Source organism: Pollicipes pollicipes, unplaced genomic scaffold, assembly GCF_011947565.3.
Source record: "Pollicipes pollicipes isolate AB1234 unplaced genomic scaffold, Ppol_2.1 Scaffold_2555;HRSCAF=2994_pilon_pilon_pilon, whole genome shotgun sequence".
NCBI classification, from domain to species: Eukaryota; Metazoa; Arthropoda; class Thecostraca; order Pollicipedomorpha; family Pollicipedidae; genus Pollicipes; species Pollicipes pollicipes.
The window spans coordinates 38,545,056-38,667,044 of record NW_023596136.1 but is presented as its reverse complement, the minus strand read 5'-3'; the positions used below and the strand labels follow the sequence as shown (position 1 = coordinate 38,667,044).

Sequence of the window (121,989 nt, the reverse complement as noted above, 5' to 3'; positions counted from 1 at the left end):
TGATATCATAATCTAAGCGAAGCAAAACAAGTGCTTTTTTGTTACTTCTTTCCAATTACTTCAACCACATACTAAGCCCTAAACTTCTTTCCAGCTATTGACGCGCGTGGTGAAATCATACTACATTTATACTCAAACAATTTTTCAAGAATCTGGTTAATGAAATTTCCAGCCCGCGGCCGCAGGTCCAAAGAGGAAATAACAAAACCGATTTCGATCCTAGGAGATAATCTACTGACCAATGGTGGTATTATAAGATACGACGTGCACTAGCAAATGCACTATTGAAAGGGATAACATTTGGCAAACTGTTAAACCTGATTTGTTTCTCCTATTTCGCTTGGTTCCGTTAATAACATTACATGACCTCTGTTTGTGGTCTGGTATGATCTCGTTTGGTATAACTGATCCGGACTGAGACTCAGGCCATCCTGTAAAACAATTTCCAACAGCAAATTGAACTACAGGTATTGTATGCATCCATCAAATTTCGGTGGAAACCTTCACTGACAGTTTGAAACTTTGCAACATCTCCTGACGTTGATAGCAGCATTTTGGAAGGCTTAGAATCACCTCTTAGGCCCAGAATGTTGGGTGGACCAAACTGGAGCGAGCGAACACCACCCTTATTATGCCCCATATATGCGATGAGAGCATGCAGCGCACCTTACGGTCTTACGCACCGCACACTTTTACAAAAATGCTAACGGTACTTCCACATCAAATCTTGCAAAGGGCCCAATGCTTTGGTGACGGCTTGGGAGTGGTGATGGCTGGACTAGGTTTGTGAAGAAATCTGGGATGTGTGGTTTTTTGGTGAAAGCTTCTAACTCCCAAACTTAATAAGATTACAGAACAGAGGATATATAGGCAGAGGAATGGGAACCTTGGTCATTATCCCAACAAGCCAGATTTTCATCCGACTACGATACGGCTTTGGCTCGGGATTGTGATGTAGCAGCTGATAAGAAATGAGTCTGAACCTTTAGAACAACTCATTGCTCAAGAGGGCACGCAATATTGCAGAGACTACTACCATTAGCAGCGCTGTGAGTATCGACAATGTCTTTAGCTATGGCTGCGTCATCACGCTATAGCTTCACAATAGCTTATTACATTTGACAGGCCACCTAACCAGATTTTCGGAAAAATCAGCAATCGATTTGAAGGTTTTGACCTGAAATAATTTTTCGCAAACAGGTTGCAAGAGGCATGAACTCATACCTACTGCATCCATTTTTCACTTGCTTTGTTTTCAAATCCACGTATAATTTGTGAATAAGCTACGCACCTGCGGCAAATAGTTTGCAGATGGGCTAAAATTATGGTAACAGTGGTGGACGTAACTACGCCGAAAGTCTACCACGTCCAGCCGATTTCGACTCAAACAATCGATTTTTTTGTGTCGACCTTTATAGTGCCATCGATGTGTAATGATAATTTCATCCACGTATTTGAGACAGAAGAAGAAGACCATAGCTTATGAGTGCTCGCCAATGTCTCAGTCGTTTAAGTAACAAGTCAAATGAAAAATTCAGCTACGACTGCTGCATGTTTTGGTTTCCGCCCCCCCCCCCCCCGTCCGCACACACACACATGTGTGGTAATGGGAAGGAATTAGTAGATCGTATGAATGCAACCGCACATGTCAATAACGAGTGTGTTCGCCAGATTGACGTTCTGATATGATAACTCAGATGTTTTACGGTTTGTCTAGTGTCACAACTTTAAAGTTGTTATGCGGGAAGACCTAATCAAGGCAGGAAGAGGAGGCATGCCAAAACTCTCTCCGTGGTTTCTCGAACTTGTTAGCTGTTGCCAGCTGCTTAAGATTGATTGCTCAGCGGTCAGCCGGTTCGGGTCAACCGCTCAGGTCGCTCTCCGAGATAGCGTATGGCGTCATCGTTGCCGTGGCGACCGTCCGCCAAAGGGGCTATGCAGCCAACAGCGGAGCAGTAATCATTCTTACTGTATGTGTCATGTTAAGTTATACGCTCATCGTGGATTTATCTGGCCACGATCAAAGCACTTAACACGAGCTTTGTGTGATACATACAAATTGGCGTTTGCTTAAAGCGTGTCCTCGTAAACGCGTTTTAAGCTTATCCGGCAGCTCACGGCACCACCCGACCTAGCGTTCGCTTCACGCTCCTTATCTTCACGAGTCTTAACTATATTTAAACACGCCGATCGCCACGGGCTGCACTTCCCGTCCCTGAAACGTTGGCAAATTCCGCGTAGGGCTTAATGCATTCGGTGCGTCTTTGCAAAAAAGGTTTTTGGCCACTCAGGCCCCAAATAGCAAACAGCGCGATGACGTCTGACCTCCTCCGACGGATGGCAGTGATGCAATATGCGCGATTCTTAGCATGCACACCATGCACGGGACTAATCAAGACAGTTTAAAGCTGGTGCTTTTGCAATTTCATTTCATTTAACGGCGTTGTATATATCATCTCTGTGAGTTCGTGTCCCTTATTGCGGATATTTTTGAAACACAGTATGAAATGGGCCTACACTGTAGTGGTATTTCAGCTGTGCCACTGAACGTAACATGCACCCCTGGCCGGACAGAGTCCTCGCGCGCAAGGCAGTGTTAATGCGCTCGAGCCTTATAATGTGTACCCGTACCGGAAACTTCAGGCTTGGGGAACTTGTCGCATTGCATTGTGCGTGCATGCGTATCAGGAATGCGTTTAGCGCTTTTATAAAGAGAAGGAAATTTCAGTCTTCTTTGATCGTGGCCAGGGCCGGACACTTCGCAGGTGCGCAGGCTGATGCTTCCGGCACAGACATAGCCAAGGTCTTGCGGGCTCTTGCGAGCGTTACTCGAGAGAGCACATCCCGCTACGGGTGGGACCAATCCTTCAGGCACGGTTTGGATGGGAGTTTAACAGGTACATTTGACGTGTCGAAAGGATTTAGCCTGTATCGTCGTCGTCATGTTCGTAGTAAAACAAGAAAAATCATGTACAGGTCTGTTTTATCAAAACTTTTACCATCATGTAGCTCGTCATTGCCACTGTCAGCCCGCGTTGGAGTCCAGTACATGGACGATCTGGTGAAGTACATCCATAACTTATTTGCCCTAAAATACATGAACGTGCAGGTGCGGTATAATTTTTTCTCAACACATGCGGAAAAATGCCACATGCCACCAGTTGTGTTAGCCTCGTTTCCCCACCATTCCCGCCATCCCCCAAAGCGCGGCGGTTCGAAACGCTCGGACGGCTCCAGCTGCAAGGGCCTGCACGCTCTGGATATGATGCCAGTCCGGCCGAGCAGAAAATCCCGATTCCTTAATTGGAGGAATTCGAAGCGGCAGCGTCGCTGGAGCGGCGCGAGACACAGCCGGATCGATGCCAGAGGGGTAAGGGCTACGGCAGCGAGCCGACTGTTGTCCACGCGCCACGTTTGGGGCCTTAGTAACGAGACAGAGCACAGTTTATTGGCAAGATGGAGCGCAGGCCATAGTTACTGATGTTTCTGGATTTTTGTAGCAGCCTGTGTGTTGGCAACGTGCTTGTTGTGTGAACAATTATCCAAGCGGCGATTAGACTCCCTGGATTCCTAAGGACCAGTGAGAGCTGGAATTTTCCATATCGCAGTCATTTTAGAAGCCAGCATGATGACCAGTAATGTATCCCGAGGGGATAACTGGAAGATCACATCAATGGCAAATACTTCACTAATTTCGAGTTGCACTTGTTGCTTCCGTTATATATGTTCTGTCTGCCCAAAACCTTGGTCATCAACATAACCAAAAAATGTTGTCCCCTTGTTTCCGTTTTTGGCTTTTTGGCTGTAACGATGTGTAATAAGACGCTGTTAAAATGAAGCAGCTCTTTTGTGCCTTTGCCTCACACAGGGACCATGCTATGACAAAAAAATACGGTGTGAACATGTGTTGACAAAAGGAAGGCTACCGAATAAATGAGAAGCAAATACGCATATATGATATGCGTTTTATTTAAAACGACTTTTAGTCAGGTTTGATTTCGTTAGGTTTAAAGTTACGTCCCTTCCAGCTCACCCGGACATGGCGACAAACAAAATGCAGGACAGGGAGGGCTCCATTCCTGTAAATCCCTGGGACTCGGATTGGTGTATCGGGATCTCAACTCAGAATCTTGAATATGTCATTTCAAAATGTCATCAACGTGGGCCGAAAAGGAGCACTTGGGATTACATGGTCGTCGAAAATAAGTGAACAGCCCACCAAACTCCTGAAAAGAAACATGTAGCAGACCGCAGTTTAACTTTTGTGACCACACTTCTTAACCCTGATCGTTATATGTGGATGCTCCCCTTGGTTTTTTGAGAATAGCTTCGACATCTGGTGTAACCATGCCCGAATTTTGTTGGTCTCTGCACAGTCACGGTCTGTCTGCCATAGTCTCTGCATTGCAGGCAGGCAAATAGAAAGTCGGGTGTTGTAAAACCTGCGGACATGCCTTACGGAGGAGAGTAAAAGTTGGCAATGGCTCTGAAATACCAATTTATGGCACTTTTGCGCTTGTCCTGATTGAGAATGATTACCAGTCACATACATCTTTAAATCAGAGGCGTTCCTTTTTCTTTTTCAGCTCCGGGCCTCACCTCCCCCTAAGTTTGTGAAGATGTGTGTTAATCTGGGAGGTATCCACATTTTGGGGGTACATTGCATAATGTATTTACTGATCTCAAAGCTATCTTTAAAAACTATGCCCCTGATTGAAATGCATTCACATCATCAATGCTTTGATGGCTTTTAAGCAATTATTAGCAGTTCAACCTTTTGCTAACATGAGTCTTGGTTCCTGAAAATAGATGTGATACCCAATGCTGTAGGCCATGGGAAATCAATGAAAGAGAAGTGGAGTGGTGTAGGAAATGTAGGCAAAGGGAGGGGGAGGGGGTGCAGGTTTCATTGCCATCTCCCCTTTACCAAGTGTTACTTCAAATAGCAGGTGGTTTTATGGTATTGTAGTCTAACTGTCCTATGAGGTCAGTGAAAGGTTAGCATTTGGTTGTCTCTGAAGACAATGTTGGCTATTTCCTGACGATAGCACCCCTATTGCCACATGAAAGCTCTAGAAGCAATTCATTCTGCAATGCTCCTTCAAGTGCGTATTTTCTTTGCACTTGTGAGCATTGCATGGATGCAAATATGGTATGTTTCATTACTGTTTTCGCTAACATTTATTTCTAAAATTGCCCTGATGTAACCATTAGCATAATAACAGCGTGCATTTATGAACAGGCTGTGAAGGCAGACAGACTTCCTTACATGCAGCCTACACTGATACTAAGAATCAATGTAGTTTGTGTGGTGGTGGCATAATGACAGGAGTGCTAATTTTTATACATAATTAGAGGGAAACGGCAACCGACGGACCATGGTCAATAAATTAAGTCCAGAGAAGGCTTTGTGTTATAACAAACTTTTATTTCACATATTGTTTAATGTTCCAGTCAGAAATTGTGAATGGGGGAGGAAGCAATCAGCGCTGACGGGGCGCGATCCCGACATAAATAATGAGTAGCGCCCCAGAAATGGCATGGCAATGGCAAATGGCATGCAGTTGTACCTGTATTTGGGGCCAATCTTTATAATGTAGGGCTTCGTTCATGTAACAGTGCTAACCCTCCGCGAGCGGTCCGCAAAATCGTCGCTTGACCCCCGCCTCATCCACTGGCCTTGAATCGTGTCGCAGTAGTCTTAAAAAACATCACGTCTTTGAAAGTAGAATTGCTAGTGGCACTTTTCTGGTGTCAACATGCGCACAATGGATGCCCCAGAGGCTACCAGACTTGAGCAAGACTGCACAATATACCGCATTGGTATCCTCTGAAAACTGTAATGGGGAGGGGGTGTCGCACCGCCCACCGTCCCCCTCCTGCCTGTCATGGCGAGTAACTTGTTCAAAAAGAGCTATCTGCCTGATGTGAAGTCAGTGAAAAAATTCGATGCAACTTAGTTGGGGCACGGCGAAAGGCGCCCACCAGACAAACCATGCCGCGCCAGGCTTGGAGCACGCCTAGGGTATGGTGGATAGGTTGATGACGGTTGAGATGGGGTTCGAAGCGCACGCGTGATTTTCATAAGGGGCATGACCTCATAGAAGCCCCCGTATCCGACGTCATCTCCAGTGCCGCCAGCTACTGGTTCGGAATCTGCCATACATTCTGCTGCCATGGCTGTCGAGGTCTTCAATTGTTTTTTTTTGCGGTCGAAGAAAGCAAATCCAGCCGTAGATCGAGTTTAAACGTGAGGCCCCGGTAAGTCTCGAGGTTGGATAAAATTCCTGCTATTATTGGACTACCTCATGAGTTTAGAGCAGGTGCGTCTGGTTTTCTAGCGGCGGCAATTATTCTGACATTTGTTCAAGGGCAGTGTATGACTGAACGTTTTGGTGATGTGCATGATATTGAAAATTGCAGTGATGAAAGAGACTTTCGATGATAGGCCGATTACTGATGACGCTACTGGGCATGAGCCGAATGACCATCTTGTCATATGGTACTGCTTTACGCTACTGGCGACAATTTTTCCCCCCAAAATGTGGTCGGCGACAAAAAGTACACTTTTACCACCCCTGTGCAAGGTGTCCAGTTAGTTTCTAACCCTCCTGCCGTGGTAGACAGAACTGTAGGTCAGCATGCGTGGACGTAGACAGCAGTGTACGTCAGAGTGCGGCCAAACTATATTTCGTGGAAGTTTTGCTGTGTCTGGCGTAAAACATGATTTCCTTACCGTCGTCAGTGCGACAGCATTACGGGCGGAGGGAAGGTAGGGGCTAGATTCTTTACGGGTGGGATTTCCACCTCCGTTTCCTCACCGCCCGAATGGCCACAACTGTGCCCACCCGCTACCCGTTACCTCTAAGCAGATTTCCAACTGCTTGGCGTGATACCTACCGGCAACGACCTCGCTCGGGCGAGTCCTTCTCGTGAGTCAATTTTAAAGATGGTTCTCGCAAGTCTAAAGCTTCTATTTACGAGTATCACACGCTCACCAAAAACCAGCCCACGCTACAGGGCACACATGTGCAGCCAGCACCGACAGAAATCTTGCGCTTCTTCGGAGTCATCCGAGTCCCACGAGTTTATTCGATAACAGACGGCTCACTTTGTACATACCTTCACACGAAAGTGATCGCGACCACGTGGTACGGAAATTATGCAAGTTCACGTGACGATGAAGCAATGAGAAACGCATACGACGCCATGCGATGGGCGGGACTAGAAGTCCAATCCAATCACAGAGTGCTGGATCGCTTTGCATTTTCTGGAACTGGTCCATATCACTGCTGCGCAGATAGGCACTGATAATTAATTTCTAAAGGAAATATTGAATCGCATTACTGAGCGCTGTCTGCTTCAGGAAGTATTCTAGCTCTTCGCACTTTTCACTCATAGGTGGATCAGACGAGGGTCGGTAAAAGTAGTTTTCTCGAAGTCCATCTGAATAATCTAGAATATCCATTTAAGACAGCCGCTCCGATGGGAGAAGCCTCATTCGACCCACTGCTCACCATTACGAAACTAATACTTTCCATCTGCTTGACTGTTCCGACATGTGCGTTTTTGTAGTGTCCTCAATGCATTATATGGCTAAAATGTTTGCGTCATAAATGGCGTGAAAACCTAAAACCCTATATTTTGCAAAAAGGATATGCATATATGCGGCTATGCCACGCGCACTGCACGGCACACCGCACTATGGCTATGATTTCTCCCCTACGGCGTTTGGCACAGTGGCTCATTTCGAAGGGTACTTTGGCTTTGGGAAACACTGTATACTTGGATGCTCATTTCGTTGGAAACTTGCGCTAAGAAAGCAGGGCATATGTCAGCGGAATGTCACCCGGGTTATTGACGCACATGTTCGAACTTCTACCATTGCATGTCACGCTAAATGCTCACGCTGCCGGCTGTGCCAATCACAAGCGTACAATTATAATGTCATCATTAACATCCAACTCATTCACAAATACAAAATATGGCTGCATCCACAATCATCGTTGTTGGAGGTACCACACAATGTTGTTGAAAACATTTGACACCACCTTACGAAAAAAAAATATTCCAATCCTGAACAGACCAGCTTTTCTCGACATTAAATAACACCAATAATCTTGAGCTACGCCTGAGATGAGAGGGACAGGGCAGAATTCGGCAAGGATAGGAAAGCCATGCGTCCTACAGGAAATATGAGGGACAGGAGGGTGAATGTCCACCAGCTAAATAGTTTTTTAACTGGGCTATGCTATTTTTTAATGGCTTTGAATCCTGTTTTCCCTGTCTTCCTTTCCCACCAGTGGCTACCGGCATGACAACCATGGAAAAGTGGAATGCGAGGAAATAAAATGCAGTATGAGGACACGCCTTGGATCTACGGAGCAAAATGCTTATCCGTGAAAAGTTATAGAGAATCATTCCGGAAGTAAAACCAAGATTCCGCAACAATTTGAATGCGTGCAGAAGATTAAACAACGGAAAACCCAGCAAAACAAGAAAAATGAATGTTACGCTTTGAATAACCAAAAATTGTAATTCGCAGCTCAAAAACAGATTGGCTTCTTGATTTAAAGGGGCATAATTATTTACTGTTCAGGATGCAGTACCCACATGTGTTGTGCAGGAATACAACATTTGCGTGCTTCTAAAAAGCCTTTCCATTTCAGCGGAATTCAATGAGGTCTCAGCCTCTCAGTTCCTAGTCCCGTGGGGACTAGTTTTCAGGGACACGTCCCTGAATCAAGTACACCGATAATCATCCAACACAACTTGTGGCCCAATAAACTGTGCTGGCCTACTGTAATGGTAAGGCGAAATGAACATATCATTACCGGCACACTTAATCCAGCAAGTCAGTCTTAAGCTTGCCATTATGGCAACAACACATTATGATGCTTTAATGGGGCCTCTGAGACAATGAATGGCCCCCTGTGTCAGCCAGCCGATCCACACTGCTGGACGGGGGATCATAGGTCGGAAAGAGACCCCGCTTCGGCCAGGGACGGGAGTCATTCGCTGAACAGGGACAGGGACGGGACTCGGAATGTGAGAGGGTCCGTAAGAGATCTCTTTGCGCCACTGAGGACCGCTGCGTCGATCCGGGGACATTTGCTCCGGTGAAAGGACCCCCAGCGGCAGGAAGTGGACCGATTTAGTGCGCATCTCTCTGCGAAGGCCACGGGATCGGTCAGGGGCTCCGGCTCCCGTGTCAGCAGAATGGTAGCCGGTAAATACCCCGCGGTAGGACGGAACTATTGGCCTGCAATGAGTGCGTCGAAGGCTGGTGCGACAGGCGGTCCCAGGCGGACCTTGCCGATTTAATAGCGGCACTTGGGGCATCTGTGCTGACATCATTGGTAGAATTGAAAAGAAAAATGTTGCTTCTCTGATACGTGCGCGTGTCGCTCTTCCCCACGAATCGCTTGCTTGTTTCCGTTTTCCTGATCAAAGCCTGGCAACACAATCGGTAACAACGTCAAACGATTGGCAACGTTATTTGCTTCTTTTAGATGGCCTTTAACCTCGGACTGAAGCATCAGCACAAAATGGGCCTGTGACAATCGGCAGCTCTGACCTCTTGCTGCCACGAGTCGACGGCGGAAATGAGTAGCTTGCATATTCATAACGGCGCTGCACGTAACCGGGGGGGGGGGGGGGGGGGGACGGATAAGGGCTCATAAATAGGGCAGATCAATTATCCTGCCGGGCGCCAGTCCCCTTCCTTCCCATCACCGAGCGGGTCTGCTATGCCCGGCGCTACACCTCCCCCTGCGAGATATCGGCCGTCAACAGACGCACCGCCCGCTCGCTGCTGTGCGTCGCCCCCCCCCCCTCGCTTCTCCGCTCGCTCGCACGCCAATGGCGGCGGTCTCGGCCTGGGGCGACCGAGGTGGCCGACCCGGCCGACTGCGCGGGCCGGCTGCGGACATTGTTCGAAGCCCGAGCCCGAGCGGCTGTGGCTTTGGTAGCGCCATGACAGCCGATGTGATGGAACGGGCCGCGCGCTGGTGAAGCCGATGCATCTACGGTGCTGTTTAATTAGCAAGAAACTCTGATCTACTTTCGTTGGAAAGATTGACGAGATAATTGGATAATTCGTCGGCCACTGGCGGACATTTATCAAGCGGTGGTCAGCCCCGGCCCCAGCTATGACCGCTTTTTAGAGTTCGGATCCGCGTCCTGAAAGACGGCGGATGTGGTGGAAGAATGGGCCTTCCCAGAGCTGGCGAGAGCCCCCCCCCCCCCCCCCCGTCTACCGAGAGCCGCCGGCTTTCCCCTCCCCCGCTGCGGAGAGCCGGCGATTCTCCCTCCAAAAAGACATTGTCCGTCATCTGGTGTGTGTATCAAGGGACGGATCCAGCTTCGGTGCGGAGAGCTGGCGCCCCCGTCAAGAAGACAAAGTCCGTCTCTTGATGTGTGTATCAAGGGACGGAGCCAGCTTCGGCGTGGCCATTCACCTAACTGATGTTCGGCTGAATGGGATGGGAACGGACAAAGCCCAATCAGAAAAGAAGCCTTCACAGGTAGCTGAAATCGAAGTGTGGTCAGATTGAGAGTATTTTGAGGAAGAATATCGGAAGCAATGTTGTTGAAACTTTTGATTAGGGGAAAGCAACTACACAGGCACGTTATTTAAACCATTAATCGGGGCAAGTGCTAGTATGCTGGTAACTGGTTGGTAACAGCAATACATTGTGAATGATCCGCTCCACAGATGGACATCAAATTAGACGGGACAAAAAGTGGTGGCCATCAAGAAAAACCCTCCAAAGTTTTCAAATTACCGCCACTACTATTAAGTGAAGCATCAGGGATGTGCATCAGGGAAGACATCATTGCCGGGGTGATGATTGCGCCCTGGCAAACTAACTTCCAAAATGAAATCAACCTGAGGCATCAGCGACGTTGCCAGTGTGTGTATAGTGCGGGGGAGGGGGGCAGCAGAACATCTCAAATTCCAACTTCCGAATTAGAACATCCCACAGTCGAGACATGTTCATGGATATTTTGCTCAGGATGGGGGGCGGGGCATGGTATCAATATGAAGTCATGGTGGACTGTGCAGCATTTTGCGGGTTACCACGCGCCAGGGTGGCCAGTTGAATACCCTCTGCTCGGTTGGGGAGGGGGAAATTTGAACCCCGGAGGTCTAAAAAAAGAAGAATAAGAAAGATAAGAAAAATAGAAAATATGAAAATAATAAGAAATACACGAAATTCATCGGGTGTGTTGGCCTGTACGTGAAATCACTTGTATCTAAAATTGAATTTCCTATGTCTTGACCTTTTAGGCCAGATAAGGTTCAACAAGGTCAAACTCCAGATTGGGGTCCAAAGTGCTCCCAGACCTCCTCATGCAAACGTGATGAAGCCGGATATTTGCTCTAAGGAAAAGTTCACTGGTGTTTATTTAAGGCCATTGTACCTTGTTCGACCTCAAGAAGGTCATGGTGACCAAAATCCTTCGGCATTTCTTTCGATTTTTGCACTCGAATAAGCGTCACGCTGGGCAGTATGTTCCCAAAAAATGTTGACCTGGGCCATTTTAGATCATGGACTTACTCTGACCCCTGAGAAGTTCGTGGAGGATGTATGTTGCGGTCCCTTTTTTGGATAAGTTCGAGACAAACACCAAAAAATTATTTCATACATCAAACTCCCGAGTAAAAAGCAGATTATTTTTTGACGGGGTCTGACCTATATACCTGACCCTAGGTTCATTTAATTTGTTGGAATCCTGAATTAACTTGTTGTATTGCATAAAAACCATCCCAGAGATGTGTGGCTTCTTCTAGAAATCCGTTGTCGCATCAGATTGAACGATTCCCAGATACAGCTTTCGTCGACAGCCACGGCCCGCCCGTGAATTGCCATGTCAGCGACCGTACAATGCAGATACATGTATTTTTCTTTAAAAATCGTTTTTCCATTGCCTATAGCAGGGTTTGCACGGCTGCGCTCCCCCCCCTCCCCTCCCCCGATCGAAAACAAGTCTGTAAAAACTGTGGAAGAGGGGGCAGGGGTCAAATCGTCTTCTTTCACGCAAGCGCGTGCTAAAACCCGAGATTTACTACCAATGAGAAGAGCATGTACTCTAGCCTTGGAATCACGGCGGACATGGCTTGGGAATGAGACCACTGCGCCGGCATGGGAAGCGTGGAAGTCGGGACATCCAAGGCTATTGTCGGGTTCTCCCGCGTAAGGCTACGTAGTCGTCGGAGCGAGTTGAGCCCTTGCGCGTGCTTTGTTGAAAGTGTTCTGGATCTTTATATAGCACTACGTTGACGAAACGCGATATGCCTGCTCTTCGTCCTGCAATAGCTTCGGGCACTTGAAAATGAAAAAGATAGATACATGCGGCAATAGGCTGAAAAGCATGATTAGTGTTGTTCTTCACATGATATATCGCATTTATGGTTGGTGAGTTATTTGTGTAATTCTGGTCTTGCCAAATGTGGTCAACGTTCCATACTCACGCCCTGGAAGTGGGAACAATGCAGAAAAGCACGCCGCAGCGATAAGTACGTGGGCCATGGCTTGAACCCTTGCACTTTGGATCGGGTAAAAATCAAAGGGTGTGAACTCTTGGGTTATTGGTGACGGCTCAGCTCACCTTTTGTCTCCTCTCCAACTTCCCTACTTTGTTGCTCCGTTATCAGGCATTCATGTCTAACATAATGCGTGTGTTAAAAAATGACGTAATATTGAAGCTCTCTGTGCAAGATCCCGGCACACATTAAGAGGGGTAGTGATAAAGCAAAAGTGCAGGTTTTGTATAACCATGTTCAGGGATCCACTGATTCAACAATCAACATTCTCGGTGCCGGACGATTGCGTAGTGTTTTATCAAGAAACGCTATATGTTGGTACAATTGGTGCAGCACAGCAATGAACGGTATTAGTTGCAGGCATCACATTCATCACTTACTTCGCCGGAACAACCGATGCACGTAAGACAAAACACACCCCGGTAAGCGGGCTAGTACGTACCGAGCGTACCGAAAACACCACCAGACACGGTCACATTGAACTTGCACCGTCTTGTGCAAGGTGCATGTCCGCTGGCGACCAATTCGTGCAGATGCAAGCTTGTCTTATGGCGGTGACTGCCGTCGTGAAGAGGATCCACGGTGGTCGAACCAATTTCCACATGCAAGTGTAGGCGACACTTGTATTGTCCACAACCTGGATGACACAATGCACAGAAGACACATCTAATATGCTAAAATCGTTTCAAAATGGAGTTGAAGACCATCGATTTGACCAGTCCACTTTTCAGTCGCTGATATTCCGTAAATCTGGGATTTTTAGGCGTATTCCAACTTCATGCACAATTTTCGGCATTACTGGCACGCGAAATATTGGGCACAACATAACTTGTTGAATCGCACAACTTAGGAAGGCTCGTAACTTGGCGATGTTTGATTTTTCGACAAACGATACCGTGATATACAACGTACACTGAATGAGAACTCGCATTTCGCGTCGACACAATATCACACTGCGTGCCATTAGGCTATCCAACCCATATTTTAAGCGATTATCGTCTGTTCCGTTCGCTATTCTCCGTTTAAAAGATGCTATTGAAAGCACAGCCAGCGACTCAGTGAGGTGATTTGCGGACTTGCAGGATTTTGCTGTAAGGCCATGGAGTTAGTTCCAGAAGCAGGTAGATCAAGGGAAGGTCAATTGATACAGCCTCTTTATGGAAATACCTTCACCCGCAAGGCATTAAGTTCCAAGATGTGCTGTGGAGTTATCTCATCACTTCTGGAAAATCTGCTGACGCATCACTGTCGTTCTCTAAGGTGCAAACAGAAATTAGTGATAGTATTTAGCATGAAATGTAAGTGTTTAACCATCAACGAAGCTCATAAAAAATGAAGCCAAGTGTTTGACACTGTTGTTCTGAGAAATAGCATCGACTCAACAGGCATTCTCTGCTACAATTGAAAATTACCTGGGTTGCAGAAGTAATCATTACTGAGGTGGCGAATTTCACGAGCAGTGGCATAGCTCTAATACTGCACTGCACTACCTGCAGCTGGAACATATGCATAGGACTGCATTTCATTCTAGCAGGGAAGCACGTACAATACCTTTAAAATAATTTAACCAAGCGGCGCCACTCTTATCAAAGCGAACCCGTATTGTGCGACAGCAAACACCATCCCCGCCTATCCCACTGCTTTGGTAAACCACAGCGGTGTTCCGCATACCACAACGTCGAGATGCCACGTAGCCACACGTTCACGAGGTCGCGAGGTCATGGCGCTTCAGGTGACTGCAAGCAGGACTTCGAACAGCCACAGCCGTGGCTGCCACTGGCTTGGCATAGACCACATATCGTTCGCGTGCACACGCCAAAATAAGTGAACTCACACTGATTTTTCGCGCAGTCTTCAATCGAATCGAGGGCCCCGCTCCAGCGCTCTTGGAAGCCAAGCGCCATCGTCCTTGATCAGACGTCATACTCCTTCAGTTCGAACGAGAAAAGCGCTCACCGGGCGCGCGCCCTAACCGTGTGACGTCACTAGCTCCGCTCCTGTCCATGCGTCGGCTCAGCTGAGCCGCGCTGCCGCGTCGGCGTGACGTCACTGCGGAGGCTCCTAGCTGCTGGCCCAGGGGCTGTGACGTCACATGTGCTGTGGTCTAGCCCCCGGGAAGACGAAGAATGCAGAGCAGTGCATTGACAGTTGTCAGCAGCAACGGCGCGCGGACGACGGAACCTGAAATCGGCATAGAGTACTGTGACAATACAGCATTGCGCTCTCTCTCTCTCTCTCTCTCTCTCTCTCTCTCTCTCTCTCTCTCTCTCTCTCTCTCTCTCTCTCTCTCTCCTCTCTCTCTCTCTCTCTCTCTCTCTCTCTCTCTCTCTCTTCTCTCTTTCTCTCTCTCTCTCTCTCTCTCTCTCTCTCTCTCTCTCTCTCTCTCTCTCTCTCTCTCTCTCTCTCTCTCTCCTCTCTCTCTCTCTCTCTCTCTCTCTCTCTCTCTCTCTCTCTCTCTCTCTCTCTCTCTCTCTCTCTCTCTCTCTCTCTCTCTCTCTCTCTCTCTCTCTCAAAACATTGCATGAGGAATGAATGTCGCACCGATGATGTTTAGCCCAAGGTGTCACATAAAAGTCACATTTTCCGGGCGGTGAATCTGTAATAGATATCGCAATTACGTGCGGCGCTGATGGCCCTTTCAGGGACGAATGACTTGATATGCATGCTGATAACCACATGCTTGAGTTGAAGCATCTTCAAAAATAAGCTGACGGAAAACTAAACGCATAAATTCTGAAACAATATGAAAGGAATCCACCAAATCTTCACCGCATCTGCAGGTGCGGGTTGACTGAGCCACACTATCTCTGTTCCCTACCCTATCACCAACCTTTTCCAACTGCAGCCCTGAATTTTGGTGAACTCTGCTGATTGCCGATCTCACGTTGATCTGGAAAAAATGAGTCACCCTGCATTGCCGGCGACTTCGGGCCGGGGGTCGCCTCCCAAACTAGCTCGCAAGTTGGACGTTGAGCTTGTGGTAATCGTGATATCGAAACAACAGAAAACAGGATATTTGTAGCTTTTGCTAAGATGAAATAAAAAATTCACATTTCCCAGACGATATGTGGTTTTGAAAGCGACAGTGCCTTTTTACGTGGTTTTGTCCAAATAAAGGTGCCATCTCTCACCAAAAGCCTTTTTAAGACCCAGGCTCTCGAAAGCGGCACTGTCGCTCAGAGATCTCAGTGGGTGGGTTTAGCCCGTATGGATTTCAGACAAAATTCATCGCTAGCAAAATGCCTAATATTGCTAAACGTATCAACATTCCGCTTAAAAACTGTTTTGAAGTTCTGCACAAAGATGGCACTAAGTTGGATACATCTGAAACCAATGGTTAATTTTGAAGGTGCTGAGATGAAAAAACGGTACTTTAGGGAATGCAGAGCAGCTCCGTGGCCAATCGCCGCAAACAAAAAGTTACGCAAGATCTGGATGAGTGGTTAGAATGCACCAGAAACAAAGCTAGAAAAAACACCGCAGTGCCCACATCCCAGCCGAATGGAAGACGCAGCGCCTTAAGGTGCTGTAGCTCGCGGTCTCAGTGTGCACGCCACCCTCTCGCGCTCACCGCCACCTGCGCCAGGAGACATCCTCTGGGGCAGCGTCAGGCTGGAGATGTGGACGTCTTCGCTCTGGTAGGAGACAGACTCGATCTCGGCCGTGCACTTGAGGACGACCTGGCCGGAGAGGCTGAAGTGGGCCTGCCGCAGCCGGAAGTCGAGACCGAGCGTGGCCGTGCGCAGGCCCGAGGGCTCGGAGGTCTCCCGGTAGCGGGTCAGCGAGCTGTTGTCCGACTGCCGGCCAGGTACAGCTCAAGTTAGCGTCGTTGATGGTGCACGCAAAAGCGCATTTGCTTTGACGCCTTGGCCTTTACGATGCACCCGATTCCAGCAACCGGGGGGAGGCACGGACTAAAACAGGACTGCGCTGCGCAACTATTCCTCCTTATATGCCAAAGGGCTGGGTTGTGGGTCCTAGAGATAACCTGATTCGATAACTAAGGACACACTCGTTTGGTACGCGTAATTCTCAGAGCATTAAATACATTACTGCGGTTCGCCACAATGCAGACATGCATAGACAGAGTACAAGTGAATTCCTATTCTTTGATCCCACCACTCTTGCTTCTCGTCCCTTGACAGCCATGTTGACCTTGCTTAGATGCAATCATCGCTGGCAAACAGTCGTAAAACGTGAAAGCAAAGTTACGCAGCAGAAAGACCAAGACCAATCTTCGAGCAAGGCACTTCATGAGATGATGGACGCCAGTGAGCTATTCCGCGGGCCATTGGAGGCGTGACGTCACCTCGGGACAGCCTGCTCCGGCCTGCTCGGCGGGGGTCGGTTCGGTGAGCTGTGGCGGTTGGACCCGAGCGCATTGGCCGCCGTTTGTAGCTCCGTCACGATCGCGAGATCCTGCCAGGAACGTTACTTTATAGCTACAGGCTCAATTTTCCCCTCGATTCGTTCCGACTATTCGATATTCTGGAATAACGAGCAGACGACGGCGAATTTCAGCAGCCGCTAGCAAAAAAAAAGACGGCAGCCGTGAGCGGCCTTTTCAGCGGACGCGGCGACGACCTGCGTAATAACCGGCCCTAATGGAGAGCACGCGCAGTATCTGCACTGCACTGAATGCAGCGCTGTAATGACCCAAGAAGTGGCCCGTCAGCGAAAGCCCAGGCCCAATGGGTTCGAACCGCAGGGACTCCCTGAACGCTAGGATCCCCTGGGTCTGCTGGTGACGCCGCTGTACAGGTTGGGTGCGCGCGGGGCAGGTCAAGGAATCACATGCCAGAAGCAGCACTTATACCCCAATGGTCGCATTCGTTTAGCAATCACTGAGGATTCCTTTCAGGATCACCTAGTCCTTTCTGGAACTAAAAATGCGTCGTTTGGTATTCATTTCAGTCCGTGTTATGGAAAACGGCGATTCTGGGAGAACATCAACCCTATTTTCGGGCGGGGTCCAATTCTACCTTAATGTGGTGTCTCACATTTCAGGGCAAAACTGCTTCACTTTCCGGCAATCAAGCCTTGTAACTTGCCTGGACCATGCATTCAGCATTCTGAAACAATTTTGTCATTCTACATTGTCCAGAACTGGGGCTGGGCTTGGTTTGAATGTCAAGAAAGTTCACGAACTTTTCAGAGATGTGCGCTGCCAGATCAATTTCTCACGCAAGCTGGTGTTTAAATCTACTGAGTCTCACAGCATCGGATTTCATGGCGGAACAATTTCAGTACTTGTGCAGGCTCATACGCGGATACAAAAGATATGCTAGGAGTGCATCGCCATGATGCGCCAGTGACGCAGCCAAGATTCCGCCCACGACGCGGCCAAATCGGGATCTGGGGTGGGCCCTTAGAACCAAGGAAGCCATCTTTCTTCGTAGCGGCTATAACGGCCTTGTTTTTGGATTTTCTGGAGTTTTTAAAGCCTGGAACACTATATTGATGCATCAGCGTTATATTTTCGATATTTTGAAAGCCCCGTAAGGAGTTTAAAGCGGCCTGCCAACGCCAATAAACAAGTCCTTGGTACCTCTGAAGTGTAGTGGTCTGAAAGCGTTCCGCCATTGGTGGGCATGAATGACTTCTGTAGAAATGGTCGTTTGTGATTGGCGCAGTGAGTGGCGAAGGCCATTCAGCAAGAAATGCATTGATAGAAGTTTGGAAGTCCACCCAGCACGGGGCCAGATCGGGACTTAGCAGGAGGACCTTTCGGTCTGAACATGTATGTCCCATGATATGCCAGTCATGCACACCTGCTTCATGAACACAGCCTTGTAATGAACTGGGTGTCCATCTACCCATTGTTTCCCAAAGTCAAAGTGCCCTCGTAAAAGACCGGCTATGCTAAATGCCATAGCTCAGAACTTAAGATTATGGCATGGCGTGTTGTTGAATTCGCGTGATGCTGATTTCAATACGTGAAAAGCAAGATGTAGACGAAAACGCCTTACGTAGCTGCACATGATGCTCACGAACTTCAATTCCTATGGTCAAAAGGCTATCTAAAATGACCGACGACCGCCTCGTCGTCTGTTTTTGTCGGGTTGTACGGCATTCACACGTTGTCCTGCAACAGCGTTACATAATATTTAATTTCGGTACGTACGTAAATTCAAATTTGCATTCCAAAGCGTCACATAAACAATGGCCTTTCAGGACGGATTTCCTGCTTAACCAGCATTATCACTGGTCTGAAGTTCAACGCTGATAGCAATGAGTGAACTTAGTCGCAAATCATCAAAATCGGACAACAAGCATAGCTTTTTTGCCATTGCACTCAGTGAAGTCGACACTGAGTGAACCGAGGCGTAATGCGAAACTATTGAAACTCAAACTGGACCAGGCTAAGCGTTCCGCTTCCGCCAAGGTGCGGGTCGCGCGGCTGAACCGAGCTCAGGCTGAGACAGGGGCAGGGGTACTGGAAACTTTACACAGGGCTGGGCGAAATGCAACTGAGCACTGGTTGGTTGAATAAGAAACTGAGGCTACTAGTTGCGTGCTGTCATTGTCGTGCCCGTGTTCTCTCGCTGCGGCTTGCCCACAAACACGCAAACACCACTGCGTGCTCACCACAAAGAATAACCCAACGCGTTAAGAAACCGGGCAACTCACAAAACCTAGCCATCTGAACTCAAATCAGACAGGCCAGAAACCGATGTTCATCATGGCAACATTTGCACAAGTCAATATCAAATTCCCCGGGAGGAAAGGAATCAGACACCTTGCCTCCTAAGCGATGGTCCCTTTCGTTCATCTCTGCCGCGCATCGAACTGTCAAAGTTCGTTTGGTCGGCGGTGAAATGGTCGTACGGGATCGCGCTGCTTAAAGGGAGTTTAGGCAGCGCGACCGGCAGATTTGTAAGTGAAACAGCCCGTTCTTAACCACCAAAGCTGTGCACTTAGTAGCCTCCTCAGTACGTCCTTATTGCGTTATGGAGCTTTTGCATGACGTTAAGGCGCTGCTAATGTGGTCGTGTGAAATTGCCACTCTGGCACGCACTTGCGAACTTAGCTTCTTACTGAAAGCATGCAATTAAAACTCGCCAAAAATGGTAGTGGCTGTGCTGGATGTGTTCGCTGGGCCAAATATCATCATGTGCTCGTGTTTTAGATTTATCTCGTGGTGTTCTTACATATGTATCCATGAGTTTAATAGATAAGCTGGTATGCACATGCCCAGCTAAGGCGCTTTCTTAAGTTCTTGGATTACAAGTCTTTTTTTCGTAATGGCTGGTCAAAATGTCCAACGTCTTTTATTATGCAGCACAAAACATGATTTGTGACCGAAACTTGCACAACCTGTTCAGCATTGGTTGAGAGCCAATTCACGTTTATTTTATTTGGAAATCGTGTTTATGGACGCTAGATCTGAACGACTCGACGATAATATTATTTCTATCCTTGAATGCCGCAAAGCAAGGGGATGGCAGGATTTGAATGACGTCGCTACGGTGTCATGCATGCCTGAATGACCTTGAAATAGTCTGCACGAAATAGCCTGCACACCCTCGCAGTCGTGTAATTCAGAAACTAGAGGATTTCAGGTCTTGAGAATGGCTGGGCTTTGAACGGCATCGTATGATCGTCAGAATGGCTAATTCAGTTCGAAGCCCCGTTTAAAAGTAAAACACTTCCTTTAAGCGCCTGTTCGTGACACTCCTGAGCTGACTGACGCAGAATGCATTTGCAGAAAAGTTTGGGTGATTGTGTCGGTAATGCTGCCAGCGACCTTCTGCGCAGTGGAGATCTGCACCCGGTCGCTTCTAAAAAGTTGAACGAGCGGTGTAGAAATTCTAGCGTCGTCGCAAAAGCAAACATAGACATGCTTATAAGGACCCCAGAACCCGAAGGCCACCCGGAGCTGCTGTCTCTCCCGTCGACCAATCACACGCCGTTGCAAAACGCGGGCGGGGATTCGCATTCCGACTTGGCTGCATCAACAGATGTGTCGTCAGTCACTGCTGAACCGTCGCCGCCCCTTCCATGGCACTGCGGACAGCGGGTAGTCGCCCTGGAGCCACATCAGCCTGCGCTGGCTGATCTCGACAACTCGCTGCACGCGCTGGTGGCTGCTGGGCGTGGAGCTGGAGATGTCGCAGAGCCAAGCCGTGATGGTGAGCAGTCATCAGGGGGCGGCGGAGGGCAGCGTGCAGTGCATTCCAACGGCAGTGTCACGCTGCCGCCGTGAGCCGACGCTGAGAGGAAACGGTGGCTCCGACTTACTACCTTCGTGGGAAATTGCACCGCACTTAAAGTTGAAAAAACTTTTCTTAAACACCGATAAACGTGCGGCTAGCGGCGGTGCAGCAGGCAGGGTGGGCGAGCAGAAAGGGGCGGTTGCCATCTCTGCTGACGGGCAGGGGAAGGGAAGGTTGTTTTTGCCCCCTCACATTTTTGGGAGACCCTTTTTGTCTCAAACTTAAGACATTGTAACCACTCGAATCTCACCAAACTCAGATCAAGGAGGTCCCATAACTGAGCTAGATAGTAATAAAACCCTTTTAGACTTGAAGACATTAGAAGACCCTTTTCTGCACCTTGCATCAAGGTGCAAAGTAACGCCATTTTCTGGATCATGAGACCACCTTGATGGATAAAGTAAACCCAGGTCTAGATGAGTAATGCTATTAAAGATGCCCCTTTAGTGGTTCGGGAATGTTACAAACGTCTCCCGTTACGAACTAGCAGGCCCTGTTCTGAATTACGTGGTGCATTCCGTATTCAAGATGCACCATTCTTGGACCAGGAGGTACTTTTCATACACCAGATGGCCACAGCTCCGAAACAATACACCATACTTTGTGAAAACGAGGTCCCTTGGCTAGGTACCGAGGCCTCCTTCTTGAATAGGAAGCGTCATGTTCTGGATAAGGAGGCATCTCCCTGCATCAGGAGGCCTTTTCTGGAACAATTGGCACTGTTTAAGATAAGTATGACCTTACGCTGGATAGTCAGAAGGTCCTCATTCTCTTTTTTACTGTCGATATTTATCTACTTGGATATGTCTAACAGTGTCTAACACTGTCTAACATGTCTAACTTTGATAAGAGAGCACATGCCCTCGGTGCCCCCCCCCCCTCGAATACGACACTGCCGAGAAGCCCCCTGCGAAGAGTTCCCATGTTGTCGAAGAGCTCCCTCCCCCACCCTGAAAAGTGTTGTCGTCCAACTGAAAATCCTTTGGGTCACCGTGGCGTGCGTCAGTCATTTTCTGCCTTCGCATGATTTCTCTGTCTAAAACGCGAACATCAATGCATACACTACGCGTTATCACAATAAAGTACAGCTGAGCTCAGCTGAAAACTGGGTGGGTTCCTTCCTGAAGGCATCATCACTATCTCCGCCGAGCACGTCCAGCGGTGCCTCAACAGAACCAACGGTCGACCACGCAGTAAGTCACCCGCCCGCACGTGGTCGCAGAGATAGCAACAACTGCGCTGCGGCAAGAGCAGGTCCTGTTTCAGACGCCGGCGGTAACTGTTGGGGTCCGCCTGGGATCCGCATGTTCACGGCCATGCTGGACATGGGAGGTCAAATCTCACTAATGACAGGGTTGGCAGCCGCGGAGTTGGCACTGGACGTGCCTCTTGCAAGCTGCCGTCGATGGGCTAGACTGTTCTCCAGATAAGTTTTAGTGTCGTTGGCTCGTCTGGCGAGGAGAGTGATCTGCACGACGCCTCCACAACGTAGTGGCTGTGCATCATCGGTAGTGCAGTCCACTGCCCAGTTGGAAATAAAAAATCACTGCGCCTATCAAATCCAAGCCTGGTCAAAGTTTCGACTGGACAAGCGGACGTGCTGCTAAGGGTGGATGCTTTCAAGCTGATTGTGCCGCGGAGGTACGTGAAGCACCGCAGGGTGGCCAGGTGGGGTGTAACGCTGCTCGGCTGGGTTACGGCGGACAGAATGTCACGCGTGCTGGGAGCAGGCGGCGTTCACGTCAGCCACATCGGCGAGCGCACCGACGCTCTCCTTCATGAACAGCTCAAATGAACGTAGTGGACCAAATTGGTGGAACGAGTCTTTCGAGACCAAGTATGACGTCGAGGAAAAATCATCAAAAGAAGACCGGGGAGTGCTAGAAGCTTCAGAAGCTAACTCATGAAGGTTGTGTATGGAAGATAGCAAGCGGATCTGTCAAGAAAAAGGCCCGAAACCGAACTGTCTAACAACATGCCCGCTGCCGAGAAACACCTTCAACATATCGGGTGTAAACTGGAGAGAACTCTCGAGTTAGCTGCCCGATTCACAGATACCACCAAAGGCTATCTCAAGGATGGACTGGCGCAAGAGGTAATTAAGGAAGAGACCGGCAAGCGAAAGTGGTTCTCGCCACACCACGGTGTGGTAAAATCCTAGCGAGCTCGGTGAAGCACGTTTTTGCGCGATATTTGTCCCTACCCACACCATCACTTCTTTGCTGGCCCTGCACTGTCAAATAGGGAAGTGCGTTTGGCTACGCCCCAGAAGTGCCAGGTCCCGCTCTCTGTCGGCGTACACGCCATGGAGGTCCCACAGCATCGGCATGGTACCAGCATGGCAGCCCGTCCGGTGTTTCCGCTGACGAGGCGCTGGCAGAGCTGCGAAACCCAACGCGTCTCAAATGCAGGTGCAGGTTTCGGCGCCGCATCGTTCTCCCATTCTGCTAATTTTGCATTCATGCTGGTGCGAAGCACAATTAAAAATGAGCTCCCGTCGGCTGCAAGGGCCGTTCGGAGTCGCCGATTACTACTTGGATTAGGTTAGCAGAGCCAACATTTCTGCCAGCTGCCTTTTCGCATTGCTCAAACGGGACGACCTCGTTGTCGCGAGTTGGGTACCGGACAGGCACCGGACGCTCGGAGCTCGGCATCCGTAGAGCTCGGACGCCACCTACGTATTGTCTGGATCTTGATGTTACGCCTGCTGAAAGAACATTGGGGATACTTTGAGACACAACACGCTATTCATGAACACTGAAGTTCCAAGCAAGCCAGCCACTGAACACGGCATATCGAGACAACCGCCGTCGGCATTCCATGCTTTCGGCCGATCACATCTCTCGCTGTGCGCGCGAAATGCGTGCTGCAGACGATTCGGATGTCGGAATGTCGAATGTAATGGCGTAATCCATGACCCTTGATGAGCTGTGCTCGGGAAAATGTTTTCATGCATAGTGAACATACTTTGTTTCGAATGGCTCAATAAATAGACAGGAATAAACGCACAGTTGATGGTAAGCATTTTTGGAAAGATGACCACCGCCCGCTTTTTTGGGATTGTAAGCATTTACGGGCGTCTCCTCATATTTTGCTCCATCCTCGCTCGGCGAAATGGGAGCGTTTTGTCTCGCTACCAGGCTGAACAAACGACGGCCGCGGACACCGCGCAGTTATTGTCTCGCGCCGTTATTGTCTCCCGTCATAGTGTTCGCCTCGGCCTCAGTTCTGTGGACGCAGCCCCCACTCACTGACCGACCCCAAGCCCTCTCACACACACGAACACAGATCAATAGCGTGTATCTGACGCCCCGGGGGCGCACCTCGTCCGTCAGGCGCGGGGGGTCGCTTTAATCCGACTAATGCAAAAAATGCATTACGCCGATCATAAGGAATGGGGCAAGTCTCCGAGCCGACCTTTCCCCGCGATTACTTTTGACGCCACGAAGGGGCGCGTCAATAAATGGTAGAAGAAGCATCCGATGCATGTGATCATGCCTTCGATCTTACGCGTGCAGCACCACCGAATGCGTTCCCTGGTTGGGCCCGTATGTCCGTGTTTTGCACACTGGCTCGAGATCTTGGGTGACAGGCGCGTTGACTGGACTTCAGGCTCGCATCAGGCACCGCATTTCGCTGCTTTCAGCGTCGCTGGGTCTTCTTGGGACACACCAGGGTGCGGGCTGTTGTTTACACGCACTGAGTTACGTTATACATCGCTACATCCCTTTGAAAATACCTTTTACGTAACACTGGTATTGGGGCAGAACAGAAGGGAAACACTGGACCACGTTGTCCCCTAAATGTGACCGCGGGGTTGATGTTGGTTCTCGGTCACTGCTGCAGGTCAAAACGGTATAGAACTATGGCCGAATTAAAACTGACATGCTGTTACAGAATATGGTCACGGCCAAAATGGAAGTGGTATACGTTTTTAAAGGGAATGTTACACATTTGAAAATATCGAAGCAAGCATCACTATGATAAATTAAGCCGACTCATGACTATTGGTACTGCTTTTTAGTGGGATGGACTGCTCTGTGAGAGTGTGGGAGTGTGTGACTCCAAATGTGCGAGTGACATCCCAATTTTTTATTTCGTAACTTTGTCCCTCATGAGGCATTGTTTGAGTCACGGAACGTCTGTATGACGTTTAAATGCTGCTGCCAAACTAGCCGTGCAAAATTTCCAACTGCACAAATTTCTGTCGCTTCAAAATCATCGAGAGATGGCAGTGCAGTGCTGTAAGAGTTCACTGGGCCAGATATCGTTGTGCTTGTGCACTAACCCTTTTTCAAGGTGATCTTGCGTATTTACCCGTGAGGTTTGGAATGTTGCTAGCATTCACATACTCATTCACAGACTCGGCTACAGCGCTATTCTTAAACTATTCGATTACAAATCATATTTTTCCTGATAACTGGCAGTCATATCAAAGGTTCGTACATGATGTATAATAAATCGTGATCGGTGTTTGAAGCTTGCACAGTTTGCTCCACATTCATTGATTGTTGACGTCCATTTTACTTGAGAATTGTGCTCGCGGACGCCAGACCTGGACGGTTCGACGACATTTCCCTGTCTTTGACGCCGCATAACCTTTGGGGTGGCAGGAAGTGAATAACGCTGCTATGATGTCATGTATGCCTAACTGGCCTCAAAACAGTCTGCACGAAAAAGCCTAGACGTCTTCGCGGGCGTGGCGGGCGGGCGGGCGTGGCTCAGAAACTACCAGGTGTTCAGTCTTACAAATGCAAGGGCTTTAAGCCGCACCAAATGATCTAAAAATGGCTATTTCAGTTGAAAAACTCATACAAAAGTGGAACGCTCTTGTAGTCAACTTCAAACCACTGCTCGGCACGCATGCGTCATAGCAGGATTTCCAGATTCACTACACGATCCGCCGTCCCCGTGCTCAACGCTGCTCCTAGCTGCATGCAGCCAGCTGGTGCGACTACCGCGGAGGTATTCAACGACGCACTGGGACAGCGGATCCGGAAGTTCGCACCGCGTTATCCGTGACACCGTCGGTGGCCAGGGATCATAGCCAACAGAGCTTCGAGTTGTACTAGTAGGTCAGGTCAACGAATTATTCGCTGACATCAGAAGAAAGACCTCCGGCAATGCATGTACTAGCAGTGACTTCGTAGGGTACACGAGACTGCTGTTTCACGAGTGTGAGTGGGTCGTTTTGTCTACGGCCTTTCACAGAACAGGGAATGTTCCACATTTGTATGGCGTTTTGAACTGAAATGGCCATTTCGAGGACCTTTTGATGCAATTCACGGTCATGTCCTTTGAAAGACCCAAAACGATCTGGTTCCTGAATTACATGCCCGCAAAGGCGCTCAAAGGTTTATTTGGAACCTATTTCAAAATTGCCTCGGCATTAATGACGTCATAGAAACGTCATGCGATCACGGTCATATTACAGGCTGTTTTCAACTTATGTCCAAAACAGCATGGCCGCTGGTACATTCGCAAAAGCGATGATGCGGCACGTATGATACAATGCGCGGAAGATGATTGGCTGTTAGCAAGATTTCGCTGCTGAATACGTGTCGCGACCCCCTATGCCTCTATGCGTTATGCCCTATGCCCCCTTTCAGAGCTCAAAGTCATGTCTCTCAGCGCAGTATCCGCTGCGCGGCGCCAGAGGCCGCACGCGCGCGGAGACCGCTCCTGCTCCGCTGTCCGCCGGCTCCAGTGTCCAGTGTTACAAACACGGACCAGCCGGCTGAGTGCTTGTGACCCCACCCGGACGAGTGCTTCTGATTGTGCGTGCATCAGGGTGATTTGAACGAGTGTGCATGGGTGAGAGTGACACTTGAGCCGTCTCCACGGGCGACGTGACCGGCGACGGGTGTGTGGCGGCGCTGGCCGGCAGTGATCGGCGGGGCGGTGAGCTCATCGTCCCGAGCTGCAGGCGTGCCGCGGCCCTTACTGTCCGTGCGTGCGATGCTCGGCAGTCATCCAGACTTCGAGTGAAGACGTGACGCTGCAGTCAGCATGTATCCTGAACTGTTGCGCTGCCTGATAGTGCTGGCGGTCGTTCGCCTGCTGTTGCTCGCTGCTGCGCAGGCCCCGGCCCCGACACGTGCCTGACCCACCGCAGCCGCAGGAGGTGCGGGCTCGCCGGAGCACGATCAGCTGACCAAGCGAGCAGCGGCCACCCGGCCTGCCCGACCTCGCCGCGCTGCCGCCGAGCGGCCGGCTTACGCGCGACCGGCGACCCTGCCTGAGGCCGCGCCCCAGCCTGGCCGGCCGACCGCCGCGACCAGAGGCGTGCCCAGGCCCTCCCGGGGAGGGGTGCGCGGCCGACGGCGAAGATCCAGGGGCGGACGGATCTGGAGGGTTCAAGTACGACCTGGCCAGCTGTACATTGCCCAACTCAGTGTACAATAGGTGAAACCCAAGGTGCTGGAACTGCGACACGACATCGCGCAGCACGGCTATGACGTGATCATACCTAGTGAGACATGGCTCAAGCCATCCACGCATAGCAGACCAATACATGTGCTCGGCTACCAGTTTTTCCGGAGAGACAGATCTGATAACGAAGGGTTTGGTGGCGTGGCCGTACTAGTGAGAGAGTCACTGCAGGCGACTGTAGTGAACGGACCTGATCAGGTCACAACATGCTCCAAAGTGGAGTCGCTGTGGGCCCAGATCCGCGCTGGCTCTCGAAGAGTGATGGTGTGCTCACTGTACCGGCCCCCGACACAGACGCAGGCCCGAGTCACTGCGGATCTCAGCTGATCTGGAGCAGCAACTCCAGGAACATCCTCACCCGTCACAGTGGACCCGTCATCATATCCGATGACATCAACATCAAAACCTGCAGCAGCAACGAGAACACCGAGGCAAGCAGGTTCAGAGAGTTCCTCACAGCATACTCTCTACAACAGCATATCAGGCGGACCAACGTTCCAGTCATCTGACTCCACCATCGATAGTATCTTTGTACAAACGGTGGTGTTGAGCGCACCGGCACGCTGCACTGTGACTATAGTTCCCATGACTGGTCACGTGCTCTAGTGCCGCTACTGAAACTGCCGACCTGCGCAGTGCGCACTGGCGGTCAGATGCTGGCGCAAACTGGACTTGACGGAGGCGAATCGACGTCTCCAAAATGTGGACTAGGGGCCCAGTGTACGGCAGTGTTCTATCCCGGAGAGCAGTGGGACTGTCTCCTTACAGTGACTCGTGCCTATCGTTGATGCTTTAGGCACCGATGAGACGACTTAAAAGCGCGCAATCCTGCAGCATCATCTGTCACGGAAGCCACTAAGGACCTGATGGCCCGGCGGCGTGCCGCGCTCCTTGATTATAACCGCGAGACGTATAAGGACCTACACCGGCAGGTCAGATCGGCAGTGGGTTGTGTCACACGGGAGGAGATTGACAGGCGTGTACGGGAGGGTGGACCGAGCTCGATGTGGCGCAGTGTGCAGCCTGTCGTCTCATCTAGGCAGCCAACCAGGTCCACATCTGATGCGGACGCGCACGACATTAACCTGTACTTCGCCAGCATTGGTACCGCGACCGCCCGCCAGGTGGACTCCTCGGGGCCGGAGCTGGCGGTACGCCTGCCGCGCGTGGCCACCGGCCGGTTCCAGGTATCGCCCGTTACACCGGAGCAACTGCGACGCGTCATAGCCCGCATTCGTTACAGTACATCGTGCGGTGCAGAAGGATTATGCATCCGGTTTTTCAAACTGTGTATAGACGCTATTTGTCCCGTGATCGCCCATATTGTCAATTCCAGCATGATAGCCCATGTAGTTCCCAACTCGTGGAAGCTGACAATAGTACGTCCTATCTAAAAGACGCCAAAATCCGCTGATGTTTCTAATGCAGGCCTATCTCAATTTTACCAACTATCGCTAAGGTTACCGAACGTGTAGTTTGCGAGCAGATGTTTGCATATTTTACCTGTCATCACCTGTTCTAGTCTAGTCAACATGGTTTTAAATCATGTCACTCCACTGGCACGGCGCTTCTCACGGTAACCGACAAAGTTTTTGAGGCCATGGATCAAAGGGAAATCAGCTTGTTATGCCTACTGGATCTATCCAAGTGCTTTGATGTTATCCCACATGATGGGTTCCTTAGAAAGCTCCAGCTGTACATTGTTGATGTACGTTGGTTTGCGATCTACCTCCAAAACCACTTTCAGCAGGTTCTCGTCCAGAACCCAGGTGGCACTTCCTCTCTGTCCGCGGCATTGCACAACCCAATCGGAACCTACCAGGGCTCAGCGCTCGGCCCGCTGCTGTACAGCATTTATGCTAATGATATGCCGCTGTATGCTCATGACGCACGTATTGTGCAGTACGCGGACGACACGCAGGTTTTAGTGAGTGGGAGGCCCGGTGACATTGGTGCGCTGATCACATCCATGGAACAACATCTTTCACACCTGTCAAAATGGTTTGGCAAAGACGGAATGAAAATTAACGCACAAAGAACACAGCTCATAGTCCTCGGCACGCGTCAAAATCTTCGGAACCTGCCACCGACTGGCATCAAATTTATGGGCGTCACTGTAGCCAGCTTTCCTGCCGTTCGAAACCTGGGTGTCGTATTGGGCCATTGCGTGACGTTCACTGCGCACACTGATGTCGTGCGGCGATGCACTGGCGTTCTTATCGGCCTCAGCCACAGCCAGCACAGTCTGCCTCAGGCCACACTCATTACTCTAGTCCGAGGTCTAGTCATCTCACTCATCCGTTACTGCATCTGTGTGTACGTAACATGCAATGCTACTCAAATATCACCACTGCAGAAGCTGCTGAACTTCGCAGCACGAGTCATCTCTGGGCGTCGGAAATATGATAATGTGACCGATGTTTTACGAGATCTCGAGTGGATGTCTGCTGACATGTTCTTATATCATACACTGACACTTCTGAAGCGTATCCTGGGAAGATCCCAGCCGGAGTTGCTATCTGATCACCTTGTCCATCGACGCCATCTTCGCCATCGCACAACGAGGCAGGATGATATGTTACATGTGCCGGTGATCAGACCCGAATCGGGAAGGCGGCGTTTTGTTTACTCCACCGTGACCGCCTACAACGCGCTACCGCAGAATATTCGCGAGCTGAGCCTTCTACAATTCAAACGCGAGTTGCGTAGTCATATCCTGCAGCGGCGGATCAATAACGGATAGCGACGCCTACTTCAAATGACTTCAGCGAATGTGAGAGAGTGCGCTCTGCGTATGTGTGCCTGCGTGTGTACGTGCTTGGCGCAAGCTTCTCTGAACTACAGTGCTTTTATTTCCATGACACGGGCTCTGTAATAGCCACGTTCTGAGTGGAGTGAGCTTATGACGTGTAATAAATAAATAAATAAATAAATGTACAGAGCACAAGATCACCCGAATAGGAAAATAAGCGAATCTTTTCAGTGTAAAAAGTTGTCGATCAAATCTTAACATACAGGGTTCATCATGGTCGATTACGCAAACGTGCTAGTGCGTATTCATGTGTGATGTATGCTTGCCTTAAAATTACTTACATGTGTAAATGATGCCTGACGCGTGATGTGCGATGCCTGTTCAATTGAAATTGAATAAAACGTGTTGCGTGATGCCTATTGTTTGAATTTGTTTGCATGTACACGCATTTTTGCGCATTATAATTTTTAGATAGACACTGTATCGTGGTAATGGCTGGCAATCGCTATTTGTTTAATCCCCTGAATGTTGGTGTCCTGTAAAAACCTGTGGCTTGCTGTTTAAAAAAAACCTTGAAAAATCGAGTAGTATCATCTGCGGGCAATTTTGAATTCACTTCTGTTATTGTTTCGATGAGGCATGTAACCGAAATATGAACCCAACTACATCTCCATTTTCCTGGTTTTTCTCCGAGGAATAAGAGTAATACTACAATCTTGTCTATTTACTTTTAACGTATTACGCGGCCTGTGGCGTCTGCCGGAACACTTTAAAAAGCGGTGCGCAGCAAACGTAAGCGATGTCCTGTTGCCTTCACAGCTATGTAATTGTGTTCAGTCAAGTAACTGGGTCAGATGGGAGCCATTTAACCTTGCCAACAGCGATATATGGCGGCTCTGAAAGGTGACGGCATAGCCGTCCACAGGTTCACTATATCGCAACTGTCAGTTAGCAAATGTCTAGCATTGTGCCCCAGGGCACCAGGAAGTTTACTGTGTAATCAATATGCTGCCTGCATAAATTGGTGCCGACTTAGCTGTCTGGCAGTTTTAATATCATAAAATCAGCGTCAAATGTCCTTACAACGTAATTAAATCGAGGGTTATCGCTGTACGGGCGACCCAACCAACCGAACTTTTATTCTGATCAGAAAATTCCCATTCAATATCAAACAGAAGGGTGCTGGAAACTTAAGCGTTCTTCTGCAGCGGAACTCCCGACATAGCGTGTGGATGAATGGACCGGACCAGGCTTCTTTAAAGCACCCTGGTGCAAAAGTCATCGGGTCGTAAGGGCGGTACATACAGAGCACATGCTTAAGTCATCGGATACGACAAAACACATTCAGCATGCCACTTCCAGTTTGTCCACCCTCGGGGGACCCCCCTTCGGCTTGGTTCGCCCCATCGGCCGCTGGAGAGTCTCCGCCCACTTACGAAATGATCCGCCGGGGTATTTCTGCCGCTGCTTTCCTACATAAATGCTTCTACTGAACTGTAAAGGGCACCCGCCAGTTCGGCAGCAGCATCTTTTGATAAAGAGACAGGAGCCCTTGAAATGTCCCTGATCATTCTGATCATCAGATACCCCTGATCATCAGAAGACTTGTCACATACTTGGAACTCCGTTGAATTGTAGCTTTAAAAGTACCCTCACTGTTTCCTTTAAGGCAGAACTGAAAACAACAGTCGGCAGGCAAAGGCCAAAAGGGAACTCTCGTGCTCCGGCAAGGGGCCTCTACCGACAAGAAGCGAGCTTTGTACAATACATGCCTTTGTCGACTTGTGACATCGGTCGGCCTGTAGAGGAGATGTAGAGAGACAGAGGGGCTTCTCTGCTTTACTGGATCCTGTAGGCGAATGACATCTTCCTAGTGTTTATACTTGGATGATGACCCCCTCCTGCCCCGAAATGAGGCTTCCTGACTATCTTAATACATTGCGTTCACTTATGTATATATATATATATATATATATATATATATATATATATGTACTCTTAGTCTTTTCTTTATCTGAACCGAAAGTCACGCCGGATGTTGACATGTTAACTGAGAAGCGGATCCCCAATCGCACAAAAACGTCTCCCCAGTCATATAATTCTGCTTTCCCACTGATACCCATAATAACAGTGATTTCCCACTAAAAGCAATGAACTTTTTGGAACTGTGCGGTCTGTTTGTCGAATGGCACGGATAAGCCGAGTGCGGGGCCGTGCCATGGCCCGCCGGTAGCTAGCAATTCGTCTAACAGCTGAACCACTCAGGCACCAACCAGATATCTACCCGACTCCTATATCGTCATTTTGTGCATGCCCTAGTCCGGTTGATCCAAATGCATGTTTTATGTCATTGACCGCATTAGCTGGTTTGCCATTATTCCTCCATTGCAAACTACCTTCAACGGAAAAGAAAAAGATAAGCCTGTGATGCGAACCATTGGTGCTTCAGACATACAAGGACACGTGCCAGCAACGACATTTGATAACGATCTCCGCGCAAACTGTCCATCGTGACGTCATTTGCGTTTGGTGGATGTTTTGGTGGGGTCTGAGCCGGACATCCGGCACTCATATGCTTAGCACAGTGTCGATTCGCGGAGAATGGCCGGCCGTCGAGAGATACTTGGATACAACTCCCCACGACAAACAACACATAACTCATCCTATTTTGAAGATTCGAGGAGGCATTACTCGGCTAAAAGTTACGTCTGGACCAGCCGCTGGGCTTCCATCTGGGGCTCCCCTTCAGTATGACGTTTTAATGGGGCCTGCACCCACTGCACAGCGCATCCCACCTAATTCAAAAGTGTTATTGAACGATAGTCCTAGCACTCACAGCTTAATACGAACCCTTTGAATGGACTGATTTCTGAGATCAGAGCTCCCGCGTTAACCATGTTTTTTGTGAACCCTTATCCCTCCCATTCGATCGTGAAAGTCCAGGTCAACGGCAGAATTAAGTGGCGTAAATTCAACGTGCCGCGATGCTTAACCCGGTCCGTCATAAACTCTGACGTCACCGGACCGTTTGCGCAGCCGCTGCCACCGACCACAGGCGAGGCCAGCCAAGGTCAAATAGCGAGCGTCCAACCAGACTCGAACTCACTCCTCCACAGGTGGAGGGATCGGAATACACATGCTCTATGCGATCGAGCTATCGAAGCGGACCGATGACCGGGTCAACTCTCCGAACTAGTGTTATTCACACGGATCAGCGGTCAGACCATTTGGCCAGGTCGGCCATTTTCGGTACGTGTTGTTAAGGCGCGCCGGCGGCTCTGAACAGGCCGTGTAAAGCTGTATTGGTTCCTTCCACAAATAGACTATATCAGCACACGGCAAAGAACTCACATCGTGTTATGGTGACCATGGCGAAACAAATTGCATGTCATATTTGCCTTTCATCAGCGCCGTATAAAGTGTCTGTATTACTGGAAGGGAGTGTTCCGCATTTATATGGGGGTTTCAACTGAAATGGACATCTCGAAGACCTTGCAGTGCTGTTCATAATCCTGTCCTTAAAACCTTAGTCCCTCCAATTTCTGAGCTATACGCCCGCTAAAATGGAGAAAGGTATATTGGGGAGAATATGCTAAGGTCACATTGGCATTCATAACGTCATAATAACGTCACTCAAATCCTGTCATCCAATAACCCATGCGGCGATCAATGCCAAGACAAATATAATTGTCGAGGAGTTCCTATCTGGCGTTCGTGAGCGCGATGTCCAGAAAAAATGGCCGTCAACTTGCTCTCATTCAATGTCATGCAAGGTAGGATGGTGTAATCAAACCATGGCGCATTCAAAACAATATTTACTAAACAGAGAATGGTGCTGTCTGGAGCAGCCTTTTCCACTTAAAAGTATACCAATACCTATAACTGAGCTTGATTCGTCATGTCTGATGCGTGCCTTAACATCTTTAAACATGAGACACTCCGTTTAAGAGTAGATTTTCACTTGCCGGCTGGAGCACCGCCCAACCTACTGATGGCAACGCGCTGGTACGCGCGTGTGTGGGATAGGCGAAATTTGCTGGTGGCCGATCGTTTGGCGCCATTTTTCGGTTATTAGCCGCCGTCTGTGCACTGTGACGGTTTCCGCGGCCCGACCCAACAGCTGTTTGGTGGAGTTGTAATGCTTTCAGTGCTTTCGAGCACTACTGTGACCCCAGACGTTCTACATGTGCCTATCTGGACCGCAGTCGTTACCCCTCCCCCGTGATACATCATTCGCCAGCCGGCGAACGGCGCGCGGGATCCACGCTTATGTTCTCATTCACCGCTTCACCCTTAATCACTGGCAGCCGCATGTCTTGGAACAAGCAAGCTACGGCCTTTAGCAGTTCACCTCTTTAAGTGCAACTATGGTAGGAGCCCCGGCCCAGCGCCAACATATACCCAAAAGAAGGGCTCCTGCACGGGGTACGTCTTCGTGGCGGACTCCCAGATGGCTGCAGTCTCGCCTGACACTTGCTTCCATCCTTCATCCCTCAACGATGGACTGGCTTTGGCTGGACGATGGCACTCTAAACTCAAACACACCAAGCCAAACAGCTTGCAGGCAGAGTAACGGGGTGTAATGAGGACTGAACACGGCAACACAGGTTCAAGCATCCAGTAATCTTCTATGCCAGGTGCTCGCTGACTGTGAATAGCTTCGTTCGTTTGCGACACCAATGCAACCTTGTGTGTGTTTTCGACTTTACTGCCGTTCAACCAACCGATCACGAACACGCTCTGTTCGCAATCAGCTTACGAACTGTTCATGAACGCAAGCACTTTATTTGTATGGTACAACGGGGTTAATACACCAATTTTACGTTATCTCTTGTTTGTTTATTTTTCTATCAAAGTTATCCCCCTTTATTTTGCCAGCTTTTAGTAGAACTTCACAAAATGCGGCTAATTTATCATTGTCTACTTTAAAAGGAGGGTGTGACCCGAGTTCACCCAAACATTTCTTTTGACTATCATGCTCCCAGAAGTCTACGTCGCATATCTTCCAGCTTCCAGTATAGTTTCGCGTATTGTGACTAGGGAAATAGGTGAGGAAAAATCATTTGGGACTTAGCGAATTTTTAGAACTGTGGAACACGAAAACGGGTGAAGTAGTTCGCCAGCGAGCACTCAGCCTGAACGGCGGTCGACCCAATAGAGAGCCAGGAGAAGGAAAACGACGGCTTCCAGTCAGCTGCCGTTACTGAAAGCTTATGGAACTGTGGTTGCGTCTGTTTGTTCTCGTTTGTGATGTTTTGTACGCTGGTCAGCCCGCTGGAGGGCCGGAGGAGGGAAAATAGTGGCTTTTAGACGGCTGCCGTAGCTGAGATCTGACGAAGCTGTGTTCATGTTCGTTTGCTCTCGTTCGTGAGAACCGGCAATATACAGAGTCGTTTGCTACGCTTTTTTGTCCACGCAGTTTTTGCAAGTTTTCTAGCCGTCGCTAAACTGGCGCTCAGCTCAGCGATTTGCCTGGCCGTTTGGGAGTCCCAGGCATTGGTGAGTGCGCGCACGATACGCACAGCAATACCAATGCCGTCAGATCGGCAGAAGTGAGTGGAGGGAAAGGTTCAGACGCTAAGAACATGGCATCACGATACCCAAACTTGATGATCGTAGGCCATTGCTGTTCCGCGACGGCGTCCCCATCTCTGTAAGATGCCGCGTCTGGTGAGCTCAAGAAATTGTGCCATACGCGCAGCCAGCCGACGTCGATGCAACCCAATGCTACGGCCGTGAAATGAACACGATCCGTCAACAACTTCAGTGACAACATCGAGTCAAGAAATTTCCGCGCGCCGGACAAATGATGATTACAGCTTTCGGGAGAGTAGACATTTCCAGAGCTAAATAAAGGGTGTTGGGCAAACAGACAATCGAGCGGGTCTCTGTGCCAACAGGCTGGGACCCGATGCATCTTCACAGTCGCTAGGGTTGTCGCAGTAGCCGTAACACCTTTCTCCCGAGGCGTTTTTGTCCTGTCATGTTTCTTATGAGTTATTCGCGCTGGACCACACCATTGAACGTAATATGACAGCTTGCTTCATGACGGCACAAAGACGTTTCCGAAGTAAAGTTTACCGACCATTTTGATAAGCCCGACTACAGACAAAGGCTTTGTCCTTGTGCTATTTTCTGAGTATTTCATATTTTGTGCCAACTTAGATCCCTTTTCAATGATGGTAGCTTGAAAGGGGCTGCTGAGACACGGCTGTTAAGATTTCTTTAGATAGGTATTCTGCACATGCTTGCCATCTATACCTTATAATAATGGTCTGAATTGATTTATTCCCTGCCCTAGACCACCTTGTTCTTGTTGCCATGACAACCACAGTTGCAATGCAGCGTTCATGCTACAAACCTGCGCTTTTCCGTTGAATCAGTCCCCTCTGAATGAGCAGAAAACGTCCTGGTCTATACGTTTGTTGATTCACTGAATTTCATTCCTGTGAGAAGAAATATTACGAAAATACTCTAGCTTTCGGCTTAACTTCTCTTTTAAGCCAAAGCTTACCTTCGCTTTCACAAATCTTTATGAAACTTGGCACAAGTTTGAAATTTTGACAGCATCGAAACGTGATCTCGCGTTGGTGACACTCGTCGCAACTCCAACCACGTTGATTCGACTCTCGCTTCGAACACCACTGTTTTATTCAGCATCAATCAGAATCAGCCCCGTAAATATACTCAAACCAGCGGCCTATCGCAGCACCATCTGGGAGAAAGTTGAATTTGAATCATGGCGTGGCCATGACTAAGCTGAAATCTAAACCGATATCATCCACGTGGAGCAGAGTCAAGCGCAGACATGACACTCATCCAGATCAGTTGATGCTGTACGCAGTATTCTGCCGTCATGCACTCACCCTGGCTCCGTTGATGTACCAGGTCAAGGTGGCAGCAGGCCTTGACCTGTATGACGTACAGTTGATCCGGACGTGGTCGCCCTCTTCCATGCTGCTCCTGTATTCGCCAGTGATCTCGGGACCACTCTGCGGCACCTCTGTTGGGGGCAAATAAATAGAAAATGCATTTAAGGTGTGACAGCGCAAATGGGGCGATCCTGACGGCATTTGTCATAAGCGGATCGTTGCAATCGAACCTGATAGGATTGCGCCATATGTCCCCATTTCATGTGCGGTTTTATCGGCCCATGAATGGTTATGGCCCACTCCGAATGGTTTGTTGCCACTGTAAATTATCCGCAGCCGCGTAATATGTCCGAAGCATCGTCATGTTACTGGCAGCAATATGAGCTTGTGTGATTGGAACAACCTAGCGTGAACTACATTACGCTCAACAGCGACCCATATGTCAACGTCAGTTGCGAACTGCCGCATGGTAAATGGACTCGGTCACCGTGCAACCCGGTGGCCTGTGGCGTGCCAGTGACGTCGTGGCAGTGCAGACAGGCCGAGACTGACCGACCGCCGGCGTCTGGACTGGCGTCTAGGAGGCGGCGCACCACAAGGCTGGGACATTACTGCAATGAGACAGCAGCTACGCCTCGGCCTAAAATTCTGTTCTTGTGCGAAAGTATACGCATACAATGCATTTTTAACGTAGGGATTTGTTTCGATGTTGAGGGGTTTATCATCTATGCTCTTAATTCGCTTTGGAGAACATGTATTGCTAGTCTGTTTTTATCCAGATAGTTTTGAAGTCATGAGGTCGTTACGCCGATGTAAAGCATTGCAAATAACAACAGATAGATGGGCTTAAACCATAACAACACTTAGTGATGCGCTCTTTAAGGATTCGTAGGCTGGTGGCACTGTTATCTAGTGGTGACATGGTGGTTGAATTGAGTGCCAATAGATGGCACCCAGTCAAAATATGGCAGAAAATGTCGGCCAAATGTCAATGGTAGTGTTAGTTCTCCCACCGTGCCTTTTTTCACGAGAATGGCTTCGGAATTTCTCCTATCAGCCCCGCCCTTGCGGCTGTGTGGACAGCTTACGTGCGTATGAGTGGTGAACGACGCGTTTAGATGAGTGACAGAGGAGTGGTCGCAGAGTGGGATACCTGCGGCACTGGTTTTAGTAACAGATGCTCATCAAAGCATCGCAAAGTTTTCGAAGCCTTCTTTATAAAAAACACCAATATCAACGTCCCAATATCAACCCGCCATTGTTAGCTAACCCAGACAGCACCATCTATTGGCACTCCATTCAACCACCATGTCACCACCAGACTGCAGCACCGGCGTTAACTTGGCGGGACGTTTTAAGCCGCCAGTCCAGCGCCGTCAGTGGGAAAGGTAGGTTAGGTGTGTCGCTTCATTTTCCCTCTTGTTCTCTTTCCCATCTCTGCCCACCTGCAGGTGGCGAACTGCAAACAAGCCCAACAACTCTGTGTTCAACATTCCTTAGTCTGGACCTTTCGAATGGATGGATTTCAGGGACCAGATCTCGCACTAAGCAGCGTTTGTTGTGCGAACCCTGCCCGCTATGGATCCATCAAGCCAGCCAACGTGGTGAGCGGTAGCCGAATTCACAAATGCTAGATTTGTCCGATCGTGCGACCCCTGTCGTTTGAATCAGCACGATCGGCCTGGTTGGTTCCATACGTATTTTGGGAGAAGGGTGTCGTTAAGCGCCTTCCCTGCATCAGGTGAAGGTGGCAAATCCGGTGCGAATGCTGGGTGAAACAGCAGGTTGTGCAGGTTCGGAAACAGCAGTATGTTGGGTTTCTCCCAAATGGGCTCCTAGTCATGAAGTGCCTCCTAGTCAAGCCTGAAGTGTCTCCTAATTATGGCTACGTGTGAACAATACCGTTCGCTGCCACCTGCATGAGCGCAAAAGTAAGCACGAGAAGGAACCGTATCAGCCATAGCGCGCTGTCCAGATGGGTTCTCGCAGTTCCGCTTAAAACGCGACGCCCCTCCACCTGAAGTGGACTCACCCACAACCGTGACGTTTCCGGTGCCGATGACGGTGTCGAACGACCCGTCGACCGTGACCTCACAGACGTACTGGCCCTCGGTGGCCAGGTCAACGCTGTCCAGTATGACGTGTTTGGCGCCGGAAAGCGGTTCCTGAAAAGGATTCCGTGCGCCCGATTTGAGGCCAGCCGCCTCCGCCGGCGGTGTCGACGCTGGTCACGTGTGCAGCAGGCGCCACGCCACGTCGGGTCATGACAGCCGCTTCTGTTGCCAACATCATGTAAGGAAGTTCCCCGACTGACGATGTATTCTGGGAACTACTTTGACTCGACATGGGCTCAGGAAAAAACGACATTGACGAAAGCCGAAACGCATTAAAGTTGGAAGCTGCTCTTGAATGTTTTACCCGAAGAAAATTGACGATGCCGGCGCAAGCTCATCGAAACTCTGATCGGCTTCCCTTTCAACTTACACTGATTGGCCTGGATCACTCACATTGACTTTGACCCCGGAGATGTGGAAGGTCCGACCAGGCCTTCCCGGGGCGTAGCTGTAGAACTCCCGGTAGTCCTTGTACCACTTGACCTGGTATATCCGACCGTCCTCCGGATCGTAGTCGCACGTCAGGTTCATCGGGTGCCCCCGAATGACGTGAGTGGGGAAAGTTTATCTTGTTCATCCTCAAGGCCAGTACACCTGTAGGACACAGAAGAGCTGTCCTCAGTGGGGCAGGCAGGGGAGGGGGCACAAGTGGTACGTGGCCCCTTAGACCCCGAGAGGTTCCGAGGGTCCCTCAGGATCGACGATTTGATGGCCCGAAGAGCCCGAAGATTGAGGGCCGGAAGGTCGTATAAGGGGTCTTGTCCATGCGGGTAGGGTCCTCAAATGTCTGTCAGGGGGGCCTTTGCGCCGAATGGCTCCCCTGAACCGATGACGGCCTCTGTGTCGGTCATACACCACCAGAACCGAACACTGGGCTCCATGTCGGTTTAAGCCTGAGTGCCCATTTTACGAGGCATGAGGGCCGATCAATGGACAAGGCTGGGGATCCCAACTTACATTGCCAATGTCAATGGCCCCAGAGTCAATGAGGATCCCGAGTTGGCCAGGGACAATGCCCGAGGGGGCTCGAATAGCGGGCTGATGGACCCTTCGGGATCAACGATCAGGCGCCCGATTGGTCTGAAGGACTGGCTATATGTCACATTAACGACCCCGCCCCGCAGGGCCGTGACTTCAAATGTCAGTCGGAGGGCTTCTACCACCTGCGAGAACCCTCTGGGATAATGCGGGTCTTTATTTCTGCCCAAAACTTGCAACATCGAACAGTTGGCCTCGTTCCGATCTGAGGCCTGGGGGTCATCTTCCGAGCAGGAAAAGGTCGGGCCCGCGGTTTGCATTGGCCTAGATTACCCCTTATGTGCAGCAATGAGTGCCCCTTGTCGGTCCGGGTCCATAGTGACCAACAGGCGGCCCTGTGTTGGCAGGCGGCTCTGATTCGGCCGAATATGGACAATAATGCATTTGGAAAGATATTTATTAAACGGGAAAATTGTGTTGCCTAGAACAGTCTTTTCCGCTTAAAAGTATACCAAAAGTTATAATAGAGCTAACGTCATCAAACCTGATGCTTGCTTCAGTATCTGCGAATGTGGATCATTTCCTTTAAATAAGTTAAAACTATAAATGAAGCAATGAAAAGCGTGCAACCTTGAAACCAAGTGAGCAAAATGCGTTTTATTTGTTGGTTGGTATTGATTTTGGTTTGGTTTGGTTTGGTTTGGATTGGTTGGTAACTATCACCAGGACCCTCTTCATGTGACCACTAATACACTCACACAAATTAGTGAATCCGACGTGATTTGTCTTGATTTTTTGTTTTAATTTTTGGTAATGTTCTTACTTTGCCTGAAACTGACCCTGAACTGCCCACAACATGACGCCGCTCTGCTCGGTGATGACGATGAACGCCTTTGGCGGGGCATCGCGTTTGCTGTTCCCTGATCGCCATGTGTCTGTTAAACCACCCGCATTCATGGGGTGCGCTGGACAGAGCCGACTTGTATTCATGGCCGTCCAGGTTTACGTTGCTTCCATCACCTGCGACCACAAAAAGTTCAACCATGCTCTGGCATCGCTTCCACCTCAGACCACCTCCAAGCTGGACGCTGCTGCCCTGGCGTTCAAGAGCTTTGCCACTCTCCACGGAGCAGCGTTCGGCCTCTACAAGGGGAGCAGGCCTGAGCTGTTTGATTAGCTGATCTCTAAAGCGAAGCTGACTCTCCGCCACCCTATGTTCGCTGGAGAGCTACAGGTCTTAACCAGCAAGGTTGAAATGGGGTGCGCCCTCTTACGGCACAAGTCATCCAATCACTGCCTGCCGCTGTGGGTGCTCTGATTGCGGCCCAGCGTGCCCCAACCCTTCAGCGGCTAGGCCAGCTGGCAAATGAACTCGTGCCTCTATTGCATACCGGTTTCGCGGCCAGTCCATTCAAGCCCAGCAGCAGCAGCCAGGCCTATCAGGCAACAGTCGAGCAGCCTGCAGTCACAGCAGAGGAGCCCCATGCCGAGGAGCAACAGCATAACTCACCATTGGAGACCTCAGCAGCAGAGGTCGGACTCCACGAGAGCTTCAGTCATTTCATGAGGGTCAGAGGCTGCAGGCATTTAGTGCTCAGCTGTGCTTTGGGAGCCAGGTTCTTGCCCTAGTCGTGATTTACATAATCAGCCAAGCTCGAGGATGTGAAAATGCAGACATCATCAAGGTTATCATCCCCCGCCGGACGGGGAATATGAGGGTAGGTGCATGTCTGTGACACATGGCATGTCGCTTCTTGCAGTCGCAGCCCTGGTCAGAGTCTAGAAACTAAAATTTGCCATGGACATATACGCAGGAGTGTCTGCTTCGTCAGGCGTTAACGGTTCTACACTCCAGTCCTCTGCTGTATCACCACTGCCAGTAGTACAATTATTCATGCCTACTGTGAAGCCTCATTGTCCGTGGCTATCCCATCTCTCCAACGTTCCTTTCCATCTGCCTTCGTTGTTCCTGATGCCACTTTCCCTGCTTGGCAAAGACTTTCTGTTACGGCATCGCCTTATTGTCAACTGTGGATCTCAGGCCCTCTTCGACTCCATGGAATCTCCTTGTTCATCAGGTGCTTTCATGGAGCACCTGATGTCACTGATGTACCATCACACCATCTCCGCCGAGGGTCTCCGCCCCCCTCCCCCCTCTGACTTCAAGATTACCGAGCTCGCGGATCTGCCGCCGCCACTGGACTCCCCGTGTCCGCGCCACTTCCTAGGGATGGTCAGGTACTACCCGAGGATGATCTCGCACTTCGCCAAAGTCGTGCATTCGTTGAAGGAGGTCTGATAGAAAGAGCTGGTCTGATAGAAAGCGCCGGCCTCACTCGAGTGCTTGAGCCAACCACCCATCATTTCGAACGTGCTCATTGTGGGACGATGAGACGGAACAGGAGGAGTGTCCTCCATTTCCAGCAGAAATGTAGGGTGCATTGGCAAGAACTAAGAGGAAAATTCTGCTGGAAGGCTGACATAGTGTTCTCCAAAGCATTCTTCGGGCCATCACGCCACCACAAAAAATGTCTTGAAGAAATAAAGTTTAATATATATATATATATATATATATATATATATATATATATATATAAGGATGCATTTATAGTAGATCAGAAAGTAATTTGCACTCAACATTTCTATTGTCAGTCAGTGACCCTATTCAATCTGTTTTCTATCTGAGCTCTTCTGAAAAAGGTTGGCGGTAACGGGATTTGATCCAAGGCCTGAACATCGCGGCGTGTGCATAGGTCTGCACATTGCATGGTAGCTCAAAAATCAGTGCTCTGGCGCACACTTTGACCCTGAAGATTGAAACAGCATTGTTCAAGCTTCAGTTCTATTTGCTTTTTATGCACATATGCATCCAAGACTTACAAAGTCGAGCCACTGAAAAAAAGACATTTTAACATGGGACTCTGAGGCTGGTCGTGAAATGTGTGCCGCTGCCGCCGCATGTTATAATCGACTTCGGACCACCGTGCTGGCTAGTGCGCATTGGACAGCGTCTTTTTGAGCCAGGCCAGAGTGTTCGCCTTACAGTCAGCACTATTTGGTGTTTAAGTGATGCCCCAGTCGGCGAAGACTAGACGCAAGAAGTGTCAAGCGGCGAACCCGTGTCACCTGGAGGTAGGTCGATATGATCCAGGCGAAACAAGCTTGATGTTCACCGATTAAGATTGTTTCTTAACTGCATAGTGTGCGAAGGGTAGGTGCGTAGGTTAGGAGTAATTTCATATACCGTGTCGTCGTCACGCACTCCATGCAAGAAATATGCGGGCAAAGGGGCTTCTGTTTTGCGCGCTGGCAGAAGGTGGAGACTCTTCTGTTTTTTGCGCCCTCTATAATGCTGATTGGAGGAGAAGGTAAAGACACTTCTGGTGTATCTGCTATGTCAGCCAGGCTACGTCTTCCAGGCAGTGGAAGATGGTACCAGTCAAAGGCGCTGGTCATCGCCGAGTCGACCTTGCACGTCGAACGTTGCCCTGCCCTCACGATACCGCCTGAGGTGACGGCAAGCGACAAACTCCTCCCCCGGGCCGCCTCGTTCCCCGTCTTCGATCAGAAGGTCATGTTGACAAGTGCCCACAATGAACTTATCCTCATCAACGAGGAGGTGTTCCAGAAGGCAAATCGGCAAGTGCATGTGTAACAGATGCATGGACAGGATGGACAAGCTGGGGCCCACATCCTGTCTGGAACACCGGGTGAGCTCGAATTGAGCTGTAGATCGTGTGAGCTGCGATTTGCAGGCGGGTGATAGTCTCCAAGAAATGACATCCGGCCCGTTTTTCCTCTTTCCGGCTTCGGTTTTCTCATGTGTACATGGTAACACTCAACATGTCACCTCTGTACGCCTGTCAGTAAAGATGCGTTGCACCATGTCATTCAGTGAACGCTCCATTGAATAAACGGCAACCGTGTCGAACTGTGTTTTTCGGTGTTGAGCTGAATGGAGCAATCCGACAATCATAAGCTGCAAAAATAGTTGACCCATGAACTCAGTACCGGGCGTTCTATATATATATAGAACGCCCGAACGATATATATAATAAATATAATATATATATATAATGTGGCGGTTTGTGTGTGTGTGTGTGGGTTTGTGTGTTGTGTGTGTTGTTTGGTGTGTGTGTGGTGTGTGTGTGTGTGTGTGTGTGTGTGTGTGTGTGTGTGTGTGTGTGTGTGTGTGTGTGTGTGTGTGTGTGTGTGTGTGTGTGTGTGTGTGTGTGTGTGTGTGTGTGTGTGTGTGTGTGTGTGTGTGTGTGTGTGTCTATGTGTGTGTGTGTGTTTGTGTATGTATGTATATCATCAATGGTTTGGCACACGTGGCACATGCATACCTAACCTGTTCATAATGCAATTCGTGACACGTGTGATGTTGCAATGGGTGGCAACGCAATTAACAATAGGATTCGTGCCGTCGTGGAGATTTGCAGTGTTGACTGTTCGTAAGGCCGTAGGAGGTTACTTTCCTTCTTTCAATGTTGTGCTCGGAGGACCAAAATACAATTTGGAGACAGGAATGGGATGTCCTGTATGCTAAAGTTGCATCGTCACATACTAATCTATGATCGATTTCCGTCGGTAAGCACTTAATCGTTCACTTGTGGTATCTACACCTACGGTTATTTTTTAGTCACCTGGTGTTACAGCCATTGATATCATGGAGCTGGGTAACGGCGTAAACTAACTCAGTTTGTCCCACGTTACGTCATCAAGCCTTGTCGTGAGTGCAGTTTAATGTAAGTCTTTTCAGGATATGTCACATAATGAATTCGTGCTACACATCCCCAGCAAGGAAACTTTATCCGAGGTAGGCAGCTGATTACATCTAAAGCGAGCTACGAAACACTTTTGATGCGCGTTTTAAAACCCGGGTTTCTCAGCATCTCATATCGGTGCATATCTTCAACGGTTTCGTAACACGCTCACGTTGTTCAGATCACGTACCGCTGTTAAAACGGGACGCTTTTGTCCATCTTGCACTAAACGTGCTATCAGTTTTTGCAGTGAAGAGACTCGTTTAAAAAGCGTCACTCCTGAGGCGGCAGCTTTGGTTTGGAATAGACCGAGGGAGTCAGTGGCAGTATTTCGCGCAGTCGCCAAATACACGCCCCTGTTGCGGCAGCGGCGATGTTTTTCCGCCGCCGTTTTGGAAGTGGTTGAAAGTTGAGTGTTGTATGACAGGCGAACTTTCATCATCACCCTCAGGTAAAAACTCTCCAAAAATGACAACATCCAACTATGAAAAATCATTGTTGGTTTTCGTAGCATCAATATAAAACCGCTGCGCCGCCGTCCCGCCTTGAAGCAAAAAGCTGTGAGGTGACCATCCAGTATCTATATTGATGGCAACCTGGCAAACACGCGTGAATGCCTGGAAGTGTGCTCCACCCATATGCTTTGCGTACTCCAGAGATGCTTGTCAAAGAGGCATTTTTGCACGATGGTGCACGACGGTGCTGATGGTCCAGCTCACGTCGGTCCAAAACGATGGTCCAAAACGATAATTGCTTTTGGAAAATGCAACGGCCAACGCGTCGTATTGCCCGGTAGATGGAGAGCTCTGCTTGTCAAAACGACGCTTGCGTTCCGAACGCGCGGTACTTTCAGACACGAAAGGTGAGAAAAAACTGATAAGACCCTGGTCCACTGACGCGGCTCCAGTGGCAATGCCACCATTCATATAGATGAGGTTGCGCCACCAGCCAGGAGAATGGACCATGATATTGTTTTTCACACACAGGTAGGGCAAGAGCGTTGGTGAATTTTTCGCCGTGTCTCGTACCCTAATGTGAGCTGTTGGGCGCATCATGTGACGTCAACCCGTGACTTATGGATGTGAGAGAGCTAGTTGAGTTCAACTAGTTTGATAAACTTCAGATAACTTCAGATAGCTTGATTGGCAACTTTGACACCCAGGAAGAAGGGGCATAGCAGAAACGTAGATCTGAGTCGACGATGCCACCAATGTTAAGCAATCGACGTTATGTGTGTCGCTTATTTCTAAAGTCACAACGTTGTCATGGCCAAATTGTATGGTCAAATTATATGGTAAAAATTATGTGGTCGAACAGGGTTTGAAGTTACAAATCCTGCCAACATCATTATGTTTATTTTTGTAATCGGTCTCTGAATACATTATGTGCCCACTTGGCGTAACACAAACGGCTGTCACACCTTGTCGCATCTTGTTTCCTTCTTAAATGTCATGTCGGACCGCAACACTTCGTATTTGTTGCCATCTGTGACAAAACAACTTGTGAAATGTTCCGCTACCAGACTTTTCGAACCCGCTTCCGCCTGGCATACTGCTGACATGGTTATTCCAACATGCCAAGAAACACAACAGTTCGACATAGCGATTCAGTTACACGTAGCCACTGTAATTCTCGCTTGATGCCTGTATGATGGACGACAAAAATGACCCCATATGGTCACAGTGAGCAAATCTGGCCTCCGGACGCCACCACAAGTGAACTTGGCTTAGAATCAGTATCCAGCGCGTAATATCAGGACAATTTTCTGGCGAGAGCCAGCTGGCAGCCGCGCCGAGCGTTGCGCCGACCCGAGCTGATTTAGTGCTGCCAAATCCTGCGGCGTTCTCCATGCTAGAGTTCTGCGCGCAGGCTGCGCTGGTCAAGCTCAGCTATGCCATTGTGCACTGAGGCTTCCACCATCTGTATGAGGAAGTTATCTTCAGGAGCTCTTTGGAATCTTCAAGCCCGACTGCAAGGGAGGAAAACGCATTTGCATCGATGAAGCCTGCGTTGTGCTGGTTCAGACTGGGCACTTGTTCTAATCCAGTCCGTTGTATTTGGTTGGGGGTTATATGGCTAAGGTAAGCGGAGCTCAATAAGCCCAAGGGTAGAATACTGCTCATTTGAATGGAGCTCTGGAACATTCCGCTGGACCCCCGCAATGATCAGCAGTCGCGCTCTATGAAGCAGTTCCACAAGATACTATTACAGCTCGGTCAAGCGTGTCCGCATGTTGTTGCTCCCGAAGAGTACGTGGATAGTCCTGAAAAGCGACTTAACTGCGTGCTGGTTCGGCCGAGTGGTCCGCAGGCAGCTGGGATGATCGGTTTGTTGCACTCTTGCGGAAGGTGCACGGCTGGAGGGGATTTGTGCCATAAGTCCCTTTGAAACGGCTGCTGCGGGTTTTGCCGACGGTAACGCACATTGAGGAACAGTCCTTAGGCTCTCTTCAAAACGCCATCCAGCCAGCCACCGCCAAAGTACGCTGGTAGCGGTACGGCTCGACAGCGCACTTTACCAGCTGAAACGACTCGCGTGTTGAAGGCATGCTTCTCGGAGAGCCATAAATCTGATCTTGTTCGCCGATTTTTCCCAGCCTGGTACCAAAACGAAGATTGTTTCGTTACCTTGCGCCGATCAGCTGACCACTTTTTGTCAAGGGGAACCAAACTTCCACTGCGTGCCGGATGAAGGTTTTCCTGCATGACGCGTCGTAAATTTTCCGATTTTGGAGGGGCTTGATCGGGTTTTGGTAGCGGAGTCGGCAGCGTGCCTTACGCGCAATTAGGAAGTGCGTTTGATCGCGGGGCATTTCTGACAAATGGTAATGTAATAGAATAAGTTTTGTTTTGCTGACAGCCAATGCATGCGTTCAGTGTTACGCTGCATTCATTTCCTGGATGCGCTCTTGCGAAAGTTTTAGACAAAGGCTCATTTGACGTCGTTCATGCTAGGCGTGTAGTACTCATTGATGTCCGTAAAATCAGCTAATCCTTTCCCTGAGGCTTCACAGCTGGCCCTGCAGGTATGATCCTTTGGCAAACCTCAGTCAGCTGGTTGTTTTGGATTGAAAATCACACCATTAAACCGGCGGTATCATCTAAACCTGAAGCTCTCGAGAAGTGTTTTGAATTTTAAAACACTTCTCGATTTAGATCTTATTTCGGAGATTAAATTTAGACTAGAAGATACTTTTTCAACGGATTAGCTCAGACATGCTGCACAGGAAGTTCACGCAAAAGTTCATTCGTGAAGTGGACGGGTTCAGGGTCAGCAGTCGACCGACGGAATGCATCCTAAATGTTGGGACGCTGAGGCCGGCGGGTACTTTGAAATGATCGGCGCTTGCCGATTTATTTGGGACCGCCGCATGCCGCCATTTGAGGGAAAGCACATTAGTACAGTAGACATTGATGACGAACATTCACCCATTAATGTGTTCATGTCGACCACCAATAGGATAATCTTGTCACTAAAAAAAGCGTCAGCGAGCCCGCAACTCGACTGACGTCCAAGGTCAGACTGGCCCCAAATATTGCGCAGATAGTTGTTCATCAGTTATTGTGCTATCAGCCATTTGCGATGCTAGCTAGATGTTGTTACAAAAGCTGCGACCACATATTACAAAATTGTGTTTGCCGCCAGTGAACGCAGCATGATCTCTGTCTGTGTCAATAGATAAACTAATATCATGACCCAATTTCATGAAGAATCTGCCGATCACATTGCATGAATTTGTCGACTTATGCGTTTTAACATATTTAAAGCTTGCACACGATATCTTTCATTAGTGTTTTATTACACTAATTGCTGATGGCGCCACGAGTCGAACCTCACGAGTCGGGATAGGTCAGTGCTGCGAAATTGAAGACACAAACACAGGAAACGCAAATAAGCGCGCAAAATGCAAGGCTTCATTTCCCTGCCAGAATGGAATATCAGTGGCAAACAGTGTTTGACTATGTTTGATCAGAGCGGTATATGTTGTAAAGGGTATGTTGTGTTATATTCTTTATATTTCGCAAGAGAGCAGATGAAAAGGTAACGCGCTTGCGCGCGGTAACACCTCTGCGGTAACGCGTCTCCGTGCAAGCGAAATTACATCTAGGAAATTTGAAATTTGACCAACTTGGCTTTGGTGCCATCAGACTTACCGAGCAAACTAATAGCTTCGCAACTAACTAAAAAGCTAACAGTTTCACAGTTTTTGACTGTACACCTGTCCAACTCGTGAAGCACCGCCCCCCCCTTCCCCACCACCCGAAGGCTAAATTTGATTTAGACTGCCTTAAAAGGGAGCAGCGGGTCAAACATTTGCTTTTGCATTTCTGCATCAGGTATTTGTAGATAAATGTTGTTTTGCTCATGCAGCTGCATTTAACATAACATGAATATCTCCCCGGTGTGCTATAGAACCCTCGAAATGTTGGTGATTATTGAATGAAATTTCAAGGAGAAAGCTTGCGATATTTTTACGATCTTCACATTTTCTCGCTTCCCACACGATATCTTGTGCCCCATAAGGTTGAATCACATTTATGATAAAAAGACTTTTCCAACACGCGCTGTGCACACGCCCCACGCTGCCGCCATTGCCTCGCTGTCCGTGACTATTGCGTCATGCTGCGTTTCTTGTACGGTATAAGCAAGCCCTCGTCATGAACTACAGTGACTGACACTTAAAGGAACACTTGAAGTGAAATTTAAAGGTACGGACACCCAACGCACGGTAAAATGAACGAAAAGAGCTCGCGAAAACATAAATTGGCTTTAAGAGTGCAGCATGGTGTTCTGGATGGGACTAATTAAAGCACATGAAACCATGAAAATGAGCGGCCGCCATGCTCCTCGGGGCAAGCAGTCTTTGTAAGCGCTGTCGCGTTTGTGGAGATTCATGACGGCATGCAATCGTTTTATGGCCTATTGAAAGTGGAATTTGAAACGGAGGACCCTGATGAACAACCGCAGGTTTTTCGCCGAAATAAACTGAGTAGAAAGGAGGGGAAACCTTGCCATGCTGGACGACTAATGAAAGAGGGAGTCCTTGGGGCGGACGAACAGCTCGGAATGACATGGCGTTTCCAGAAGTGCCGTGAATACATTAAATACATAAGTGCACACACACACACATTCGCACAGTCTGTCATGACAGCTGTGCCGGCTTTCACCTCAGAACGTTGGTCATTTTTGAAATTATCTACGCCTACGTTGGCCTTCGATTGGATCACGATGTCATGAAAGTATTGATGGACGACGCTTCAAATGGGCACACTGTGGTAGAGGAGCTTCAGTTTTTTCCGGGACGTTATGTCTAAGAACATAGGCGATCATCGCGCAGTAGAAATGTGAGGACACGGAAAGCCATCGTCGTGGACGAAAAGGCGTTAGACAAGCAAAAACACCACTGTGGCCGACCAGTTGTACAAAAGCGTGCTGAATCCTGAAGGTTCACAACGGTCCAAACAAAATTGGGGTCCTTGAGTTCAGAACCGGTCAACGAGCCGAACGATACCGAAAATTCAAGCAAACATCGAGTTGGGCAGCACAGCTCACAACCGCGACCATATGACCTGCAGTTCGCTAGGGTAAATAACGTTCACTCATCGAACGGAGAGCTTTCTGGGGGACGACACCACCCATATAAATCATGTCGAAGCGTAAATCAGCCGTGTTAAGGTTTGGTTTAGAGGGGACATTGGAGGAGAGTGACAAGTTAATACATACGACTATTCCAGCCCAGATAACTCTATGGGATAATCCATATGATGAAAACAATGGCACGTGATATGTGGTGATGCATAACTGATGCGCATTAGCGAAATAAATGATATGTTATTTGTCATGTGATATGTGATACGAAAAATTATTTGTGATATGATATACGCATGCACGCCTACAATTTTCATTCATTTCAGAAGGTGCAGTGTGCAAGGTATAATACTTCCAAGGAAACGAACAGGCGCGGGGTAATGATAATAGCCCACATCAGTACGCATCAGTACACATCATTCATAAAGTATACATTGCTGAGAAAATAAATATAATATTAAAGTATCGTAAATGTTATAACTGTAAGATGAAAAGCCAGACTCTGAGAGCCTGAGTGCGTCAGTCACAAAAACTGTGCGACCGCACAGATCTTATCAACAAGACGCACATTTGTTTTAAAGCCATAAACCCATATCTTTCCGAGCATTTCAGGGGTGTTACATTTCGACAACCAGGTGGGAAATAATAAATGATGTGTGGCGTATCTGAGTGTGTTATCTGCAAATCATCCGAAGATGTCAGCTTCATCCCACCCATAGGTGAATCAGTAACAGGCCAGGACGCAGATGTCGCCGCATGGCAGCGTTTGCACGCGGGCGTGATTAATACAAGGTTGGAGGGGGCAGAGACGCGAGAGCGTTAGATCACGGTTAGTGATTTGCATTTTAGTCATCATCATAGTCATAGCGATAATCTTTAGTTGAGATTTGTTCATGCAGTGGCTATTAAAAATCCGATCAATGGTACAAACAAATAACACGCGCTCGGCTGGGAGGCCAAATTCACCCCACGAAGGTTTTTCCGGGATGGTTTCCGAACAGCACACCACAGCCGCGCCAATTTTGCATAGCTATATACAGTTGAATAGCGGATCGTTTGGTATTAAAAGTTTAGATGTACCTGGCAAGGTCGCTAACCTTCAGCAGGTCAAAGTCACGCCATGGATTCAGCGAAGTTAATTTGTAAGGAATTGTTCAATCTGATGCAACAGGGGAATGTTCGACGAGATCATACATCTATGAGATACTTTCTTAGGCAACGCAACATTAAAATGAACAAATCCCATTGACGTTAGGTTAGTCCTGAAGGTCAGACCAAGGTCAAAGCCAATCTGATTTGTTACTCTGGGGCTTGGTGTAAGGAATAGTCTCTGGTGCTCACTTTCGAATTTATTGATAACAGGAACTGCATTATACATTTTTCATGCGCTTCTCAAAGGTCAGAATAGGTCACTAACCTAAGACAACCCGGGTCAACATTTTGTTTTCAGTAATATACCGTCTAGCGTAATATTTGTCTCTTATTTAAATGCAAAACTCAAAGCAATCTTGTTTGACTTTGGTCACTATAACCTTCGAAAGGGCAAACAAGGTCACTGACCTTGGACAATCGTGAGACCTTTTATTTAGAGCAGTTGCCTAGGTTCTGGGGGCACTTTGGAGACCAGCGTGGAGATTGACCTTGTTTGACCTTACCTGATTTTAAGGTCATGACCTAAGAACCTTAAACTATGACCTGAGTGAGTTCAGGTACAGGTCAACACAGCCGGTAAGTTTGGTGTCTCTAGCTCTTTTAGTTCCTGAGATCTCAGGGAGGTCAAATTGACCCCCACCCGAGCGAAGGGTATCATCCAACCGGCGGCCCACGCGCGCGCTAATGCATTATAAACAAAACGCACGACGGTACGGTACAATGAAATATGTGTTCAGCATCTGCCACGAATGCAACGAGCTTCTCAAATACACGCTCATTCGAGGATGTTGCTATGAAAACGCGAATGCTTGTTTTTTCCTGTACCAAGAAATTTCTGTGCGGCCAGTAACGTGGTCATTGGACCGCGGCAAAATTGGATTGAGAGCAACGTTGCAATCAGTTTGTGGTTATGCTTCGGCCGTCGACAGCAACAGCGACATCACAGCAGTAGTAGTCACTACATTACTGCGTATTCATCTCCCATATAGCTCATGCCAAGGCGGCGTCACTCCTGATAACCAAAGGATGGCAAATGACTGAAGAGAGGATGCCACAACTTTCTACGCACTTTCAATCCGAAACAGTTGTTGGTCGGCGTGTTCGGCGTCATCCTTTCTTCCGCGCACTGACTAGTACTCCTCGGTACCTGTTCCTCAGTTTCTTATTTGCAGATATGACGTTCGCTACATGAAATGCATCTTTTCCTTAGAATTTGAAGTGCCTTGCCAGCCAGTTACGTTCCTTCTTGCTGCAACAGTGGTTGATGATGAGCTAAACGATTTGAACAAAACCTGAATTTCCGTTTCATCTGAAGTTCGTGATCTATGTTCACCTTTCTGAGATCCCAATGGCCACAATACCATGTCTCTGTGAGAATGTGGTGGTGCTCGAAGGAGTACATTAGGCTGAAAGTTGATGAAAAAGAAAAACAATAACTAGAGATAAAAGCTTAAGTTCATATCAGGTAAATGACGTCACCGTCACAACATGACATGCTTGGTGCATTGTTTCCGCTGAGTGATGTGTAGGCGACATTGTAGAGTCAAAGGGTAAATGGAGCGGACAAATATCCGGCAACGATACGCAATGTTTCAGCATGCAGACTTCGGTTCAAATTGAGTTATTGGCCTGTCTTAAGGCCAAGTTGTGTTAGTGCCTCTTGAATCTGCAGAAAGTTTACACCACAACGCATCACGGACATATATCAGGTTTATCCACATTTTGGTATATACGACATGATCAGACTCCAACTGTTCTAGGTCACTGAGCTGACATAGCCTCCACATAAAAAAGATTGAAAAAGGTGTAGGGGTAATGTAAAAAATATGCTGAACATTTTGGGAAGCTGGCTTCAGTCATTCTTCTGCTAGTTTTTCATCCCAAAAATATCAGAGGGATGGACATTTACTTCCCCCTTCAGTCACCGCGAGCGTAAATAGACCAATGAACCTGAAACATCAGGTACGCGTCTGAAGTTAATCAGACGAGTTTTAGTTTCGCCAAAACATACACCGAAATATTTATCAGAAATGGGCAAAAGAAGCGACTGGTCAGTACCTATAAGTTGACCTTATATGACCTCTGATGGTGGTCTTTCATAACATCTGTTCAGGTGTGACCTAACCTGGTGAAGCTAATCCTGACTGGCAGACACTCAAAACCCTCGAAGAATTACATCAAACGAATAGAAAAGAGAGGGAATCTGCAAATATTTCCAGTGAAGTCAAAACTCAACGCAAAGACTTTTAATGATGACGTCATGACCCAGTGGTCTAATCTGGATGTGTAGAACTGATCACCTATCAGTTAGACGCGTAACACGAATCTGTTCGGAAGGGCCAGAGGTCAAAAAAGCCTACGTATGTCTCTCACAAAATGTAACCAGCCAGAACTGTCTCCTTAGCTTGGTTGCAGCCAGAGAAAGGAAGCCAGATTTAAAATATGTCGATTGTTGATTTTTAGCATCAAACATATTTTCTTTACTAAAAACTTTTGAGCGAATCAAACTGTGCTTCCTACCTGTCGACCAATAAGCCCATATAGTACAACTAAAAAGAGGAATAGCTTCAAAAATGTCGTTTTATTTATGACACTGAAAAGGAAGTGTGGCAGCCCCTTGCCTCCTACACAAAATACTTCGATGCTTTTGTGATATTTTGTGTTCTAGGTATCCATAATGTACAAGAAGTATTGCCTAATTACGTATTAATTTCATGAATGAAGTTACCGTGTTACCCCGCCCGTTGTGATTGCTTTTCATAGGACACCAGTAGCTTAAACCAAATGGGGTAGGTCCTATATATATATATATATATATATATATATATTATATATATATATATATATTGGGTATCCCAATATGGCTCTGCTACCCAGCTAACCATAATCAGCAATTTAGACCAGTTGGCAGACCTCACAAAATTCCCAAAGTTGATACAAAATCCCGAAAAACATCCTCACTCCTTGGAGGCATTTTTCACTCATTTCAATATGCAGAAGTACCAACATAATTGAATTACGTGAAATAAAACAGTTCTAGGTTTCTGATAGCATCTTTTCCTAATTGGTTTAATATGGTAAATATCTTGATGGAATGCATCAGCCAGCCTCAATCTTGCCCCAAAAGCAGCACCCATTTGTTTCATTCGTAGCACTGAATTTCAGGCGAGTATAGTCTCAAATTGGAGATGTCGCTGCACATCAAACAGTTTGCTTTCATATGCCGAGTTTTTCTTCGAAAGCTACATGAATCACCCCTAAATGTTAATTTTGCTCAGTTGTTGCTCCAATAAAACTATCAAGTTTCAACAATATCCATTGTTTTTTCAAACATAAAGTAAATAAATCTCACAATGCCGTCCCTGTACTGATGCCTGATGTTGAGACTCCCCTATCGATTGCGAATTGCACTGAACTAAACATCTTGACAAGATTAAGGAACAAATGTTCAGAAGCTGAATATTTTCAGTCCCGTACCAAATTCACAGTAATACATACTACACAAAAAGCTGCATAGGCAGCTATGCCAATTCGGCGTGCCGTACCTACATGCCCTCCCCAAGGTATGCAGCTAGCTTCTACTCACATTTCTCGCACGCACACCACTCACCAACGGCACGTTTCATTCAAATTAGCGTACGCTTACCAGCTCTTCACAATCCCTCCCGCCGACACCCAACGGAGCATGAACCAAGATGATGGACAATGCTCATTGCTGTAGAAACGCATTTTGAGGCAAACCGCGCCACGCTGATATTAATAAAGATACGTACAGTGATGATAATGACTCCATTGGTGTTTTTATCACTGTTTCTGGGCCTTGGCTAGTGCTGCCCTCTGTGCTAGTTGACCCGGGCCGTGACCCGAGGGCTAGCGGGGAGTCGTTGGTCAGGCCTCGCTGCGAGTGGACACAATTACAACGTTCCGTGTGAGCTGTTGCGTTCCTGCCCATCCGAAGTGAAGACGGAGCGACTATGCCCGCAACAAACCTCTTTGTACCAGAAACAAATATATTGAAAGCTATATTAATGAAATGAATGATTTACCTCATTTCATCACTAAGCAAAGCTGATGCCAGCACTCAGAGTGACGGCTAAAAGACGTTATGTGGGGTTCATATGATCAGTTTACGCCTACAGTGAGCGGTCACATGCTTTTACGTGGAGGAGACAACGCAGTAAGAACGACGAACAGGTTGAAAAATGAACGAAAATGACCCTTCAACAAATTGGAAGGCACACGAGTGTGCCCACAAGTCTCACATAAACAGTCTCAAATTGCGCGATGAAATTGCGCGCATTGCAACACTGAAAGATAAAAATATGTTTTAGTGCCCTACACCTTTTTCAGCACTGCCGTGTGGGGAGACGGCGAATGTGCGCACAAATCGTCCACAACCTGCTTCCTCAAACGGCAGTGCTCAAAAGGGTCTACGCCATTGAAACATATTTTTAGCTTTCAGCGTTGTAATGCGCGCAAGTCCATTGCACTCAACAATTTGTGACAAAGATGTTTTATAGAACTTCGAACAATGAAAGCGTTTCAGGGTCCTGTCATGATGGATAGGCGTTGATATGAGCTTTCCACGCCAGTGGGCAAATGAACGCTTTTTTAACCTCTGGGAAGGGCGTTGCAGTTAGAACATAGGTACTTACCGCGCACAGAACGGGACTAATGAGGTCAAAAACTTTGACAATAGCTTTAACGAGCTGTTGACGACCCTTTTTAGCGACCGTAACGTATATGACCAGTTGCACCAAGTCGTTCTTCGCTGGAGAACTGGACGAGATATCTGCAGCAATCATCCCCTGCATACACGCTGTTGCACGCTCTAGCCTTGTTGATACGCCGTGGTGGCATTCGTCCTCTTGAACTCACAATAATCACCTCAACTGCTCAGTTAAATGACAATGATAGCAATGATCCCGCCCACGTCATACGGAGCCCGGTGCAGCACTACGCGGCTGACGCTACTGCGGGCGTCAGGGCAAGAATGCTCGACTGCACCAACTGCGGGAATTACGCCCCTTGTGTAGATGGCGCTGAGCGCGATGCATACCGCTCTGAGAATACTTGACATTCATGGCATGCAAAAGTATTCTGAAACTGACTGATGGTTAATGTCAGATCATTTCAGCCGCACCAGGCCTGATACATGAGCAGGCACTGCACGGGGCCAGTAAGATGACTCCCTTTTGGCGACGCTGTAGCGTCGATAAGGTTCCCCATTCATTGTCATACGGTTCATTACCGGCAGTTACGGCGGGTCAGGGATCAGTCAAACTTCACCGCAGAGCTGGCTGATCTCCTATTAACCAGGAGCTGTCCACTGGTGATGGGTAACCCGACCCGCGTCCGACCCACGCCCGCCCCACGCCATACGCAGTTTGACCAGCCTGCGACACGGCGGCACGACCCGTGGGGCCCGCCCTCCCATCTCCTATCACTCAGCGCATCAATTACCAGACCGCTGCGACATAATTGACCCCGCGGCCTCCCCCAGGTCGAATCGCACCACCCCTAATTAATTCCTCGACGATCCATCAGCTGTCTGATAAGACCGCGACGGCTGCAGCCGAGTGCCGCGGCGCGCCGGCCCGGCCGCGGCCCATATAAAATGCATTGTTTTGCGTCGGGCGGCTCCCCGGCCGGCCGGCCACGAAGGGCGGCCTCGAGAGGCCCGGCGCCGCCCGGTAGCCGCGCCCGAACAGAAACGCGCGAGTCGAGCCATTTTACCGAATTATCACCGGGCTGATAGCCGCGCTAACGGCGCGCCGGCGACGAGCGCGAAGATGGCGGTCGGGGAGGAGCGCAGGTGTTACCGAGCATCGGCGGCTAACGACCGCGCGCCTGCTGCCTGATGGGATTAGCCGGGACGCGCGCGCTCTCCTGTTGCCGGCGGGGCGGCGCCGGCGCGGCCCTCGGCTTCGGCGGCGGTGACCGGCGCTGGCGACAGGCACACGCCGGGGCGAGGTCGTGAGCGCGACCAGCACCGCTGTGCCGTCCGCTGGCTGGCCGCCAGCGACCGACGATGGTGCGTCGCCAGCTCTTCTGGTGCTCGCCGACGGGGATTGCTCGTCGGCATCAATCCGAGAGGACGCATCGGGCTTGCTTGTGTCACTTGAGGGGTCAGCAATGGGCGTTTGACGAGCCGACAAAAGACGACAGATGCCGAGAGACTGCTCTCCCTGGCCGCCGGCGGCCGGTGTTAAGTACAACAAGCAACAAGGGGATCAGAGGGATGAGTGCAACAGGGGGATCGCGGCCAGCGCGGGATGGCACAGATTCGCCGTCCCTTTAAATCGCGACCGTGGAGTCTGAATGCTCAACAGAGGCGCACCATATCGGGCCAGCATTCTGACAGGTCAGACTTGCCCAGGGTCAGGAAACGATGCAGAATTAATTGCTCTTCACGAGCCCGGATGATAATGCAGCTGTCTGCGGCACTTGGGATAAAGGCATAGGTCTGAACTGTATCTGAAGTCGCACGCACGGCTGAACTTGCTACTGCATGGAAGTGTCGTCCAATAAGGCGACGGCTTGAACAGCCACCAGTTTCCCCGCCAGCATGTGCGCATGCCTCTCACGTTCCCCTGCATGCATTCACACGCACAGCACATCAGGGCGTCGCAGACTGGCTGCGCAATCCGGTACACGGTGGCGCCAGTAAGCCCGGAAAGTTCCGATAGCCCGGCGGGCAGACAGCCATTGCTGCCGTCATATTTCACAAGCCGCGCCATAAAGAAGACATTGGCGCGCTGTCGGACATGCAGGCCTTCAGAGCGGCCGGCGGCGCGGCCTCGCCGGCCCGGACCGGCCACGCATCCCCGGTCCGGGACTCGTAACCGACCCAAGTTAGCCGCCGCTTCCGATAAAAGTCGCGATTTTGCCGGAACGCCGGCGGGCTCGCTGGAGCCAGCGGCGGGCTACCGTTGTCACCGCCGGGCCGCTGCGGCGGCGACAGTCGGCCGCCATCCGTCGGTCAGGGCTCTGACTGGGCGCCGCACTCGTCTTTTGACTGGTGACCTCTGACGGGACGCCGTCCTCGCCCCGTCGCCTGGTGACCTCCGACCAGGCGCCGCCTTCGTCCTGTCGGCTGGTGACCTCTGACCGCGCGCCACCCTCGTTCCGTCGGCTGATCTCTGACCGGGCACCGCCCTCGTCTCGTCGGCCAGTGACCTCTGACCGGGCGCCGCCCTCGTCCCGCCGGCGTATGACCTCTGACCGGGCGCCGCACTCGTCCCCCGACGCCTTCTAACGTTTCAGTATGTGTGGGCAATCTACCGCAGCAGCCAGACTCGGCCCGTGAGGGCAGGGGGGGGGGGGGGCCGGGCAGCAGTGACGGGTGGGCATCAGGGGTGGCGTCCGGCGACATCGGCGGGCGACACTGTTTGCTGACAGCTCGCCGCCGGTGGCAGCTGAGGCGGTCGGCGCGGCAGCTCGCCGCTCGGCAGAGTATCGATTCCCGCGGGGCGCCGTCAATTTTCCCTGCGATTTGCCCGAGGCAAAACGGAGCGGCCCGCTGGCCCGCCGGCCCCGTCGGAACAATGGCCGCGCCTGAAAGGCCCGGCTGAGAGCGCCCCTCGTGTCGTCGAGCACGACACGAGGAGCGCGCGTGGAGAGTACTAGGCCAGCTGCGGCCTGCGCGCGGCCGCACCTGCCACGCGGGGTGCCCGACCCGCGAACGTTGTGGCGTCGTACACGGGCTGTTGGGTATCCTTCGAGCGGCGTTGTATTAAAACTAGTCCAAGGTTCATTGCCTGCTGCGAGTGTTATTCACAGTTGCGCCGTTTTCTCTTGCAACTATTCATCGAGTTGAGAGAGGTTGTTGGCACGAGCAGTCATTAATCCGTCTGCGAGCCGTCATCATACCTTCCTAGAGAAAACGAGTTAATGTGTGCACACACTGGGCACCATGAGCCTAGGCTCCCATGCATTGTGATGTCTGATACATGGCACGAAAGCGTCATCACTCCGATGCCTCATGGGAGTGAGGGACGATCAGTAACGTTTAAGTCATGTCCGCTTGATGAACACCCAGCGGCTCCGTCTACGTCTGGACGCGTTTGCTCTGGAGGTTAACTGAACTCGCCCGCGGGGCTGTCTCGCGATGATCCCGAGTACCATTCGGTTTCACGTTAATTCATCACTGGGGCTCAGTTTGTTGTCGTGGCTGATCCCCCGATCTCGACCGAATTTGTCCGCCTCGGGCGCGCTTCCAGCCAGCGGAGGGGCTCGCGCACGGAGGAAGTCACGTGACCGGCGATAGGGCAGGACACACGCGTCACGTGACTGCCGCCAGGGGCTGACACGCGCGGATTTAGTGGCAGCGGCGAGACAGAGTCCGGATGGCAGCATCAGCAGACGTCAGCGTCACGGCGCAGCGCCGCCGTCACGAACTGCGACGGCGCGTTTCGCGCGCGTCGTTCGGTAACAGTGCTCCTCAGGTCCGAGACAAGCGCCGCGCAATGCATATGTAATTCGCGAATGCTACCTGCGGTCTCTGGCAATAGCTTCCACCACAACTAGATCATGCCATAACCTATACTTACCGCAAATTACTGCTGATGACGGAGCCATTCAGGGCTGGAGAGTCTGGACGAGACAGAGGCCTGGCCCGACGATAGCCGATAGGCATGGAATTGCTCGCGTCGTCTGTTCTCACACGCCAACCGATATAGCTCAACGACCCGGCAAGGCCCAGCTAAGGCACACCCGGAGGGCGCCGTCCTCTTCTCTTAGTCCTCCTCACGCGCCGCGGGCCAGCAGAGGTAAGCGAGTCGTATTGACACGCTGGACGGCTCTGTAGCTATTCCCACACACGATTACAACGGAGGGCGTGCACCGTCAGCGCCGGGCCGGCGGGAAGCTGCCGCCGGTCCCACACGCGATTATGTCGGAGAGTGCTCTGACAACAGGGCCCGAGACGTACAAACATTGGCGAAACAATGCGGCTGGGTGGGCCACCGCGACACCAATTAGTGTCGCTCGTCTCGCAGGCGAGCGGTCAGTGGCGGCTCCAGGGCGGCCAGCGGGCGGGTCGCTGACGCGGCTGCGAGCGAGTGACTCGCACCTTGTGCTTGTCACGCGCCAAGGCTGCCGGCCGAGGCTGCACGCTGAACTGCCCGCTGAACTGGGACGTTCAGTCTGAACTTGACGTGAACTGAGAGCCAGCTGGACTCCAGATGAGCTGGCTCCAGTCAGACTGAATGTTGGGGCTGACTCGTCTGTCATCAGTCGCCCCGAGTTTTTCCATGCACAAACCTGACATCTGACATGCCGAGTGATTTGGGCCGCTTGCGGAACTCTCCAGGAGCAGGTTCTCTCGTTACCGTTTTGAGACTGAATGGTAACTCGCCGATGTTTGGCATCTATTAGTTCGCCTGACGTTTCGAAAGCACACACTTAATTTTCAAAGGTGCACCTATACAACATACACATAACAAATTATGCCAACATGGAAACAGGGACAGCCAAATTAAGTTCAGTCGTCAAAATGCACGGTCTGAATTAGGTGGTTGACTTTTTCGGGAGCATAAGACTTCAAACAGCAGCCTACGTGCTAACAAACGTGCTAAAAACCAAGATACCCTCAATACTGATGCGATTTTGGGCGACTGAGTCTGCCTCTTTTCTTTGCTGTAGGTCCGTTTGCTTGTTGAGTTCCGGGACAATGTTTTGGTGGTGACAGCCTCTATAACATAAAGCTTTCTCCTGTTCGACGATGATGTTTTGATGCTGGTGTTTCATGCGAGGTGGCTTCTGTGTGATGTTTTGGCCGTATTCGTGTCTGATATGTGCTCTCAGAGCATCGCCAGCCAAGTGCGTCGTCAACCGCCTCGAGAGTGTGGTGGTAGTGACACTGATATCATGTGATTGCTTTAGGAGAGTGCAATCTCCTAAATCACAGTCGAAGTGGTAAACTACGTTAGTGCGTTTCATTGAGTCAAATTTGGCCGTGAAGTAATTTTCTTTGACGAGTTGAGTGACATTTTTGTTGTAGTATGCATGTATTGACAATACAAATACTCAAATATGTCATTAGCTCGGCTGGGTGTCACATCAAAGCTAAAAGGCAGGGCATGTCAAGGACGGGCACTGAGCAGACAAAAATTCACTCTCACAAGCAGAGCTCGCTTTCAGGGACACGCGGCGCACAAAGACGGGATAAAAATACACCCAGTAAGAGCATTTCATCACAAACCAACAAACAAGAAAACCGTTAGGTAGCAACTAGGCACAATTTTGTCATAGCTGCATGGTATGACGTTGCCAGATATTTGCTTCAAAATGTGCTCTTTTGTCTCGTACCCATCCGATATTTGATTCTGACAAAAGAATATTTATTTGATTTTCTTGGTGCTTAAGCGGCTTATATAGATTCAGTTGTGTCATCAGCATCAGCTGGTCGACCCTGATTCTTGTTTGATGCCAATAAATAACTATTGCCACCACTAGGTCAGCAACACCCAAGTTAAATTACCACAGACGAGTGCAAACAAAAGGGCTGTAATGGGCTGTAAAATAGCACCGAATAGCAGGCAAACTGGTCAAACTAAGGTAAGCCGGAGGGTTCCACGCAACCCAAGGTTCGGAAGGGAAATCTCTAAAATGTAGGCACGATTGTGTGGTGATAAGCTTGTACATTAACTTCCATTGCACAATACACACCATTGGCCATTTGCAAATCTATTGCAGTCATGCTATGTTATGAGTTATTACCTGACATTAAACACCCAATAACATGGTTTACCTGCAGCCCGACACTCGTCCAAAAGTTATGAGGTCCTGCGACATTGCACGTGACGATCTCCAGTTAACTTCATGATGAGTGGTGGAGGGTGACAGGTGGGGAGTAGCTGCCTCCCAACTCCAGGCGGCATTTAATGTCAATCCTACGATGGTGCATGCAAATATATTCGAGGCAAACTCACGTTAGCTTCCCCCCCCCTCCCCCCCCACCTCCTCCTTCCCCCACCTCCGAGCTCCACAAAGGCTCCACAGCCATTGGTGCGCTGTAAACATTTTCCTTCTCTGAACCCAGTTTTTTCAGTTCGTACTGGTGGAAATCGGACAGACCAGTGAGTGGTGCGGCCGGCTATTGCCTTGGCTGCTGTGAAACCGACTGTTGCACCGCACGCCATTGGATCGGTGACGGCACTGGTTCCGGTGAGGCCGGGGAATGAGCTGGCTGCGTTGGTGCTGGCCGATGCCCTGATGTCGATAAGGCCCATGCATAGCCCCGCATCGTCGGGCTCGTTCGGGACGTGGATCGACGTTCCGCTGTGGTCCTGGTCTAGGTCGCCAGGATGCATACAGACAGAAATGCGACGAGATCCACGTAGTACGGCATGTGATACGTTATTCACAATGCGACAGCGTATTGTTCAGGCCATACCACTTAAGCTTGTGAATACAAAGCATCGGTGTTGAACGCCGCACCTCTTTACCATCCTTTGAAAACATATCTTTATCCGGATCAATATGCTGTCAGATGTTCCCTTGTAATGCATTCGCAGTTTTGCCCTGACTTATTTTGATATGAGTCTGAACCATATAATCGTCATAATTCACACAGCCACATATCTTTACGCCCGAGTATTCATCATGTTCCCTTACGTTGGCTCTGATCTGAGTTTTCATTTTTCTAAATTGCTTGAACACGTTTTTGGGCCAGAACCATTTTGTACAAACTGCAATGAATGGGCTCACCTCTGAGCGTGAAATTGAACACGAGCACAGCATGGCCCGAATCCGTGCGTCGCCCGAAATGGCCTTATTGGGCAGCTACATAAGCAGAACGCCTAACGCGGTCAATGAGTGCTAAACATTCAGTGTCAGCAATTCAACGCTGTTTTTCCAGCGTCCCCTCCCACAAAATGTCGTTAAAGTGCGGTGCCATCGTTCTGCTGTGATCGAGCTTTCCTGTGAAACGTACGCGTTCATCAGCAAAATGAACGCTTCGTTTGCTGGCATCGTAGATGCCATCGCTAAACTATACCCGAACGCAAATTATTTTAATAACTGATGGGTTTGGGTTAATTGCGCCGTCCAATGCTTCTCTTTTCTGGGCACACTCAGGCCTAGCAGTCACAGATCTGTAGGCAGTTTCTCAAAGTTGTTGTTTGATTTGATTATTGTTGATTATTTGATTTGATTTGATTGTTGATATATTTGATTTGAGTTAGTATTCTTCCAAATCATACATATTGGGGATCATCGTGCAATCCAAGTCCTCAAAGCACAAATATAGGATCAAACCTAAAACTACGACACTTGAGGAATACGCAGTGCATGCATACCCTGTAAGAAAGCAATCTTGCATGAGTTTCTCATAGCCAAGCACTCATATACGACAGGGTTTGTCTTTGGCAAAACCTCAATGAATTTGTCAATGCGATAAACACAAGCACTTGGGTCGTAGAATATGGTATTGACTCTAGGATTGCTAATAATTGAAAGGTCAATTGCTGAAGTGCCAAACCTAAACAGCATGCAACTGCTACAATGCATGAAAGAATATGTCACTGAAATGCGAAGGAGAAACAGTGACTGGTCCAGTCGTTCATGCAAGAAGCCCTGGTTGGGAAATGCCAAGAGCAATAGTTATGTCAAAGCAGCCTGATCAAACGTCAACTCGCAAAAATATCCGAATGCATCTCACTCGAGAGACCTTTAGGTGAATAATACAACACTTGGCAACCTATAGTCCGTTTTCATGCAGCATGTTCCTAGAAAAACTTCTAAAATGAGATATGGGCAGTGTCATTACCTGCAGCGCCTGCCCTGGATGAAAGCAGTGTGGTGCGCAATAAATACCAATAAAACAGCTTAGAATAATTAAGATTTCACCCCAGAAATGTCCTCTTTTAGAAAACACAGCGACACACAACTTGTGCATCACCACACCTTAAGGCAGCGGCAGCCCACCTAAAAAACACATAGTAGAAACATGTTTCCAGTGATCAGTACATCAAGCTACTGAAGTTTAGATCAATGAATGGTTCATTTGTCAGTACTACGGTAGCTCATGTTTAGGCATAATCACATAAAGACTTAAAACGATCAGGCCAACAAAGAGCCACAAGCGCCCTTTGAGGTTGGTCTACTTCGAGTTCTGCACACATCCCGCAACTAATCTTACCACCTGACCTGCCTGAATTTGGATGTAAATGAGATCCTGAGACCGAAAGAATGTGTCCAAACCATTCTAAATGTTGCTAGAGAGGGACTTCCAACAACCTCATTTGACAGTCCATTCCAATGATTCACTACTCTTTGACTAAATGCGATCTGCCTAATCCTAACCTTCTGGTATTTGAAACTGGTTTCCCCGAAGTCTTGACCACAATGTTTACCTTGCCTATCCCGTTCATAATTTTGAATACTCCTATCATATCCCCTCTAAGTCTACAATACTTTAGTGGATACAAATCCAAGGTCCTAAGCCTTTGCTTATATTTGAAGTTGCGAATCCCATTTATCATCCTATTCGCTTTTCGCTGTATTACTTCCAGCCCATATATATCCTTTCAGGAGCATGGGGACCAAGCCTGTGCGCGATACTCGAGATGTAGTCTGACATAAACTAAGCACAACTTTTTGACAGCATTCCTACAGTTATAATGGACATTTCTGTTAAGAAGTCCCACTAAGGCCTTCCTCCTAGCAGCCCCACACTGCCTTTCAGCAGTTAAGTCTCTGGAAATTATAACCCTGAATTATTTTTCTTCCTCGAACTGGTCCGGCTCCTGCCATCCCATTTGATAGCTAATGCACTCACTGCCAGGACTACCCAAATGCATCATCTTACACTTATAGCGGAATGACATCTGCCACGGGGAAGCCCAGTTCAGTTCTTTCTATTAGTCAAGTTTCACCTGGTCGGCATTTTTTGACACCTCTACCAATTAAATATCGTCAACAAATTCTAGGGCATTGCTTTCCAAACCTTTTCCAATATTCGCAAAAATAATAAAGAGCAAAGGGCCCAACACTGACCCCTGTGAAACCCCACTCGCTATTAGCTCCCATTGAGATTTTGTACCATTGAGCACTACGTTTTGCTTCCTATCTAGCAGCCTAGCCCTTGCCTAGCCAATCATTTTTCTCAGTGCAATGTAACTGTAATGATTAGCAAACACTGGCGTGGCACCTCATAAAACGCAATACTTAAATCTAGCTAAACAACATCCAAGCCGTTGCCTTTATCTGTCTGACTAGTAACATGCTCCATGAACTCTAGGAGATGTGTCAAATAGGACCTACCAGAAAAAACACCAGACTAACTACTATTTATTATATGATGCCTATCTCGGTGAGACCGAATGCTAGCCTTAATGTATTTCTCTGAGATCTAACCTACCAGTCATGTAAGATTGACAGGTCTGTAATTGCTGATCGTTTTCTGGTCCTTTTCCTGAATATCAGTGCTACAATGACATTTCGCCAGTCCTTGGGTACTTCTGAGAAACCCAATGACCTATTAAATATCAACATAAGGGGATAAGCTAAAGCACTAGCGCTTCTATTCAGTACTCTACCATATTCCTGATCAGGTCCGGTTAGGTCAGGTCAGATCGGGCCCAATGTTTAATTCCCCTATTTTCTTGAGCTTGGGAGCCTAAGGTCTGACTGCGTGGTTTCAATGCCCAGCATATAGTTGCTAAACACAGACATTTAGTACTTACTTTTTACATTCTCTTGTCCCCAATTGCTGTACAAAACAAAACTTCGTTCTCGATGGGAGGAGCATCTTCAGATGGAGCTCATGATTGATTAAGCTGATACACGGCAGATGTTGCCTTGACCAAACGAATCAAGTGTGAACAGCATCGCATCCATTTCACGCTTCCAACTCTGCACGAAATCATCTACAATCAAATCAAACTACAACACGCGGTACTCTGTTTATCACGCAGCACGTAAAGCAACAAAACACAGAGCGTCGATGACAAAAACACGAGGCGGTCGATGCAAGTAAACGATGTTGCTGTGCCGTGGTCCCCATACCGCCCTATGCACGTAGGCGGGCGATGGCATTGCACACGTTATCTGCGGGTGTCGTGTTGATGCCACTCTCTAGTTTTTGTAAGCACTTCTGACCGTACTCTTCCTTTGTGTTCGCGTCTTTATCAGCGCTGTTTTCTTCAAGCTGTGACGCTGGAGATAAGAATCTCCTTCCTCGGAAGGTTGTGTTGCTGCTTTGATTTCAAGCCAGGTAAATCAAAACTTGTTCCTTCTTTTTCGATTGTAAGTCGAATTAAGGGCACATTGCTGAAAACTCAAGGCGCATGTTTATGGCTGAAGCGTTTCGTATAGTTCGGTGGCATTTCCACCCAGTTCAGGCGACAGAGTTGGCGAAGTTCGTGCCAAGTCTCGAGCGCATCTAATACCACGACTTGAATGCCATTTGTCGGACATTAGCGAAACGCTGCTGGAAATGAACAGTAATGACAGCATCAATAACAATTAAGCCACATCTTTTGATATTTCCAAGACACTGTTGCAAGTCCTATCGCATGCTGTCGAGCGGACACATTCTACCGCCCCGGTCCGTAGAGCTGTCCCAGGTCACGGTACTTTCAATTGCCTTGTTTGTCAAGTCTGCGGCCTGATGCTATCAACCCTGTTATCAGATGGCCGTTAGTGTTAACCAAACGCAACGCTGAAAAACCCAGCGAAAAAGCTTCGGAATAGCATGTTTTGTAGCTTCAGATCCATAAACCGAATTGAACGATGTGTTGACAAGCGGGCCAACAGCGGTAACTGTTCAACCTGTTAGCTTCACTGCAGGCCCTCTGAGATGACCTTGACGAGCATGGCTGCTCTCAGCTCGGCCTCGGGCAACAGTGCTGGCCTCGGCCATCTCATCGGGCAACATTGACAGCATCTTCTGTAAAACATATCCGCTGTCGCCTCCTGATCTACGCATCATTCATACCAGATGTGCGCGTTATGCGTCTCCAATGACGTTGGCCTGTGGCCCATGGAAGTAACATAACATGCTGAGTTGAGGAGACTTGATATACTTTAGCAGGTTCGATTGCAAATTTAACTCGCGAGGAGCAGGTGTCTGGTAAAAACGCCTGCATTTGCATGCGACAGATCATGAGATGCAAAGCACTGACTTGCTGGTGGGGCAAGCCGATGATTTGTGCGTCGCTTTCCAGTGGGAAAGATGTTATGCTGACGAGCTAGTGTAGGATCACTTTTGAAATTGTGTGGGTTCATACCCACAAAATTTCGAAATTTGGATTTCTGCCACGATTGGTGTCCCTGCGCGACAATAGACGTTCTTTGCGAGCATTTCACACATTGCAGACAGCTGGCTCGGTGAAAGGCGATGTCTGTAAACTACCCGTTTACCAGCTATCTTAGCTGAGAGGATAAACGATGCACTTAACATTGCACACATGGGGCAATAGGACGCACAAAGGTTAGAGCTTAACATAGAAAGCTCCGGAGCACGGTAATGACGTACGTCAGCCATAACTAACCCGTGTCCGTACCTCACACCCAAAAATACGTGCCGCCGCCCATGGCTACCATAGACGGAGGGCCTTTGACATCGTAAGGTGGCTTCTCGAGGGGCACCTTTACTTTCCGATCAGGACACATACCTCCAGTGCCCCCTCCCCCTCTAGATCCGCCCCTGTCCCGCGATGCTGCTTAAAGGTGGTATTCCACATTTATATGAGGCTTGGAACTAAAATAGCCATCTTGAATACCTTTCGGTGCTGTTCTCAATCCTGCTCTCTTAAGACCAATGCATCTCTGGGTTCTGAGCTATACGCCCGCGAAAATGGGGAGCGGTATATCGGGGAGACTATTTCGAAGTCACCTTAGCATTTATGGCGTCATAAAAAAGTTATTCAAACTATGCCATTCCATAAGCCATATATGACGATCAAGGCGTAGAAAAATATAATTCTCAAGACGTTCATATCTGGCATTGATGAGCGCCATTTTCGGATATGACGGCCGTCAATTGCCTCTGAATCAATGTTGTGCAAGGTACGATAACGTAATCAAACCCTGACGCATTAAGGAGCATATTTACTTGACAGAGAAATGTTCTGTCTAGAGTAGTCCTTTCCACTCCAAATGGGTATCAAAAGGTGAGCTCGTTTCATCATATCTGCTGCTTGCCTCAATATTTTGAAACGTGAAACATTTCCTTTAGAGGGAGTGTTCCACGTTTGTATGGGGTTTTTAACTGAAACACTGATCTTGAAGATGATTCGACGCAGTTCACAGCCCGACCCTACCAAAGATCTAAACCTCTGTAGTTTCTATGCTACACGCCCACGAAGATGCGCGGACTATTCCATGCAGGATATTTCAAGGTGGCCCAGGAAACCATTGCGTCAAAACATCATTAAAGTTTTGCCTTCCCATTGGTAATGCGGCGACCAAGCAAATAATAAAATCACTACCAAGAATATAATTGTAGAGTCGTACATATCTGGCACTCGTGAGGACGGTTTCCAGATAAACAGTGATCTTTTGAATATCAATCAATGTTGTGCAGATACAATGACGCAAGCAAACAGGGACTCATTGAGAGGCTTCATTACAGAGCGAAATTGTGTTGTTTAGAGAGGACTTCTCCACTTAAAAGATAACAATCGTTAACACTTGGCTTGTTCTGTCACGTATGACGCCTGCTTCGATATTTTCCAATGTGGAGCATTCCCTTTAGGTTAAGTATCGTTTGGAATGACTTAAAAAGTTGAAATAGGACTTGCATTCCGTCAAAATGAAGAAGGCTTAGTACATTCAGAAACTAGGAAGGAGGTACCTCGTCGGCCCTCGGCTCGGACCTCATTTAACAGCTACATAAGCAGATCGCATAACATGATAAATGAGTTAGTTCTGAGCATCCAGCATCAGCAATGCCACGTTGTTTTTTCCATAATCCTCTCCCACCGATTTTGTCTGATATGTCGTCCCATTGTTGTTTTTTTTTGTGTGTGCCCGGTCTGTTGTGAAACGCTCTTATTTGTCAGCAGAAATCAACGCTCGCTGGCCACGTAAATGTTATCGTTAAACCCTGCGTGCGGGACGTTTACGCATGTGGTTTGGTTTTATCAGTGCGAGGCCTGATGCGAAGCTGCTCATAACTCGCTGCGTTGCAGTCCTGCGGCGTGAAACCATCGGGAGCCACTCCGTCGCTGGCATCAAATATGCGGCCTGCATCTCGGCCACCGGACCGCTTGAGTTATACCCTGATTTCAGCGAACACGATATCTTGCCATATGCTGTACGTTCATGAATGTGAAGCAATAACGCCTGGAAATGACGAATGTGCCATCTGATTTGGAGTTCGTTGGACCGCCAGCACGATGATCTACTTCAGCACTGCTCAAAACAACATGGACATCTCTTTCTGAGTGGCGCGGCAGACCAGAGGGCTTCCGAGGGCCGCGACTGTCCGGGACAGCTCCCGGTCACCGCGGCGTGATATTCCGGCGCTGAGGCCGACAAACCTCTATACGACACGGCGCACCAGCCAGGACGAGCTGACCCGCCTGGCGGACAGCACTGGAAAAGCGGCCGCGGGCATTGATGACGTAAATGGCACTTCCAGATCCTCAACACCGCTGGCCAAGACGGTTCAATGCGCAGAGTGCTGTTGAATGCGTCGCAGCGCGCAGTTGTTTCACCTCGCGCCATGTTCAGTTTCGAGGTTCCACTTCCGGGGCCTGGCGGCGTGCGGGCCCTTGATCATGAACGTCCTTGCACATAGGTCTGGTGAGAAAGTCGACAGGTTGCTTGGTGTAGGTTTCAAAGTTGTTTCATGCCAGAGTTGCATGTCAGGGGTGCAGTCGGAGTTGCTGAACAGCCCTAGAATGGCAAAGCGAATTCTGGGTTTGTGAGCCTTTGCGTTATTCTTGACGTCATCAGTGCTGCGTCAGACGTTTGTTGATGTTTTCTGTGTGGAAATAGCCATGATTAACTATTTCTCTGCATAGTGTCCCAACCTTGCAAATGTGTCCGCCAATTGTGAGCCAGCAGCGCCACAAGGAAACGGTACCGAAACGGTTCTACGGTACCGGTACCGGAAATCGAACGATTGCGTCGTGGAGGGTTACAAGGAAGCGGTCTCGCTCGACGATGGTGCCTTGGGGAGCCGAGGGGTGCAACAGGCACGCGGTCCGAGCTACCGGAGGTGCCCTAGGGTCGCCTCAGTCGGTCGCGAGACACACGGGTGACAATCGCTCGCGCCGACGGCGGCCAAACGGCTGGAAATATTCCTGATGTTTGCTTTCCTGAAACCTGCCTGTACCGCTTTCATTTCAATTCGGTGCAAAGATGCTTTCCGGCGCCACTCAAGCCGAAGAATAGGTTTTAATTGATACACTGATCAGGCTATCAAATAAATCAAATCCGACGTATTAGAGCACATAAAGCACGGACATTAGTCACAATTAGGTGTAGCGACTATGCAAGTCACGCTAGGATTTCATTTGGCTCGGGATTTATGTTCAGTCACGTGTACTTAATCTGGTAGCATTTGTTGCGAGTTCCATCGCAAGGCGCTGCTCCGTTTTAGCATATTGCCTTCTGAGAAAAGCAATTTATTTGCCCTTCATGACAGCTAAATCTCGGCGAGAGCATGCAGCAAAAGCAGCGTGACATGCTCCCGCTAGTGGAAAGCGGATCACCGTGCAGAATTCAAAATGTTCCCGACAAGGTTTGTCCATTGAGGCCTGATGCAGATTGCATCCTTGGTTGATGTGGCGTAAATTAATATCGATGCAATCTGTTGAAAATTTATTAAAATTTGGTGACATGAAATTCCCGGCTGCCTTTGAAGCGTGAGCCATGTATATAATAGAGTGTCGTGCCGATAGCGGAAATGGGTAACGGTTTTAATAGATATACCAAGAAGCGAACTATAAACTTGCTGATTCAACCGGGACTAATAACTTCGCAGTCACCTTATCAGGTGCCGGTGTTGTTATTATGAAGATGCAGGGCAGCTTGAATTTGTAAATATTAGATTAAAAATATTGCATCAGCGTGAAAATATGTTGCAGACCACAACGGCCTCGTGTTTGCCAAGCATAACATATGTGCGTAACAATACAGTGTATAGCGATATAACAATACATAACAATACACATGTGCATACACCTGCAACAATTGGGATACGACCTATAGCTGCATCCAAGACGCATGTGACGGGAACCATCAGGCGCGTCACACGAAGCAGTCGCGATAATATTATCATGTTCACAATACCATCCTACCTCATCAGTCTACACCTACCTGATCACTTTGCCACGCCAGGTCGCATGGCGCTGGCAGCGAGTCGGAGCTGAATGAGGGAAGGAGGGGGGCATGGCCCAGGACGGGGTTACCACGCTCCAAGTGCCGGGCCTCTAGTCACGCGGACGTGTCGCTGGTAATGACCTGACACGCCAAGGGCGGACAGCGGTGGGACGGGCGACGCTCTGGACCGACGGAACCCCCTGCGATGGATGTGGTTTTAATGGCGAGGTGGAGTGGGTACCACGCCCAGACTAAGTTCCGCGAAGACATGCGAATGATCCATTGCCCATCGATTTTGTATGCGGTATCTATGAGGACAGCTGAGCAGCACGCCAGACATGGGAAATAAGGCAAGCAGCGTTTGCATGCGGGTGGACACGAAGTACTAATGGGTAAACAAACCAGCAATAAAGCTACAATAACACTAATCCCCGGGGCCATGGCAATTGGGACACCGCCTATCAAAAGCCTACAACAGTATATGGCGAGCATAAACAAGCTGTGGGACAGCAGGACAACTGCTAACCAGCGTGTTAGCAATTGTTCCTTTCTTTTTTTCGCTTTGATAGCAAGGCGCCCGTTGCCTCAGGGCTGAAGGTGCCGCGTAAAATGAGGTTCAGTACATACAACCCAGTGCAATGCTTAGGAATTTGCAAGTTGTGCAAAAATCTTCTAAAATTTTGGCATTTCATTACATGTTTGGCAGCCTATAACTGAAGGTAGCGTGACGCTGACGATACGACGGTGAAATAATTTCAGGTTCAAGCGTATATTATAATACTTGTCGGCTGCTAGCAAGCAATTCAACATATTCCATAGAAAACTGGTGGAATAGTCTTGAACTGGCCCGGTCATGCACGCATAGCCTTTCAATTACGGTCGCGGAACGCTACCGACTACGCGACTGAGTCGAAACCTCTTGTCCCTCGAAAGTAGGAATATAAACTGTGTATCGTTCATGAAAACCTTGAAGATCATGAGACGATCGTTTTTACTAACGGGATTTTCAAAATCGACGGTAACACATATACACACACACACACACACACACACACACACACACACACACACACACACACACACACACACACACACACACACACACACACACACACACACACACACACACACGCATATATATATATATATATATATATATATATATATATATATACCGTCCAACGCAAAGGTCCTGATATTCGGACAAACCAAATATCAGCACGTGCGTTGCCCTGTGTTCTGTGTGTTGGCACATTGACCAACTCGCCACCTTCCATGTCATGAGGCCTGGTCTGGCGGCACAGTGCGTACCGAATTGGTAGGAATGCTTTGCTTTAACGTGTTTATATAATGAATTTAAATTGATGCAGAAAATTATTATCACGCCAATACCGAATCCCGCTGCAACAGACTTCTACCACAATTGTCCCTTGTACTATGTGTGACGCAATGCCAGCACAGGACCCGTGAGACGTAATGTCAGCTCGGGAGCGCCGTACAGCCGATACCATGACAAATGTTACTTTGCAGCAGTATTCTGCGTTTTCGATGGTTGATTAATGACATGTTCGCATGGTTTCATTTCGATTTCGGCGTAAGGACTTAGGCTGTGCAGAAACACGGCATTTCGCAAAATATCGCCGTGGACAGATTGAAGACATCATTTGGCATCTTCGGGCCTACCGCTTCCCACTCTCGTCTGTCTGCGGGGAAATGTTTCTGGGCGTATGTCTTGGGTCAGGGCTCATACAATAAGCCCCGCCTAGTGTAGGCAATGGTCCCATAAATCCACCCAATCACAATATTCGGACTCATCTTTAACACGCGCCCGGGTGGCCACCTAGATACCGTTCGCTCGGGTGGGGGTCAATTTGATCCCCCTGAGATCTCAGGAACTAAGAAAGTTAAAGACACCAAATTTACAGGATGTGTTAACCTGTACGTGAACTCACTCGGATCAAAGTTTCAGATTCCTAGGTCATGACCTTCGGGTCAAATAATGTCAAACAAGGTCAAGTTCCAGGTTGGTCTCCAAAGTGTCGCCATAACCTAGATAAGCGTTTTTAAGCAAAGGGTCGCATTTTGATTTAAGGTCAGTGACCTTGTTTGACCTTTTGAAGGACAAGGTGACCGAAATCATACAAGATTGCTCTGAGTTTTGCATTTGAGTAAGCGACAAAGATTACACTAGGCAGTATGTTCCTAAAACAAAATGTTGACCTGGGTCATTTTAGGTCAATGACCTATCCTGACCCCTAAAAAGTGCATGGAAGATGAATAATGCGGTTCCTGTTATCATTAAACTCGAAATGAGCGCCAGAAACCATCCCATATAGCAAGCCCTAGAGTAACAAAACGGGTTGGTTTTGACCTTGGTCTGATCTACATACCTGACCTTGGGTCAATTTTTTTGCTCATTCAACTGTTGTGTTGCCTAAGAAAGCATCTCAGAGATGTATGGCCTCGTCTAACACTCCGTTGGATCAGTCTGAAGGATGCCCTAGAAACTGCCTTCGCTCAAACCATGGTTTGACTTTGACCTGCCATAAGTCAGCAACCTTCCAAGGTACGTATAAATTTGTGACGCCAAAGAATCCGTCATTCATTTGTCTACAAATGCGCAAATTTTTTTGCGGCTTCACCGCGCCGTTCGGAAACCATTCTGTAAAACCTTCGGGGGGGGGGGGGTAAATTTGACCCCCACTCGAACACGTGTTAAATAATGTCTTCCTATGACATATTTTTGATCTAGGCTTCACAATATTCTTGGTGTTTAATTCCAATGCAGTGTTGTTTGTTATCTCATACAATGGCACAGTGCAACTCAGAGCAGGCAGGGAAGGTTTTGTATAAGTTCTTTCTTGCGGTCAGCATGCACCAATTAGGTGTAAGATGACCTGAACCTGGGTCGTGGGTACACTGGCAATACGGTAGCATGTTTTACATCTGTTGGTGACTTGAGTGTGGAAATCACTTAAACGCAGTTCACACCAAGCTTGAAATTGATTGAAAATGAGCCCAGGCTCGGGTCCCTTAACGATGTGTCGTTTTTAATCCAACTGGGAACTTTAGCCCCGACATCTTGGAGCATATCGTTGGCTTGATGTAAGGAAACACCCGATTTTGGACGGTCGTTTTGACGACGACGTTGGACGGTTAAAACTGGACGCCAGTTTAGCTGCTGTGTTTAAGCCCGTAACACATGCTACGGATGTGCTGCTCTTAAAGAGAATGTAACACATTTGAGTAAATTGAAGCAATCAACAGATATGATAAAATAAACTCCCTTATCACTATCGGTTTACTTGTGGCTGGAAAAGGCTGCTTTTGACAACACAATTCCTCGGTTTAGCAAATATGCTCATCAATACGTCATTGTATGATTACGTTTTCATGGATTGCGTAACACTGATTGAGAGCCACTTCTGCCGTCCAAAGGTAAAACTCCATATGCTGTTTTTTGCCACTTGGCGTTGTTATGTCATCTGGTTCGTCTACTCATGCTGAATTCGGCTACTTACACCAACAGTTGAAACTTTCACCAAATTTTGGCCGTTTCTTTGGGCTAAAGGCTTGCGAAAAATTCATCTATCAGCTTAAATATTCTAATTCAGCACGGAAAGACCAAAATCAGATGACATAAAAACGCCAAATGGCCAAACATGAACATATGGGGTTTTGCCTTCGGACAATGACATTGGCGGCCATTATGGAAAGGTTTCCTGGTCGAAAGGAAAGGGTTTCCTGGTCTGGAAATCGTGCTCACTGCCGCCAGATATGATCGACTAGACAATTATATATTTTCTGACTTTCATCGCTGCATGACGAAAATAATGGCAGGAATCGATGACATTATTATGGCGGCATGGATACCTGGGTGACCTTGAAATAGTATGCATGTCTTCGCGGACGTGCAGTTCAGAAACTAGTCAGATTGAAGAAGGGCAGGAGAGAAGGGCACAGCTATGAACTGATGTTTAAGGTGACTTTTCAGTTTAGAACTCCATACATATGTATTACACCCTTTAACCTACAAGCCAGAGCTTCTTCCACCCTTCCAGGAAGATGCATTCCTCATAAGTGGATGAGGTATTGAACAACACCGGAAGCATTCGTGTTGAAATATATTCAAAAAAAAATTATATGCATTTTTCTCCATGCCTCGTCAAGATGCCATGTAACTGGTTTACGATATGGATCAGGTCGGATCGCTTGCTGCGAAATAAACGGTTTTCGGAAACCTAGGCAAGAGAGCAAAAGGTGCGTTCTATATGCCAGATGATATTTGCTGATTTTGGCAAAATCCTGAAGTAAGAATACATTAAAGGAAGTAGCTCACAGAACAGGTGTAAGACACTCCTAAAGGAGGATCGACACATCTTAGTCTGAGTATAAATTCGACCCTAATTTGGGTGCAGAAAACATGTGTTGGTTCTCTTTACCCCTACAGAAGGTTAACATTTCCCTGCATTTCGTATTGTGCTCTAAATAAGGCCTCTGTCTAGCAACGCTAGCGTGAAATGCAATACAACGTATCACTTGGACACCCTGCTCATGCAACGCTGTTCTGCGCATGGCCATTTTTAAATGAACGCGCTCGAGGTGAGGGCGTCAATTTGAACCCCTGAGGTCTCAAAAACTCAAGGAGCTAGGGGCGCCAAATTCACAGGATAGGCGGGCCTGTGTGTCACTTTACACCCGTAAAATTTAAGATTCTACGGCTATGGCTCTCGGGTCAGATAAACTTTATCTAATTAAGCCTCAGATCTGTGCCTAAAGTACGCTCAGGCCTCTCAGTAACCGCCTTTGACCAAAACACATCTTCTAAGCAAAAGGTCACCTGTATTGATGGTAGGTCAGTGACGTAACGTCACCTTCTGAAGGTCAAGGTTACCAAGCGCCTTAGAGAATGGTTCCATCTTTAAGCTCAAATAGGCGTCTATGTCTACGCAAGGCAGTATGTTCTTAAAAAGAAAAGGCCCAATGGGATAATTTGTGGGTCAGTGACCTCCTTTGACCCCATGAAGCTCAAATAAGATACCTGTTGAGACCTCAGTGATCACAATAATTAGTGAAATGGTTTTGACCAAGGTCTCACCTTCACACACAAACCAAGGTCAATAGGATTAGTTGCGATCCTAAATTTTATTGTCCAATTACCTGAGAATCCATCTGTGAGATGTTGGATTAGTTTAGCGCTCCGTTGCCGCATTAGGTTGAGCGATTCTCTAGAAATTGCCTCCGCTGACAGCCATGCCCTTATTTTCACCTGTCATAGATCCATAATCTTACATGGCATATGTACCTTTTTAGCAACAGACTAAGTTAGATTGCCAACAGCTATATAAAGCTTGGAGCAGCTAAGCCGCGTTGTAAGTTACCTTGGAAAAACCTCCGGAGGGGGGGGGGGGAGTAAAATTGACCCCCAACGTAGTGCTTGTTGAAGGGAGTGTTTCACATTTATATGGGCGCAGTGTTCACGTGTTTGAGTTTATTTTCGTTGTTGCACTTAACGGTAGTTGTTGCACCGCCTGGCCGGATTTCAGGGAATCTTCGTTTTGTTACGCCACAGCTGTGCAGTCGTGTTGGGCGACGGCATTGCGGGTTGTTCTTCGCCGTGTGGCGGGTATGTGGGTTGTGCGCCCGAGTTCCTTGTTTTAACCTTTCAAAAGTGTAGCGGGTTGGTTTACGTTGTAATGCAATAAGCACGTTAGCATGGAAGGAACGCTGCAATAGGGTTTTGAACTGAAATACCCCTTCTGTGCTGTTCACAATCCTGACCTTTAGACCTAAGCCTCCAGTTTCCGAGCTAGGCGCCCGCGAAAATCGGGGAAAGGTATGTGGGGGAAATATTTCAAAGCAACATTTCCGACTCAAAAGTATACCAGTTATCATCAGTCACCTTCCTTCATCATATCTGATGCTTGCCTCAAAATCTTCAAAGGTGAGACATTCTTTTTAAATAGATACCATTGTGCTCGTGTTTTGGCCATTCGTCGTGGCATTCTCTTGGCTAATTATCTGTAAGCTTAAGGTGTTAGATGCATTCACGCATTTGGTTATGGCGGTTTTCTTGGGTTATTCGGGTAGAACTGCTTCTTCTGTAATAAGCAGCACGCATATATAACTTCGTATGCTATGTATCTCAAAACGCATTCGTAACGAAACGCACAGGCTACTCAACAGCGATTGGGACCATTTGACGGACATCATATCTGGAAATCGTGCTCACGGACGCCAGATGGGAGCGGCTCGACGCTTGTATTCTTTTGGCCTTGAACACCGCATGACCAACGGAGTGACAGGATTTGCATGATGGTTCTGTGCACCATGCACGCCTGAATGGCTCAAATAGTATGTGCGACATAGCCTGCCCACGTTCGCGGGTGTGTAGCTCAAAAACTACAGGGCGTTAGGTTTTAATAGGGGTAGGGCTTTGAACTGTACCGAATGATCGAAATGTTCTTTTTCAGGAGAAAGCCCCATGCAAATGTGAAACACTCTCTTCAAGCTCACAGAGCCTGTGTCAACTGGCAGTCGCCTGTGTGTGCGGAATGCCATATCTATCGACACTTTGTGGCATGTTTTCGACAGATTGTTCATTGTACGACTTGTTTCCACCACACGCACGAGAAACTTGACGATTTTTTTTCCTGCCAGATGCCAAAACATGTCGCTTCACCACATGCGCTGCGACTGACACCAGCATGGACACCAGTGTTGGACAGGTGTGAAGTCATGTTGTGGACCGTCACGGAGGTTGAAATCGTTGTATATGAACAAATCACGGCTGTCCGCGCAAGCGTCTATGCCGTGCGTCTGGCCACAAAAAAGTGCTAGACATGCAGACCAACAGACAGAATGACAGGCAGGCGTACTCCGAGAAATTTGTGAATGATGGTGGAAAGTTGGATGACAATAAAACCTGAGCTTGTGGGCTAATGCGACATTTCCATGAGCAGCTGCTTGCGGGCGGGCCTGTTTTCAACTTTGGGCAGCGGTAAAGAGCGGGATTCTAGAGTCGCTAGAGTAAACAATGGCACATCTAACGTCAACACTGAGATCAGCACGGCAACGGAATGCTGCCGCCTGAGACAACGCCTCACCGGTAAGCAGGTGGCCCAGCACCAGCCAGACGAGAGAAGTATTCATCCTTCGTGAACGGCGTCGACGTACGTCGGACCCCGTGGGCACCGACGCTCAACTGGTTCCAGGGCGGCGGCCGGCCGTCGGTCGGCCGTGCGCGCGGCGGCCGCCCGGCCAGATCACGCCGTGTTTGCCGGCATCCCTCACCCCGCTTAGCAATTGATTTTACGACCTCGGCGACAAGGCCTGTCTGGGGGAGGGGAAGGGGAAGGCACGCGCGTCAGGCGCGCGCCCTGGGAGTCGTGAAGCGCGCCGCCGTCTTTTGTCGCGTTGGGGCAGCGCTCCGACGGGTCGTGGCTCATTTGGGAAAGTAACGCTGGACGGTAGTATCCTGGCTCGAACTGCGGACGCGCGTGGCGTGGCCAGGGCACCGAAGAGGAGCCGAGGCGCGCGCGGAATGAGGACGATGGACGCCTGGGGAACGCGTGGCTAGTGGGGTCAATGGAGGGGGCTCTTTGTGGGCGTCGGTCTCGTAACGACCGAGGATGTGACTGGTGATTTAACCTGCAACAGCTCATGTTGAATGGTCCCAAGGGGTAGGTGAGCGCAGCTTGTGCTGCGTGATTCAGTATTTCACATAAGGCGAGATTTCCTGGCAAAGAGAGAAGTACAGCATCCCCGACTGGTTATCGTTCATATGTACCGTAGTTTCGTCAGCCTCTGTTGTTAAGTTGGATAGTCCTTGTACGGACATTTTCAACTCTCATTACTGGCTTCAAGCCGCAGGTGTGATACAGTGCTTAACTTAATGCACACGGTTTTGATAAATGTTGCCCTTTTGCCATGCAATCGTTGTTATCTTCTCCTCAATGTCAGTTTGTCTTTCTGTTCTCAGTCACTGCTTCATCTTGAATCCCTCTGCCCCTCCCCCATCTCACCGGGAAGTTGTCTAATCGTCAGCCGTGGGTGGGCTTGAGGGTCCCCCTCCCGACGGAGACTCCGCCAGTGCGCCTATGTATACCCCGAAGGAGGTGATTGGTGCGGGTCAAGTTTCGGTGCCCGAGCAATCTCGGATAGTTATCGTACTACTCCACCACTTCGGGGCGCGGACAGCATGGCGAGACAGGGGGGGGGGGGGGATCCCTTTAGCCTTGCATTGTTCCTTTTTACGACAGGTGGCTCCAAGTCAGAAATCGGCGTGATGCTTTCTCATCAAGCCCCCAAGAAAATCCTGGTTATGCCCCTGCCATCACTCACCTCACGCAAGCCTTTAAACCGAGGCAGGAATGTGGAGAAGGTTTACCCGCACTTCTCATTTTTTTCCTTTCCAGAACGCACCTGTGACAGGGCTGGGGCGGCGCCATTTGTCTCCTAGCTGATGAAGGTCCACGGGTCCACCCAGTAATATCCAATTTTTACTTTTGGGCTACCACCAGCTAGTTAAATGAGATTTTGCCGTGACCCTGTCAAAGCGCTGTCACGCAGCACGGCCACGTTTGTTACGAAACCAAATCGGCTATCTTGAGCCCTAGTGTTATACAAGTTTCTCACAACACGGGGCTTGATTCCCCGCGGCGCTCACCCTTCCTGCCAGGGTGAGAAGCAGACGACGCTCTGTATCCGAACAGCTGAGCACGTAGTAAAGCCTCAGTGAAAATAATGGAAGTTAAATCGGACGCGACTGAACGGCTTGTGTATAGATCCCCCTGCCCACTAACGTTAACACTACCAGCATTGCACTACGACTGCAGAATGCACTCACATCATCGATTTGCCACAAATATTGGCTTCCTTTTTTGAGAGTGGTCCACATCACGAAGAGTATTTGAATTTCGTAGTCTTGAGCGCGAAGCAATTTATGTACAACATGAATTGCAATAATGGTTAGGTTTCTCTCGACATTTACATTTTTGGGGGCGTAGAAAAGTTTAAAGTGTGGCGTAAAAAAAGTTTATATTATTTATTCGCAATTTTGAACTGACATAGCCATTTTGAAGATCATCCAGTGCAGATTACAGCCCTCCCCTTCTTTACATCTAAACCCCTCTACATTTCTCCGCTGCACAACCGCGGAGATATTCAAACTGTGCGGGGGGGGGGGGGGAATATTGCAAGGTCACTCAGACATCAATGACGCCATAAAAGCGTCACTGAAATTCTGCCATCCCATATGTCATGCGGCGATCAATGCCAAGAAGCGTAATTGTCGAATCGCTCATATCTGGTCTTGCGAACACGATTTCTTGATATAACTGCCGTCGGTGAATTATCAATCACCATTGTGCTAGGCGCGAGGACGCAATCAAACAATGACGTATTTCGGAGCATATTTACTAAATAGAGCAATTGTGCCATCTAGAGCTATTGTTTCCTCTTGACTCCTACTAGCAGTACACCAATAGTTGGAAGTAAGCTTATTTCATCATACCTGATACTTGCTTCGATATCTTGGCAGCACAGGGCTGCTTCGATAACAGGGCTGAAATTCGAACATGAATAACGCTTTGTTATATAATCCCGGAATTGGGGCAGCGGTAAGGGCTATGACGGAAACATAATTGAGAATCGAATAACTAAAAATAACGCCGAAATCTAGTATATGAACGCAAGTGCAAGTGATAGTAACAAGAAATGCGCACAAATTGACCAGAAGAGCCGAGGAGAAGCCAAACGCGTGCACATAACGATATTTGGGCTTTGCAAACACGCACCGATTAGCACGCCACCTCTCGACATGTTGAAATGCTACAAATGAGTCAGCCCACCGTACCTACCCCCACACACTCAGACATTGTCACTAGTACGACTGTGCAGTCTGTCCTCAATGTGGCATCACTCTTCCTGCGTCGCTGACACGCCGAGCTTCTGAGATGAGGGGAAGTATTTACACGTATTTAGGCAGCTCCGAAGAGTTGGGCGTTCGCACGGTTTCCACGCTAAGCACGTGATCCTCTTTGAAAACGGGTGGTGTGGAAGCAGCGCCGTGGCTATACCAAATGCCACATACAATTACCTCGGGCATGAACTCATCGAAGCAGTGCGATGGAGAGCGTGCGTCGAAGCCGCTGATGTCTTCTCTCCCCTCCTAAGCGCTCGAGTGGTGGTGTCTTTACTGCGTACAACGCTCATGCATACGCTGAAGTGGAGATACCTATAGAATATTGCATCTGAATAACACGTCTTGATGCGACGCAACTTGCACAGCTTGGTGTGAACGTTGCCATCAAATGTTGTCCGCTTAAGCAAAGTTTATGTGCTACCTACAAATCGTTCTAATCACTAGTCGCGATTGCTCTAACTTCTCGAATGCTTCCTGCTGGCCAGCCACCATCGGGACCCCGACATGCAGGGAATCGCGCACGGAGAGTCGTCTACGTGCGACGCACGCGCTCAAAACTCGCATGGAATCAAGTTCACACATGACCTCCTCGACTCACTTGCTACATGCCGTGGTGGGTCATCGAAGTATAACTGAGAGCAAACATCCGCGCTTTGATAAAAACGCAAGGATAGACACTTCGATTTCAATGTAATGGTAGGATGAAGGTTATGGAGTGAACGTTTATGGTCACACCCTGGAACATTGCTGAGCACCTTTTTGCTGCTGTTTATATTTGGTGGTTTTAATCGCAGTGACCGTGAAGACTTGGTCGCTTTCCTCAGAACACACGTTCGGGATACCCGCGTTTGAGTAAAAGACATATCCGTCGCCTGCTGTTCCAGATTTGGCTTCGGGCATTAATCATTTCAGTCGGGAAAAACTGTTATTTTGAAACGCCGCCGACCCCGTTTCTCGCACCACTGCGTGCGTCACACATTGATAAATCTCTGGGAAAACATTCGCCAAATGATTACCGCTTTAGCGGAGCCTTGTTGGAGACTTGAGACCTCCAGCCTCTTCTCAAAGAATTGGCGTTGATAAATAAACATCTCTCTCTCTCGTTACGCTCTTGCTCTCTCGAGATAGGTTTAGTCAGACAGGCCTCATAGAAATATTTCCTTCATGTTCTGATAACACAGTGTACTCTATTGCTTCACGCGGAGTGTTGAATTCCACGCCGGAACTGCACCACCAACAATACACGCATTTTGTTCCGGGGCGTTTCCGCAGAATTTTAATTCCCTGTCGACGGATTTTTCTCCGTAAGCAAATCTATGACGTTATCTCTCCCTCGCCTTCTAAATTTGTATCAAAGTCGCCGTTCATGATTGGTCAAGCTAGGCACCACGTCTCAAACACGTCCGTCGATGCATCGGTGGTAACAAAATGTGCGTCGCTTCAGAGCGGAAAGCGGAGTGTCACGTCTGTGCTGTGGCAACAAACTCCTACTGTCAGGAGTGCTACGACATAAGTTACACGCGCATTACTTCTAGGGCAAAACCTTGCACACTTTACTTAGACGCAGCATTACATCTACTGCAAAGACTTCATGACATGAGTGCTATACAACAAATTCTATGTTTAAGGAACTTATACCCATCATCACGTTTACTTCAAAAACTCTTTAAGTCCTAACGTATACGCGACGTAACTTTTGCGGAAAAATTCAAACACGGCATGAGTGCTACAAGTTATGCCGTAGGAACTTTTGCTCATTACTTAAACAACAAAGACGCGTACAGTGTTCACTTAAACGCGACGTTGCTTCTATTGCAACAACTCATACACGACACGAATACTAGACGGCGAAAATGTTACCGTAGAAAACATACTTACCTCTACAGCAAACACTTGACCACATGTCTTTGCTGTAGCACAACTGTCGCGTGTAAGCCTTCGCAGTAGACGTATTGCGATGTTTAAGTGAGAAGCGCAAATATCTTTGCAGTGTAAGTAATCACGAGCATAAATTCTTGTAGCATCAGGATCGTCGTGTAGCACTAGTGTTGCACAAACTTTTTGTACACCAAGTAATGCCGTGCGTAAGAAATGACTGCAAAAGATATGCAGTGGAACGACGGGTGTCGATTTGTATTCTTTTATGAGGAACCTGCCCCCCCCCCCCCCCCAATTTGAGATGGGCCCGCCCAATGTCTGCTTGGCCCCCCTAATGTCTTTGGCTGGAATATTACAAAAAAGGGGGTAACAGATGATCATAACACGCAGACTATCTTCTTTGATCTGTCTGCGTAGTTGCGTCTCGAGCCACTCTCATAACGAAAAGTCATGGTCGCTCCCACCACAAGATACAAATCATGACAGCTGAGCGGAAAAACGATGCAATAAACCGCACATACCTAGCACCATAAGACATACAATGGTTCGTAAGGTTAAAGCGAAAAGCTCTGAAATATGAGAATGACCACGTCATCCATGGCTAACCCCGTCTCCGTCCCCAGAACCAAAATGCGTGCCGCCTACCACGACCGCCATAGAAGAGCGCCATCGGGTCCCCAAGGTGGTCTCTAAAGGGGAGCGTTCACGTGCCGATCAGAGGAGACGCGTGCTTCCAGTGCCTGCTCCCTGGATTCACCCTTGCATGACCTCTATGGTGCTTATATTAAACACTTTTATAAATTATACAAAGCGTGGCTTATATAAATAATTTATTGTATTTCATCAAAATAAAGTGGGATAAATCCGGTGAGAAAAACGGGCCGGGTTTAGGTTGTCGGGCCTTTCGTTCGCCAACCCCCCCCCCCCCCAAATAATTAAATCAATGTGCAATTTATAACAATTGACACCCCTGAGTGGAAGTGATGACGAATAAAAAAAATTGCGGATTAATTTTTGTCGCGTGCCACTAATACCGTGTATAAATATTGGCAGTAAAAGGAATGTCGTAGCACTCCTGTTGGAAGGAATTTTGTTGTACCATGATTGTTGTCGAACCCTTGGTCAATTTCCCTGCCACGGTGTCGCAAACACGTCCATCGAAGCGTTGATGCCAACAACACGTGTGTCGCTTCAGCACTGAAACGAGCTCCTATGCTTTAACATTCGGTGATAGATGGATAACAATATGGAGAAAGATTGCATTCGGGCGGCATTGTGCATTCGGTGCATGCAAGCAGCGGCACCTTCGCCACTTTTCTGAGTGGAGAGTTAGGCTAGGCCCCTTCTACCGGGGGCACCCGGAATCCAGGGAGCCTTATTCTCCATCATCTGCGATTGTTTTGTCTTTCGTCCTTTTTGTGGTAAGCTCGACGCCGAAAGATCAGGTCGGTGCTCAGGACTTTTGCTTCCTCGGTGGCAGCCAAAGTGAGAAGTGCCGTTGATGGAGAACCGCAAATAATTTCTAAGTATGTGAGTTCTTAACTCATGTGGAGCCGCAAGCGATGCGAGTAAAAGTGCTGCACCGGAAGTAGGAAGAGTGCAGCAAGTTTAGGGCTGGCACAGAAACTAGTGGGACGATACATTTGCACAAACACGCTATAATTTATACATGACACTCCTCAGACGACTCAATACTCAGAGTACAGAATCAATATGTCATCACAGCACGAATACCCGTTCGGAAGCATTGCATTTGGGCGCGTAATACATGCCAGTTCATCTCCCCAACGATCAAGAAGATACGGTCCAGTGTATCATCGGGGATTCACTGCCAAGCGAGCGTCTTGCGATTAGACCGGGGTCCACGCAGGCTAGCAGCGGAGGGCCATCAAAACGTCCAGGATTGCAGCGTCCAGTGCTCATATTGTCCAGGATCGCAGCATCCAGCGTTCATTACATGCAGGATGCGTCCAATTCCGTGCCCATTGGGAGCGTTCATAATGATCTAGGGACGCGACGTCCAGAGTCGCGAAGTCCAGAGTTGTAAAGTCCAGTGTTCAAAACGTCCAGTATTCATGGAAATCAGGCTAGTTTGGATTCCTGCCACTAGACAACACTACAGAAGCATCTTCGAGTCCTGTCGCTATTTCCCTCTTTCATCAACGGATGGTGCAATCAAGCCGGCATTCGACTGATGATCACGTGATCCTACAGTCAAGCATGGTTACCATAAATTACCTAAACACCTGACAGCCGTGCCCAGCCTGGGCGCGGCCGCGCCCTGGGGCTAACTGGCGAACTTGGCACAGACTCGCCGGGCGGCGGCGCGGGATCGGCGGGGACCGCTGCACCCGCGGGGTGAGTGGGCTCTCCCTCCCCGCCGCTGCTGCCGGGGCCTCAGATGCCGGGGTACACTTGGTTGCTCAGGGCCCTTCATATTGCCATTGGGCTCTTCATATCGGGTTCTTTCCATCCACTTGGATTGCAACCCGTGCTGTTGCTGGGGCCCAATATAAGGTAACGCTCCGAGACGCTCGATGTTCAGGGGCCCTCTCCTTTGACGTTTGGCTCTTCCGCTTTTGAGCTTATTTGCTGAGGAGCCCTCACTTGTCAGAGCTCTGTTAACCTACCCGGGCACTTTTGAACACACAGGGGCGTTAATTCATATACACTGATCTTCGGTTATTGCCATTTGTTCAGGGGATCCTGTACCCCGGTCGGACTTTATATGTTAGCCTGCCGGGGTGCTCCCGACCGTTCAGGGGTTCCACCATATTGATGTAAGGTTTTTTCGCTTGCTATGAGGACCCTTCACTGTTCACTGGAGCCTCTTTGTTGGCCCGCTACGGCAGTTTCGATGGCTCAGGTGCCGTCATTATTAGCCTCGGGTTTTTCCATATTATAGGAGAGCCTACGCCATTGACGGGGACCTAAATATTGATCTTTTTTTTTGGGGGGGGGGGGGGTTTAGTTCTTACCAACCGATGGGTGTATTTGCGGCCATACCGATTACGCCAATTAATTCGTTCTTGTCATTGACAAACATTCTTTTACACGCCGCCGACGTTGTGCATCTAATTTCCGTTGTTTAGTGAATTTGTGGTGATAATTATGCTGATTATTTTACTACAATTACAACTTACTGCAATCAATATTACCGGTTCAAGTGTCCCTGGCTTGCATAGGCCTCTCCACTGTCGCATTGTACATGAGAACCCCCTTTTGTCATTTCTTATGAATCCTTTCATTGTCAGGAGGGTCCAGACCAGCACAATAGGCCCGTTGACATACGGAGCCACCATCATCGTCCCTATTCAGCACATGCGCTCCTGGCTGACCTGGGGCTGCTAGGGACTGTGATCGCTGACCAGTAATATGGGCTCTTCATTGTTTCGGGTCTCCCGACGAATGCAGGATGCCCTCTAATTGGCTTGAGAGTTTTTGGCCTTGTCTCTGCCCGGGAAAACACCCCTAGGCCTCAGAAAAGCACAGAACGGACCGTTCCATATGACTGTTCTCAGTCAGTTGCTTCAAATGGAGGCACAGTCACACGGGTCTCCGGCCAAATCAGCTACTCTTACATGTTAGGGTCCGACCTTCGGGCCGTGATCCCTCCATACGACCACTGGTCTGCCCTTCGGACCACTTAATCGGGCTCTTGATGTTCGGCTCCAAGGGACCAAAAAAGGACCTTCGGAGCCTATGAGACCCTTGGAGCCTAAGAGAGAGGTGGTGAGTCGTGCTTAATTCGGTTCCACGTGAAAATAAAGTTTTAGAGGCCATTTTAAGTGCCCCTGAAATCTTGGATCGCTTCAAAATAAATGTTTGGGATGATTGTGGTGTTCCACTTAAAGCTGGGGGTTCGTAACAATAAATGCTATGATGCCCTGCAACCAAGGTTCTTGCTGCCTTTTCACCGTGGGAGCCGAACCAGGAATTCAACCGTGCAAGGCAGGGCAATTGTGGTGCTCCTGTATTTTGATGCCCCTTGAAAGGGAAGTTTTGGACCACATTCAATTGTTCTTTTAATCGCCCACTTGCATTTGGTGTGTCAAGGAAATAAATGCAGTGATGGTCGGAAAGAAGGGTGTCGCTTGGCAGAATGGGCCAATGCAGAATTTCGTTCATGGCGAGGCGCGGGCATTGAGATAACTCGTCGTAGAGCCCCAATGACAACGGAGGCTGTTGGCGCCTGTTTCCCCGAACAGGGTGCCACTTTCCTGAACAGTCCGATTCAGATTTTTTTCCAAATTGAAAGGCACACTGATTGTAATGCCGCTGGACTTTGGCGCCCTGTTAGAATTATGGTTTTGGGCTTTGTGAATGGCCCGCTTTGATTTAATATCCGTTGGTAATTAAGATACTGTCGCCCCGCAAGGACGGTTTTTGCTCCTCATTGCCCAAGGGTCCGATCCAGGATTGTATCATGGCGGAAAGCTCAACATAGTTATGCCCACAGAATTTATGGCTCTTTCAGAATAAAGGGTAGGGGCCCTTTCTGGTACTCTCTGAATTGGGTGCTTCTTAAAAATAAAGGTTATGTTGCCTCAAAAAGGATTTGGTGCTCCCTCACCGCATGGGCCGACACAGGGTTTCGTCGAAGCCACGACACAAACGTCGTGGTGCCCCGCAGTTTGGTGTCTCATAAAAATATAAATCATGTGGTTCCGAAATGAAGGTATTGCTGCCCCTTTGCGATGAAATCTGGTGCCTCTTCAGGGCATCCAAACCTCCTTGGGCCCAACGGGGAGAGAAATGGCCTCATGTCCCCCCCCCCCTCTGGACCCGCCCCTGCTTTGTGGTGCATCAGAAAGTGTGTGCCGCTGGAAAATAAAAGGTAAGATGCCCGGTACTGATTTTTTTGGTGCTCCCTCGTGGAACAGGCATATCGAGAACTTCGCTTGGGTAAAAGGCATGGGCATTGTGATGTCCATGGATTTTGAACCCTGTTTAAATCCAAGGCTTTGGGAATTTTGAATTACCCTCTTAGGCAGAGGGGCCCTTTAGAATAAAGGTTATGGTGCCGCAAAATGAAAGTTATGGTGCCCCAAACTGGACATTTTGGTGCATCCTAGCCCAAGGGGCCAATCCAGGCTTTCTTCAGGGTGGGCGGCACAACAATGCTTTATCTCTGAAATTTGGTGCCTTTAGAGGCTGAAGATTTTGGGCCGTTTATGGTGTACAGGGAATTCAGTGCTTATCGGAAATAAATATTTACAGTCCTTTGTGGTGCCCGTGAAATTTTCGTGACTTTTTGAAAATAAAGGTTATGTGGATCCGAAATGAAGATTTTGCTGCCCCTTCACCACGACATTTTGCTGCCCCCTCGCTCCAAGGGACAGGGAGCATAGCCCCATCCAACCCCCCACCCCTTTCCACTCTGGATCCGCCATTGGTCAAGATCGGTTGAGAAGACACACCTCATCGCCTCATCACCTCAAAGCGTAGCCCGTTCTTTGTTCCCGTTTTTCGTCATTCGGCTCCACGCGTAAGCCCCATTTATGTCACTTTGGTGCGGATCTCAATATATACCGTGTTGTGTTTATGACTGCAAAACCCAATTCTATGCCCCGAAAAGTGTTGTTTGTACATGCTGCGTAGCTGGCGCCTCCTTCGCACGAGACATGTGTACTAGGCCATGCTGCCTCTAAATTCTCCCCACGCAGGCTCTAAGCGCATGTTTCCTTGAAGTCAACAGGTACCCACCAGCGGTTCAGGTACGCACGCGAACAGGTGCGCACGCTGCGTTGCCACATACCGCCCTCTGCTGGACGCCTATTGCAAACTCTTTTTACCAAGGACGTAGCAAAACAATGCAACGAACTGTGCATATTGAAAACTTTTGTCATCACATCCATGATACATATTTCCCTTGGCCCCATGCCAAGTCTGGTTCACTGACTTCAGACTTGGCGGTTCCGGCTATCGGTTGCCTTGGCCGATCAGCTGATCGTTCGCACCATTTTAGTTCGCGTCAGCCCGCCTGTCGTCAAGTGCGTGAAGTTCGACGCTTGGATGAAAATGTTCCAATGACATTCATAATTGGTCGGACGGGGACGCTCCCCGCTTTGAGTGCCTCAAGCGCCGTAGTCGTCCAGCACCAGACCCCAGACAGATCACGACTTGTCGCGTGAGGGTTGGTTTGCGGAGGCGTGCTCAGTGTGAGATGAAACAAGGAGCAAAGAAATATGGAATTAAGCACACATTCTTGCCTCGCATGGTTGCAACTGCCGACAAAATAAGGGGCATCTTTTCACGAAACATCATTCCTGATATCCAATGCAGCAATAACATAACGTGTAACACAGCGAGAGTAGGTGCTTACACATGCCCACGACATAACACATGCAGAAGGGATAACACCATCAACCACATATTTCTAAGCATTACATAATATGAATTCGCACATTCGCACTCTAATTCTGGTTGCACATATCTCCCGTTATATAACTACGTTCACAACTAGGCATGATATTACGGAGACTAGAAAAATATGAGAAGAAACACAAATGGACGGTATGCTGTATCTTAACGGAGACATGCATCAGGGAAACCTGCCCCCGCCCGAAATGGCGGAAAAATCAACTTAAATGGCATAACCTATAGCCACCGTACTGCCTACCGGCCACAGGCCACTGGCCACGTATCCGCAAAGTACCGACAATAACAGGATGTTTTGACATTTGTCTCGGTGTTGCTATATGCGATCGGCTGCTTGTCGCCTAACGCCTACACTATTACATATTGCATGTCTCGTTTCAAGAGCATTTGTAGCATGCCCCATACACTGGGCTTGCCAAAAGCGCACTCTGTGCTGCTACATCCATTATCAAAGACTTAGCGAAACGATGAAAGGAGCTGACCATATTGAAAACAGTTACAATCATATTCAAATTACATATCCGTAAGTTTGTCCTCTTTCCTTCGGTCCTATGCGTTTATTGCAGTTCGTGTTACGCGATGACAGCGATCGGTTGCCTTGGTCGATCATCTCATCGTTCGCGCCATTTTCAGTCGCGCCAACCCGCCTGTCGCCAAGCGCGCGTGAACAGCCTGGCGCATCAATGAAGATGTTGTAGTTGTTCGGACGGGGAAAGTTTCGCGAGCATCGGAACCTTTCGACACCAGTCCACGGACAGAGCACAACTTGTTGCGAGAGACTTGGTCATTTGGGACGGAGTCAGCGTAAGGTCAAGCTAGGAGCAAACAAATATGGAAGGAATCAAGCATTGTTTTTTTCTGTTTTGCCCGCTATCGCCTCAGTCATTAGCAAAATGAGGAATATCGTTTCACGAAAAATCGTTGCCGACACCAAACGCAGCAATAACATGGCGTTTAACCCTCGCCATGATAGGCGATGACTATGACAAGCGTTTTGATACCAAAACGTGTTCCTAGATTTTCTGGTTTCGGAGCAGCGACGGTTTGCGATGATCACTCCACGTCGATCTATTCCTGGCTCGAGCGGCGGGCGGCAAGAGGTCACCACAAGGCTTGTTCTCGTCAACATAAACTAAAGCTACAAACTGCGGTTTTCTGGGAAATTCGACCTTTGACTTGTCAACAACATAAAAACTAGCAACAATAAAGTAAATGTGCTATCTAGAGTTATCGTTTCCTCTTGAATCCTCTCAACAGTACACCAATAGTGATAAGTAAACTTATTTCATCATATGTCATGCTTGCTTTGACATCTTTAAACGTGGAGCGTTTCCTTTCAGCAAGCAGGAGGATAACAGGGCTGAAATTCGACAGAAACAAGGTTGGAAATCGAATAACTGAAAATAGTGTCGTAATCTAGAATGTGGATGGCAGTGATAAACTGTAATCACGCACAAATTGACCAGAAGACCCGTGTTCAGAACAATATACTGGTGTTCTCGGCAAGCTCTATCTTCATAAGCTTGGAGACGCCGGGGAAAGGTCGCTTCCACCCCCTCTCCCCCTATCAACCAGAGTTATGCAAAACGGCGAATCAGGGCGATGGTTAAGACATACAGCAAGCACAGGTGCATAAACATACGTACAGCGCACATGCAGAAGGGATATTACTATCAACCACATATTTCCTGAGTGTAACATTACATGAATCCACACATTTGCACTCTGATCTGTGGGTGCCAATGCTCTCCCGTTATATCACTCCGGTCATAATTGGGCCGAAGATCTTCGCAAGAAACAGAAAATTGCCAGATATGTTGTGATCTTCACCGAAAAAGACATCTAAACAACTTGTCGACGTCAATCACGTGGACATATATGATGCATGTGAGCATTTGGTGCGGCAGTGTTTTTGAGGCATAATTATTTTTGAAGGTGTATTTGCACTGCCCTACCATGAGACATCGTTAGTGAACGGGGACACGCGATGAAGCTAATTTTCTACAACAAATCCGATCGACTTAACCTACAATGGCCCTTTGTCTTGGCCTATTCTGGACCATTACCTGGCGCGAAATCTGATGCGTGATTTAACCGCATGCCCATCGGTCAGCAAATGGACTCATATATGTATATGTATATATATATAATATGTATGCATATATATATATATATATATATATATATATATATATATATATATATCTCTCTCTCTCTCTCTCTCTCTCTCTCTCTCTCTCTCTCTCTATATATATATATATATATATATATATATATATATATATATATATACATAAACTTACGCAAAGCAGACTGTTCTTTACACATGTTTTGTTAAACATCACATCAGTCTTAGCATTGGTGAACTTTTCGGATGTTTTCTGGATAAATGTGATGACAGTTTTCGCTTCTTCTCGCTGATCGTTTAAGATGTCACCACAGCTCACGATACAAAGATGATATAGATTGTCATATTGCATGGTCTGGTATTACTTAGTTGATTCAACGTTCCGTTCTTCATTGTACGTTTTCTGGAATGACAATTTTGGTCAAAGGCGTTATCGCAGTACGTTTGTAAACAAGCACCCGCATTACTGCATTCTGGGTAGCGATGCTGCGGCTTTATCATGGGACTAAATCATATGGCACCAACGCTACGGTGGTGTGAAAACGCTGTCCTTTGCGTACTGGTTTAAACACAAATAATTCCCCAAGCCAAATTTTTTTTCACCTAACACATTCGTTGAAACATTTTCAGCAGGGAAATGGCGTTGGTTGGCACCAGAGCCGCAACATAATTGCTGAAATGTGCTTCCAGCCTGCCCCCAATAGACAGATGGGGTAACCCATTCACCAGGGATTTATCCCGCAGAACTTTAGCCGGAAGTGCTTAGAAACAGTCTGTGTAAAAGAGTACAATATGCAACAACAGTAACAACATTGAGTGCAAATGAGATACGGTGGGCTAGACGGGCTCGCTGCAACCTGGAACGCGCCTTGAGAAGTTCGAACGCACAACCTGTAGCCGTTGCGTTGTAGCCGGAGAGCAGTGTCAGGGTGGATGCCAGGTTGGCCCGCTCTCATGGGGGTAGTGGATGGGGAACCCGGGGGCTTGAATGTAGTGCGTGGCATTTCAGTTCAAGATAGCGGAATTTTCACGTAAAATGTGCCGATTTCTGGCAATTTTTGTCATCTCTGCCAGTCGCAAAGTCGGAGCCAATATCTCAGCTCCGAAGTAGCATGCAGAGATATTTTAGGACGGTGGGGATATTATTCTTCGAGCACCATTTTTACCTAATCCGCCCAATATTATATATCTGCATGTTAACCAGCAACCAGGAAGGTCATAGCATAGCAATAGCAAAATTATCGGCACCCGCCCTCTTCACATAACCTTATTTTCACGTTTCACTTCATATAGGTACTGCAGTGCGAATATATGCGTGATCAGTGTCTATTAATTTTACCTTAACACTACATGTGATATTAATATATTAATATATAAATATGCCTTTTACAAAAACGCATGATATATAGATAGTCACGCGCGTTGGCCTCGACGAATATGGCGCGGATGCTGGAACTAGAAAATGTTGTTTAGTAGGATCTATTTTTGGAAATGGATCCTAGTATTGAGTTGTCTTCAGAAGTTTTGAAATGGAGAATTACAAGATCTGTTGACAAAACACTAAAATAAATATGTAAAACAGGGCTACCATCCAGTTCAATGGCGAAATATTCGTTTTAAGTCACCTGACTAGTATTTTTTAACCTCTCCGTAATATCAACCAAAAACCATACTATGGGCTCCCACACTTTGTTCCTATGGTGACGTCACGTCTGCGTATCTTCTCTAGTAGCATTGGTTTGTAAATTTGAAATTATCTCGTGCGTAGATAAGACAGTGGTGTTGGCCTTATTCCTCGGAGAAAAACCAATAGAGTGAAGATATAACTGGGTTGATATTTCGGCAACACGCCTGTATCGAAACGATGGCAGAAGATATTCCAAAATTTCCTACCGATGATCTTACTTGATTTTCCAGGTCTTTTTTGAACTAGCAGGTTTGAATTTTCACCGGACACCAACATTCAGGGATTGTCAGTGACAAAGGGCGATTGTCAGCCATTACGACGATACAGTGCCTATTGAAGAAGTAGAATGCGCAAAAATACGTGTACATGCAAAATAATTCAAGCGAATGGGCATCACGCATCACGCTTTATTCAAACATGCAAGTGAGTTGAAGTAAACAGCCATCACACATGGTGCATCAGTTGTCCTCGTAAGCGATTTTAATTGAACAGGAATCGCACATCACGCGTCAGGCATCATCTATGCATATAAACGATTTTAAGCTAGCACACATCACACATTAAGACACATATCACGTTCGCATGATCGGCCATGATAAGTCCTGTATGTTAAGATCTGGTCGCCGACTTTTATAAGAATGGATTCGCTTATTTTCCTGTATGGATGGTCCTGTGCTTTGTAGTCATCATGTAGCATGTACACGTATGTTCGCGCATCCTAATTCTTAGATAGGCATTGTATCGTGATAATAGCTGACAATTGCTCTTCGTTTAATCAAATGAATGTTGGTGTCCTGTAAAACTGTGGCATCGTGTTTAAAAACAAAATCCCTAAGAAATCGAACGATATCATCGGCAGGGAATTTTGAATTCACTTCTGCTGCTGCTGAGATAAAGGTATGTTGCCGAAATATGAACCCAACTGTTTTTCCACTCTCCTATTTTCTTTTTCTCCGAGGAATAAGGTTACAACTGCTGTTGTCTTATCCATGTGAATAACGTTCTTCGCTAATGCACTGCACAGCTTGCGTGATTTATGTCGTGCTTGGTCTCAAATGGATCTCATACCTACATACATCAGTTATTGTAATACTGGTCATGCGCAAATAATACCTGATTGCGGACCCGGGCCGCAGGACCGGGATTCCCAATACGATCTCCACTGAGCCCTTCGGCCCTTCGGAGCCACGAACCGGGTCTTTGATCGTCTGTCTCCAGGGCCCTTGGGCGGAAGGGGGCGGGCCCCTGTACATCTGCTGTGTGTGCTGCTGGTGGTACTTGATCGGTGAAGGCGACCCCTGAGCGACCAGGGTATTCTAGTTGCTTTCCAGTTTCCTTAGTGTCCATAGTTTGAAGGGCAACGGAGGTCTAAGTAGTTGGAAGAGCCCTTTAATACCAGCGTACCCCTGCCGACCAGGAAGTCCCGCTTGAGCGGCCAGAGGGGTTCCACGAGTTTACCTGAGGGGGCTTCCTGGACTGCTAAACGCTGCTACGGTATGGTCAGAATTTGTATTTAACAATATTTTTTGCTCTGCTCACTCAATGCGATCATTTTTTGGACTTTAAGGTTCCGACAAAAGCTCCTCCCAGGGGTTCCTGGACCCCTCGCCCTTCTCCCCCCCCCCCCCCCCCCCTCTACCGCCCTTCAACAGCCTGACCCCAATAGAGTTTTCAGCCAAGACTTGAGACGCCATGGATTTCCCGATGGGGGCTGAAGGACCTTTTCGTTCCCTTTCAAATTTCCAATCGGTTACTATTAATACACACGATACATTAGTCCCCTCTCTGACGCCAAAGGCCCTCTGACCGGTATGGTTGACCCTGGACCAACGCGGAGCCACTCACGGACACAAAAGGGTTCGCAAGCGCAGCGGGTTCAATAAATAGTACAGGGATCCCAGTTCAACACATTTGGGCCCCGGAGAAAACGGACAGAAGGAACCTGTCCGGTGCTGGTTCCTGACTGACACGAGGCTCTTCCATTGAGACGCCAGTCAAGGAGGAGGGGGGGGGGGGCGCCGGTCCAGCACGAGCGAGATCCCGGCATGTCCGACATGTCCGGATGTCCGGTCCGCCGGGATGTGTACCGCGGCGAACCGAGTGAAACCGAGTCAAGGGCCTCGGGCTCTGACGCGAAGATGGCGGCGTGCTCTACTGAGCTGGCAGCGCTTCGACCCCGGACGGGCTGCCCCACGGACAGGCCTCGCGCGCGTGCGGCGGGGTTCCGTTCTCGGGCGAGAGACGGCGCGCGCGTGAGTGCGTTCTTTATTTGGCGGCCGGGCTGCCACGTCCGCCGGCCAGCCGCTGCGTAGCTGCCAGCCGGACTGTCGAGCTGGGCGGCCTCCGGGCTGACTTGTGTGTACGAGCTCCGCGTTCAACCGATTGCACAATTTCCCCACATATACAATGATTGAGCGGAAGCGCTGTCTGCAAATTTGGCAGGTGGCGGTTTGTTTGTCGGGACGGGTTGTAATACCGTTTGGGGCTTTACGTCTCACCGGCTGTTACGGCTATTTCGAGGTGAAACGTCTCTATTGCGTATTTATCAGGCATTAGGTGCGTGGGATGCGGCAGCAGTGTGGCCAAGACTCCATCCCAGGATAGAAAAGCCCAGGGATGAGCACCCTAACCACTAACCACCATGACAGCAACGTCCCTCTGCGGCGCGAACTGCATCCGTCTCGATAAACTCCAGACTGGTGTTGCTGGACTCCAAACTCTGTACTTTGCGTGGTGGATGGCGAACACAAGCTCACGATTCGCCCAATTCATTCAGCTTATATATCGCAAACCAGCTCAGTGAAATACGATCGGCTCCGCTGTTCAGATGGTGAATCGACAGTGCCTTTAAGCGCGGCACGTACGTAGTGTTTTGCATGACGTTTGGGGGGCAGTGTAATACGTTCGCCGTCAACGTTTGCCTTTTACTTCCTATTTACTTACAACCAGGAGTGCGGTTCTCTAGTCAGTTGCAGTTTTATCCCCCGCTGTAACTTGGGTTGCAGCATGCAGATTTGCCAAAAAGTGAGCCAAATTCGGAGAGAAACCAATTTGTTGACATTATCACGGTACTCTTCGTTGCATTTTCATCGCTCAGCCGACTGACAGATGTTGGTAAACCACTCCCGTTTAAAACGTACCTAATTGGAGAAACGAATTGTTTGTAGGCTGGGCCACTGAACGTGTCCCAACAGGGAGCGGTATCTGAATTTAGTTGATAGACGGCTGAGTAGTATCCGAACTCAGCTGAGACAGCTCCCACCCCCTCTCTTTGAAAGTAAAGGCACGTAGAGTTCAGAATAGGTCCCGTTCGCAGTAGTGTGTGGAAGAATTTGCATTTGGGGGAAGGGAGGGAAATCAGCCAATTAAAATCACTAACAATGTAGGCTAGCATGCCGGGAGCTGGAGATCTTCATGCGCGCCTACCTGGAGCAGACATCAAATCAGTCCGCCTCACACATCAGTCATCAATTCCTTCAAAAAATGAGAAACATCACTAACACATACAGTAAATAACGGAGCCAAACACCCGCGAATAAACTTATCCATAGCCCGCAATACCAAACAGCAGGCACCCCTATAAGTGCTTTCCACGATTACCATGCAGCTACTGCAGAGTAACCAGCTATTTCCGATGCCACGAGCCGGGGAGCAACGTTTTGAATTATTTAATGCACCTGCTGCCGAGGGCGTGCTGGCGCGGCAAAGGCTGTGCACTCAAACAAAACGTTGTCCATATCCATGCACAGCGGTTTAGCTGGGCCGCACTGTACCGCATGACGTCACTCGGCTGAAATACGCAAATCACTCCGGGCGTTTCAATACGCATCCCTAGTAGCATGTCCCACTACATGCCTGCATTAGACATTTTGAACCAGCAGGAAACTCTGTACCGTCCATATCTGCTTATTTACGGTAGCATTCCATTGAATGTCAACAGGGGCTTCTTTTACATGTCAAGAGTGGTAATTCTCAGCAGCTAGCAAACAGTTTGCACTGCGCCATATAGGTCAATTTACACGTCGACAGGTGCCCCCGCGCACGGCGCAGAGGCGCCACAAACCTTTCTCCTCTCAGCTGGCTTTCCTTCCCGTGTTCTCTCAGTTTGTTTCCCTCATTTCAGGCCTGGTCTGAGCTCGTCAGCGTGTTCAGACCCAGAAGGGCCTCCTCCGAAATAGGAGGGGGATAGGGGCAGTTTATTCTTCCGGGTGCGGCGTTGTACACAAGCTATCGTGATGCCTACAGCAGTATTGCTGACCAGAATGAAGGCTCCATGCAACGCGAAGCCCATCGGAACGAAATCACTGCAACACTTCCGCAGTGAGAACCCGTGAACACCGTCTCGTTGGCAAAACTGGCCCATATTGGATGATAAATGATGATGAACATCTTGCATCTGAATAGCAATGGGGCCGCTCGCACAGAGCGCCGATCCCGCAGGGCATTCTAGCCGTGGAGCAGAATGGTGCACTAGGCTGCCAGACGTTCCATTCAACTGCACATGTCACGGAGTGCTAAGGCTAAGGCGCCTCAGCCAGCCCGAAGAGGGGGAGAGGGAGAAAATAAAAAACCATACACACACATATATGCATACACACACACACACACACACACACACACACACACACACACACACACACACACACACACACACACACACACACACACACACACACACACACACACACACACACACACACACACACACACACACATATATATATATATATATATATATACGTATATATATATATATACGTACATATATACGTATATATATATATACATATGTATTGAAAATATAAAATACTTTAAGTTAAACATGACAAAACAGTGACATAAACAGATACGACAAACATTCGCCAACTTCTTAACGAAGAGCCGGGATCGTCCAAAGTATTTTCACACAAATGAAGGCCTCCACGATCCCAGAATATTCTTCAAACACATCCTAAAACCATTTCAAGAATACAAGAACATTCCAGATTGAGACTTAAGGCATCCAATCTCGCGATTTTTCTACAGAGATTGCGTTACGCGTCTGCTTCAGTGAGCAAATTTTTGTGCGGCACAATAGAATTCGGGATCAAGTTGTAGGTCGCTGGACATAACGTGAGGTCAGATAGACCCATTCAACGCAAGCTACCAAAGTTCCGCGCATCGCATAGGTTCAGCGCATAGCACCACACAGATTTGCGTGCTGCATTCAGAGACCCATTCAGCCTCTGCTAGCCCCTGCACAAGCTCATCATCTGCGACGAGGGCAAAATAAATAGAATCAAATTAAGGCTCGGGGCTTTCTGCTAGATATCTGTAGTCAACAGATGCCGCGCGCGGCCGGCAAGCTGCTGCCAGCCAAACAACGCGGGGCGATTCGGCTGCCGCCATCTGTGTTGTCGCCGCCGGACAGGCCGGCCTTTTGTACTCTGGCAAGTATAAATATTCTTGGGTGGCTCGGGAGGCCAGGCCTTTCGTGACAGGCGCTGCTATCAAAAGACCACCAGACAGGCAGCCGACAACACAGGACGGCATCGACCGGCCAACCCAATGCTCACTTGAAGCGAGCGTTCCACATTTTGAAGATATTGAGGCAAGCAACAGATGTGATGCCCACTTATAACTATCGATACTCTATACAGTGCTAAGACCGCCCTAAATTACCAAAGTTTGATGTTATGCACGTTTTCTGTCCAGTGCATAGTTTCCTTACGTCATGGAACGTTTTATGACGTAATAGTCGCTTACTGATTGGCCGTGGCAGAATTACCACCAGCGGACAACGGACTCACTCGTGGTGCCTCAGGTCCCGCAAGATGATGTTGGTGTCTGGGCGCGCATGCTTACCTTATAAGGGGAATGTGCTTGAGTTTAGTTCCTTTTTGGTATTGTTCTGGGATATTTTCCGTGATACCACATTTTTATGTGCATTTGCATTCTCGGTTACGCGGCTATTTTTAAGTCATACTGTTGTCAGCTTCCTGTCCACCATAACATGAATAACTTCCCAAACGGCTGTGTCATTCATCAGAAAACGGGTTTCGTGATAGAGGCATGCGATCAGCGTCTCTCTCTGGTTGTCAACTGATGTTCCCTTTGCGACGATTCTTGCTGGAGTGCTCCACACACAAATATTCCAACTGCCATATTATTTTTGACCTTGGGCAACCATGGCCACTGTGGTGTTGGGATACGCGTGACGTATCAAAAACGTCATACATGCCTAAGCAGCATCAAATAAGCGAAGGGAAATGGTCCGCACAAGTTCGCGTGTGCCTACCTGAGAAACAAGACGATCAGAGGTCTTAAACAGGGCATAACTGTGGGCTGCAGGGAATCACGCCGAACATTGGTATGTCATTTCAAGACCCCTTACACATGCGGAGCAGTCGCTACAAAAGTTTGAACGCAATGCGAGTTGTCCGGACGCCGACAAATTGGGACTGTAATGATGCTCCTGCTGAAGTCGTCTGGTAGCGGCCCGTACAAAGGGCAGCGCGACGGGTGTAATTTCATCATCTTGTTAAACTCTCTGAGTTTGCTGCAGCTATGAACGAGTACTTCGCCATCGAGTGTTCCCGGTTGCTGCAGGACTTGCGTATGAGAGCCGGTGAAAAGATTGGCTAGCTTTGACGCACACCATGTTTAGGTTCGACCTTACGATGCTTTTTTCTCACGGCCTTGTGAGCTGAGGCTCTCATTGTGATAATAACCGACTTAAATATAACTGCAAAATAATGGTGGCAGCAAAACCCATCTATCAAACGGGCTTATGAAGCATTTTGTCTGGTAGCAAGAATCAGATTCTACCACTTGATAAATTTTATTATCAACCTGGCTTGCATGGAAGCACATCTAAGCATGAATATGAGGCATGCACCTAACATTTTTAATCCTGTGCCCATTGTGTAGACCCTAAATCTTCAAGAACAACATAGGTTTAGTTGGAGTGAGAACCCATGTTTGGAACCATTGGAGTAACACAAAATACGACTATGCTGTGCATTTTAGAAATTCAATTAAACCACAGCTGACAATTTAAGGGAACATTTTACCTTTGCATGGGGTTTTAAACTGAAACAGCCAGCTCAAGAACGTTTTGATGCAGTTCCCGGAGATGCCCTTTTTAAGACTCAGAACCCTCTGGTTCCTAAGTTATACACTCGCAAAAGTGCAAACATGTTTATTGAGAGACTTCTTCAAAGTGTCCTTCGCATTGATGTCATAGAAACGTGGTACGATTGCCATTATATTACAGGCTGTTTTCTGCTCATGGTCAAAACGGCATGGCCGCTGATACAGTCGCAAGAGCGATGGTGCGGCACGTATGGCACAATCCACGGAAGGTGATTGCCTGTTAGCAAGGTTTTGCTCCTGAGTACGTGCTGCGCACATAAGCGTGAACACTTCCGGGTTGTGCGACACTCGTCGCCAACGGGACATTTTTCCTTACTTCTAGATCATAGGCCAATGTTTTAAAAAGGCAACACCACTGTCTGCAAAAAAAAACGTACAGCACCAGGAAAAGAACGGCACTCTCCCGAATGTTTTTTTAAAAAAGAAGACCCGGGGGAAAATCTGCCTTTTTCTCTTGCTGGCGTTTTCTTTTCTTCTTCTTCTGACGAATTTTTTACAGACAGCTCGGTTGGCGCCTTGTATCCTGGAGCAAGGAACCTTGCACTGGTTGATAGGCTAGCAGGGCATCATAAAATTAGGGAAATATTACGGTAATTTTATGTCCATATTTTACTAATTTTTTCACATATAATGCGAGACAGATTTAAATCTTGAAGAAAAAAATTGTGTCCCCAAAGTACAACCGCTTGAGTTGTAATACAATGAACGCCCGTTGGGACTTCGTGTTGAAGGGAGCTGACGGTGAAGTGCGGTATAATAACCGAAAAACTGTGTGGAAATTGCGAGAAACCTTCGGTTTGATACTCCCGCGAGTTGTGCAAGTGTGGGATCACACTTATTTGACAGTGTGAATCAGGCGATTTAAATGGGTGTGATCGCCGTGGTGCATGACAGCGGCGTGTATTGATCTTGATGTGATGGGAAGTGTGCGTCTGAGGTTTGTTATTCGGAGAGAACATGGTTTTGGTATTTTTAAAATCTAATGACTCCCAATAAAATGTGATGCATTGACACCCGCCTCTACCATTAGGTTTACATTTCAACATGGCAAGGATTATATATATATATATATATATATATATATATATATATTTATATTGTACCAACTAACTACTGTACTTGCCAGTTGATATATACATGCTGGCAAACTGAAAGAAACACTAGCACCTATGTTGCAAAAGTGTTCAAAGACAAGTTGCTACTTCAGTATGTTTTTGACAACCTTTTGAACCTATTGCGGTATCATGTTATTGAGATGTTTATTGAGGTTGTTGTACATGTGTTATTACATGTGCGAACAATATTTTGAATGAAGCAGCCTAATCGCTCCAGCATGCTGCATGCTGTGGAAGCAGAAGACGTGTTCACATATTTGTCACCTATGTTTTGTGGTTTCCCAAAACAGGCTGAGCAAGAGATGTCACTTATTGGTTGCGTTTTTTTGCTGGGAGTGATTTGTACATTGTATCCCGTGTTTTTGATCTGTCTTATGTCAGATGCGGGGTTAATACAAGAATGCATGCTTGACCCATCAGCTCATTATGAAGTTGATTATGAAAGCGGCAGGGATCACAGTACAAAAAACATCATTGTTCATTATGCCGTGCCACAGTACAGCACCGAGGTAGTGCCATGATGACACTGTTGACCCGTACCAGGGCACAATGTACCACATTGGTTGACTACACAATGTCAAGGCTATGAGATTACGGCCTTTAATTTATGAATGACTGGCAACAACTGATTTAAGAGCACCAAAGGACTATCACCAGCAACAATACTGCTGCACTGCAATGGCTATATCAGGGTTGACTAGTAGTAGCATAAATAATCCCAGGCAAGAAAAACAGTCTTGGTAGCTCAACATTACCATATTTCTCATAGCAACAACAATATTTTGGCAATCAGTCCATAGCAATGTAACATATTTATTCACTTTTGCGTGCAACTGCATTTACAGTCACAAAAATAACGTAAGTAACTATGACACACGTCACATATTAACAAGACTACAGCACTGCGGGCAAGATAAGTCGGCAATACAATATTGACATCCTGAACTGTCCTCGGCAGGTTTCGGTGAGTGATTCATGATGCGATATGACATTCTTCACAACATATCGTGCTTTGATATTGAATATCTCACCCAAAAGCTGGCGATCGCTACGTTGCGTATGTCAAAACAGCCCACCAAAGCTTCTCTTACGACTAGTACCAATACACAAAATCCACAAACAAGCTATTCACTAATCCACCACCCAACAGCGCCCGCGACGAGAATGGCCGGTTGGCGTCAATTTTCGTGCGTTTCGCTGTATTCTTGTTGTCTGGACGCCAGATGTGCTGGATAATAATGTCGTCAAAAAACGATTACATGTTTTTCTCGAATAATGACGCAATAGAGCGTATCTACACAAACTGAAAATATGCTACTTAGGGTCGTTTTCGAAACTTGGAAGCTTACCAATGGTTGCAAGTTAGGTTTTCCCACCATATCTGATGCTGATCTAAAGATCTTCAGGTGTGGAACATTTCCCTTTAACGTGGAAATCGCTGCCAAATATGTCACGATGCACTTTCTATCCCTAGTCAAGACAGTAGCGATAGCCTTCTTCCTCGGAGACAAACACGAAGGATGGAGACATAGATCGCAGAAGCAGATTCCCTAAATTTTCTCCAACCTGCCGATGGTCCGGCTATCTCTGTCATCCACTGTGCGCCCGTCGAGTCGACAGATGACGTGCCGAACCAACGCCTCGAACCATTCCGTCGGCTATTTAGTCGTATTGTAACCTCTGCTCAGTGGCTTATTCCACCCCTTCCGCTTTCAGGACGAGTGCTGCTCAGTGCGTCGCGCTCTCCTAGGAATACCCGAACAACGCGGCCCTGTTCCTGGTAACGCAACTGCTCCTGGTAGAAATATTTCAGACAAGCAGCCATTATGCTGCTAATCATCTGTGCAGCAGGTTGCGCTGCCGCGGCAAGCCCGATGCCTGCGACAGAGTAAAACATGGTTATTAAAGAACAAAGTTTTTGATAACGACTTTGGTACCCAGCGAACAACATGCGGAGGTGACTCATGCGCTCGGTAGTGATTCTTGTGGTTCCACGCGTCGTATGTACGTGACTTTACGCGGTCAAAATGTCAAGGAAATAGGTGCCGTGTTTCTGGTGCTCACTTCGTCTCCAACGCCAAGAAACAGCCGAAGCCGATGAAAGCTGACAGTTTCATGAGCATGATGTTTGTGACAAACAAATGCACACGAGTCTTAGCTTGGGGTTAAACGCACAAGGCAACTAAATCGAAAATACCAGCAACCGGTGATCTAGTCCCATACTCAGACCAAATGCTCTTAAAAACCAGCAAGCCACCGTGCAATGTTGATACAGCACGGGCCGTGGAGCTCGCCATTAGGGCGCTGCTGGCAAGCCCAGGTCGACAAAGCCCCGTTGAGCGGGATCTGTGAGTGTTCCATATCGTCGCCATGTACCAGCGTACATAGCCCCCAGATGTATGTACACACCTGCGGCTCCATGAATCGAAGGGCTCGAAGCTCAGAGATGCAGGTCCCGAAGTCCAGTGTCTTGAAAACGCATACAGGTTATATATTGGCTCGTGTCACCCTGATATTTGCATAAGTCCACAGGGTCTGTGTCTCACATCCACACCTCTGCTGACGTTCAGCCCGTACATCAGTGGATACTCCAAGCTGTAACCCACCTTCACTACCAGCTCCTTGGTGATGTGACCACCACCGCTGGTGTGGGGGCCAGTGTCCAGAGTGTTATTCTTAGGCACTTGCTGCGCGGCTTGTCCGAAAGCACCGACACCTGCTGGGAGAAAAATGAGCATGTTATGTGATTCTCATGACGGCAAATAGTCTGCATCACCTCTTCACTTCCGAATAAGGCATGACGTAAACAAAGGACAGTCGTCACCAGGCACGGAACGCTGCAGCATGAAATAACAAATGAAGTATTCCGCACGGACCACAGCACTTAAAGTTGTGATAATTTCATAGACAATTATCCATATGACCTGTGGTTATATTTCTTAGGCGAAATTTCTATCAAGCAGCCTATCAGTCAGGTATCAGGTAGTCAGGTAGTCTATCTATAAGTAGTCCCGATCAAGTCAAAATAGATAAATTAATGTACATACGAGCAAGCGGCATGAGTGTAATGTGGCAATGATTCGCGTGTATAGCAGCATGAGATGCGTTCATGACAGTAGGTTAATGACAGAAATAAGTGACAATTTTTAGTGTTAGGTTCACTTGTATCACATCTGCAGCTGTCGGCTGAGGCGAAGAAAGACCTTTCCTCGTAGCGACGAGCATTCAGGTTCATTCCAAGTCTCCGGATGGGCCCGCCTAGTCTCAGTCTCGCAACAGCGCGACTGCCTCCGATGCATTAGTGGTGAACCCAGACAGCTTCTTAACTGTTGGCCCCCTGTCATCCCTGTGTATCGAATAGGTTTATTTTTGCTAAGGGCGAAATGCGTGGCGCAGAAGAGACAAACTAATTTCGGCAACCTTGACTCGCGTCAGCGCGCGTCATTTGGTTGTTCCTAATGCACCGGTGTGATGTGCTGCGTTGGCTGTGTTTGATCTGTTTATGTCGCTTTTGGAGCTAGATGTTTTGTTGTCTAAAATGTGTCCTGCACGTTGCCGTTTGTGTGTGCGGTGGCGACATGTAGATCTTTCAGTAGCGTTAAAGGGATTAGTTTTTTCACTTTTCCTCGTGATGGTTTGGTGAGGTCGCAGTGGATCGCTGGTCGCAAAAGAGCTGACAAATCTTTAAATCATGACACTGCTCGGATTTGTAGCTTGCATTTTACCGCAGACGACTTCCAGTGTGTATCTGGGCCGTCTCTCCTGTCTGGGCAGCATGATCGACGAAAGTTGCAGCCACAAGCTGCTCCCTCGCTTCGCCTGCCATGTTTTGCATCCAAGTAAGTTGGCCATGTATTTACGATAGCATTGACACTTTTCAAAGAAGATCAATGCCATTTACCAATGCCATTAACATTGGTACCCATGAACTTGTGTCTGTAAAAATCCTAGGAAACCTTTAAATGGTTATGGTTATGTGGGATCCTGTGGACTAAAAAGAGATAAGAAACATAGGTTTTCCTGGATTGCGTATTGCAAGCAGTGAGGCATGAATTCTCAACAAACCACTCAGCTGTCAAGTCTTACAGTCCTGCTGCTTGTATGGCAATGCATATTTAAGATTAGGTTGAGAGGCAATTTACTTTGTGCACATCAGAAGGGTCCGGGAATAGATCTTACTGACATCAGTTTGTTAGCATGGCTTCTTTATCTGTACCATAAGTCACACATACATTGATGATTAGTATCAATTACATAATATTACATTATATGTATTATATTTATTGTATTTCATTATATACGTTACAAAGGAATGCGCATAAGTAAGGTTCGGTCATGTGAAAATAATTTTCATATTTTGATCAAATATTAAAATTTTGCAAGGACTCTGGGTTCTCGCCACAAATTGTTATAATTAAGCTTGAGTGTCTTCGCCATAGTTAAGATATGAAATGTGTGGCCGAGTGCCCTGTATGCCATTTTGTTTACGGCATGCGGCCTCTTGTTTGCCAATACGATAATGAATTTTTGCCTTGCAGCCAGCGTTTGCAAATGACAATTTTTGCCTTTTGAAAATGTTAGAAAATGCTAATTTCAATCCAGAAATCATCGGAGGAGTAGCCATTTATGACGCAAGTTTAGGGTCAATTTCTTAATTCTTTCCTGTTCACTGTAGGGATTCTGAGGTAAAATTGTTTGCATCGACTGGCAGATTTTTTTTATTACTCAGCACTGGAATGATCCCATATGAGGTTAAAAGCGGTTTCATGAAAAAGCGTAAGTGTTCTAAAAACGTCTGGCAGGACTACTTTATTCTAGGCTAGGTGTTGATCTTGTGTGTTTTCATACTGACCTTGCACCTACATCTTGGCTGTACTTACCCAAAAAGTTGTAAGTTTTAATAGATCTTTCTTATGCGTTATAGGCAAAATGGACGTAAACAGACGCTTTGAGGCACTGATCCCGTGAATAACCAAATTATCATGCTGATCTTCTGTGCCATGACCTTGACCTGAACCGGTCATGGCATCAGCATATTAGTAACACATCATCCTCGCCAAGCCAACGAACGCTATTTTGGGGCGAGACATGCTTCAGTTAGCCTAGAACTAGTAAGACGGATGTTAGCAAGGCTTATACAGACCTTTGACCGCCCCTGTTACCATGCTTAACTGTTCAACTCTCCTAAAGCGACATCCGTGAACTCCTTCGGCTCCTGCCTGTTGTATGCAAATTATACAATATCTTCCCAGACAACTTGGTTCGAATTTCGCCTACCGGCCCCCAGGGAAAAGGCGCTCGTTTTCGACACTAATCGATTGTGCAAAAATGCGGTTTTAGGCCAATATTATGATCTGGTGCATGAACAGATAGTCATGTGATATGCAAGCCAAATATATGTCCAGGCTTACGGTCCTTAACTGACCCATCAAACTTTTTAAACTGCGTTGTGGGTTTATCCCCCATGCATCGTAATGGTTCGATTACACTTGTGACGTCATCAGTCGAAGCAGCGGAATTTGGCCGGACGGTTATACATTTTGTTCAACGGCCTTGCTTCGCTATGACACAATCAAAGGAGAAGACTTTCAATTTCCAAAGATTCTGACCGCCATGATGACCTGCAGGTGACGGCATTATACAACCACCTGGTTCCGTCCGTGGTCAATCGCTGCTTGGTTCAGGACGTCCAGCTCGTCCAACATGATCGCATACTGATGCTACTTCTCAGGCTGGGCAGCCATCTTCTGCAGCGGCTGTGCCTGCTGCTGACAGGAGTTGGACGCCAGATGGAAGCCGAACGGCGTGATGAAATGTTCATCGTTGAGTCAGATCTAGACAAAGTATACAGATGCTCGAAACTAGCCGCACTGCGCTGGCGAATGTGGGCTAGAACACGAAATGGATCTAAAAATGTCACATCCAGAGTATCAACCGCTACAGAAATGAATGTGTCGTGATCGTTTTTTCAGAAACCATTCATTGATACAGGATTCTTGTGGCTGATATATTGAGCTACATAAACTACAGACATTTAGTTATGTTTATTGTGACTGATATCCACTCAGTCCGCAATTCATAGATAGTTTGGTTTCAATTGCAAATATATACGATCGCGGGCTCATCGGTGTTCTCGATTTAAATGGCGAGCCTGGGCGGACCACCAGCACCTTAAACGGTCATTAACAGCCGGGAACATATTTGCGCAAGGTATTTGCGAATTCTAGCATTGGCTGCCAAATGTGTAACAATAAAAAGCAATCGAACATTTTTACCAATCTGGAACATTTTTAAGTATATTACGTACTAGCTCCCACCACCGGTTACCAAAGGTACCAAAGTAATTAAAAAGCATTAAAAAACCTAAAACCAAGTAGTTAAAAATGTGTAACAATAGCAAGCAATCGAACATTCTTATCAGTTTGGAACATTTTTAAGTACATTATGTACTAGCCCCCATCACCGGTTACCAAAGGTGTCGGCCTGCATTAGCTTGGCTGCCGAAATCACTTGCAAGACTGATAACTATTGCGATTCGCTCATGTTATCGCCTTACCTCTCACGTACCGCACACGTGGGCGGCGATTTTATTGGCAGTGTCAGTAAAAACACGAAAGGTTATTTAGGCACTACTTAGTGCATTATCCCCCAGGCAAATACAGTCGTCGCTGGATGCAGCACATTTCGCGACCGGGAGAAATTCAGGGATGTTCATGTTCATGTTTTTGACGAACCATTCCAACAAGTGGCTGATTGATCCGGTGCAAGTACGAGCGTGGTATGGTCTTTGCATACATATTGTGTATTAATGGGGGTATTACATATATATTACATATATTACATACATGCATTCGCAAAAATAGGTCCCGTATTAAAAGACGTCAACTACACGACCACATTCGCACATTTCAATAATCCCCTTCGTTCGCCCATTTCGCCAAGAACCTCGTCCTTAACCATTAAATCATGCTACACAACGGCAAGCACATAGTCCACTTTGATACGCAGTTTCTTGCCGGCGCGAGAGGCGATGATGGTCGGTGGCGAGCGGCTGCAGCATGAGGCCGTGCGACCCGAAAAGACCCTGCGTGCCGCCGACAGAGGGAGAGGTGGCAGATCGAGTGCATATGCCTCCGTCATCCGGGTGTATTTCTTTCTTATCTTCGTCTCATTTGCCAATTTGTTACACAACGTAAACCTGCAAGTCATAACAATTCCCTTTTTAAAATGGTGTTTCAGATGCGACGTCATAAAGTGCGACATCATGAAATATTGCCGTCATAACGAATAGTTGATAAGCTATAATTACCTGGCCATTATCCAAGCACGTGATGGGAATAAGGATTGCCGCGGATTGTTGCATATTGCAACAAAGGACGACACAAAAACCCATTGAAGTGAAAAGGATATGATGCCTCGATGTATGAGAGGCTGGAATCACGAGGGAAGGTATGGCTCCAGGGAAGAGACGGTAGAAGGGATGAGCAATGGCTGGTTCGCTGCAGTTGGTCGAGCAGATGCGCCGGCAATTGGCATTGGGAAGTCTTTCTTCGATGTGGGTATCCTGCCGCCATAGACCTGCTTCTTCAATATATTTTAGGAAGCAATGGTTCTTGATGCCGGGTGGGCTGGCATTGCACTAAAGTGTCATTAGGTCGAACTGGAGCTGCGCAATATGACATGATGTTGCTCTGAAATATAAATACTGTATGTGCTATACCTTGTTGTGTGCACGTGTATTAAAAACATTGCTACCAATGAAACATGGCGTGCCAAACCACCTTTAAAATAATGGGTATTGAGGTGGTAAGCACATCTCAACTGCAGTCATGACTTGTTAGCAGTTGATGTTTGTTAAATTATCCCTTCAATGGCATAGCAACCTCAATAATCCAGAACATATTGACCTGACCCATAAGTGAACTAAGCATTTGTGTATCATTGAAGACCCTTTCATAGCGTCGTTGCAATAAGAGCTGGAAACCCGCTGAGCGTGTTTTCCAAATCGCTCGGGTTTCAACCCGTTGAATCTGGATGGCCCAGCAAACTCCTAAAACCGGTACGGTCCTTGTCTGTGTGCTACCCACATTTTCTGGCTCGGCCCATTCCGTTCTGTGGGTACATGCGTAATCTGCGGGTTGACACAATCTGTGAAGTGCTCTACAATAGATTGGTTCTTCACAAGATTAGCATACATGGGATTTCACTGCGTAGGAAAACTATACTACAGTCCTTCCATGAATGTGCTCTTATTGTGAAATGTAAAACTCAGCAAGATTTTGACTTATATTTAAACGAGAAACGATTTTTGAAATGAGTCCCACCTTTTCTCATGAAATCCCACCATTTTGCACTTTACACACATAGATCACATGGGTCCGATTTCACCGGAAATAGGTTTTCCCGAAATCCGTCTGATAAAATACTCAGAGATTTGATTTGAAGTTGCCACCTCGATGGGAGAGATCTCGTTGGATTGCCTCGCTACCACTTTTGAATAAAAACTTCATATTTCTTTGGATTCTTGAACGTGTGTGTTATGAGCTCTCCACATACCGTGACGTGCGACATTGATGACTCACGAATAATGCTTGCCTACATACAAAATTTGTTAACACAGTAGTATGTGTATACATAATAATGCATCACTGTTCTCAGAATTTTTGGGTGAGAGACAATTTTGCCAAGCCGTATCATGCGAGGACATGCCGAGCATGTGCGTCAAGGAGCCGCACGGACATGCCCTGATACCAAAATAAATTGCTGAAATAACGGCATGCGATCAATTAATAACACGCTACAATACCGCAATAGGTTCCAAATGTTGGCAAGATCGTAATAAAATTACAAACTGCCTTTGTACAAACATGCAGCAAAGGAAATGGCAGTGTTTCTTTCAGTTTGCTCGCACCTTTGTCATGTTCAAACGCAAGGAGAAAGACAGAGGCAGGCATTGATGTCGCATTGTGTTGGGAGTCATAGCATTCGAATAATACTAAAGCAATGTTCTATCTCAAAAGAACGAATCTCGCACGCACACTCCCATCACATTAAGATCAGTTTAAGGCACTGGCGCGCACTGCCAGTAATCACACACATTTCAAGTGCCCGATTCACACACCAATGTCAAAGAAGAGTGATCCCACACTTGCACAGCCCGCGAGCCCAACAACTTGCAGGTTTCCTCAAGTTTCTGCACAAGTTTTCGGTTATACCACCGCATTTCGCCGTAAGCTCCCTCCAAAACATGGTCTCGACGGGGGTTCATGGTAATGTACCTGAAGAAGTTTTACTTGTAGGACACAATTTTTGTTCAAGGTTCAAAGTTGCCATACAATGTGTGTTATGTCTGTGGTGATATATATATATATATATATATATATATATATATACATATATATATATGCATATATGCACACACACACATATATATATATATATATATATATATATATATATACCTAATTACTGTAATATTCCCTAATTTCATAATACCTTGCTAACCAATAAACCCGTGCAAGGCTCTATGTCCGGTGCACAATGCACCAACCGAACCGTAACAATGCGTCAGTAGAAGAGGAAAGAAATGCCAGTAAAAGAAGAAGAGAAATTTGCCGTCACGTCTTCTTTTAACAGTCGGAGGGTGCCGTTCTTTTTTCATCACCGTACTTTTTTGCAGACGGTGACGTTTTTTTATTACGTTGGCCTATAGGCTAGAAAAAAGTAAAAATGCCCCGTTGACCCACGCAATCCGAAAGTGCGAGGCACGCAACACGCATTTAGCAGCGAAATCTTACTAACAGCCAATGACCTTCTGCGGATTGTATGATGCGTGCCGCATCATCGCTTTTGCGGAGGTACCAGCGGCCATGCTTTTATCGACCACAACTAGAAAACAGCCTGTTATATGACGGCGGTCGTATGACGTTTCTATGGCGACATTAACGCCAAGGTAATTTTGAAATAGTCCCCCAATAAACCTTTTCCCACTTTTGCGGACATGTTACCCAGGAACCAAACGGTTTTGGGTCTACAAAGGGTATGGCCGTGAACTGCATCAAAAGGCCCTGAATATGGCTATTTCACTTCAAACCCGCATATAAAGGTGGAACACTCTCCATGACGTGACATGCCGTAGTTTTATAAAATAATAGCGGAAACCTAAACCGGTGTTCCATGCAATCGAGCAGTTCTTACGTCCCGAATGGCTGGGACATGGATGCATGTGATTTCCTGTGATGCATGCAGACTGGCATTTGCTTTTGTTCGGAAAACATACCTGGAGGCTATGCAGGACGCAGGATGCAGGATGGATTGATTGGTGACCTATGATGATTTATGATCGATGAAAAGTGGATTATCAGGAGTGTACCTTACGCTATATTTGAAATTGTCAAAAATTGCAAGAACTTCCTTAGAAGAAACGGTTTATATCAATGCCGCCAACACATTTGCATCGCCTCTGCGCCTCGACGCGTGTTATATTCTCCGCGAGCAGACGGCCCGCCGTGTTTTCCAATCTCGAGAACTTCCTTGTGTCGGGACACAAGTTGATCGGCTGCAGAGCAATGAGCCGTGCGATTCGCCCGCATTCACCACTCAGTCCCATATTTTCACATCGAATGGCATTGTCCTCAAATATGATTATGAGTGGAGAGCATTTCGGAATTTTTCAGTAGTGATACTCGTCCGGGTGCGCCCGCTGCCCCAGTTGTTGCATGCGTTTACACTTGTAGCGTGATGTTTATAGGCTCTGTAGTAATCATGCTTCGTGCGGAATACAGTCCAGGTCTGGCGGGTTGTCGTGGACGTTCGCGCACTGACTGGCCTGCCGGTGCGTGAGTCCTCAAGCGAGGAGACACGTCTTGAAGCGCCAGCTGCGCGCCTGCGTCGGTCAGCATGAAAATGACCTGTATTGTGGCCATACGCACACGCACGCGCAAATGTACACACGCACACACACACACACACACAATATATGTATATATATATATATATCTATATATATACACACACACACACACATAATATATATATATATATATATATATATATATATATATATATATATATATATATATATATACAGAGAGAGAGAGAGAGAGAGAGAGAGAGAGAGAGAGAGAGAGAGAGAGAGAGAGAGAGAGAGAGAGAGAGAGAGAGAGAGAGAGAGAGAGAGAGAGAGAGAGAGAGAGAGAGAGAGAGAGAGAGAGAGAGAGAGAGAGAGAGAGAGAGAGAGAGAGAGAGAGAGAGAGAGAGAGAGAGAGAGAGAGAGAGAGAGAGAAATACATATATATATATATATATATATATATATATATATATATATATATATATATGTATGTATGTATCTTATGCTTATGCCGTGCACATGACAGCACGTTTTATTTCAGTCACAGCTGGTGACATATCAAGGCATAATAAGGCCGTGGCAGCCTTATCCGCTAGTTTTTAACAGTTCACCACGTTGGGTAAATTAAAAATAATTTCCCCGAGAGTCATAATGCCTGTTGCAATTATGGCAAACATACACATTTACCTCGGGTACAACGTTTCAGAGATGCAGGAGGTATGTAAAGTAAAGCCGACATGAACAAATCTCGCCCAGTGTCCCAGCCTCTGAAGAAGTCTGCTACTTTAGCGTGTCACCCTGTGTCCTTGCCTCAACGTCCACGTGCGGTCCTACACGGTCAACAATTGTTCAGCTGATTTTGTATTTTGTCTGGCACTACGTGATGGTTGGGTTTTCTTTCCTAGCCGCTGAGTTGATGTTTCTCACGAGGATTTGGTGACGGCCCTTTGCAACGCGCCTTCGGATGTCACCACAGGTATTACGCCCAATGGCGACGCGCACTGCGCTGTTAAGCTCTTTTGGCGAGTGGATGACCGTGACCGAAAGGATGTATATATTTCTGCATGAACTGATTCGTGATATTTTCACCAGAAAAGTGCCGATCCATGCAGGAAATGCTATGCCTCGTAGGTAGATAGGTAAGTTAGATGATATTTTGCATTGGTAGGCTCCCTTTCTACCAACCTAGGCATATCGTGCTCGTTTACATTAGGTGGTGATGCACCATCTTGCTGAACATCTCGCTTCCCCTCTGACGATAGCATTTTCGGTTTCCTCTTTCTAGTCGACGAGTATGAGACTGATGCTAAATTTCATGACAGTTGGGGGACTAACCGTCCCTAGTACCCGCGACCCTACGTAGGTGTATTTACTTGCCATACAGGCTGAATTTTGACGGCTTTGCCAGGTGTAAGCTCATACGGGACATGATCATGCTTGCCACTTAGTTATGATTGGTTCGCTGACATACGCACCTATTAGTAATAACCTACTTGTTAGTAATGGTACCCGATGTTCAGACTGCATGTCCTCATAAGGTCACGATGATGACCTCATGAGGTCACGTCAGATGAGGTCAGATGCATGTCCTCATAAGGTCACGCGTGTACGTTTCCGCTTTTCATGCTGATTGCGTTTTAACTACAGGCATATGAGCTTGCGGCTAGCACCCCATGCTCGCCATTCAGTTCCACGCCCCGGTTCTGTACTAAACCCCACAGTTCCTTCATCATCGGTACGATGGAAGTCCGATGTCCCGGTCGACCGTATCCGCAACAGTTCTCGCTGAACAGTTTGAAATTTCTACACCGATTTCACCATAATGATTGACCGCATAATCTCTTAACGCACATCGTTATATTCGACGTTAAGTCTTAGGCTGTTGGCTCGCTGGTCATATGCCTCAGCTGTTAACAGCTTGTTCCTTATCGATACGAAGAGAGCCGATGTTTCGGCTGTCCTAATTGGTATAATTCTCGTGTGTACGTTTTCATTTCTCATGCCATTGCATTTTAATGGCTTGCATAGGCTTCAAAGCATGCGATCATGCTCGCCATTTCACTCTACGTTATCAGCTCGCTGGCTGCAAGAACTTCTCGCTGACGGTGTTTTTTTATCCGCACGTAGATTTTTGATGTTTTGGCTGCCTGCAACGTTACGATCCACGAATAGCGGCCCACGCCACATTGAAATCTCGGCACCAGTGACGTCACCGCCCTGTACAGGACGTGTGAAAACCCGACCTATGGCAAACCCAATGCACAGCACCGCCTACGGTGACTAAAAATGTGAAGAGAGCCACGGAAATTGAGAAGGCAATCGTTTAATATACAGTTAGTGTTATTATCGGCACGTTGTTCCGCAGATACTGAGTATGAATACAAAAAGAGTTCGGCGTAGTAAGATCGAAAGGTTTGAGCTCTGTTCAGGTGAAATCGCGGCAGGGAAAAAAAGTTGTTCTGATGCAAGCAATGCCGACGAACGTTGTGATTTACGCTAAAAACATTGAAAGTCATGTTGCGATCATTTAAAACGCGCCCGGGCGGCCGGATAGATTTCCCTCGCTCTGGTGGGGGTCAATTTAACCCCTCCCCCTGAGATCTCGGGAACTAAGAAAGCTAGATACAAAAAAATTACAAGATATGTTGATCTGTATGTGAACTCACTTAGGTCAAAGTTTCAGGTTCCTAGGTCATGACCTTTAAGTTAAAAAAGGTCAAACAAGTCAAGCTCCAGTTTGGTCTCCAAAATGGCCTCAGAACTTAGATAACCGTTTCTAAACAAGAGGTAAAATACTCATTCAAGGTCAGTGACCTTGTTTGGCCTTTTGAAGGCCAAGGGGACCAAAATCGTACAAGATTGTTTTGGGTTTTACATTTGACTAGGCGATAAGATTACGCTAGGCAGCATGTTCCCACCGAAAAACGTTGCCCTGGGGCATTTTAGGTCAATGACCTATTCTGACCTCTAAGAAGTCGATGGAAGATGTGTAATGCGATTGCTGTTAACAACAAATTTGAAATGAGCACCAGAAACTGCTATCCCATACTGCAAGCCGTAGGGTAACAAAACAGGTTGGTTTTGACCTTGGTTTGACCTTTATACCTGATCTCAGGTCAATACAATTTGCTCATTCAACTGCCTTATTGCCTAAGAAAGCGTCTCAGAAATGTATGGCTTCGTTTAACACTTCGTTGTCGGATCAGATTGAAGGATTCCCTAAAAAGAATGCCTTCACTGAAACCATGGCCTGACTTTGACCTGCCATAGGTCAGCGACCTTACAAGGTATATCTAAATGTTTTGATGTCTAATAATCAGCTACTTAAATGTCTACGGCTATGCAAAATTTAGCGCGGCTACGCCGCACCGTTCGGAAGCCATTCTGGAAAAACCTTTGGGGAGTCAATTTGACCCCCACCCAAGTGCGTGTTAACCTTGCTGATTTTTTGTCATGCGGGGCTTGCAATTGTTACCGACCCCCATAAGTGTGGGTAGTTTTTAAACTTATCCCCTAACTGGGGCACCAAATTCAAATGCACGAGGCACGTTTTGTACGCTAATTGTCTGTTGTTGACATTCGCGTAGCGATGGATTGGCGTTTGTAGTTCCGCCCAAGGCTATAGAAGTGCTCAATCTAGTAATGCCCGCGAATGGCCCTAGATGCTAATGCATTGCGCTTAATAGTGCTGTCGAAGCCTTTGCCTAATTGCAAAAGTTAATTGCTAATTCAGTTAATTATAGATTCGTCGCCCGACTGACCTTTGAAGCCTGTTCAAGTAGGCAACTTCAATGGTAACAAAGATAACCAACCCGAATGTGCGCCATATGTTGATTGCGCTCACAGCGAACGCGACAAAACGCATGAAATAGATGCCTAATGGCTTTTCGACCGTTAACTGGTGGGCTCACTTTTTGCATAACACATGATGCGCTTTGCGGAATCAATGAAATACCATTATTGCTTAGTAAGTAGAGATTGGACTTGCCGACAAGCTGTTCCTTAGGTAAATACGTGTAATGTTTCGGCGTTCTGTTCGAGAGTGATTGATACAGAAAATACAGTCTCGATTCGCATATTTTTGCCAAGAATGTTCCTTTTACGCTTTAATTGACACGAAAATTTATTAAGAAAGGTATGCGGCAATTGAGAAACTAATGCCAGTATTTTGTCCTTATGTCCATGGTATTATAGTAGAAAGCAATGTATAAAAGTCATGATATCAAGATTATTTTGCACTTATTGGGCATGCTAAGTATTATTGACATTAGTTGTTAGTCAGCTTCGCCGACCTGATTATTTTCGTGTGTAGAGTACAACCGTGCCAAACAGCAACCTTTCAATGGGTGGTAACTCAAACGACGCCTTATAGCTCAACCTTGGCTTGCGAGCATCCCTACTGCTGCTCTCAACATGATGCTCCATTTCCGCCTGCGGGCAAGACATCAACGGAAACGCGTGCACATCTCGAAACAAAAGTACCTGCTTGAAAAACAGCACAGAAGACGCGACAATGCCTTGTCAACGGGTTCAAAATCAGCACAATGTCGGCTGAATCCAGGGCTGGCAAAGCACTGACCGTCTTTCGCAGGTAGAAAGCAGTTTGCTGTAAATTCGACGGAAATGGAGAACGCGCGATCTCTATACGACATGATCAGTGCGGGCGATCAGGCGTTCAGCGGTCATCAAACACTGGCTAACTCAGCAGTCCTATCGGCAAATTGTTCCGTGCAAATTGTTCTTGATGTTAAATTCGCTAAAACAGCGTTTGTGCCTCCCGAAATCCCAAATTGATCATGTTGATAAGCCATGTTAAGGCTTAACGTTGATCAATTTAGAGCAGCATTAGTCGTAGTCTGCCTAAGTTATGATCTCGGTAGGTAACAAAGGCACACACTTTACATGGCATGAATGGTTCGTATTAAGAGACGAACCATTCATGTTAACTGAATGCCCTCAGAAAGTGTGTGTGTGGGGGGGGGGGGGGGCATTATTCAATGTAACACAGACAAGTGCACTCACATGCGCCATCTTGAGGCTTACTGCTGGGATGGAGAATCGACATACATAACGTAAACAAGAATAAGATTTAAATAGGAAAAAGTCAAAGGAGGCAGTTTGACGTGATAAAAGTCGAATTGGAAAAAGAGGACATCAGTGAACACATCACATTCTTTCACGTAACTTCTGGCAGCCAACCTGACGTCACGTCAGTAACGTCAGTAACTGTCACGTAACTGACAGAAGGTATGTGGTGGGCTTGAGGAGATGTTAGTTACAGCAAAGACTATTGAAGGCACCTAAAGGTACTAGAAAATTGATCCCTTCGGACGTTGGCATTGTACGTCAGAGAACAAACAGCTTCTAAAAACTGTGTCTAGGAGGTAATAATGATACGGGGGACGGGTAAGCGAGAACATTTATCTCATAGGTGTTTTGCACGTTACGCAGGACCTTGCGTGCGTGGCATTGTAGTTAATATGTCTCACATCTGGCTTTGATTTGCTGTTTCTTAATGCATGTTGCCAGTTTGTCTGGTAGACGCCAAACGTCCATCAACAAACATATTTAGAGCAGCCAGGAACTTTGTGTGTATTATTATCGGCAGGAGGTATTGGATGTAGTGAGATTTTAGACACCACAGATCCTTCTTACGTCACAGAGGGTAAATTTAGTTTATCTGTTCATTAGAAACTGCGCCACTCATTTCATGCCATGCATTTTCGCTCTTACTTCCGGTCCAGCTTGCCACTGAAACAGACTACGGTTAAACTAAATGAAATGAGCCAATTTGAGCCCAGACAAGGCCTACTCCCATGCTCAATTTTAGGTACAAGGAGATAAAACACACTTTTCATGAATGAATCATTATAAAGATACAATGAGGCTTCATTTAATAATATAAAAAACCTTTGGAGCCGCGGAAGGCCATCTTATGACCTTTGACCTAAGGTCGTGGCTATTTTTTTGCAACGGTGGCAAATGGTCAGAGAAGCTCCAGATCCGTACCTCTCACTTCATTGAGTCATACAGTGCGTAGTTTGATATGTTGACTTTTTTCATGACTGAGAAAAACACCCTTGAAACACCACATGTTGTAGGCGACCTCCGACCTGCCTCAGGCTCTAACGCTTCACCCCTTGACCCGATCGAATTGAAATTATCACATTCAGCTTCAGCGCTGCAGATAACTTCAGCAACATGTTTGAGAGAAGACGGCGTGGGATAAATATAAGGGCAGAGGAAATGTAACTTCACCTGGGTTCTCATATGTCAATTAATTAAAGCGGCCTAACGATTACCACACCTGATCAAAACAAATATTGCTGGTAATGCAAATGTCCTCTTTTCTCCACAACATCTTTTACTCCGAGGACATGTTCATCGTCTGGACGGCCTGCAGAAGTTTATGATAATAGCGCTTTGCGAGGATTTATTATAACGGCCACTGTAATGCTAGCTCATCTTTTATGAAGCCTTTTTCATGAGCAGACCTTGATAATGATTCGCAGCTAAAGCGAAAAATGTTAACGCCGCAACGGCGCAGTTCGTGTGAGCACGACCTCATGAGAAACTGGAGATTGCCCATTTAAGACCTTTGTGTCAACTTTCCCAAGTCTCCTCACCATTCCAGAACATGTTTTGACTTCGGAAAGAAAGCATGAGCCTGATCTGCCAGACATAAGTCTTGACTTGCCTCTTTGTTGGCACTGTTTGATGTACAGTCCGTGATAGCCTCACGATAATGCAATCGCGGTACGGCCGTCAGCGTTCGTTCTGGGTACTGATGAATCGCCTGTTTGGACAGAGCCTGGATAGATTTGGCTTTGCAGTTCATGATGTCCCTTAAACACCCTCTAATTTGAATACTAAACATGTCGGGACGTTCAGCACCGGGTGATCCGTGCCACGTGCCGTGCCGCGGACCGGTCGACCGGTGCCACGCGCCGTGCCACGGACTGGATGGCCAGCGGCACGCGCCATGCCGCAGGTGTTGGTCTGCGGAAGTCAGCAGCTGCCACAGCCGCACGTCAAGTAGGCAGGAGGAGCGGTCCGTTCGCTGGTGGGGACATGGACGCCGTCGTGACTCACCGTCCGCTGCTGTCGGCGACGGGGGGGGGGGGGGGGGGCACGCTTCATCCGGAACGTCGCTTCAGAGTGGTGCGCCTCCGGGTCATCACTTTAGACACATGAGATAGCGGAATTGAGCACGTGGGTAGATAGGGGCCAGAGGCCCGTCACAGCTACCGATGTCGGTAACTAGATGCGCGCGCACAGGCTTCACACTTCTTTACGCTATGGGGGGGGGGGGGGAGGATAGTTGTGTGCTTCGGACATTGTCTTGCTAGCGTATTCCTATTTACTCCAAGATAAGCGGGCAGCTGGACAGCCTATCCACGCTAAGTACTGAAAGGCATGTCAAGCACTCCTGCATGTGACCGCGCGCTTGCGCCGCCCGCACAGGATGAGCTGTCCTGTTCCATTACTGTGGGAAGGTTGATGTGCTCGCGCTCCGGGTCACCGGAGCATCTGAACCTCAGCGATGCACGTTTGTTCGAATGAGTGCGTCCGGTGGGCGCGTTGACAGATGCCCTCGCTTATCTGACGCGTGTTAAGTGTACTGTGTGACGACTGATGAGTTAGATGCGTAAGATCGAAACACTGAACGGTGCCCAACACCTGATATAAAGGCCTACATGTAATGGTGCGATTACTGCGGAACGGCTTGTCGCGCACTTGCATATCTTTGCAGTCCTGATTTTTTGCAATCCATTATTCGTGTTTGTCTAGGAACATACTGGTATGTGATTGTGACGGTATAGCAAGATGGGTTGACAGATTATCCAAGTCTGTTTCGTCTTGTGCTTCAGTCTAATGCGCTGGACATATGTGCATGGGTTTGAAGCCCTCGTGCCCTTACGCCTGTGCTGGCAATGCTGGGCTAATGAGATCTGTCGTATGACACAGACAGAAAGGCCGGCTGACCAGTTTCCAAATACTCAGAAAACGTAGGTACATCGATTTAAATGCGCCGTAATTATCACCAGCAACGATGTTTTTCGGAAAAGAGACAACATTTTTAGCACCACGATAGATGGGTCGGTGCTACATAGCGGACCGGAAACAGGCGTGAATAGAGCCAACGTACCATTGTAGGTCGTAGATATACGGCCTACAATAAAGCCAGTTAGGAAAAAAGCTATACAGTTTCGACGGAACACTTCGGCTAGTGCCGCAGAGTGACGTCACATGTCTTGAAGAGCGACCTCACAGGTCTTGCGGTGACGTCATAGGTCATGCAGCGTGACGTAACAGGGCTTGCAGAGTGGCGTCACAGGTTTTGCAGAGTGGCGTCACAGGTTTTGCAGAGTGGCGTCACAGGTTTTGCAGAGTGGCGTCACAGGTTTTGCAGAGTGGCGTCACAGGTTTTGCAGAGTGGCGTCACAGGTTTTGCAGAGTGGCGTCACAGGTCTTGCGGTGACGTCATAGGTCATGCAGAGTGGCGTCACAGGTTTTGCAGAGTGGCGTCACAGGTTTTGCAGAGTGGCGTCACAGGTTTTGCAGAGTGGCGTCACAGGTTTTGCAGAGTGGCGTCACAGGTTTTGCAGAGTGGCGTAACGCGAACCAAAGCGGAACTGTACCCTGGTTTCCTAGTGCTCCGGCGTACCAATTGTACCGGCGTACATATCAGATAAGAACAAATTAAGAACCCAAAACAAGTCCGCTTAACACACTATGATGGAATAAAAACAAAACAAGGTGAAAGGGCCACGGATGGAGTAATCTTCGGACTGTCGTCCACGTCTGGTGTGTTAGTATACACGCAGCATTTCTGATTGCCAAGCATCATCCAGTCCTTCTAAACATTCACAAGACCTTCTCAACACCTGGCGACGGCTGGAGAGTTACCTGGCCGAAACGTGGCGTGCAAGCTAGCATACCAGACGAGAACAATAGTACAGCAATGATTACATCCGTAATATGAAGACCTCATCTCAACCCTTCCGTAAAACTGGAAGCAAACAGACTCCAAAATTTCACATGGAGTCAGCGAAAGTGAGGAAGACGTTAGTATTGAGCTATCGGAGTAATGCAAGGGGTTGGGGGGTTTTAAACGCAGTGGGCTCTGTTGTGGAGCTCACCAAATTTATCAAGGAATACAAGCGCGCTGACTTGGGCTAACCATT

General features: G+C 47.9%; 1 protein-coding gene across 3 annotated transcripts; it reads right to left on the bottom strand.

The window, feature by feature from the left end:
* Window positions 1–13,156: 13,156 nt before the first annotated feature.
* LOC119112043 (cell adhesion molecule 3) lies at window positions 13,157–78,921 on the bottom strand. Of its 3 annotated transcripts, none has more exons than XM_037236015.1 (7): window positions 78,808–78,921; window positions 39,330–39,530; window positions 38,855–38,987; window positions 36,817–36,953; window positions 16,122–16,347; window positions 15,381–15,440; window positions 13,157–14,731 (listed from the first exon to the last, which is right to left on the bottom strand). In XM_037236015.1, the coding sequence occupies exons 2-7, from the start codon at window positions 39,465–39,467 to the stop codon at window positions 14,655–14,657; spliced, it is 771 nt and encodes a 256-aa protein (XP_037091910.1). In that variant the 5' UTR covers window positions 39,468–39,530; window positions 78,808–78,921; the 3' UTR covers window positions 13,157–14,654. The 3 variants fall into 3 exon arrangements, with proteins under 3 accessions (XP_037091910.1, XP_037091919.1, XP_037091925.1); XM_037236024.1 differs by having other exon boundaries at window positions 16,128–16,347; XM_037236030.1 differs by lacking the exon at window positions 15,381–15,440.
* Between the last annotated feature and the right edge of the window lie 43,068 nt (window positions 78,922–121,989).

Excerpts from the sequence above, each read along its gene's own strand:
- LOC119112043 (XM_037236015.1), bottom strand. The coding sequence starts at position 39,467 with ATGAACCTGACGTGCGACTACGATCCGGAGGACGGTCGGATATACCAG. Across the intron at positions 16,348-36,816 it reads GGTACATCAACGGAGCCAGG|TCGGACAACAGCTCGCTGAC; the intron begins GTGAGTGCATGA and ends CCTGGCCGGCAG. Across the intron at positions 14,732-15,380 it reads CAGGGCTGCAGTTGGAAAAG|GTTCCGTCGTCCGCGCGCCG; the intron begins GTTGGTGATAGG and ends TGCCGATTTCAG.